Below are 144179 nucleotides of genomic sequence, written 5' to 3' on the forward strand. Positions count from 1 at the left end.
TCAGAGAGGAGTAAAGAAACTAGAAAATATTCATATCTAATCCGCAACTTCCACCAGGAAATGTGTTGCATCACGGCCACACTGGCAGCTGTGGCGACCCGCGGCCATTCTAGATAATTCTTATGATTCCACCAGCAGCACTGCGGTGCGTCCCAGAAGTGAGTATCTGCGCCACTCCGTTTCAAATACGCACTCAGTCTATTTTTGACGGATGCTGCATCAGTTAGCACAGAGCAGATCGAATGGACAGCAAGCCAGACACAGAAAAGGCAGGGAGAATTCAGTTAATTTTCAAAATAAAAGACTCCGTGCAGACTCATGAGCATAAAGAAAGACAGAAAAAGAAACTATTTAACTGCTTATCCATGGTAGAAGCACAAAAAGCAAGGAAAGAGGACCAAATCAACAAAATCTGAGTCACACAAAGTTACACATAATCAGGTGCGCAAAATGCTCAGCTGCTGAAACGCTTCTGAAACGCTGCTGGTGGCGCTGCAGCTGTGTGGAGGTTGGTAGAATCAGCTGGTTAGAAGGTGAGATGAGAGAATTCAGTTTTCCTTCTTCTTCTTCTTCTTCTTGTTCTTTGCAGGTCTGGGATTTACGTCTGTGTGCCACACAATCCATAAAATGTCAAACATGACGACCTCAAATGTCTTGTTTAGTCCTAAACACATTCAGATTAATGTCAGAGAGGAGTAAAGAAACCAGAAAACATTCACATTTAAGAAGCCAAAATCAGAGAATTTAGTTGGCAATTACTTTAATATTTGACTGATGATCAATTCATCGTTGCAGCTCTAAAAAGAATCACTCTCAGCATGGATGTATTAAGGATAAATGGATACAGACGTACGGCTCTCCTCTGCATCATGAAACAACATTTGGTGCAGCTGTATTGTTGTGTGGGTTGAACCAGTTGACCTTCAGAATCTTGGGTCTTATTTTTGTACCGTGCCGGATATTTGTCATAAATTGGAAGAAATAAGAGAGAACCACGGCCCTCGGAGGAAGCCCGGGGAGGGCAATGAAAAATTGTTGGTGGGGCTGGCCACCCCACCGAGACAATGGTTCAGAAAAACACTGAAACACGGTGCACACTTAAACCGATGCAGACTTTCTGCAGTGTGCCTTTTTTAGGTGTCTAAAATACATTTTGCTGCTGCCCCCGTCCACATTGCTTAGTTTCTGCGTTGGTACTCCTGAGGGAGATGTCAGTCAAAATGATCTGCCACACCTACACAGTCTTTTAGAAATGCTCTGAATACTAAAATAAGCTGTTTTTAATACTTTGAATGTTTATTTTCACTCAGATTGTGCTATATTATCAGCAGACTTCTGGTATGAGTATATAGCAGGTATTATGCGTGTGTGTGAGTGTGTGTACAGGGTTGCTGCGCAGCCTTCACGGCCAGCAGCAGCAGCTCTGAGTCATGGTGGAGCAGGAACATTAAGAGGCTTTCACAGCAGGACAGGGCACAGCAGAGGTGGAGCTCCGCAACGCACACTGTTTTCTTTTTTTTTCTCCTCCCCCGTTTCCTTTGTAAATCTTCTCCTCCTTCCACTCTCCCTCACACTAAACAGTTGTTTTCTCTTATTCATGCCGCCGTCCCGTCCTTATCTGTCTTATCTGCCACAGTGCATCCCCCTCCCCTTCCTCTTCCTCTTGCAGCACGAGCCACCACGGGGCATCTGGGGACTCGCTGTGCCATTCAGCTAAATCTCCCCACCCAGCCCAGCAGTTTCCCAGCAGATGCTGCTTTCTTCCTTAAATAGATAGGATGTAAGGCCGAATTAAGAGAAGAAGCAACAGAGGGAGGGACGGAGGGAGGGAGGGAGAGTAGATGAAGGGAGAATAAACAAGGAAAAAGCCAGTGAGGGTGAATGATAATAATACAAGAAGGAGAGCTGGTGGAAAAAAAAAACAAAACAGAGGAATGAGTGGGCTACAGGGTAGTAAAAAACGACAGGAGATGAATGCAAAAATATATCTGGCTGGCACATTTATGTTGACTAATGTGCACAGTGGCCTCAAAAGCACAAATGAAATAAAGAAACTAATGTGAGGTGAGAACAGATGAAGACAGAGAGAGAAAACAAGGACACTTGATGAAAAACAGAAGCAGAAGGCTGATAAAGTTAGTGATGCGCTCGTTGCTGTGGGCTTCTTATTCAAATATAAAGTTATGACTGCATTAATGTGAATGTAATACATGAACAATTCCAGTTATGCTCGTCAAGCAAGATTAAAGGGGCAGTCCATTTTTCCTCTGGCCTGTAGTGCATCTAGATTACATCTGCAACGATTAATCGATCAATTAATTATCAATTGATTATTAAATGAATCTGCAACTTTTAAATCATAAATGTCCAAATTCTTTAATTTCCGTATCTCAAATGGGAACATTTTCTAGTTTCCTCACTGCTCTCTGACAGTACACTGAATATCTTTGGGTTGTGGACAAAATAAGACATTTTAGGATGTCCCTTTGGGCTTTAGAAAACGGTGATCAACATTTTTCACTATTTTCTGACATTTTAGAGCTCAAACCATTAATCAATTAATAACTGAGAAAATAAAGAGTTTGGGAGATTTTGGCTGTAGAGATGTCTGCCTTCTCTCCAATATAATGAAATTAAATGGCACTCTGCAAAACACAAATTTGAAGATATGCAAAAACAGAACTCATTACCAGTTTTACTGCTGCTGCCATTACTTTCTAAAGTCATAATACCCTAAATCTCGATGCAGAGTTGCAGTGAAGAGACAGGACATGCTGCTGTGTTTTCCTCTGAAGCACAACACAATTTGGCATCAGACTCTTTAAAAAGACTTTAAAAAACAACTGATTTAAAAGTCATCACTTTTGCCTCCACTGAGTAAAATCCCATAGGCTGTGACCTTGGCATTTCTAGCGGTGTAAACTGGGAAACTGGGCATGCTTGTCATCATAGAAATGGATCATAAGGTTGTGATGTTTGTTGCGACTTATGTAATATCTGCTGCCTTATCAACACGCAGCTCAGATCACTCACTGGAGCAGCTCCAGTCTCTTTGCCCGTCTGCGGCACAACCTGCAATGTTGATAGGCTATTACTCATGACATGTAGATAGTGCTGTGGGTAGGACATTGAGCCAGACTACAGTGTGTAGCGTTACTGCTAAAGAAAACCAGGCTTTTATCCCTTCTGTCAGGACGAGTAATTACTCAAACCTATTATTTAACAACCAAGTATAGAGGGTGGCACAATCATGATTCCTTCAGCTGAGGACAAAAGCTCAAATGAAATAATTTCCAGCAGCTGCAGATATTGAGAGAGTAATCCATGCTTTTGTTTCCTCGGGCTTGGACTACTGTCACTTTCTTTACTCCAGCCTCAGCCATAAGTCAACTGCCCGCCTTCGGCTTACCTACAATGCTGCAATTAACAAACCTAACAAGAACATTTAAGACTTTGTGTGGTAAACTGTGATAATGACTGTATCTTGTTTTGTAGAGATGCACTGTTCCACTTTTTTTCCATTTCCGATCTGATACTTAAATTTGAATATCTTCCAATACCGATGCTACACCAACACTGGAACTGTTTTATTATTGTTATAATTATTATTATAATTATCATTAATATGATTACATGAGGCTGAAACTGAACTTCAGTTTAGTGGTGAAAAGTTCTGTGTCAGTCAATGTTGATGCATACCCAGTCTGATTTTTCATCATCTGGAAAGTTTGTTTCATTTGTGTAATGTAACTTGTGTAATGGCATCCTTGAACCACTGTGGGGGGCTGTAGGATTGTGACTTGTGGCATTTACATGTGCAGCAGACAAAGCTGAGAGACAGCCCTCATTTACATTATTTCCCATGATGTGTTGCTGAGGGTTTAAATTTGACATTCCAAAATGCAAATATTACTTTTTATTACGTGGTTTATGGCCACTTATATTGGTAATTGTCATTTCTGTGCTTGTTTGTTACACCATGAGAGAGGTGGCAGGTACATTTCTTCACTTCAGTGGAATATAGAGATATAAGAAATGGTACTGAGATTTTATTCTAACTCTGCATAAAGCAAATAATCGTAGCAATACACACGGAGGGTCAGGCAGACTGTGATTAACTCCCACAAGAAACTTAATTCAAACAGAAATGCACAACTGTCCAAAAAATTAAAAACAATTGACAGCTATGCTAATCTAAAAGAAATGGAGGGACATAAAAAGAAATCTGTGTGAACTGACAGACTTTGTGAGATGGTGGAGAGACTTTGTCAGTGAGTACAATTAACCAGGGCTGCAACTAATGATTACTTTCATTGTCAATCAGGCTATCATTTTCTCAATTAATTGATCAACAAATCTTGTCAGAATCACATTAGTTGAAAAAAAACAGGCACCTACAGTACATCCATGTGCTTCACATGTTTGGACCTATTTTTCAAGTCTTTGCTTATTTTCATTATTGATCAATTTGTTTATTGTTGATTGATTGATCAGTTGTTTGGTCCATAAAATGAAATTTTATGGATGAAAAATGTCCTCAAATGTCTTGTTCTGTCCTCAAACCAAACTTTAAAACAGTTTACTATTAGAAAAGAATGAAGAAACCAGAAAATATTTTTAAGAAACTGAAGTCAGAGAATTTAAAAAAAATCGTTCACACCAATTAATCAGTTATCAAAATAGTTTATGCTTAATTTAAAGGTCAATCAATAATTGATTAGTCATTGCAGCTCTACTATTAACTCTGCAGTGTTGAGGGTGGGTCAACTTTGCAAGACTGAGGTGGATCAACCATATTTTTCTCTTCTATTACTATTTTAGGACAGTTTATGTCTGCTGTTTATGCCTGAAGTCAACGGTCCAGATTCCAGTTGTAAAAATCATGTCTAAAATAATCTTACAGCCAGAATGGTGAGGATTTTATCTCCTGATTATCAGCCTGGAACGGACTTGGCCAACTCCTGACAACCAAATCATAAATCCGCCAAAAAACTGAAATGTCTGCCCGTCCCTTATGGTCAGTATCAGTTGCCCAGTCTGTCTCAGTATCTCTAGTAAACCAAACTGGAAGGGGACACAAATGTTTTATTGAAAAGACAACAATCCAATGTTTTTTTCTTTTTTCTGAATAATCACTAGGCCTACGGGTTATTTCAGAAAATAGAACAAAGGCTGTGTAGCAAACTGTTCTGCATTATGAAGGCCATCTGTTACACTGTACATTTAGTGAACTTGGATGTCAACAGTCATTAACTCACTGAATGAAGTTCTTAAGTGTTCCTCTGAGAGAGCAAGAACATGTTGTGTTCCAACAGTGGTCAGATTTGTTAGTGAACACTTGTAGATGGACCTGATGGCCAGTGGTGGATAGTAATGAAGTACATTTGCTTGAGTACTGTACTTAAGTACATTTTTTGAGTATCTGTACTTTACTTGAGTAATTATTTTCTTGGAAATTTGTAAAGACAGATATTGTACATTTGACTCCACTACATCTCTAGGAAGGTTACTTGTTATTTTTAGTCTAAGCAGAGCTTTAAGTCAGCTGTTGCTGTTTTTTCTTTTCTAAAATGTGACTGGCCACACGCTGTGTTCCTCACAGACGGAGACCAATCACAGTACCCGCTCTCAGCTGGGATTGATGTAAAAAGCAGAAATACATCATCCAGGCGCTCTGTAACAAGAACAAGCAAACTCTCCCTCTTTCATTCAAACAAAACTCAGTCATGGTGACGGCAGGAGAAAGACTAAATTAAATCTCAAGATGTTATTATAATAAGAAAAAGAGAAATAATTCCAGGTAGCTAACCCTAACCCTTTTCATGTTGGATTTAAGTCAATCTTAGTTAATGCAGTGATTTTAATACAGTAACATCAGAAATTGACAACAGCTGTCCTTTTTGTTTTTGATTGTATTTCTATGCTGAAGTTTTTATAGGTGTTTCTATAAACTTTATGTAGCAGAGTTGTTCTACAAGCATCAGTGCATCATTAGATGGTTTCAGAGTTACAAGCTTCTGTAAATGCATCATGAAATCAATACAGCATGTATTGATATTAGAAAATGTACTTTGTAATTTGTACTTTTGAATACTTAAGTATTTTTAAAAGCAAATACCCTAGTACTTTAACTTGAGTAAAATTTTGACTGAGTAATATTTGACCAGGAGTATCTATACTTTGACTCAAGTACTGGGGTTGAGAACTTTGTCCACTACTACTGATCACAAGAGAGTTACAACGGTGTTAAAGGTGGGTATAAAATAATAACTAAGAGTCTACAGCAGAGCTCTTCAGCTACATCTGTCCAAGGGCAACAGGTTTTCTAATGAGACAATGAATTTCAAATAAAAAAAAAACAAAAACTAGTAGCATATTTTAAAATTAGTCTCATTTCCACTGTATTTAATATCAGAAAAACTGATCAGAAAAACACTAGATATTCAAAAGGAGTTGTGATGCATATTAATTTTATCACTAATCACTGTGTTGAGCCTTTCACTGAACTGTCAGGATTTTTACTTAAGTATTTGACTTAAAAATTTAACCTGGTAATGACATGAATTTATTTCCTTACTGGAGCAACATGCAGGTAAGATGATCACTGGCAAATGTATTTTTGCATCAGTGTGGGACAAGGAAAATAATTAAAACAAATTACAAAGTGTCACATTAGTTTTAAGCATTTCTCACTCATACGTTAAAACAAACAGAAAGTATAGAAGGGCTGAATAACACTGTTAGATGATGCATGGTGTAAAAGTTAACAGCAGAAATAAGAGAGAAACATCTAGAGAATCTATCTTAAGTAACTTCTACTAATTTTCTAAGGCTGCACCCAATGATTATTTTTTAAATGATTAATCTAACAATCTCATCTATCGACATATAATTGGATAATAATAATAAAAAAATATTAAATAATTAAGTGACCTAAAATACATATAAAAAACTTGTCTCATTAATATTTCAACCATTCAGCTCAGGCGTAAACACTGCTGAAGCACCATCACACACCCGCTGTTGAACCCTGACCCTCTCTCCCTGTCTCCCTTTTTCTGGGCCTATTAGACCCACAAGGTCCTGTCGGCCCCTACGGGCCGCCGATCAGCCCGAACATGGCTACCAACTAGCAGGAAAGAACGGGACCTCGGGGGCCAGTAATGAAGTGTAAAGGAGGATGTGGAGTTAATGAGTAAGAGAGCAAAATAAGAAGAGAGAGTACATAACAGTAAAGCCTAGGGAACACAGGCCCTGCATGAGAGTTAACTAAAGTGATGAAAGCAGCACTTTACTCGCTGCATACAGAATGGCTCTGGGCCTGAATGCCAAAGAGGTTTTCTCCTCATACTTCTTTGCTGGGTATAAATTAATCTGCAGTGAATTATGCAATCTGCATTACAATCATTACACTGAAAGATGGAGTGTTCTCTACAGACAGATGTGATAGGTCAAACGGGCGAGGGCCTTCAGGCTGTCACACTTTGGGGCGAATAAACCCTTCAGGAAATGTGCATTCTGCACTAAACAATGAATTCATTAATAGAAATAACCTTTTACAGCCATAGCTGGTGTGTTCAGTGTGTACTATTCCACAATTGCTCAATGCTCAATCCAAGTCTTGTTGAAAGGATTTACTGTAAAAATAAACCATTTGTTTTCAGTTAAAACTGCTGGTGTCTGGGCTGCTGTACAATTTTAAGTTGACTGAATTTGAAAAAGTCAAGGTAATTTTGCAATGATTCAAAAGAAATAAACTTTTCTAGTCAAATAAGCTTGATATTAATTCTGTCATACTTAAGTAGACATGTTCAATAGCTTTTGAGCCAAACTCGAATAAACTGAAATACACCAATTACCACCAATTAAACTATTTAATGCATTTAAATTAATCAAACCTAAAATGTCTAATATTTATTCCCATACCAATTAAGAACTTCTAAACATATATTTATTTTGAGTTAATAAAAAAAGATGAGTCTATTTCCACTAAACTGCCGTATGATTTTTTCCTTACAGTGTTTAGCCTTTGTAGCAACTTTTCATCTGCCTCCCCTGCAAGAGCTTGTATCAGAGCTAGTGTTTCCGGGGGCAGCAATCGCATGAAGCGATCAAAGAGCAATCAGTTTCCATGGCCTGATGTGTGTCTCTGTGCCTCCGGCAAACTTGAAATAATACCCACTACTCCATGTGGCAGCAGTCACACAAAGCAATCACACAGCGACTCGCTTCCCTCCAGTCTGAGTCTGTGCTTCTGACAAATCTAAAAACGGAGGCAATCATAGCAAATAATCAAATGGCGATGCCTCTGCTGAGCTGCATGCTCTCGATACTGAACTAATACTTGAAGTCATTACAATAATTATTTAATCAGCCTCCCTCCTTCTTTTAAATTGCTCTCAACATTAATGGGCCCATAATAATTTTACTAATTTCAGTCTGACAGTTATTTTCTTTATTTTCTTTTTAAACATTTTACTGTTGTCACAGGAAGCTCCACAACATATTGTATTTTCATTAGAGAAACAAAAGAAAGCATTATTATTAATACTGCACTGGTTTTAAAGAGACAGTTCACCCTAAAATCAATAATACATATTTTTCCTCCTACCTGTGGTGCTATTTAGTCATTTAGTTTGTTAATTAGAGAGGATGGCCATCTTTCTGATATAACAGCACTAGATGGCACTGGGATTATGGTGGGGGCCAAAGCTCAAAAAAATACATTTTAAACCTCAACAGCAGTGTCTCTCTCCAGAAATCATGACCCTGGTTGAAGTTTTTTAAGTCTGTAGAATCTGATTTATAGGACAGGACGACTCTGCCTCATGATATTCATTCATATAAAAGTTTTTTAAGACACATTTTGCCTTTAACAAATATCACACCTCTTGCAGTTTGAAAACTGCAGAGAGTCATATTGCAATTTTGATCAAACTAATTGTGCAGCCCTAGTTGACAGGTGTAGTTAAGCAAAAAGAAAATAGTTCTGCTCTTTGGATTATCTCCGATATCGCGGGGTGTTTTCACACCTACCTCGTTTGGTCTGAACCAAAATCACAGGTGTGAAACCTCCCCCGGACCATGGTCCAGACGTAAAAGGTGGACTTTGGTCGAGCAAAAAGAGGCGGTCTCAGACCAGATCAAACTGAACCGTGGTTCGGTTTGTTTCTAGTGTGAAAATGTTTTTGGGATGTTTTGACTTTCAGACCAGTTAAAGGAAATTACGACAGGATGTCACCAGAGTTAGAAGAGGGAAAAACAACGCACCAAATCAAAATGACCCATGGGGGCACATGGGAACAGGAGCAGACCAGATGTTTAATTGACATCTGGTCTGATGAGTTTATAAAGAGTCAACTGGGAAAAACTCATAAAAATGCAGAAACTTTTCAGTTGTTATTTTCACTTTGGTATTAATAATATTATGGTGAAAATGATGTGAATCTGTTCATTCATCTCTCTGTGTAAACAGCCACTTAAGTCAGGTTACCTGCAGGACTGAATACACCAACGTCAGACACACGCCCATCTACAAACCAATCACTGTCAAACATCGGGAGACGCAGGCCACACAGGTGACGATGACATGATGTAGGTATGAAGTTCTTTAGTCCACATGAATAATTACAGTATGAAACCAAAATGAACCAGACCAAATGTAAGCACAGTCTCAAAAGAATGAACTTTGGTTTGGACCTTGGTCCAGACATTTAGGTGTGAAAGCACCCTCAAAAACTCAGCAACTCACACCAAAACAACCCTGATGGATAAAAAACACAGAACATATTTATATCATTTTTAAACTGATATGGTCTCACACTGCGAAATTAATTTTGTATAACTCAAGGCTGCAGGATTAAGTTGTTAGAGCTAATTTCCAGTGTGATGCAAAACAGACTGTACTATAACCTATAAAAATGGGAACTACCTTTGTGGCCAAAAAAGGTAACACACATTATTTTTCACATCCAGTATCACCGGCATTCTCACTTGTTACAAAGGCTGCTGTTTATTTGCAGAAATGTGCTTGTGATAAAGTGCTTGTCTGAAGAAGGTCTATGACTGAAAGTCGTGTATATAATTAAAGAGGAGCTCATCAAAGTCTGCTTACTGGTCTTAGGGAGTTCAGCTGCATAAGAGAAAAAATGTTGTGTGAAGCCTTGTGTCTCCAGTGAGCGCTGTGTGAAGTCTGATAAATGTCCTCAAGCGAAGTTAAGTCAGTGTCAGTTGGGGCTGAAGAGTACAAGTTTGAAAGTGAAAACAATCTGAGTGTGTGGAGACCTCTGCAGCCCACTCCTCATCTCTGCTGCAGGCTAGAGGCTACAGGCTACATTAGCCGCTACTAGCATTAGAGTAATGGTGCAGGATTTTGACATGGAAGAAAAATGCATAAGCTAAACATTCAACAATGTTATTTGAGTGCAACACTAAATCAAGTGTAGTACTGTTCAAAGTCCAAAGGCTGCAGATGTTTTTTTTTTGTATCACAGTCTTTTACTGTCAAAATCAAGACATGCAGTGTGAGTATAACTGGCAGTGTGTAACAATCAACTGCTGACTTAGTGAATTTTTATACTAGCGTCTGCTGTTTATAGTCAACCCGTCACTGGCCAACTATTTCAGCCACCATTCTCTTCTCCTTCAGGTATCTGCATGTAACCATTTTCAAAATCCCCATTGCTGGCAAAGTACACGCTGAAAATGGCAAGTTAGGCTACCCTAACCCTAACCTGGCCGCTAATGGCTCGAAAGCAAGCAAGCTAGCAGTTGTTAGTTTTATCTTTTGCTGGGACTTTGAAAACACCAAAGCTCTGGCAGTAAAGTGGCAAAGTCATGATATCAACCTTAGAGTGACTCCATATTCTGTTTGCGTTCAGAGGCTGCAGGTGCGATGCAGCAGAAAGCTGGCACCATCCATGCCAGTGTTAGATGTAGTCAGCCTAATTAATTCAATGATCACTTAAAGTTAAAAAGCAAAGATATAAAAAAGCTCTTACTCACTTGGTGTGAGATTTTGGATGGTTTCTTCAGGGGTTTTTGGCTGCCTATCTTTAGCGGGAGCCGCAATTCGCCACGCCAACTGTCGAAGGTAAAGCCATCATATGCTGTCATCTCTGACAAAACTCCAAGAGTGCAAGAACACTGGATTATACTTATTTACTTATACTGAAATATTACCAAAGATTTTAAATGTCGCAGGGAAACCGCTCATTAAACTTAAGTCGAGCGCATTTGATCCCTTTTTCAGACAGTGCAGCGCACACTGTGCATCTTCATTGTTTAATATTTTAAAGTATTTTCACACAGAGCTGAAATTGCTGAAATTATTTTGGTAGTCTAATTAAGCCACAAGTTACTGTGCTGACTGATTTAACCATCATCAGTGTTTGACTTCATTTGACTTTGTGCTTGTTACTTAATTAAAACACTCAGTGTGCTCCACCAGCGCAGGCACACAGATGTTGAATATGATCTAAGAAATTAAACTGAGCCTACATTTTTTCTAAATATATTCCCATGTGTTCCAAACATTTTAGAAATGTTTTCCCGGTTTCTATTTACAGGCAAAAGGGGAAATGGTTTGGAACCAAGTTCCAAATTAAACCCTATTTACTGTAGTTCCACCCAAGGCAATTGTTCTTGCTATAAAGAAATGCAAACAAGACTCTAAATAAGGTTCTGTTCCTTTTAGGTCAGACAGAGTCAGGATGCTCCTACTGCACATGCTGGCTCACTGGAAAGGCTCTGCTACGCTAAATGGAATGGGACTGTAATTACTATCATTGGTAACAGCTGTGATTACCCTGCTGTTTCAATATGGCTGCCATGAAAAAGATCTATTTCTACAATAATGGGCTCAGCAGAACCTTTGTCCAGCACTCACACAGCACCAAAACAAAGATACAGTAGGTTTGGCTACATGAGACACGATGTTTACAGATTTAATCATAGGAAACCACACATGGAAAATACTGTATACATTTTCTGTGTTAACAGATCAAACCTGATTTTTACTCCAACAGCACATACAATCAGATATGTGTGGTAGCTTCTCGTGTGTGTGACTCTGAGCGAGAGAGAGAGACAGAGAGAGGGAGGCAGAGCTTTGCAGTGCCACACAGCCATTTAACCAGAACTTCTTTTCATATGACAGAGTCTTTTTCACAGCAGACATTTAGACATGTCTGAGCAGAAAAGGCACAGGTGTAACCAATAACATCAACAATCGCTCCATTCAATTTAAGTGTCCCAGTAATCCATGACAGAGAGCCAGCTCGCACAAAACATGTCCCTGAAACCATCGGAGATAAACAGAACTCGGCAGGCATTAAGTTTAATAAGTGCACCTGTGCTTTTTTCACTCTGACAGTTGTGTGAAGTAATAAACTCTTCCTCAGCTTCAGCTGTGGAAAACCTAAATTGCGCATCAGGAAAATGCATAAATACTGCATTCTAAATTATATACTGCATGTTTTCAAAGATTTATGACACCAGTCTTTAGAAGTGGGACAAATCACATCCTCTTTGGTGAAAATTTATTCTTTCAGGATTTATATAGATAAAATATGTGATTTATTAGATGTTTTGGTTTGCTTTATTTATTTATTTATTTATTTATTCATTTATTTATTTCTAAACCAGGGGTGGAAGTAAGTAATTACAAATACTCAAATTACTGTGATTAAATAGTTGTTTTGGGTACTGGTACTTTTATGAGTAGATTTTCAAGTCTGTACTTTCATTCATACTTAAGTACGCATTATAAGATGTAATCTACTTAGTTACTTTTAAAATCATAGTTGAGTACTCGGGCCAGTTTGAATTAATATCCAAACCTTTTAGCAGCCAATCGGGTGATCTAATCACAAACAGGTTGATGAAAACAAAGACATACAACTGACAAACAAAACAAAATGCTGCAGCAGCACACATTTGGAGTGAGGATGTTAGTGATTAATCATTAATCGATTAATTGCTGTTAAGAATTGAACCAATTAAAAATGTATTCATGGATATTTAGATCATATTTTGGCATTGTTTTGTCTGGCAGAGCCATTTATTGAATGAGGAAAATTAAACTTAAAATGAAGAAAGAAAAGACAAAAAATTGAAAATGAAGAAAAAACGTGTTTCATATCTTAGAAATTATTGATGATTGATCAATTGAAGCACAAAATTTGCAGCCCTAGTTTGAAGAGGTGACTGTGACATCAATGTTTAAAAGTAACTAATGTTCAATGAATACTTTGTACTTTTACTGAAGTATATTTCTAACACAAGCGCTTTTATTTGTAATTGAGTAATATTTTAGCAATGTAACAGTACTTGTACTTGAGTACAGATTTTCAGTACTTTCTCCACCACTGTTCTAAACTTGCTCTTAGCCAGAAAACAGCCCTGTCCCAAACATGAATTAAAACTTTACACCATTTAAAAATGTGCCAAAAAACCTACAACTAATGCCCACTGATAACATAGGTACATGAAAAATTATGCATATGTTGGCCTTTTAATGTTGTGTCTTGTAGATTTCCCTCAATTCCATCAAATTTTCACAAAAACATGATTTAATCACTCATAAAAAAAGGGTCAGATATACCCTAAAGACCCCTGTCTCACTTCCTGGTTTAAAAAAAGGTGGGAAAACTGCTCCAGCTCTGGTAAACTCTCCATTTTTCAACAAATATTTTAAATAATATTGCTATCAGATGTGTCTCAACCATAACATGTCAACTCTGTGGCCCTTCTAAATCAAAGCTAAATATGAATTATGATTTAAAAATGTGTATTTTGATCAACATAAAGAGAAATCTGAGCAACTTAAATGGCTGCTCAGTTGTCAACTCTATAAGACCTCAGCTTCGTCAGATGGATATTAATACATTTACATCTTTATTTGATAAAACATGGCCTATTACAAGGTTTAAGAGCCAAGAGTTTGACCTTTTAGTCTATTTTCCCAGTATAACTGAACAGAACAAATCAAAACCCATCAAAATACAGTTTTGTCCCAGTTCTCAAGAATCAGTCCGTGTTTTAACCAGACTGCCCGGCTCAATCACACAGTTTGCTGCGCTGAGCTGGGAATGATCCTAAATTTGACCATGAGCACTCATGCTTGTTATTCTGCTGCTGTTGCTGCTGGAAACAAAACATTTGTTTTATCCCCAGAGGACCTACTTTTGTTCCCAATGAATCAACCCAACATAAAACAAGTACATGTCAACATGTTTCCCAAAACTCCAATGTCCTCCACCGTGTCTGTGATCATGATCGCTCCTCCCCCGCCTCAGTTGTACCAGGACAATGAGTCTAATGAGGGGAATCATGTAAACAATAAAAAGTAATTAAACAATAAGGCAGCTGCTGTCACCCACACACAAAACACACAAACCTGTTTGCCTGAGCTATTGTGTGCTGTGCACTTAAGAGAACCCAACCTCCACATACACCACGCTGTTTTAATTAACATGGCAGCGACCTGCTGGCATGCAGACCAGCCTCAAGGAGAAACAGGCCCACACACTGGGATTAAGTCTGCATCGTCTCAGGTGGAGGGAAGAAACAAAGAAATGAAGTGATTGCTTTTTCTACTTTTTCACAGATTGTTTTTTCTCCTCACATCTCATTTAATAATTAAAAAAATGAAAATTAAAGCAATAGTTTCACATTTTAGCAAATACGCTTCTTCTTTCTTTTTCTTACTCTGAGTTAGACCAGAAGACTGGGCGTCATGCAAGTACATTTTTGTATTCTTATTTTAAATTTCTCTTACTTCTTCACGTATGAAGAACATGAACATGTCATGTCAGATTCAGCAACTTAACATCTGATAACTGTGCAAATGATCTGCCTGTGCGTATATGACTCGTAAATTGTTCTTGTATCTGAAAGAAAATTCAAAATACGAGAAAACTGGCGAATGCTGGTGACAGGATGGTGATTTTTTTCTTCTGTCGGGTTGTTGGAACTGAAGTGAGCTGTGGGCTGATCTGAACTGAGAGTCACTTAAAGTGTGTTTGTAACTGACCATTATCAACCAGTATCATCTGTGCATTCATGGATCGTATATAGTGTTGGGGGACCATGGCTCTGGTATGTTATTGAGCCATGTTTCAGGTCCACCCAAAAAATCCTGACACAACAACATTTTAATGGTCTAACTGCACAATTCAGTACTACATAGATCTCAGTCTTTTCATGTTTTCAGCAGCTTTGTTCTAACAAGTGTAATGTGTTTAGGAAAAAGTAAAACTTCAAGCTAAATACAGCAGCCCTTTAGCCTAGCTTAGCATAAAGGCAAGAAGCAGGGAGAACAGCTCTGTCTGAATGTAACAGAATTCACCTACCAGCACTTCTAAAGCTCACTAATTAACATGTTATCTTGTTTCTTTAATCTGTACAAAAACTGAAGTGTAAAAATGAGGAGTGGGTCACTTGACTGAGTAGCCCTACCACTAGCGAACAAGTAAATCTGCTAGCATGTTTTCAGTGTCGGCTGATTTCTATTCCCTACTTGCACAATTTAGTGTGATGTACGCAAGCCGCATGTCAGTTTACTTCCTGTCAAGGCTAACGTTACCTTTGTCTAGAAACAAAGTCATTTTTCATCATATTGTTAATAGTATTTACCCTTCATTTTGTATAGTATTTCTGAGCATTTTGATCACATCTCAGTGTCTTGGATAATCATTACAATCGTTAGCAAGCTAGCTAGCATCATCACTATTACACAAACTTGACAAAAGCAAAATAAAATTTCCAAAAATGTCTTGTCTCATCTTTCCGCTGTTCTTACAATAACCAACTCTGGTTGTTTGGTCAAAAACACTTTATTCATCGAGGTAGATCTTAAAATATTCTGTCTGTCCTTGCTTGTCCAAGTTTTCCTTCTCTGTCTGTTTCGTCATGTCTTTTTTTGTCCTGTTAATCTTTTCAAGTCATTTTTCGTTTTGTTACATAATTTATATTGTTTCATTAAGATATGTCATATGTGATATGCACCATTTAAGTTAATGTTGGGAAGCAACATGCAATGATGCAAAATAAATATAATAAATAAATCAATCAAAAGCATTGAAAGGAAAGTAGCAAGCTGTTTTGAAAATGTAAGGAGTAGAAAGAACAGATATTCTTTTAAATGTAGGAAGTAAAAAGTCACCAGAAAAATGAACACTCAAGTAAAGTACATATATCTGAAAAACCTACGTAGTACAGTAACAAAGTATTTGTACTTGGTTACTTCACACCTCTGCATGCATCTTGTTTACAGATATAAATCACACCACACTGTGCAAGTAGAAAATTGGCAAAGTAAGCAAGGGTTTTGGTTTGACATCATTTATGAGTTTTTAGTTTTAAAAAATGGGACACATTGCAGTAGGAATTAACTACGGACAATACCTAATGAGAAATAAGGTGTTAGTGAGCTTAAGATGTGCTGAGAGGCAGACTTTTTTAGTTTTGGAGAGAGCAAAGATAGCAGTTCCCCACTGCCTGCTGTCTTTATGCTAAGCTAAGCTAAGCTAACTGGCTGCTGGCAGTAACTTATGTTTAGCGTACAGACATCAGAAGGATATTGTTCCTCTCCTGTAACTCTACAAGAAAGTGAATGAACATATTTCCCAAAATGTCAATTCCTTAAAAACACTGATTCAGTTTACTTGAGATGCTTAGCATATCCTCTCCATGTATTCCTCTCTCCAACTCTCTCTCCTCCCCTCCCTCAGAAATCTCATCCAGGCCTGAATGTCCCCCATGTTGGCAGGCTGGACGTCCAAACTGTCCACTGTGAGCATCCCACTTAATCCTCTGATGGGAATATTGGCTCAGTTCCACGCTCATCCGAGCGGGTTAATGTCTGTGGATGGTTGCTCCTTGTGTGTGTGTGTATGTGTGTGTGTGTGTGTGTGTGTGTGTGTGTGTGTGTGTGTATGTGTGTGTGTGAGAGAGAGAGAGAGAGAGAAGCAGTGGCCATATCTGTCCCACACAAACCACCCTAATCGCATCTAAAGACATTTTGTACTACACACTCATAAAACAACTCTGTCCTGCAGAGTCCAGGGGCCTCGTTTATCAAAGCATGTGTCGAACAAGCTTTGAATGTGTGCGTAGGAACTTCTGTTAAATTGGTATTTAAGAAACATGCATACTCAACAATACTATGACAAATCTTGCCTCCTCTACATCCATCTACTTGAGCACCCACAGGCTCATTTGCATACAGAAAAGCCTCCAGGATGCCATACATGGTCATTCTCACCCGTCTGAAAGTCTGAGTAGCCTTAATGCAGAGTTTGTTGTTGTGGACACAAGAAGCAACCGAGAAAGATTACGACAGACCCCAGACAATGAAGTTTACATACTGTGACATCACAGAAGCAGATGGGCAAGGAAGCCTCCCAGCATGCACCGGGGTAATAGACTTATGGACTAAAAATTATGATCAAGTTCACTTGTTCTTTCAACTTCCAAAAAATGTGATAAACATTCTATTCTTCCATTCACTGGACGCCCCCTACAACCCACTCAAGGACCCCTGCTGGTCCCCAGAACCCAGTTTGAAAACCACTGCTTTACACTGGTTGGCAGGCCAAAATCTGAAGGAACACCTGTGTTCATATCCATGCAAAATAGCCTCTATAACCAACCAAACCCATAGAGGCGACGAGCACTTGTCAATCAGAGGCAGAGATCCTGCAGTGTGGTGGTGTTAAAAAAAAAAAAAAAAAAAAAAGTGTCAATCAATCATGGCCTTTGATGTGTCACACTCTGAATAATTCCCACCAACCGCGGTTTGTTCTGATGAGAGGTTTTGAAAGTAATTTATAGAATTTGTGTCTGTATTGAAAAATAAATTGTGTCCAAAGTATTTATATATTAAATTAAAAATGAAGTAATAACTTTTTGTATAGTTGTATATTGCAGTAGTCATTTATGGTTGTCACAAAACTAGGGCTGTGACGATGAGGGCTGGGCTGATTCGTCGATGTAATCGATGTCATCGATGTCATCGATTATGAAAATACATTGATTTGCATGTCAACACACCGCTATGAACTGCGGCGTCGGGTCAGAGCATGGATTCACCTGGAGAACAAGCTGCAGAGAGAGTTGTTGCAGTCATCTGAAGTGTGGGAGTATCTTAGAGATGCAACAGCTCTCTTTAACACAAGCTGGACATGACTTGCCACAGAAGAACAAACTGCTCCGCACGAGTGCTGGAAGTGAAGCACCGAGCGACCTGCCCTCCTCCTGCAGCTGCAGCAGCATCATCCTGTTTACTTTCTGTCAGCACCCAAGCACAAAATAAGAGGATTATCAACACATGGAACATGTTTCTGTTAGTAGAAGTCATTTGAGATAGATTTTATAGAAATTTCTTCCCCGTGTTAAAAGTGATGTCTGCACCGCTGCTGTTAACTTCACATCATGTGTCATCCAACAAGGTTATTCTGCCAATTTGTTCTTTCTGGTCACTTTATCAGCCACGTATGATACAGAAATGGCTAAAACTAACATTACAGACTCTATAGTATTTTCTTTGCTCCACACTGGTGCAAAAATACACTGCCAGTGATCATCTGACATCGAGTCTCTGGAAATCAGACTAACTTTAAAATATGCCACTGTTATTATTATTATTCTATTGTGCTTTATATGTCTATTTTTCAGGATTATGATTGAATAAAATATTGAAATATTAATGAGACAAGTTTTTGATGTGCATCTTAAGTAAATTAATTGTTATATAATTGACTAACATTAACTGATAAATTAATCAAAAAATAATCAAATAATCATTTAAAAAATAATCGTTAGGTGCAGCCATAGTGACAATAACCACATTATCACGGTCATGTGATGCTGCAGGGTTGAGCTCAGTACTGCCATCAACACTTTTTTTTTATTGAAGGGTCAATCTCGTGTTGAGATCAGCGCACTGATCAATTAATACACTTCAGAATCAGTGCTGTCACAAAGTCAGGAACACAACCTCTGATTGGTCAACAGACTCATCCCAGGGCATGTTGGGATCGCCAGTGGGCAGCTAACAACATGCGAACAACAACTGTTTTCAAGATGAAAAAATGGATAAATAAGCAGAGAGGACATTGGGTGTTGGATTTATCATCATGGATTTATTTTAACACGTCTCTCAAACAGATGCTGCAGTTCAAGGCTGGATTACAAAGCTTCTTGAAGGGAATATGATCTTAGTGGAACAGCATTAGCATTAGCATTAGCATAACATTAGCCTTTCCTGCTCAGCTTACTTCAAGGCTAACCCAGTCACTGACACTCTGTAACCTGAACTGTACATTTACTGTTAGACTGACAACTTAGTAAATATAAGTTTCTGCTTCAGTCTACAGTTCGCTCTTGTTCACTTGTACGCCGGCCACACTTACGAGCTGCATTATTCCTTAAAGCTAAGTATAGTAAGTATTTAGTAAGTATGACAAGAGAAGTATAAGGAGCGAGCATTAAGAGGAGGTGTGGTGGACACGTGGCTTGAACGAGCAGAGCATGCGGGAGACCAGAGTCTGAGTCCTGTGTGAAACGAAAAGTAAACGTTATTTAAAGTTTTGAGTAACTCAAAATTTCATTATGGATGTGATGTTCGCCGCGTCACTTCTGTCGCATGAGTGACATCACTCCTATCATGTGATATACATAACTAAGTTATTTTAACTCAAATCATGATCTTTTCCCGAATCTAAGCAAGTAGTTTTTGTGCCTAAACCTAACCAAACTGTGACCATTTTACAACGTAAATGACATGTAATGTCACATGGTGCACTTTGCGTGAGTAACATCACTTCTGTCACGCGATTTACATAATGTATTTATTTTAAACCAAACCACGGGCTTTTCCTAAACCTCACCAAGTAGTTTCTGTGCCTAAACCTAACCAAACTGTGACCATTTCACAACGTTAATGGTGTGTGTAAAGTCACACGATGTCGTTGTCGTACATAACATACTTATTTTGAACCAAACCACAATCTTTTCTAACCCCAATCAAGCTGTTTTACTGCCCTAAACCTAACCAAGTAGTTTTTGTGCCGACACTTATACGCGATGTCACAAGAGTTATGTCACCTGACCTATACAACAGAGTTAAGGTCCACTACACCAGTAATATATGTTGTTTTGGGAGTAATTGAAAATCACTCTGTTCTGTCATTTAGGTATGAGGATGTGGTGACACAGTACCAGAGGAACAAGGTGAAAGAGAGGCATTAATGGTATAATTTCACACTAAAAGAAACCACTATACAGACAGAAAAGCATGTCTTCAAGAACAATCATTGACAATTTATTAGTTATGTTTACACAATTGACAGCAGAGGTGTTTTCTCTATCAATAATTTAGAAATCGGTCAGATTCTGAGCACAGATATAAGCATACACATGGTCTGTGCACACAAGTGTGTGAAAACATAGTTGATAAATGAGGCCCCAAGCTGCCGTCAGCTGTTGTCAGGCAACGTTTTTATCCAGCACAAAGTACAGTCAGTTCAACAGGAGGACAAGCTTCAGTTCCTGGATCACAAACCATCACAGCTTTCATTCTATCATCATGAAATGGGCAGATAATGACGCCGAAAGAGACAAACGCTGGGACAATTAAATAAGAGGCCAAGAAAACAGGCAGAGCAGATGTGAAATGTAGTCCTGGGAAGCAGCTTCATCAAAAATAAATTTCTGTTTCTGTCATGTGGAGACGGACTCACTTCAGGACTGTGTGTCCTCTGGCGGACTCTGACCCGTGAACTGAACTTTAGGATTTAACTGTGAAGAGGACGGCACAATCTTTTATGTGGCAAAAGCCAAATACAAGATTTAAAAAAACAAAAAAAAAAACTAAACACTAGCTGGCTCACCGGACTACAGAGAGACAGATATGTACATTGGTTGGCTGATATTATCAGCTGATATTGGCCTATCACAACTGTATCAGTCTGTATCAGTATCGGCGTACATGTCCAATATTATATGTTGTTTTGTTTTTAGTTTTATAAACAGCATTTTTACTTCATAATTATAGTTGTGGAGGTGTACTGTTTCAGTGACCCGACGTCATTTTGGACAATAAACTTTATTGATAAACTGTACAATACCCTGCCTCTAAGACAGGTCTGTTTGAAAAGCACATTGAAGAATCTTTGCAATATCAGCTGAAATATCAATACAGAAATTTTTGTATTCTCTAACATCGTATCGTATCAGTCAGGTCCTGCTCCAAACAGAACTAATGCTCATTAGAGGCCGACTGATATTATTGGCCCAATGTTGGCCTATCACAGTGATACTGGTTTATATCATTATCAGCATATTTGTTATCCCATATCTTCTGCAATGAAAACTTTTTCAGTTTTATGGACAACATTTTTAATTTTGTGGGTTTTCTTTTCTAGAATTGTTAAAAATACCAGTGAAACTTTACTGTTTAATGACAATGAAGTGACAGTGACAATGAAGTTCATGGTTGAACTGTAAAATATCCTGCTTCCATTACTTTTCCACAAGTGTTTGATAACCATGTTTGAGGGATCTTTGCAACATTCGCCCCAAAAATCAGTGGGGCCCCACTCCAAACAAAACTGACCGACTGATAATATCGGCCGACTATTGGCTTATCTCAGTTATAACGGTATATATCAGTATCGGCATCTATATTATCCAACATACGCCAATGTAAAATTTCTTTGTAATAAAACATGGTGCAGATTGTTTGTTAGCTTTATTGGCATCATTCTATCCTTTTTCTAATTTGAGGTTTAATATATACATATATTTTGACCTATCTGTGTCATTTGTGTTTTTTTATTTATAGTTAATCATTTTTATAATTATTAAAGTTAACTGATTTCAGAGCGCTGATGTTATTTTGGACATTAAAGTTGTAAAATATCCTGCCTCCTTTACATATCTTTGTCACAAGTGTTTGATAAGCACATTTGAAGAATCTTTGCGATATCAGCTGACATATCAACATCAAAATTTTTGTACTCCCCAACACTGTTATGGGCATTGGCCTCAAAATTCCAGTATTGCTCTGGCCTTGCTCTCGACAGAACTGATACCAATATATGTATATATATATATATATATATATATATATATATATATACATATACATATACATATATATATATATATATATATATACACATATATATATATATATATATATATATATATATATATATATATATATATATATATATATATATATATATATACATATATATATTAGATATATATATATATCTTCTAATAGATATCAGCTGATGTTTTGATATTGGTATTGGCCCCAAAAACCCAGCATCAGTCAGGCCCTAATGCTCATTAAAACTATTGTTGCATGAGGCAAATCAATTTGCAATGCTTATATTGATCCTGCATTTTCATTTATCCATTTCTATCTAACAAGCCATTGTACCAACCACAGCATCGATATCTGATTTGATACATGAATAATTTCATACTGAGACGGTCTATTTGTCAGTGTCCCTCACTCCCTCCGGACTGATGATGGCGAAGAGGCAGAGGCCGGTCTGTCAGAGCAGACCGTCACCTTCCCGGTGAGCCCTGATTGAGGGTGGCATTTTGCTGGCACAATGAGAGCTGCCACAGCAGTACGCTCCTCCGCTGGATCCAGCAAGACAGACCCAGACGCTGCATGTCAGCTGTAATCCTCATTATGCAAATGAACTCACACCAAGTTAGGAGCGATCATCGCAGGTCGGGGGAAGGGAAAAGTCGCATCAACGCAGACAGAAGGAGAAAGAGGAGAGGGAGGGAGGGGTGGAATCTGTAAGAGGAACAAACTACCTCTTTAGCAGACCAGACAGTAAGGGAGCGCTTTAAACTGAGTGGATTCTGCTCCTAGAAGAAAGTGAGAATGGAGGGACGGAGGAGAGAGAGGAGCAGGGAGTGTGAGAGCAGCCACAGTCCCAGGAGGACGAGGGACCTGAAGACACACTCTCAGTTCAGCTCGAAGAGAGCAGAAAGATGATGCTGCTCTAACAGACCTCTCGCAGATGCTGTGTTTAAGGTTTGACAAGTGCTTACATTTTGGATAAAGCACTTGAACTGTTTGAAATTATAATTGCATTACTTTTATAATAAATCACTACCTGACTGAATAATTCACTGTTTAGTTGAGAAATAAAACAGAGAGAGCCATATAATTCCATTTGCCTTTCGTTCAAAATGAAGACGACTGCGCTCGAGCCTCGACTGCCACTCTGCACATGTGGCCGCTTAGTGTGATCTGTCAGTGTTTCTGGATTAGTGCCCACTGATGGAACAGTGAGTGGGAGGCTAGCAGATGACAACATGCTGGGAGGCTGCGGTTTCAATGAGTGTTCGCTCAAAAAAAAAAAAAAAAATCTTTTTAAAAATTATAAATGAAGAAGAGGATTTTATTGAAATTGTCAAGGAATTGTATGAGTGATTATATTGGCTCACTTGCAACAAAGATATGTGATGGAGGCAGGATATTTTACAGTATAACGATAAACTTTATTGTCCAAAAACAAGGCTCAACCATTACGCTTTTGCCAAATTGCCTGGGGCAAGTAAAATCCCATGTCAGGCAAGTAAATCTGGTAACTCTTTTGCTGGACCGGACAAAAAAAGAATTAAACTATTCAACTATTTTGATAATCAATTAATTATTAAAGTAATATTTCATGCAAAATGCAGAAAATTCTGTTTTTCGTCTCTCAGATTGGGAGATTTCTCGCTTTTAAACTGAATATCTTTGGGTTTTAGACTGACAAAACAAGACATTTCAAGACGTCACCGTGGACTTAGAAACTAAAAAAAAACATTTTTCACCAATTTTTGACATTTTATGGACGTTGCGGCGCTAAACATGCCAATAAACATTAGTCATTGCTGTTATTTGATTATCTCTAAAATAAAACAAGGGTCAAGAAAAATGGACTTGCGGTGGATCAGAAATCAAGTTGCCTGAAGTCAGTTTTTACTTGCCAGGCATTTTTGTATAAATCTAAATAACTATGAATAAAAAAAAAACACAAATACAGGAAAATGTGTGTATTTTAAATCTGAATCGAGGAAAGGGGTCAAATATACAGAAAATGCATTTTAGAAAGCTAACAAATAAAAACAATCTGCATTATAATCTGTTAAAAAAGAAAAGTTTTCATACAGCCATATATCAGACAACATATATGCCAATACCAATATAGACCGATACAGCAATAAGCCAATATCAGGCTGATAATATTGATCCATCGATACATCGGTCAGGCTCTAATGCCAAGTCTACTTACAGACAGGTGACACATTTTTGAAACATGAAACTTTGATGTGTTTTCCTTTAATCTGTTACCCTGCTGTACAATTTGTGATTTTGGTTATTTATGGCACAAGAACAGCTGATTTAATGCTATAAAGAAATGAAATATAGTCTAATCATTTTGAGGATATACATGTGTATAAGTATGTCAGGTACCACTGCTGTAAGGTGCTGGAAAAGCTTGAAAATGCACCTTGAAATTATCTGTGGAAAAGATGCAGGAACCTTGTCTAAAAACAGAATAAACACAGAGCCACTGTCACCTCAGTGCTTGTTCTTACTGGGAACTATTAGGTCTCTGTAAATAATATTATAAAGAGCACAGTATGAACCTGCCCAGAGATAACTTACATCATGATTTGTAGCTATACAAATAACTTGATTTGACATTTTGAGGATATACTTGTATATAAATATGTCATTTCCACAGTTGTAAAGGGCTGGAGAAGCTTGAAAATGCTTGAAATGAATTTGTCGTAAGAAAAGGTGTAGGAACCCTGTCTTGCTCTTGGTGGCAACTATTGGATCTCTATATGATGACTGATAAAGAAATGAAACAGGGCAGAATCATTTTGAGGATAAACACGCTTCTGTGTGTCATTGAGCTGTGCTTGAAAATGCATGCTGAAAATGCTTGAATTTGTCTTTAGAAAAGGCATAAGAACACTATCTGAAAACAGAGGAAGATGAAAGAGAGTTCATCCTTGCTACTGTCACCTCAGCGCTTGTTCTTGGTAGAAAATATTAGGTCTCTGTAAAAAAAAAAAAAAAAAACTCTCAAAAGCAAGCCTAGACTAATTTAATGTGATGAAGAAAAGAAAAGGGGCCTAATCGTTTTGAGTATGGACATGTATATAAATGTCAGGTGGTGGAAAAGCTTGAAAATGCCTCAGTTTGTCTTTAGAAAAGGTCTAAAAAGGAATAAACACAGAAAAAAAGTTTCTCCTCACCACTGTCACCCCAGTGTTTGCTCTTTGTGGGAATATTCTGAAGAACACAGTCTAAATCTGCCCAGAGATAACTTCTGTAATGATTTGGAGCTATACAAGTAAAATGCACTTGATTTGACTCTGCCACTAACAGACAGCTGCAACCAGATGTTGGGCAGTGCAGCAGAGCAGATGGCAACGGCTTGTCTCGAAAAGACGCATCTGACTAAACAGCTGGACGGATCTGACCAACAACCTCTCGCCTAAATCCTTGAATCTGCACCAAAAAAATCACGCATCAAAAGCTTTGCTGCAACTCCAACCACACAACACTGAGGCATCACTTCACTAAATCCCGCGCAGTGTCAAAGTCCCTGCAGCTGATATGATTTACCACCCAAACTTTAAGCTCATCGTGTCGACTACATCACAGATGATCAGTCCTGCAGCACCAACCTGCTGTGATGATGGTGTTATTTTGGAGATGGCGTCCACACAGATTACTGACACATTGTGGTTGATCCACACCCACCGTTTCATTGCTACAACTGCATCATTAAACTTGGATTTAAACTGAATATCACACATGTTCATACCGACGTGTTGTAGCTCCGCAGCGCCCAACAACAACAAGAGCATCTCCAGCAGCAGAGCACATGTGCGCGGAGGTGAAGCGCGACGCCGCGTCGGTCCAAAGTGTTCCCAGGTTCTGAAAAAGCAGCCTCAAGAAGTCCGCAGGAGCATTCAGCCGTGTGATATAAACGCAGAGGTGTGTGAAAGTTTGGGGACAAGCAGTCCTTACCTTTTTGTCCGGTGGGTGGACGCCAGGAAGTCAGCGGCGCGTCGGAGCTGGTCGGCGCAGCTCCGCGTAAATGTGTGTCCACGACATGTCAGCAGCAGAGGAGCGCTGTGGAAATCCTGCCTTGTACCTGTTCAGTGACAGAATCCAGCGAAAACAACAGTTACCACCGACCTCCTCCTTCCACTGACTCAACACTTCTCCTCCCTCCGTCCCTCTCCTCCCCGTCTCCTCCCCTCACTCACCAGTGCGCATTTACGCAGTCCCGAAACACCGCAAACTCGTGCGTTCACAGCTGTCTCTCCACCACGCCGTGTCTGCAGCACCCGACTCATCGCCTCTTCAACTTGAACGTGTTCGTGCGCCGGTGTCGACCGTGCGGAGACGCAGTGAAGCCGCTGGTTTTCACGCTGTTTCCACCGCTCGCCACCAGCAGCCTATCAGGTAACTCCAGACTCACCTGAAGGGAAGCTGCTGCCTCTAAAGGTGAGGGGCCTCCAAAAACTGCACTGCTGCCCTCATGTGGACTGAAGAGGACTGTCGGTCCCAACTGCAAACCACAGACAAGACATGCAACACCGTGGACACCCGTTTTCTCAAATGACTTAGTATTTAAAAATGACTTAGTATCTTAAAAATGAGATTGTATGTTAAATAATGATTTAGTTTCTTTAAGTAACGACTTAGTATCTCAAAAGTAACGAGATAGTATCTCAAAATAATGACATACTATCTAAAAGGATTTAGTACCTTTTAAAAAATGAGATAATATGATAAATAATGATTTTGTTTCTCGAAATGATGATTTAGTCTCCTAAAATCATGACTCAGTATCTCAAAATGATGACTTTTCATCACATTGGTGGAAATGAGATTCCACAATACAGTCAGTTTAACTGGTACTATAACCTACTGTGTAATTCAAATCTTCAATTATAATATTGTTTTAATTGTGTTGCAGAAAACTCTGCTCTTTTCACATGAAACAACACACACACACAAAAGAATGAAATAAAAGCTAACATACTGTGTGAAACATCACAATTTTTTTGTGTTTGTGAGATTTTAACCCATACCAACAGAGAAAAAGAAATGAAGAAAATAACTAGTTGTCCAACACATGATGATCTTTTTTTAAATTATGAATGTGTCTGTCCTCTGGATCAGCCAGAAGTAATAAATGGTAACTTCATATTGAAATAAACTTTATTATTTATTTTTTAATTCTATTATTTAATCATATTTGTTATTTATTAAAGTTTGCTAATACTATTAACATTCTTTCCTCTTGATATAATGCTTCATACCATGTGTGTATTACCCTGCAGTTATCCATATACTGTATATCCATATATCTGTCCATATACACAAACATCTACATATATCTGTACAAGTGAAAGGTGTATACAGTGTATAGTGTGTATAGTTGTTTCATGCAGAGGGGCTGAGAGGCAGGAGTCAAAATAAATCCGCTTTTTCATCCCAAAAGTAAAAAAAAAACAAAAAAAACGCTGAGCTCTCGTCTGGCTGGTCCACGTTGCTGCAGAGGGTTGAAACGCAGGAGTGAAAATAAATCCTCTTTTTAATCCCCAAAAATTCGAGACATACACTCTGAGCTCCTGTCCTGTAAGTAAAGGAGCCGAGTGATCCTGTGTTTTTTTTACTCTAGATGCTCCACTCTGCCACCGACCCTCCTCTGAAGAGCTCCCCGGCTCTGAGCAGCTGTCTGTCGGCTCTGTCTCTCACAGAGTCAAGAGGACGTGAAGAAGTCTAGTTGTCTCTCAGATACCTGATTTACAATACGCTGAACGGTTTTTATTAAATTATTTCTCAGTGATACAAAACATGTTGCCTTCCCCAAGCTTTAACTTGAACTGGCAGCACTGGATCCTCAGAGGGATTAGTGGAAAGTTGAACTGTGAACTGCACTGCTCGCCACCCTGCTCTGATTTCTGTTGCATCATTCGTTTAGACCCTGAGGCAGATTTTTCAGGAGTGAAAACATTATTTCTGTACAACACCATCAGTTTATTAATTGTTGTCTTCCAATCTTTGGATTGCAAATCTGACTGACAGTTTGTATGCTGTCGCAAGTTGTGAACGGGAGAGATGATTATCTTTCCATTTTATTCCAGCATTGTTATCCCACTCTTGTGTGAATGACTGAATAAATTCAGGCACTCTCTCTTTCAGCCCTTGAACACAGTTAACTACTTTTGAGAAGTCATTACGCTGCCATGCACATTTTTCTATTGCTGCTTTAGCTTCACTGTTCAGAGGTTTCTCTATCAGCCATTGAAAATCCTCTGTTGCAGTAGTGAAAACAAACTCATCCTAACACAGTTGGCTGTATATGCACACAAGTTGTGTAGGGCCCCGCGAGGTAGCGAGGGCCCCACCTCCCCCTCTTGTCAAAGCGAGTGTCAGTGTTTACAACTTTGATGAGAGGATGAAGCAGAACTAAAGAGAAATGAACACATCAAGAGTGAACGTGGTGAACAGTAATCAGGTAAACTCATGTTTCCTCCTCTCCAGGTTTGATATCATTCATTCACTGTAAGGTTAAGTTGATGCTCCTCTCTCTATCTGTCTGATGTTAGCTCAGCTGCAGTCTGTCTGTCTGTGTCCTGCTTACAGACACATCCAGAGCTGCTCTGTGACTTTGTGTCTGACACAAGTGAGAATGAATTAAAACTATTTTATCATGTTTGATGAGCGCCAACATGCAGGGGCATTTATAATCTGTACCTCAGAGAAGATAACCGCATGACGCATGAACATGGGTTCATATGCACATGTACACTTTCCTGCAGCAGCCTCCTGCAGCCTTTACTGAAGCAAAAGTACTAATATCACACTGTAAAAATACTCCACTACAAGTAAAAGTCCTGCATTCACAAAACCTTACTGAAGTAAAAGTCTGGAAACAGATAAATATACTTAAAGTAAAAGTATTCATGTTGCAGTAAAATGTTCCTGTCAGTGTTATTATGTCTGATGTTTCTGGATTAATATTATTGCATTAATGTTCCTGCTGTAGATGCTTAAGGTTGAGCTCATTTTAACTACTTTATAGGTCACTGTGTAATCTACAGCAATGCATCATGGTCTATAAGACCATCAAATGTCTGTAGCATCACTGTCCTTGTATCCCTGAAAAGTCAGAAAACAGCCTTTTTTTCAGCTTTGTGATTTAAAAAGTACAGTATTTGTTGCCACTGGAATGGAGGCATAATGTTTGATAAAATGGAACTCAAGTAAAGTACAAAATAAGTACAGTACTTGATCTAAGTGTATTTAGTTACAGTCTACCAGTGATTCCAACTCTAACTAATGCATGATGGAAATTAAAGTATTTACAGTGACTGATGATTGATTAAATATTGAATTTAAAATCAACGAACTGACTAATTATTGGGCAGCAGAGCCAAAGCTCGTTGTTATGTTTTAGTATTTTCTAAATTTTATATATTCTAAAATTTCTTATTTATTTTAATGTCAATGTTTTTTTTTTTTGTACCTTGTTCTGTTCTATATAGACCTACTTATTCTTTGACGGACAGACGGAGCAAACTGTGGAGGGACTGTAGTGGAAGCACTGGGATGTCAGGCGTCACTGTGTGGCAAATTACGTTTTTACGTGGCTGTCCGGTCAGTTCAGAGGGTCACATGGAGGTCAGGACTGTCTCTGCAATTAGCTGTCGAACATCAGGCATGAGACAGTTGTACACACTTGATCCAACCACACCCAATACTAATCAGACCAGACAATTCACAATTGACAATTCGGTCTTTTTTTTTTTTTTTTCAGCCAAATTCACCTCAGCCATTTGCCAGAAACACAAAATTCCTACCAATGATTCCTGCAGGCATTTGTGGTGAAAACATTGCTTTAAAATGTGACATGGCCTCTGCTGATGGTGTGTGTGTGTGTGTAAGAGGGTGTGTGGGTGCCTCTGTGTATTATCAGTTAGATTTTTCTGTTCCACATTTTCACTGGTGTCTTTCACTGTTCACTGTTTCACTCTGTCTTTTAACTTTTGGTGAATCAATAAGTGCATTTTCAGATCCACACTTGCTACCTGCTTTTGACGGATTATTGCCAATTTTTGCACTTTACATTAGACACACACTTTCAGCTGCATCTAGGACTCCAACTTGTCTGCAACAGTTAGCAGTAGTGCTGGTTTGAAGCTAGTGGGCCAAAACTATTAGTAAAAAGTATTTCACCCTGTGTATACCGATGGTTCTTACACTAGTCGACTAGTTTAACAGTAAGGAAACACTCAGAGAACAGGTAAAATTGAGCATAATTTATTAATTCATAATGTTAAACACTGTTTGAAAACTGAGCGTATTAAGAGCCATTTGAAGCGTTAAAACAGTCCACAGTTCACAGTCTACAAGCGCCAAATTATATTATGTCTTACATGCTGCTGAAGTGTGTGCTGTGCAGTACAAACATTACACATTAACCTACAAAACATGATGACAACTCACCAAATGCTTCACCTTTTCAGACTGAAGAGTAGTTGTGTATTATACTGTACAGTGTATAATGATCTAATATATGTGTAGTATATACAGCACTGTATAAGTTTGAAGTTTTTAATATTATTACTATTATCATTACTATTATCATTATTATTACATTACATAACTATAGTGATAATTACAGACAGACAAAGATCAAAGACAAGTGCGTTTTTAAAATAATTTAACCCTAATCCCACCACTTTTTTCTTTTGATCCGTGACTCAAAACGGTGATACGATCCAAACCGTGAGTTTTTTGATCCGTTGCACCCCTAATATCCAGCCATCCATTATCTATAACTCTGACTCAGTGTGAGCCAATCACAGCTCACTTTGGGTTAGAGGTCGTCATCCTCCTTCACACTGGACTCCAGCGGAGCTAATTTTCTGCCTCCTGTGGTTATAAATATGAATAGATAATACTTATTACACTTATATATATGGGTATAATGAGGGTAGATCAATGTTCAGAATTCATATTTATGAATACTTTTTTTTCTTGATAACTTCAAATGGTGAATGAAGTTTGAAGTTGTTGCTGTATGTCTGACCTGCGTTTTAAATGCTGCAAGTTGTTTTTTTGTTAACCGCTATGTAGTTTTTGTTCTGTAAGTTATGTATTTATGAATACATAGTTTTAAAAGTAGTTTTATACAGAGGTTGTCATCTACACTCCAACACAGACACAGGGAAGACACGCAAACTCCACACAGAAAGACCCACCTCCTGTGATACTCATTATACTTTAAATATATATTTATAGAGACTGTAGAATGTCTTCTTGGAATTTAAAATGGAATTGAAAATTTTAGTTAATGATTTTTGATGGCCGCAAATGCAGCTATAACCGTGATGCAAAGACCCATAACAGCTTTCGGAAGATCTGCATCTGCAAGGCCACACCAAAAACTGGTTTCACCCTCAGCAGCTGGAGGCTGTGCAGCTGGATTCTCCAAGAGGCTCTCATCACTCTGTTCTCCAGGTGACCCTAACCCTCTCGGCCATTAGGCTGTGGATTTTCTCTGTTTTTTCTAACTGAGATTCAAACAGGACGATCTTGATGACATTGTCATCAAGCATCTCCTTCTGAATGTCCACACATTCCTGCAGATGATGACGGTCTGCCGACAGTCTTTTATTTTCTTCCACTTTTTCCTTTAGCTGAGATTTAAGCTGGACCATCTCATAGCTTCCCAATCTTTGTGAGGATTCAGCACTTCTGCTGACAGTTTCTCCTCCTCCGTCTGCAGGTTCTCGATCATGACTTCACGTCCAGCCACCTTCTGTAAGCCCTGATCTGTAGCTCTGTGCTCAATCAGGATCTTCATTTTTTCCCCGTAGATCAGCCACTGTTGCCTTGATTTTTTCACTATATCCATGGTCCTCTGTCGGAGACTCAACATGGCCCACCTCAGCTGTCCCACTTTGATTTTCATTTTCACTCTTTTCTCTCTCACTGTGAGGTTGGAGCTGGCTCAGCTGTGATGAGTTATGCGCCCCAAATTCTGATTGGAGTTCAGTGTTGTGTTCCTCAGAGGCTCTGCGATTCATTTGCAGCTCATCAATCGGTCCTTGTTGCTCACATGCGTCAGGTATTCCTGCCATGTCCAGAACTGACGGGGGACGGGTTTCCTTTGGTGTCTTTGAACCGTGCAGAGTGGCATCAAAATTATTGTCAGACATACGCCGAAAATACAACAAAAACACTCAAACAACAGAAATTATTAGCCAATAAATTCCGTTAAGATTATCAGAAGTGATGACGTCTGTGATTAGTTGTTCTTCCGCTTTCAAGTCCTCAAAAAATTTCAAACACTGACAAAATAAATGATGCACTAAGTTACCTTGCTTTGCCTTGAAAGAACAAAGCTACACGTCATCCGTGACGCCATCTAAGCCGCGTGCCTCTGACCTGGGCTGACGTCATTAGACTCTGGCGCCGTAGAACGTTTACTTTAAAAATTTCCTCACCTGTATAAAACAAAGAAAAAAAGAAGCATGAGGCCAATTATATTTCCTTTGTAACAGCTCAAAAACTTAAAACGTGAGCAGATCCATGAAATTATAGATTCCTTTCTCATGTAGATCTGCACATAATTATTACATAATAGCCACAAAAAAAACTTTCTTATAATTTTTTTTAAAGCTTTATTTAACCAGGTGAGTCAGTTTACTGTCATACAGGAGTAAAGAAAGCAGAAAATATTGGCATTTTAAAAATTGAAATCCGAGAATTTTTACTTTTTTTTTTAAATGACTAAAACTGATTAATCAATTATCAAAATAGTTGGCAAATAATTTAGTAGTTGATTAATTGTTGCAATTCTAATATTTCACATTCTAGTCACCTTGATGTGATGTACTGTTGTACCATCTGCTTTGTAGAGCCTGACTGATAGATCGATTGGCTGATATGATCAGCCTGATATTGGCCTGTTACAGCTATATCAACATATATGTTTAACAGAATATCTGCACAGATATCAATCTCAGTTTTTTCTTTTAGTCCCTAACAACAGTATTGGCACTGGCCCTGAAAATCCAGTATCAGCCAGGCTCTGTTACTTTGTAAGTAAATCATCAAGTGGTCAGTTGGCAGCAGTGTCATTATCATCCATCACAATCAGCCTGAGACAAACTCCACATGTGACCTGTCACACATTAATGTGTCTGACCTCTGCCACAATGAGGCGCTTAATTACACAAATGTTTCAGGAGGGGACAAGTGGAATTACCTGTTAAAACCTCACTTCAAACATTTCTGTCATGACCAGCTTTGCATTTTTAATCCAGTGCCAATCTACACAGGGAGGAAACATTTTATCTCACAAGCACTTCCCTTATCGTTTGGTCTGCTGCCTCCACTCATTATTTCCACTTGAAGAAGCTCCAGGTAGCTGCAGGGGCGCTGATAAACGTGGTTTTGTAGAAGATAAGAATATTTGCTTTGAAATGGCAGGAAAAGCAGCACTACAGACAACTCTGAATGTTCATTACAACACAGCAAAGCAGACAAATTAATGTCCCCACCACCCTTTGCCACTTTCTTTAATTAATCCCCAGTGGACCTGACCTGGTCCTACACATAGATATTGATCAGTGACCTATTGATGATTTAGAAATGAGCTGTATCTAATAAAGCCATGCGTTGGCTCCTTAACTTCTCCCTCTATTGATTCTGACAGTCCTCATGGTGTCAGAGCAGAGGGACCAAGTCAATGTACAGAACTTTACAGACACTATCTGAAATACACTGACATTCATGTCATGTGTTTACAAGAAGTTGTCATCATGCAACACAGCAAACATTTAAAAAAAAAAAAAACTTACAGCTTTATTTAACACCGGATAGCAATATTTAACATCAGAAAAATAAATAAATGAAAATGTTCAAGTTTTGATGTGATGTGCGTTCAAATGCATGGCAGCATCAGAATGATTGAGAACCTTATAATGCACAATATCGCAGTAGTTAACAACAGCTTAAAGGGATAGTTCACCCAAAGATGACAATTGAATCATCATGTATCATCCTCATGCTGACTGAAAGTCAGGTTTACTTTTTTAGTCCACAAAACACTGCTGGAGTTTCACAGGAAAACAGCGTTGTAGAATCTCCCAATCACATTAAGTACATAGTGACCAATTTTCAAATGTAAAAAAAGGAAAAAAATAATATTAAGTGCCTCCTTAATGCTCGTCAAGTGTCTTGACAGACGTCATTGACACTATGTTTTCAGCCTGAATCTTCACTGTAGATCTTTGGTTTGGAGCCGTCTGAAGTGTGTGTGTGTGGTGTGACGGTGTGCACATGCAAGTGAACGGAAGGAGGCATTTTATGTTTTTCTTTGCTGGTGTTTTTTTTTCCGTGTGAAAACTGGTCACCATTCACTCCCGCTTGTCGGGAGATTCTGCAACGCCATCTTCCTGCAAAACTCCAGCAGAGTTTTGTGGCCAAAAAAGAAGAAAACCTGACCTTTAATCGGCATGAGAGCGAGTAGATAATGACTGAATTTTCATTTTTGGGTGAACTATCCCTTTCAGCAAAGTTTGTACAAGAGTTTCAGTGTGCAAAACTCTTAATGTCAAAGCTGCTAAACTTTCACCTTGCCACTAAATGCTGTCCTTCCATACAGTCACAGTCCAGTTTCCAAGCCTACAGACACTGAAAAAGCAACATGTGTTTCGAAGCATTTCTCTTTTCTCACAGTATTACTGTAGATTACTGTGTTTAAGATTATCAAACTAACTGAAATATTTGAGGTCTGGTGACTTGAGTAAAACGTACCAAATATTGTGGTCATTTTGCCTTGTATGAATATAGAACTTACTGTAGTGTATTTATAGCAATACAGCATTCAGTACTCCTCTACATCATTTTAATCACAAACTCCTCCATAAATTGCTTATTTTTTTCATTGCTGCTTGTATAAACGTCAGGAAATTAACACTGAAGACTGGTGATGATAATTACAACAGTTTGACAGCATTATATAATAACTGCTTTAAAATTCACGAATCATTAAAAGTCAGTAATAAATATCCAGTGTGTCTGTAGAAGATCATTTTTGTTAAGAGTTTTGCACACTGACGCTCAGTCACCAACAGAGCTTTCTATCCCACCCTTGTCTTTGCATTTTTAACATACTGGTTTCCATGTTCTCTGTTTAAGGAAACCTATGCTCAGTATTTACTGGAAAAATATAACATTAGTAAAATCACTCTACTGTTCTTAGTGGTTCTGCACTAGAGTATTTTTTTTTTTTTAGATTATTGATACTATTTGCATTCATCTGTCTCTAAATATGACCTGAGGGAAATATAGCCATTTATAAAACCTCAACAAGAAATATATCCTAAAACCCTCAAAGCAAAAATTAGCAGAACTTCCACACAAATTCAACACATTAAATGTTTCACACAAGGGTGCTTTCAAATAATAAAAACCACAGTAAATAATTCAGTGCAAACAGATCCCAAAACCATGTTCAATCCAATGATATGTCTCAGTGCTTCCAGAAGATTACTTTGGACTTTCTAACTGCTCTGACTAATAGATATGGGTTACTCTAACCTGATCATATTAGGGAATGAAATGTTTTGTTATGAATTTAACAGGGTGTCATGAATCTAATGTGGGGTCTTTTGTGGTTCTTATTAGCGATATAGTCAAATGAGAAAGTATTTAAAGTCATTTTCTGACTGTATTGCCTTCATAATGGGTTTACAGTGCACTCTGAGGTATCATCCTAAAGTTACAAAGGCACGTTTCCACCCAAAGAACCTGGAACTTTTAGTCCCAGGAACAGAACTAAAAGGTTCATTCAGCCCATAGTTGTCTGCCTTTATGCCACAGTGTCAAGACCTACAAAGGTCAGGGAAAGTAGTCTGCTGATGTATGAAAAGTCAGTGTGTGTAACAGCATTCTGGTGCACAACTATACAACAATCATCGACAGCCCATGTTTCTACTGTAACGACACATCGAGGTGTCGAAGCAAAATGACAGAGGTGACAGAAGTACAGACATTCTTTACTCAAGTGGAAGTAGAGGTACTTGTGCAAAAAATATAGTAAAAGTAGAATTACTAATTCTTTACTGCATTTTTGTCATGTTATATTTTTAATGTTTAGGTCTTGTTATGCATTTTATGCCACTTTCATCTTATGTATTTTACTTTGTTTTCCTCTTGTTATATCATTAATGTTTTACGTCTTGTTACGAATTCTGTCTTTCTTGTCTTTATTTCACTGTTGTTGTCGTTTTCTTATTGTTATGTATTGTATGCTGTTTTTGTCTTGTGGTGTATTTTGTCATTTTCCTGTTGTGTTTTTCTCTTATGTCTTTGACATTGATTTTGTTTTACATATTTCACATTGCTTTTGTGTTATGTCTTTACATTATATCCATCTTTTGTTTTTCTGGTCATTTTTCTTACATCTTTTTCATCTTTTTTGTCATGTGTGATATTCACCGATGGACACAGAATCATCTTATTATTTCTGTCCAATCCCATTTAGGTTGACATCAGTCTTGATGTTGGGAAGACGGTCCGCAATGATTCAAAATAACAATTCACCTCATGTGTTAAAACTAAAGTAACAAGTCTGTTTTTAAAATGTAAGGAGAAGAAAGTACAGATATTTGTGTTTCAATGTGGGGAGTAAAAGTAAAAAGTTGTCAGAAAAATAATAAGTATAGATACCTGAAAACCCAAACTAAGTAAAGTAACAAAGTATTTGTAAAAGTTTCTGCAAAATGAACAAAAAACTGAAGAGCAGCTGCAGGTTTTTAAAAACGAAAAGACTGAAATAAAGTGCTGCAAGGACTCAACCAATCAGAAATGTTCACTGCTGCAAGCCCCACCCCAAAAGTTGCTTTACATTTAGAAAGTATTTTTTCGGGGGTAAAGTAAAGTCCCTGGAACATAATTTAGACCCTGGTCCCTGCGGTTGAAACACAGTGATTTCCTCTAGCAGTTCCTAGTTCCTGCAGTGGAAACACGGCTACACTCAGTAACTGGATTCTTTATCAGTCCTGTGGAAATATTCAAGTACGACCTTTCAGTTCCTGGAGGATGTAAACAATGCTGACTATGGCCAATGATACGAGCCGAAATACACTTTCTTAATCTAAAAGAGAAGCTACATGGAAGTGTCACACCCTGAGGCTAACAAATGAAAAGGTGGAGTGTTTTCACCAGACAACTAGCGCAACACTTAAGGGGTTTTCCGCTGTTATCTGACCCCAATTCTGCAGTCTGACACAAATTTCAGAGAGTTAGGGCAATTATTCATGCTGTGATTAGTCACAGAGAATTTTCTGCAATCAAAGAGTCTGGCCACTTTACTGCTTAATTAGGTCAAAAACTATTTTTGTGGCTGTTCACCTTCGACAGCAGACAGCATAATCTATTTGTCAAGTACTCTCTGTATCAACTGACATCTTTTCACTGCCGTCCTGGTGTAGATGAATCATGGGTGATGGTATCTGACCTGTCGTCTAGCTGCCAAACTTCGAAATCTCATCGGAGTGCACTTAGTTTGTCCTTCTGGAACGTTTTTAAAATATTTAAACTGTGATCCTTCTTCATGTTAACTTCTTCCATTTGTGGTTTGATGAGCTCCAATCCTTCAATCAGTCATCAAACTTAATGTCCCTACCTACAGTCTACTGTGTCTGCGTCCTCTGTTATGTCTGGGGTAAAGGAACCCGCGTCTGGAGTTTGTCACAGACGTACAGTACAGGGGAGGTCAGGCTGATCTGTGTTCTAGCCCGCCCCCTGCTGGAGATTCCTGTCATAGTTCTTCAGGCAGATATGGACGCGCTGGGTGAAGTAGCTCGGGTCGGAGATGGCCTGCAGGAGGTCGGTCTGGACCAGGGTGATGTCGTAGAGCTCAGAGGTGCAGGCTGTGCGAGTCTCAGTGCTACCTGGGTCCAAGAACACCTGAAAAACACACAAACACAGACAGGGAGAGACCAGGTGAAAAAGACAGAAAGGAAAGTCATGTTAGCTTTCAGGGGCTTCAAACCAGTGTTGCTGACACTGAGCCTCAAAATTTACTTTTTTTTTCCTGCAACAGTCACAAATTCTACTTTGAGCTGTCCAAGACTCAACATGCATTGTCCAGAATTGAAATTTTGTCTTCATTCTACATAATAAATATAGAGAAATAACTTTGTTTCAGTAACTTGCATCACCTCATTTACTCACTCTGGTCCAACATGGAAGTTATACAATCAGTTTTCATTATTTGTATTTGGAACTAGTCATCATTTAAGGACAGCACCTAAGTTGTTGTTGAACAAGTTCAGGAGCAAAACTTTTAGGGGTAACATTAGATAATAAATCATCTTGGTCAGTGCATATTGATAGATTTGTGAGTAAGATGGGGGAAAAGTCTGTCAGTTATGACAGAAGTCATAAATTTTTACCACAGAACACATGACAGATCATTAAGGTATTAGTTTTATTGCATCTGGATGACTGCTCTGTGGTCTGGACAGTATTTCCACGACCAAAATAAAGAAAGTGCAGATTGCTCAGAATAACGTGACACAGTGAATACTTAGATGTTCATACAGAACCAGTGAAAACACAATTCAGAACTGTCTCTCTTGGCTAAAGGTAGATGGCAGATTTAACACTTACTCTGTCAACTTAATCAGAAATATTTTAGTTACCAAATCACCAAACCCCTGAGATTAGATGTACCTAACCTGACACTACCAGACCAGGCACACAACTGGAGGTGGATTTAAACTACCCAAAGTCAAAATCAGTATGTTGAAGAACAGTGTAATGTACAGAACTATGCTTTCCTTGGAAGTCTGTGCCTTGGCACACAGTGTTGTCCAGGAATACAGTAAAGATGGTTGAAAAATATTACTAAAACAACATCTACTGACTAAACAGCTCTCCTCATCTAATGATTATTAGCAGAAAACAGTATACAATCTAAAGGATCTGGTCAAATCATACTAATAATTAAATTATATGTCTTACTATGAAATATCGGTATGTGTCCCTATAATGAAATGATGCTGTGGAATGATGGAAGTGCTATGAAACCTTTTTTTAGATTCTTTGGAGCACCTGGAGGTTTTTCTGTGAGCCCATTTTGATTTTCTTTTTGAGTGTAATAGGCCAGAGCCTGTGCATTAACTTAAATAAGAGCCATTTGTGTCTTCTTTTGATTTGATTTGATGACTAGGCCTTGGTCCTGATTGGGGTTGTATTTTATTGTATTGTTGTTGTTGTGGTGATGGTGGCATGTCTTTTTTTTTTTTTTTTTTTTGGCAAGTAAGCACTGTATACAGTATTAGATTTGGTGTGGACCACAGTAAGAATAGCTCTTGCTACGGCTGCAGCTAATGAGTATCCTGTTGAATGAAATGAAATGATTATTTCAGTCAATGGCTGAGTTACTGTTCCTTGTTCATAACCAATTCAGCTATCATCCGACAATGATTTACTATTAGATGCCTACATTCATATGCAGATAGTTTGTGGGGATTCATTTATTTCTCAGCGTTTGATCAATAAGTGTATCACTACAAACTGCAGTCACTGCTGTTGGCTGTGAGCTGTTGGAAACTTGTAGATAATTTGATATGACTGCAGCTTAGTTAAAACTATTCTGCTACATAATTGCACTAACTTGAGAAATGCAGTTTCATCTAAACGTGTCTGCACTGCGAACAGATGAGAGATACCATATGGTCAGCTGTTTTCCAGGCTGTGGAAAAGTACTTCAAATGATGGACACAAAAAAGTCCACTGAAGAACGGCAGGAAAAATATTACACTGCCTGTTAACATTTTCCAAAAACAAAGTGGCTTAATAGATAATGAATACAGCAGAGAGAGACAGCAAGCACATGTTCACTTAGAACAGGAAGCTCGTTGCAAATCTGTTTCTAACAAGTGATCGTGACCTGATCTCTGGATGTTTGAGATGTCACCTGTGCTGCTAAAATCTCCTGCCAGCAGCCCTCCTGCTCTCGCTGCACTGCACCAAAGCACGTTTACATATTTATCTCTTCAGCAGACATATCTCAGGTTCTGACTCAAACTACAAAACTGAGTCATCAAAGTGGAGAGAAAATTTGAAAAATGAAAATATCACTTATTTGTTCACCACCTCAAGCTGTGGGGATAAACTTGTACTTACAGTTTAGTTACAATCTGTCTGGGTGGAATAGTAGTCGATGTATTCATATTCAGGCTTGAGGAGTAATGGATTACATGTAATGGGATTACATAATCTGGATAAAAAAGTAAGTGTATTTCATTACAGTTACAGAAACAATCAGATAACAGTACATTTCGTAAAAATGGGAATTATTAGTAGGATTCAAATTTTAAATTGAAGAACGATACACTGCCATGCACAGTGCAAACAGTTACCAATTCATTATCAAAAATGCTTCACTGGGTGGAAATTTCACCATTTTTAGTCTTTAATTCAATCAATCAATCAATAAATTGCACACAACAAAGGAAGGAACAGCTGGACAAACTAAATAAACCCAAACAACAAACATAAAACACTCTGAGCTGCAATAATTTATCTATTATTAATCAACTATTACATTAATCTGCATCTCTTTTGATAATTAATTGTTTGAAGTCATTTTTAATTCAAAAGAAAGTCAAGTCTGGGTTCTTTCCTCCTCTCTGACAGTAAACTGAATATCTTTGAGTTGTGGACAAAACAAGACATTGGAGGACGTCATCTTAAGCTTTCATCAACATTCTTCACTGTTTTCTGACATTTCATGGACCAAACAACTAATCAATTAATTGAGAAAATAATCGATCGATTAATTGATGATGAAAATAATCGTAAGTTGCAGCCCTAAAAACACTACCTTAGGCTGAACAATTTCACCATATTTTATATTGAGGTAATCCAAAAGTAATGGAAAGTAATCAAGTTACATTACTTTAAGATTGTGATACTTGGATTATGTTACTGACTACATATTTTTTGCAGGTAATTAGTAACTGTATCAGAATACATTTTTAAAGTAACCCTCCCAACCCTGTTTATGCTGATTAAAAAAATGACAGTACCTTGGGATGAACAATGGTATCCTCGTCATTCTGCCGTATGTTGTCGTCTATGAAGATGTGCTGAACGTTTTGGTCAAAGGGGTCGACCCACAGCGGCTTCCCCCCACGGATGGAGAAGGTATTACTAGCCCACCTGGACGAGAAACACAACCACAGAAGGATGGATGAGAGGACAGAGTCCACAAAACCTACACGAAGAGGGAAAGTAATAATTTGAAGTGGGGTTGTATGAGGTACTTGACAATAGTCTGTCAGTCATTGAAGTGTCAGCTAAATTTAAGAATATTTGAACTACTCTACCTTGCAGTTAGTCAGCCCTTTCTGACAGGAGGCCTCTGTAATATAACACAAATATTGCTCTCTCAACAGCAACCAGACAAAGTAGTAATTTTGCCTCATAGAACTCAGGAGATGCTGGTGTACTGCTGCCTTGATCGGGTAGTTTGATTGTATTATTGTCTGACTTTAGTGTTTTTAAAGGTTAGCTCATATTCACCAAAGTCAAACAAACTAATCAATGAAGGCAGCCATAGACCAGCAACTCCCGTGTTCTGTGACATAAAATTACTGATTTCGTCCATGTAGTCTGGTTGCTTTGGAGAGAGGGATTTTTGGTTTATGTAACAGCAGTTTAAGAGGGAAAACAGCTGTCTCACAGCAAAAATGTTCTAAATATAGAGTACACTTAAACTGATAGTGATGTCCCTCTCTGCGTGCCGAGCTGTATCTACTATAAGTAATACACTGACTACCTCATACAACACCCACATCAAATAATCCAAACTATCCTTTAATGGGGTCTTGAGAAGTGTTGTGCGTACCAGTCAAAGTGGTCCTGAAAGCCTCCCAGGCCCTGGACTGAGCTGAGGTACTGGTAGAGGCCTCTTTCTCCGTCCCTCGTCGATACCCGGTCTTCGGCTCGGCTCAGGACGATCCCCCTCTTGCTGCAGCGGACCTTCCCTGCCGTCATGTTCACGCTTAACTGAGCCAAGAAGAGTCAGAGTCAGACAGATAAACAAAGAGGAAGAGCAGCTCTGAACTAGTGAGCACAAAACCAGAAGAAAAGCCTGTGAAGTTAGTTTGTTATTAAAATATGACCTGTGGCAGAGTTGGTCTAAATTAACTATGATATAAGCATTTTACTTTGTCAGACCTTAAAATAAAAGTCTGTGCCTGCTGCATGAAAATCAACTCAACTCGCCCTCAGCTTTAGAAAAAACAGTGAGCATACTGTGAATAAAGATAATGACCATAAAACCACCTAACAGCATGGAGATGATAAACGACTCTGGACTTGAAAATTATATTAATAAAAGTTAAAAAAAGCTTTCTGGCAAGCAGTTTGAACTTAAAAAGACATCACAGTTTTAGAAGAAGTGGTATCAGCTGCTCTTAATTCATTAAATCAATAGAACTTTTCACATGACATTATAGGGTAAACACAGGTCTCACTAATGATACTAATTAAGGTTCTGTTCCATTCAGACAGAGTCAGGGTGCTGCTAATGTGGATGTTGGTTCACTGGTAAGGCTCTGTTATACTAAATGGAATGGGACTTTAATTAGTGTCATTGGTAACACCTGTGCTTACCCTGCTACTTATATGGTGGCAGTGAAAAAGGGTCGACTGCTTTAAAGAGACAGTTTTGGACGTATCAGCCACAGAGATGTCTGCCTTCTTGGCTTGTGGTGCTCAAAGCCCCCAAAAAACATATATTTGAAAAAGTCAAAACCGGTGTCTCTTTCCTGAAATCATGACTCAGTTACTGAAGATGATTCACAAACCTTGTTGTAAGCAGTTTCCAGAAAATGAGCTAAGCTGAAATACTCCCTTCTCTGAACTCAACGCTGCAGCGGCAGTGTCCCCCTTTGGATTTTCTATTCCGGGCTGTAATGACTGTTTTTGTTTGCCTGTTTCAGGTTAATTAGAGTTCAAATTTGTGCCAAATATTCACCGCATGCAAGTTTCTGTTTATGAGTCTCAAGAAATCACTGATAATCTTGCAGGAGGCATTTTTAACTGTTAAACTAAGCAAAATGTTAATGGTGTCTGGCAGGTAGTAAGACAAGCAGCCATTTAACTCAAAGTCCAGATTGTGTATTTTCAGAGCAGTTGCCTTTTATTTTCAGGATAACGGGCTTAACTTTATATTGACATGCAGCTGACAGTTATAGACAGCTGATCAGTTTATAGTTGAGGACTTGTCATCTTTTGTTATGGTCATTTTACAATGCTGCACATGTTCTGCTTTCCTGCTGTGCTCCTGCAGCCTGCAGAGTTTCCCCGAGTCTGGGGAGAAGAGGGTGGAAAGAACTCACTTCAACCATAGATTGCATATTAAATGGGATTTCAAACTATTTAATATACAATCTGCGGCTCACTCACTATATGGACTGCTGTACTCGTTTTTTGTATGTGCAATTACAACATATTGCTCCTTTCACATCATGTACGTAGCTTACTACCATGTCTTGTCTTTCTTGAACATGGCAGGTGAGGAAAAACTGGCAAGAGGCTTACTGCAGTAGTACAGTACATCCATTGACCCAGACCAGCCCTGTTTTCTCATTGAATCACAAGGAATTGAATGTTATCTGTTTCCCTCTAAGGAGGGTTCTAGAAATCACAGGGGTTCACTCTGAGGTTGTCATCCTGGAAGGGTTAAGTTGAAAAAACTAACTTGACCCTTACAGTTAATAAAACTACAATTTAAACAAAAGTCTGTGTAAAAAGATACATTTCTTTTCCCTCGATTAAAAATAGTAGGCTACTTAAGAGGCTACAACACTGTGAGGTTCTGTGATTATGAATCATTACTGTTCTTTTGGTAAGAATGAGTGTGTTTAAATGACTCTGTTGGGTTGTTTACAGAAAAAAAATGACATTTTCCAAGGATAAATGTTCTAAGAATAGAAATAATTTAATTGATGTTTATTTTAGACAGTTGAGCTTTGGAATGACTCATTTATTCTTTTGGTGTGTGTGTGTGAGTGGGCTCAGCTTTCTTTAGATGGAAGTAGGAGGGTCTCCAAAGAAAAAAGGATGAGAACCATTACTTTATTTTACACTACTTTAATTTAATAGTGTTCTCATGTTCTTTTAGAAAGCCTAAGCCATCATGTTGTGCATTTGCATAAAAATCTATAATGGCCAGATTTAGCTAAATTAAAAGCATTATTTAAGCAGTGTAGTTATTACTGGCAGTGTCAGAGTACATTAACTGTGATACAACTGGAGCTCATGACACCCCAGTGAATACGATATGGATGGGAAAGTAGCATGAAGGCAGTGATCGCTTAGCTTGAAGGGATAGTTCACCCAAAAATGAAGATTCAGTCATCATCTACTCACCCTCATGCTGACTGAGGATCAGGTTTATTTTGTCTACAAAACGCTGCTGGAGTTTCATAGGAAAACAGTGTTGCAGAATCTTCCAAACAATGGAAGTGAATGGTGACCAGTTCTCAAACGTAAAAAAAAAAACAACAACTGGAAAAAAAACATAAAATCCATACTGCTTGTCTGGTGTGATCCAAGTCTCTTAAACTGAAACTAAAAAACACAAAACATTAACTCCTGACCTTCAATCAGCATGAGGGTGAGTAGATAATGACTAAATTTTCATTTTAAGGTGAACTATCCCTTTAAATGGTATATTTACTATTAACTCTAAGATTTACTGCACTTTAATTAGCCATGTTTTTCACACTGTACTTATATCCAAGACTTGACAGCAATGATATTAAAGTTTTGGACCCAAAACTCACTGAGGCTGGAAAACAAACATCTCAAGTTGAGAAACTGAACAATCACATTATTTCAATGCGATTGATTTCCCCCCTGCTCTTCCCGTCTGAAGGCAGAGATGAATAGCATCTGACAGGAGGCTGTTTGAATAAGACTTCCACTGCGCTCTCCTCCAGACAGCTCACTGTGCCTGACAGGTTCACAGTCTGACATCTCTTCCACCTCCCGCCACATCATCTGTCCACTCCACTCTCCCACTACTCTCTCTAAATCAATGTGTTCCACTCCAGCAAGCTAACAGGTACAAAACCCTCTGGGAGTCGGGGAGATGTGCGCGTCTCTGATTGTGTGTGAGTGTGTTGGCGGGAGAATCTACGCTGAAGGGTAGAGAAGGTCATGTTCCGCGAGAGAACATCTTCACAGTCACCCACCCCCTGAGGAACATTAACACACAATCACACTTTAACATTCAAGAACAGAAGTGACCTGAGCTGAATACAGTATCAGTGAGACTGTTGTTCTTATTACTGCAGTTAAAATGCTGAACACAATATCAGGTCACATTAAGTACTTACATACTTGCAACACAACTACAATTAAGTCTAGAGCTGCAACAATTAATCAGTTAGTTGTAATATTAATCACCAATTATTTTGACAACTGATTAATCTTTTTTTTTTTTTAAAGAACATCAGAATTGTCCAATTCCAGCTTCTTAAATGTGAATATTATCTGGTTCCTTTGCTTCTGTATGGCAGTAAACTGAATATCTTTGGGTTGTAGACACTTGAGGACGACATCTTAGGCTCTGGGAAACACTGATCAACATTTTCCACCTTTAACTGACATTTCAAAGACCAAACAACTGATAAATTAACCAAGATAATAATCGTAAAAGTTATGGTTTGATGTGAGTCCCTATAAATTTAAGAGCAAAAGGTTCTTTCTAGATTCACTGATGCACATTGTACACTGATGTATACTCAGAAAAAACATAAATGCAGCACTGGGAGTTGTAGTAAAAAAATCTCTCTCAAATTTTGTTCACAAATTTAAAGGTCAGTGTTAGTGAGCACTTCTCCTTCCCTTCTCCTGCCTCTGATTGGCTAGTAGTCATTGCCTTTGTTGGTTGGATTGGATAAGTTTAGGCATGAGGAGTGACTGGTTAAGGTTAGAGTCGGAATATCAAGGTAAACCAATCAGAGGCAAAGTAGAGGGCGGGTCATGACTTTGCCCTCCTGGGGAAAAAAAATGCTATCTGTAAAAAAAATGTGAAATCACATCACATTTTAGAGTTTCATGCCAGATCAGTCAGGTGGATGGATTATGTTAGCAAAGGAGAAGTGCTCACTAACACAGATCTGAACAAACTTGAAAACCAAAATTTATTTTAAAAAAATTGTTGCATTTAGATTTTTGATGAGAGTAAGACATTATCTTACCCTAGTGAATTAATTTCCAAATATCTGCTTCATACCAGAAAGTATAAAATGTGTTGTTGTAATTTGAGTGAACTGGCCCTTTAATCTGACAGAATAAATATTGTATGCTGCTCAGTCAGTGGTGATAATTCCCCACAACAAAGTGTCTCAGATGTGTGTGCATATCATTTTGTGGGTTTTTTTTGTGGAATGGACTGAGGGAGGACAGATTTTTAAGATGTACAAAGAAATTATTTTTTAAGAGGTACAGAAATGAGGAAGGGGAACGTAAAGCATGTTAAATGTCATGTTGTTGTTAGTGGTTTTCTTTTCCTCTTTTCACTTTCCTGATCATGGACCGTTGAAGAGTACAAACACAGTGGTGTAATGTTGGGGGTGGATGCTGTAGAAGAAGGTGAGTTTATGTAAGTGGTTATTGGAGAAAAGGGGTGGGACAACAGAGGCATGTTGCTTCTTCCTACGCCTTTTAAGATATGAAATGTTCCTTTAAGTTTCTCATTTTAAGTCTATTGAAGATATATTCTTTTTTTTCTTCACATATATTTTACCTTTTAAAACAAATGTTCTACTTCACCTTTAGATCAGGCAGATCAGGGAACAGTGGATGAGCCCCTTCGTTCAGTGCTTTGTACACAGCCCGCAGCACACGAGGTAGGTCGGTTCCAAACGTACGAAAAATGACGGCAAACTCCCTCCCCTCCAGCACCAGGTCTTTGAGCAGCTGGAAGAAGGAGGGCAGGATCCAGTGGTACAGTCGTCCATCCTCTCCTTTGACGGCCAGCTCTCTGTCTCCCTGCAGGGAACACAGTCAGGAAGCAGTCTGTAAAACATTACTACATCTGTAATCAAGGGTGGTGTGTAGGTTGCAACATTTTCTTTGTTTATTTTTATACAGCAACTTTAGCACAGTTAGTACTGCGCTCCAAATACAAAGTTGGAGCCAAAGACTGTATATTAAATAGGTTGTAATCCTGTTTAATATATGATCTATCCTCCACCCCAAACATAGCAGAGACAGGCAGACTGCAGGAACACTACAAAAGAACATAAGTGATGACAAGTCCTCCGCTGTAAGTTGATCAGCTGTTAATAACTGTCAGTTATCTGTCAATGTAAAGTTAACAAAAGCCCACTGCTCCGACATAACACACTCTGAACGATGAGCTCAGTGGCTGCTTGTCTCACTGCTGCCAAACTCCATTAACATTGTGTTCAATTTAACCGTTACAAACATCTACACCTTCTTCAAGATTATTAATAATTTCTCACAACTCATAAACACACTCTTACTCATTCAGTAAAATTTAGCATTACTTTAACCTCTGATTAATGTGATTAATGTGAACACATTTCCTTGATCTCTGATGAAACATTGTGGTCATTTTTTTATTTATTACAGTAAATTTATAACAGATTTTTCCTACACCATAAGGTTTGATATGTGTGACTGAACAGATCAAGACAACAGCAAAAACTACAGAATATTCCTTTTTGTTTTGCTTTTTATGAGAGAAAACAAACTTAATAATAATAGTAATAATAATAATAATAATAATAATAACCTCAAATTAAAAAAACTAAATGAAACTTAAGTCAGTTGCATAATGAACGACTGTTTGCTCAACTAGTACACCTCTGGTGTGTATGCGTGTGTCAGATTAGATGACTGATAGATTTTACAGGTTAAGCAGGTTACAGGTTTGTCTTGTCTCTGGGTCATGTAATTAAGTGACATCAGCTTGTTGAAACTACCTGTTGAACAGACAATGACAGATCAGCTCACACAGAAGTGGCAAAGCGAGCTCTAAAGTACATCAGTATGTGATCTCTAGGTGGAGTTCAAAGTGGAAAAATACATATACATAATTGTAACGTCAGGGTCAGCAGCACCACTACAAGAAATAAAGCCTTTGATAGAAATCAGAAGGTATATAATTCATGTTATATATATGGGAGGAGAGAACTGTATTTAGTTTGAACATAAGAGTGGAGGAAAAATTTGTAATTTGGAAATATAACAGCCAAAGCACTATTTAATCCATTTATGATCCCATTTACAGCAAATATTAAAATACAATCTGTATCCAGACACATTTTCTGGGGAAGTAAAAATGCATGTTAGTGCAAGGTGTAAATCTGTTGTAGGCTTATTTATCAAAAACCTAATTGTGTTAATGTCACAATATTGATATTGACATATTTAGTCAAAAATATGGTGATATTTGATTTTGTCAATATCGGCCACCCATCATACAACAAACTTTATCACCTTAGTCGCTCCTACACTGTCATCAATCATGACCTACATGATCAATAATTATTGATATCGACCAATATTAAACTTCACTATCGTGCTAGGTTTTCCAACTATATCGCCCAGACCTAATGTGATGTGATATGATACGATACGATACGATACGATACGATACGATATGATCAGAACGGATCTGCCTAAGCTGTCTTGGAGGGTTTACAATGTTTTCAGATCTTGGGTAGGTGCAAACACAATCTGTAAAATGTGCTGCCATCTGTACAAAACAACATTTGCTTAGTTACATAAAATATAGATTGTTGTTAAAGTGTAGAGAGTGAGCAAGACAAGAGAGAAAGATCTAATTACTGATTATACATGTATTCTGTGCCATGAAATCACCAAAAGATCTGTTCAAAATTAAAGCAATAAACCTCGACAGGATGATGCAGGACCCCAACACAAAGGAGGGGTCTTGAATCATCCTGAAGTGGTCGATTTAGCAATGACCTGCTCACTGTACATTATCCTTTACATACACCTTTGAGCCAGAATCTGAATGTGAACAGTAATCTTGATCAGAGCGGACTGATTTCTCTCATGGCAGAACTTAATCTGACTTCATACAGACACTTTCCAGCTGGCATTCTTATTCATTCTCTCTTATGTGGTGCTTGCCTTGACGTCCTCGGGCCAGCGGAGCAGATCCAGATGCTCATCCAGGATCCCACGGAAACGACGCCCCGCGGCGGATGTAAAACCCGGTATCCGTCCAAACTGAGAGTAGTAACTGACAGCATCACTGCACGGTGGGAGAAGGGAGGGCGAGTCACTGAGCCATTCCCACTTTCCTGCATAAATGAGAGGAGAACAAGGGTTTTGTGCACGATTTTAAACACAGACACACTAACAACCAATCACAGAATGAGCAAGGACGTTAGTGCAGTATCTTGGTGAGACCCAGGGTGTTCTGAAGCTCTCACTGGAATTTAATACCTCCTGCTATACAGTAAAATGCAGTAGCACATTCAGTTTCTCCATAGTCTCTGATGACTTTAAAGTAACTTTTTTTTTCAACCTTAATTAGTATCATCACTACATTTAGGAATAAAACTATTACTGCTATTTTTTACATACATAACTATGAGTAAAAACACAAATAGGTCAACTCTAATTAGCACAAAGAATCAAATATAGATAAAAGTAAAAACTAAAAAAGAAAAAACCTATCTGCATTATAGTGGGTGTACAATGTACAATTTCAGGTGGGTAATATCGGCCAACTGGTATATATTGGTCTGGCTCCAAAAACAATTAAAGACATGGGGAAGTTGAAAGACAAAACATTTAAATATGCTCTGACAAACAGCTCAATGGATGGCAATATCAGTGACTCCACACCACATTCTGCCTGACGTGTATTTAATATTCACTTCCATATAAGCATATTGGTCACATCATAAAATATTATTTCAGACCTTTGAGCTATTTATACTCGTTGTGACCTGCTATTCGGCATAAGTGTGATTCCAGTGATGCATTCAGGCTCAATAATATCTATCTTTGTTTTGATTGGTTGACGGCTTGCCAATAGCAGAAGTAAAGGCGGAGGACTACTTTAAATTGACAGATTTTTAAATGGAATTCGGGGTCTTCTTTCAACGCCACAGGAACAATACCTTCGCTGTATCACTTGACTGAGCGAGCACATACACGTTCCTCGCTTTCTTGTGTGATACAGAGAAATACCATCAAGTCCATTTGTAGTTTACCGTCTTTGCTCATCTTTCCCCAGGTGACAGTTGTGAGGAAATAGTCCAGAGCCGCCACGGTCCCCTGACCCGTCACGGCGTCCGACACCAGTATGGTGTTGTTGAGGTCGACATGCAGGACTAACTTTTTCCTCTGCTCATAATTTGAGGACCACAGCCCCCGGGGGACTGTCACCGCGGGGTCACCTGTCCCACACAGCGGCTCAGGGACATTTCTGCTGTTCGTCCCGTCGTGTTCTTCGGCTTGGCGGCCGCTGTTCTCGCCGAATTCCTCCATGAGTGTGACACAACTGACGACGTGTCTCTGTTTGCAAATATTTCTGCTAAGAGTTTCTACCTGACCGGCTTATCGTCTGACTCATGGTTATTTACCGGTACTTCCTCGTTCTCCACGCCATCTTCTTCTTCGTCCGCGGGCCAACGGTTGTGCACTGCCAGAACGAGGAAAGAGCGCCATCATGTGTTACGGTCAAACACTTTTACAATAATTACAGTAATTTTAGTAGTAAACACTCACATGTATTTTATTATATCTACACAGGTATTTACTTTTTTAAGGTTTTTAATTCATTCATAATTATATATTTTTTTGTATTTTTATTTTAGTTTTTAAGTATTTAGTTATCCTAGCTAATAAGAGCTAAGGTTGAAATGCTACAAAGCTCTGTTGACTAGTAGGAATAGACCAATCATCATCACTGACCTTTTTTTCTTAAACTGTTTGAACAAGGAATGTACAAACATAAAAAAGGATAATATCAAGGACTTATTCTCCAGGATGAAGTGAACAGACAGCACAAGGGATACAAAACACATACACAACAAAAAAGGCACAAAATAATATAAATTAAGCTAACCATAAATTAAGCATAATTAAAAGTAAGATAAACAAATAAACAAAAATGTATTGATTAAGCAATTGTTTTTAAAACATTCATTAATTTCCAATTAAGCTTTAGAGGTCTTTGGCACATTTGGAATAAATTAATTTAAGGGACTGATCATCACCGTACAACCAGTGTTGCCAACAGATTTAGCAATGTTGTTTTGAATGGAAGGGCAACAACTTATGCATATTCATAAAGATAAATTCCTTAATTTGGTGGCCTGGTGGCTCAGTTTGTTGGAGTGCATAAAAAAGAGTGCAGGTCTCACTGCCTGCCAAACTCCATTAACATTTTGCTCAATTTAACCGTTACAAACATCTATGTCTTCTACAAGATTATTGATTTCTTACGACTCGTAAAGAGACACTTGCTCATTCTGCATTAATTTAAACTCTAACCAATGTGAAAAGGCCAAGACAAAACAGTTATTCCATCTGTTAAAGAAATTTTAAAGGGGTAGAGAACGACTGCTATATTGCGAGTATTTGAAACACGTTTCATTGATCTCTGATGACATATCATGGTAATTTTAGGATTTAACAGATTTCTCCTTTAATTTTGTACTATTTGTCTATTATATTATTTTGATGAATGTATATGTATTTGTTTTCTCTATAGAGGCTCAGCATGAGTTAACATATGTAGATGATACAGTATTTCTTGTTAGTTTTGTACCATTTGTCTATTTATTATTATGTTTTTATGGCTGTATGTGTATTTTTTATGGAGGTTCTATTATATGAGGAGTTGCAGTATGTATATACTAAATATGCATTTTTTTTCATTATTACGGAGTAAACCAATTATCACTTATCTGGTGGCTGCTAGAACAAAATGATACTTCTTATAATTATTATATTGTTACTACTATCTTTCTTACTAATGTTTGGTTTTTGATGTTGTGTGGATGTTGAGTACCAGCTCAAAATAATCCAGACCTTGATGTGGGCAGTTTCATGTAGGAACTACTTTTTTTCTGCATTAGAATCTACCAGAACTAGTTTGTTTGGGTTTGGGTTATCTTCGGTATGTTTTGAATTTTGAAAGTGTTATTTAGTTCCATTATATTGAAGAAAAGGCAGACATTTCTGCATCTGATATCTACAAAAGTGCAACTCACAGCAAAAAAAATCGAGATGGATAAAAGCACGACAGGCCAGGGGAAAAATGTGTATTTTTTAATTTGCTGCTTTTTTTTTTGTCATTTCTGATAATAAGTGAGAAGTTCTGGGGATTTTGACTTTTGGCTGGATAAATGAAGCAATCTGGGAAATTGTGGGATTTTTTTAACTTTACATTTAATAGATTAAACAATTAACCTATAATGAAAATAATCATTAGTTGTGGCCCTATATGACTACTTAATCCACATACATGAAACGATGACAAAAAGTACCTGACAGGCATCTTTTAACCTAGTTTTTCATGTCTCCAGTCCTGTTTTAAACAACATAAAGTGAATTGAGACTGCCCTTGAGACATGGTGTTCACTGCTTATTTTGCTTTGATATGTTTTGTAACACTTAACATGTCCGTGTGGTGTTTTTCATCAAGATTAAGAATGTGCAAATGTAGCAGTTCTCAAAATTGTTTTTTATTTATATTAACCATTTATATGTATCCACAGCAGTATTCTTAATGATCCCCACTTTATATACGCGGTCCATTACAAAGGAGGGGAAGGGCGAGACTGGACAACTCACGCAAAACTGAAATAATGAAATGTAGCAAAGTTTCAGGGGGGTGGGGGTTGGGGTATTTAAAGGGGACTGGGGAGGTTACAGCCTGTATGAACATGCAGTCATGCACATTTCAGTTTATACTGAAGCCTTTGACGGTTGCATCCACAGGATCGAATATCTAAACAAGTACAAAAAGATGAGAAACATAATGAGAATACGCTACAGCAACGGAAGCCAAAATGAAGTTCATAAAGCGACAAAAGACAGAATAAGCGTGTGCCCTCTGTATTTTTTTTTTTTAAAAAGTAGCAGGTCAGCACCCATCACATTGTTTTTCCTTTACATCAGTTGCTACAATTCCAATCCAAGTTACAGAACAGCCTGCCACAAACAAATCAAACCAGGGAATACCTCGAAAAAACAACAAAAAAAAGATAAAAGGTTTTACACACGTTACGACAATCTTCACTCCCCCAAATTTACCCTAAATAATCGACCCTAACTTTAAGAGGTCAGGTTGAAGTCAGCTGTGAGGTTTTTTAGCTTGAAACCTGACCACAAGGTGCGTTGGTGCGTGGAGGCCTGACGGGCACCACTGATCTCTGATGGTTGAGGCAGAGCTGCTAACAGGAGCTCTAAGATTACACAAGTGTGTTAGCTTCTCCGTGTGTGTGTGTGTGTGAGAGAGAGAGAGAGAGAGAGAGAGAGAGAGAGAGAGAGAGAGAGAGAGAGAGAGAGAGAGAGAGAGAGAGAGAGAGACTATATGCACTGAATGAATATAACTACATATACAGTTTGTTAAGGGTTTATCAATGGATAAGTATATTATTGTGAGTATATCAATGATGTGTGTCTAGTTAGTACACATCCTAATGTGCATCTGAAGGTCTTTCACAAGTGAGTGCAGTCGAGTCCTCAGAGATCACCTCCAGATCTTCGAGCACTGCGGCGTTATATTCTGACACCAGGTCCAGGCGCCTGGTGGAATTCACGAGCACTGATGTCTCTTTAGCCGAGGAGCCGCTTCCGCGTTTTGGGGTCCCAGCTCCAATCTGGATTTCCTTAGTCCACCTCCTCCATGTTGCTGTAGGATGGCGCTGCGCACTCCCCAGAGTGGGCGAAGAGGTCAGAGGGAACCTCTGGGGTCAGCGTGGGCGGTCCTTCAGGATCCAGGTCTGTCCCAAATAGCGACTGGCTAGAGGCCTGTAAAATAAACCAGTGTTAACGATAAATCGTGCTGCTTTAGTATCCTGGGAGATTTAAAATGATTGAACTTGTAAATAATATACATACAGACAATAAATAGATGGATGTTTTATTTCCAAAAGGAGTACAACGCTTTTTAGATTAGAAAGCAGCATTAGATGGAGGTATACATACATAAATACATACATTATTGCAGGAGAATAAAATTATTTTAGGTTATGATTTTCTTTTAAATACAGTACTTGCAAAATTGTATCAACAAGTCAGTGATTCAAAGTATAATACAGATAGAGACCTTCGATAATTTCATTACAAAATACATGATTATTCTTTCCAATTAACATTTTATAGCAGAGTACACACACACACACAGTTACATCCTTCCGTCATTTCAATCAAGTCAACTTAAAGGGACAGCTCACATTTTTTGGAAGCAGGGTTGTACAAGATATTTATCCATAGTCAGTGTGTTACCTGCAGTAGATTTTGGTCAAAATACCCCCAGTTTGGAGTGGAAGCAGGAGTACTGCACCACTTTACCTTTCTGTCAAACAGCCTTTTCCGACTATGAAATTGCTGTATAAAAACCAAATATGACTCTCTCCAAAGCCACCAGACACCTTTGGCAAAAACAGTTATTTTACCACACAGAACACAGGAGTTCGCTGGTCCACTGCTGCCTTGATATGTTAGTTTTTACTGCATTATTGTGTGACTTTGGTGAAGCTGAACTAACCCTGTGTTCTGTGAGGTAAAATTACTCTGTCAAATAAGGCTGGTAGTTTTAGTGATTTGGTGATATTTGGCTTCCATACAGCAATTTCCTGTGAGACAAGGCTGTCTGACTATTACGTTAATTGCCAGCTATTTTGCTAAATGATTAATAGTTTGGAGTCATATTAAATGTAATATCATTAAAAAAATGTCCAAATTCTGATTTCAGTTTCTCAAATGTGATTATTTTCTGGTTTCTTTATTCTTCTGTGACATTAAACTGAATCTCTTCAGGTTGTGGACAAAAGCTATTTGAGGATGTCATCTTGGTCTTTGGGAGTCAGTGATCAACATTTGTCCCCATTTTCTCAGAAATCTTTTTTTCAGTGGCTAAAATAAGTTTTGCTGCTGACCCTGTCCACAGCAGGACATTTCTTGGCTTTAGTGCTGCCACTTCTCAAAACTGGGGGCATGTCGACCGCCATCTACTGGAGGTAATACACTGATTATGGATTAGTACCTCATACAACCCCACTTCAAAAATATCCAAACTATCCCTTTAACAAAAACCTAACAGCTTTTCTAGGTTTAAAAACAGCGCAGCTTGTGCAGAAAAACCGTTTGAGTTGAAATTCAGCTGTCAAGGGGAGTTTAACATCCACTGATCTCACTGCTGCCATTTGTTTCACATAACTCTCCTGGGGACGTAAATCGAGCACAAGTTGTACCTCGCAGAATTATGAAACCAGACGGACTTCGGTCTTGCATATATCTGAATGCACAGTCTGACGGCGCTCTACTGAGCATTTAAGGCAAACATAGGTCACTGTACACTGCCTCGATACCAGAAGAGCTCTGGGATTTCCCTGAGTCCAACATACACACACTCACAATCACTACTGCAGCAGCAGAGTACAGAAAAGATCTGTGGACAGTTTCAGATGGTTTATAGAAACACTTCAGATTTTAACTGCTGACGATGACCTGACAAAATCATCCAAAACTTTTAAGCTGTCAAATGTAATAAAGAAAAACTCAGAAAATCAGCATTTAATGACAAGAATAAATGCTTTGCATGTGACAAGTGGAACTGCCCTCAATTCATGTTCATTAAAAACATTTAAGACCTCCATACCTGTCCATCAATAACTCTGGAGCTGTCCACTCATAATATGTTGAAAAACATTACATTCAGAAGTGGACGGTAACTCCTTAACAACTGCAAACTCCTTGTTTAAACTTGGCTGTGAAAAGACTGCATGGTCGGCAAAGCGCTCATCTAATTTTGTAGAATTTTTAAAAAACACACAGAGCAATAAGTTATTGATTACTACATTTCATCCTGAGAATGTAAAACCTTCATCTGGCTATGGCTTAAAAAATTGACAATAAAAAGCAACTGAAACAGATTTTGACAAGCATTTCCATAAAAACAACAAAAAATATTATGTAAAAGAAAAAATTACAGTGAACTACAGTAGCAGAAAGAGGCCATTGAGAAAACATGTTGTTGGCTGGATATAAACAGCAATTTTAAGGCCCATAAATCAATTTGACAAAAAAGGTAATTGGTCACACAAAACATGGAGGGCTCTCTTTGCTTCATGAGACAACATCTAAAGACACCTCTACTCACACACACGCCCCATTCACCTAGTTGCATTTGTACTGCAGGAATTTGCAGTTATTCTCTTAAGAGTGTAGTGCAATAAAAACAAAAGGCCAGTAACAGTGCAGCTCTAGAGCAAGTTTCTTTTTCTACTAGAATCATTTTGTCAGAACTCTCAGCTTATTAGCACTAGACACATTACTATACAACTATAGGGATTCTTTGACAAAACAATCTTAACTAAAAGGTCTGCTAACTAGCTGTTTTCCAGAGCTTTTAACCACATGTCATGGTCTTCATGGTCCTTCAAAGGACAGTTTGGATTATTTAAAGGGGGGTTGCATGAGGTACTTATCCATAGTCAGTCTGAAGAAGCAGAGGAGTATCAGTACTGAAGCTAAGCAATGTACTGCTGTGGACAGGGTCTGATGGAAAAACAACTTAAAAGCTAAAATATCATTCTCTCCCAAGCAACCAGACTCCATTAACAAAAACAGCAATTTTACCTTAAAGTACACAGGAATCACTAGTCATCTGCTGACTCAATCAGTTAGTTTGTTTATACTATTGTGTGACTTCGGTGTTTGCAAAAGTTAGTTTGGATTCACAGAAGTCACACAATAGTACAAACTGACTAACCAATCAAGGCAGTGATTGACCAACAACTCCCTTGTTCTGCTTGGTAAAATGACGGATTTTGCAAATGGAGTCTGGCTGAGCGAGAGTGTGATACTTGGCTAATATAATGGTGGTTTCTCATCGGACAAGGCTGTCTAACTGAAGTAAAGTGGTGAAAATGTTCTAAATATAGTGTTCACTTAAACTGAAGTAGCTAAAATACATTTCGCTGCTGAGCCTGTCCAACCACCATCTACTGTAGTTAATCTACTGACGAACCCCACTTCAAAGAATCCAAACTATCCATTTAAGGTTTTATTTTGTGTTCAACTGTTTCCAAAAGTCAAGAATGAACTTCCGCACTCAACTATAAGCTGCTGGATGATGAGTGAAGGTGATTAAGGCTGTCGGAGCTCATCATCTGAGAAAATGTGACGATAAAAACTACAAACTTTCTGAAAAGCACACAAACGCTGGAAGCAAGAGTCAATACAAAGCACAGAGGCAATGTAGTGAATAGTTTACACTCAATATACCGGTGCTGTGTGCGGATAGCATCACTCTGGCTTTAACTACAAGCTTTTCTTCTGGTGATGTGGACATTTTTTACCTCAGAGCCCTCTGTGTCTTTAGTCATGTAGTGCCCAAGGTATTTTAAAGGGTTGAGCTATCTAAAGTCCCACAGACACTTCAAGTGTTGATAGGATGGAGAAACATTTTACTAGCTGAAGATGGGTGACATACTCAGTTCTTACTCAAGAGGAAAGATTAAGTGTTTCTATCTAACATCTCCTTGTTTGACCGGCCTTGATGGTATTTTTGAAGGCTGCAGCCAAAGAAAAGTCACCAGCTAGCCCCTGCTCAGGTCCAGTTTGTAAAGAAGAGGGTAGACCAAATTTACGAACAGAGCAAACATGGCTGCCAGGGTGCCCAGAACAAAGTAACGCACACAGTCGTCGTCGGGATAGTCTGACATCCTCCACCTGCGGTGCCGTCGCACAGACCCTTCGCTTCTGTCTTCGTCTTCCTCGTCTCTGTTCCTCGCCGCTTGTCCCCTCCGCAGTGCAGATCGGAACAGTCCGGAGGGGGCATCGTCGAGCCCCTCCTCTTCTTCCTCCAGTTCCCGCCATATTAGAGAGGCCTGCGATTGGCGGAAACCGGTGTCAGCTTCTGGGAAAAGGCGTGGTCTAACAAATACTATGATTACAATTAGAAACATTTAGCCTCATGAGGATTACAGTGATTTGTAAAGAGCTAATGACATGTTGGTAGATTGGAGACAAACTGGAACTGGCTTGTTTTTCAAAAATCAGATGTTTTAGTGTGCAAAATCACATGATTTCAAAGTAAACATACAGTGGAGTAAATCAAAAGCACAAGAACATCTTAACTGTTTTCCTCAAGTCAAACCTCATGGTGACTTTCGGAAAACATGGTGAGAAATGTGTTTTTTTCCCATTCTGTCTACAACACTTAACTCTTGGCACATCAGAACAAAAAGTCGCAGGGCATATGGTTTACGTTGACTTTTAACTTAAAATACATTCACTGCAACACTGATATAAAGTCAATACACAAAATAATATAAATGAAGTTGTAGAAAAAGTCTTTGTGTCTGTATAGTCTAACAGGAGAACTGTTCATCCCATTAGAACACACACAGTCTCTTATTATCAGCATCACATAACAAGGTTACACCTGACAACCTGTGAGACAAAAACTACAGAATAAAAACTCTATAAACGGAACACAGCATATGATTAATTTCTGTGGGGAGCTCATCTGGATGCAGAAACTAAAATTCATCTTCAGAGAGGCAGGAAGTAGAGACTCCAAGAGTCAATGAAATCATGCCATCAAGTTAAAGCAGTACACTCCACTGATACGGAGTCGTAGGAGTGTCATAAAAAAGAATAAATCTGTAAAAGAGTAAGAATATACATATAAAGATATTAGGACAAATAAAAGAATAATAAGCATTTTCATCTATTTTCACATTTCTTTTTTAATTTTTTTCTGTAAATATCTATTTTCAAAAGAATATATTTACTTTCTGCATTTTTGTTTAAATGTTTGTATTCAATAATTTTATATACGGTCATTATTATTTTTATTTATTGCATCTCTTTATATTTCCTTGCTCTTTTCCCTATTGCTTTTGTTATTCCTTGAAGGGCCAAGCTGTCAATCAACTGGCTCTGGGGCAGGTCTTCCTGCACAGATAGTAGTAGTTGACTGCTGCATGCATGAATCCAAGCAAAGCAAAGCAAAAAATAGGGTAAAGAAAAACCAAGGGATAAAAATAATTAAATGACATTATATAAAAATACATTTTAAAAATATACAGGAAAAAAATTATGTAATTTATATGGATATGTAAGAAATAAATGAACAAGTAAATGTGAAAATAATTAAAAATGCTTATAATTATTACTTCATATTCTATTATTTGTCCTCACATTTCTACATTTAATTGTACGTTTAATTCTCTTTTCTACACTTTTTTAAAATTTACCCATTTCCACATTTCTTGTCATATCCTTTCACAGATTTATTCTTTTTTTTATAGAACTCCATGACTCCATATCCCAAAGCTACAAAAATGAATTGTCAAAAGATGCTAACGCTGCCTGACACCTGAGCTTATCAGACCATCTGAGTGATGGAGCTTTCCATTATGAACCCACTGGGCTGCAGTTATTAAACATCTCACGGCAGGAGCTCCTGTCAAGACTAATCAAAAAGAGGCACTGGTACTCACAGACACTTAACATGCAGGCTACTCTCATAAGACCCGACAAATACTGTTAATTCCTGATTAGTCGCAGACACATTACAACTCACAATGCCTGGTAAAATGTATGGAATCATTTCTCAACACATCAGACAAAATCTAATCATGTGACACCATCATTGTAGTAAAAGATTCTCTATTTGAATTCAGTTTCCCCTGGTGAACAACCCATTCATTGCATTAACTGTGATGCTGCATTTAGGATGTCTTCCCAAACCACTTCATCACAAGCTAAACCATCAATACACCCTCCATTTAACCTGGACTATGCTGCAAAACTTTACACTTGCATTTTAAAGAGGTCAAGATTATTTTATTAAGCCATTTAACTGGATTCTGGTTGACAAAAATGATGTGCGTAGAGTAGAATAAAGTATGTACAGTGTGAAATCCTGAAAATTGAACTGAATATCAGAAGTCATACCCAAAGTGTGTAAGTTGTAAGTCAGCCAAGGGATATTGTAACCTCGGCTGCTACATTTCAATGTGAAAAACTCCACTGCAGACACAGACCCTCTGTCTCTTATTGCTCTGGCACCCTCACCTGGCTGGCAGTGGCTCCTGCAGCAGTGGGCGACTCGGCTCCGACGGGCCTGAGGAAGCGCGGCGGCCTCTCCACGGGGGAGTTCCGTCGTCGGTAGAACAGGACGTAGGCGTAGCGCGTCACCACCTGACTCTCCTCCACCATTGTCACGGTGCTGTCATCAAACAGACGCCAGCCTACAGGACAGGGAGGAGGGGTAGAGGTGGCATTAGAGTGGTAGAAAAGAAGGAGAAAAAAATGGAGGATGATATGGGCTGATAAGGATGGGAATAAATCTCACTGAGCGCACACTCACCAACATCACTGCGCTGGCTGTTCTTGTCACTTGGCAGGCGAGCGTAGGCCGTGTAGTGGCCTCCGATCATTCCTCCATAGTGGTTGATGACTGCATACAAGTCATAGATAGGTGGTTGTTGCATCTCGTCCTTCTGGCCAATGCAGAACTTACTCAGATCCAGATTCCTAGAAGACAAGATTAGATCAGAGACTTTGCTATGGAAATGGGTGAACACAGTACTCACAGTACTGCACAAGGGTGTAATCATCTAAAACTTGTTATGCATTTAAGAAATATCACATCTTTTTACATTAAAGAAAGTAAAAATAAGTGGTGTGTTGCTAATGGTTGTGATTGAAGTATAGTTTTTTACTGTCCATTCACCTGACGGGAAAGTCGACCATGTCGTTGATCTTATCCCTCCAGATGAAACTCCTGAAGGAGAAGCGTTTGAGCTGGATGATCAAAACGTTGGGCAGACGCCAAAGCAGCAGTTGCTTTGAGGCCTCTCGGTGCTGCTGGCACTTTGGACAGTACCTTAAAAACAGACACACAGTACATAAACCATCGTTCTACATTCCCTCCTACACTTGAGTGATGAAATGTTGCAAGACGTCAGCTCCTTTATAAGTTGAAAATCACCAAATAGCATGACTAGACTTGCAACCAGATATACTGAGCTGAAGAACCTGATGCAACAGACAACCTATGGCGCACTGACTTGTGGAAACCAGCCAGCCGAGGCCAGTGTGGAATACGGTTCAATCAGGTGGTTTAATATGCATTCCTTTGTATGCTTGGGCAGGCTGCTTCACCCTCCAGGATGTGCCCCAGCCTTGGGGCCATAAGGGCCATGGAGAGTTTGTCTGCACCAAAACTCTTCTCCATAAATTGTTGTCCACCTCATTCACAAATATTTAAAAAAGACAGTTCACCTAAAAATCAGAAACATATATTTTCCCCTGGCCTGTAGTTTTATTTTTCCATCTAGATTCTTAGTTCTGGTGTGGGTTGCACAATTTTGGAGATATCTGCCGTAGAGATGTCTGCCTTCTCTCCAATATAACGGGACTAAGTGACACTCGGCTTTCAAAGAACAGAAAATATACATTGAAAAAAAAAATCAACACAAGTGTCTCTTTCTAGAAATAATGACCCGGTTACCTTAAGATAATCCACAGACCTTGTTGTGAGCAGTTTCATGTAGGAACTACTTTCTTTCTGCAGTAGAATCTACTGGCACTACTTTCTTTTCTACTAGAAATAAAGTAGTTCCTACATGATTGCACTGTTTGAGTAGGCTAGCAGTTTATTCTGTTATAAGTTGTTGTTTATTGAGGCCTATTTAAGCACTAGGCCAAAGTCTTTATTCATTTATTATTTAGATGTTAAACTAGAAAAATATATAGATTTTTAAATTATTGTGAGAAATGAGAATGTGTCACTCAGGTCAGATCTTGTGGTGTCGCTACAGTTAATCATGGGCTCTCATTTTGTTCCACTCAGGAACAACTGAGTCATGCGACACCCAGTTCGAAAACTCCCTTTTTTTCTGTTTTATCTGCAATATGATGACAACAAGTAACTTTGGATAGCAAAAAGACTTTCTGTATCACCATTTAGACATGAAACAAGTGCAAATGCAGCTGGCAGGTGGCCATTCAAAGAAAATGGTCCAGAGTGTGAATATACACTCCAAAATGGTTCAAAATCAACCTTGGACAATGGGAAACAAAAAAGAAAGTAGAACAACAGAGACAGATCCCTACCATGCCTCCTCCGGAGCCAGCACCTCTGGCTTTGTGAAGAGGTTGAGGCACTGCTCCAGGGTGAAGTGTCCCGCTCTGGCTGTCTCGCTCAGGGATCCAGGGTCTTCCTCGTACTCCAGCTCCTTGGAGCTGACCAGGACATACTCCTTCAGACGCTCGTTATTTTTCCACACAAGCTCAAGGGTTGCATCCTCAGGGAGGTCTGCCAGTGCGTCCTCTGCAGAGAAAAGGGTTAGGGGGAGGTGTAAGAAAACAGTCCTGTGTTGGTCTTTAATTCTTTCTACAAAATTAAGAAGAAGTTTTGCAAAAGCCAGCATACATGGAAACAATATGACTGAGAATCCAACTAAATATCAAGACTAAAAAAAAAATACCTCTCTCATCCAGCCTCTGTTCCTTGTTGTTAGAGTCCAGCAGCGCTATGTAGAACTGACTGGCATGACCTGATGCTGACTCACTTGGATGCTGATAGCCTGTTACTGCAGCTGCAAAAAAGTGAAAGAAAGAGGAATGAAGGGCCACAGACACAAAAAAATAATAATAACAGAAATACTGAAGTATCTGTCTGTTATGTTATTACCTTCTGGTCGCACGGCTTTCTCACAGGATGTCTCTTTTTCAGCATGAGGGTCCAGAGAGCAGCAGGACGTGGAGGAGATTGGCTCAGAGAATCCTGAATCTGTAGTCCGCGTGGTGGGGAGTGAGGTCTGGGAGGAAGAGAGGGAATCGGAGTCCCCGGGGTGGAGGGCTGAGGCCTGAGCACACTCTGCCTGGGACTCGGACTGCAGATAGGGGCTCTCCAGATCCAGATCACCTGCTCCTGCAGCACTGCTGCCACCCATGGCTTCATCCCGGGGCAAAAGACCCTCGGGAGAGCCTGCTGGAACTGGGGGTTCACCCCGGCACTGGGAGGTTTCTGGGGACGTCCTGCCTGACTTGAAAGGAGGCTGGAACACGTTGACGGAAAACCTGTGCAGAGAGATGACATTAACAGCTTTTATCAGGGTTGCATTACCTTTTCCATTTCAAAATTTCAAATTTTTCCAGACTGAAAAATCTACTGAGAAGTTTGGAAATCTCAAACTATATTAAAAAAAAAACATTAAAAACACACCACAAAAAATACTCATTCTATATCATTTCCCTTAATATATTAGAATATGCAGAATGAAATAAATAATATATTACTGTTCCTAGCATCCAATTTTTAAGTCTTTATAAATAAGAACTGCAACTGAGTTGAAAAACTTAAATAATTTAACTTCACTGTCTGTGCAGCCTTGTTTATTCACTGTGTCCATAAAAATGACGAGCACAGCTAGAGCTGCAACAATTAATTGATTAATCAACTAATAACATATTATTAAATGAATCCCCAACTATCTTGATGATTTATTAATTATTTTGAGTAATGATTAATTAAAAATTCTCAGATTTCAGTGTCCTAAATGTGAATATTTTCTGGATTCTTTACGCTTCTCTGACAGTAAACTGAATATCTTTACCTACACAATTCTAATCTTCAGACAAGCTTAATATTTTGTTATCTGTGATGGTATGTGTATATGCAATTTTAAGATATTGCTGCATTGTCTTTCTAAGTAATTTGGTCCTGGATGACTGGAATTTTGATATGATACAGTTAAAAAGGTAGTTGGGGCAGAACTGTGTATCACATTGTGATATACAGAAGTGTGCAGTCAGTCCAACGACCCTTTATATCAAAGTGGTTCTCTGGCTGGTTCAGAGTCACTTCTGAACCAGTTCTTTGTGTTTCGACAACCAACAAATTGGCTCTACGCCCTGAAAACCGATTCCAGTGTAGCACCAACTCTTTGCTTGGCCAAGAGTAAGAACTATTGAATCTTGGGAAGGATTATCATGAGCAACCAAAAGAAAATGTCAGCCACTGTGGCAGAGGTTTTGAGCCAAGGTAAAAGCTGCTAATATGTCTCTTTATTAAGTCTTTATGTTTTTTTTCAGAAAAGAGAGTAACCATGAGATTCCCCATATGTGGTCAGTTTATCCAAACAATGTACATTTGGGAAGTTTGCTACGATATGTTTTGGAGATGTGAGGGGCAACAGGCCAGTGTTACATCATACCCACCAGATCTTGCACCCCACATCATTTGAGGAAGTACTCTGATCCTTTACTGAAGTATCTGATATATTAAAAACATTTAATAAAGTACATAATTAATAATTATGAGTTAATGCATAAGCGACTTTTTATACATCAGTCAACTGCAGCCCAATCTGAGCACATCTTCTTAACACTGCAGGTTACATCATATAGTGTAACACTGGGTGAGGCTGTGGTGGCTGTGACAGTCATCTATTGCTTGAGTCCATTTCAGTGATCAGTCTGCTACTAATGGTAGATGTAACTGTTCATTTAGTAGGCAATGGTAGTTAGTAGAAATTAAAAAGTAGTTAGAAGTTGCTGAGCTTCTTTTTCTTTCTGTTTATCTTGAGTAGCAACCAGCGTTATGGCACATTATCGCCACGTAGTGTGAAGAAAGTGAAGTGCTTGAAGTTAAGCATTACTGGGATATTGGAGGCGTGTACAGTTATGTAATAACTTGGCTCTGTATTCTTTGGAAAAGCAAGCTGGTTGTTAGATTGTTCCTAAGTCGAACCAACTCCAAACCGGCTCTAGCACTAGCACCAAACTAGCTCTAGGTTCTTTCTAATTTTATATTTTAGAGAACAGAATAGGGGCAATAGTTTGGAAACACAAATACTTTTCCATACTACGTGGGAACCCTGCTTTTTACAAGAAAGTATGTCCCACAAGTAAGTGACACGGCACAATGCATCCTAATACATCTCTCCTCAATATACATTAGTAGACGTGACAAGCAATTTATTTTCTCTAATAATTTGTCAAACCCTGGGTGTCATGATGACGCCTGAATAAAGAGCTTCTTTTTACTGCCTGCGTGTGGGTTGGACAAAAAAGCTACTATCATTTGTGTTCATGTTGTAACAGACATGTTACAGGATACGATGATAATTTACATGAATGAAATAGATGTGACCTAGATTCAAACAAGTGGCATGAAATGGAAGAATGGACTGAAATTGATCGTGTACCTTGAGTAACCCTCTAGTAGCTGGGTGAGGCGGGTATAGGAGAGTCGAGACTCCGGCACACTGACCAGGAAAGGCAGACCCACGTTCTCTGTGTTGGGTCGACACAGACCCTTGTGATTGGGCCAGTGGGTCCTCTGACACACTCTGGGAGAGAGTTAACATGGTCATAGAAATGTTAATTGATTTAATTTCACAAGAAAATGACAGACACTGCAGCTACATATGAAAAGATCTTGTGTGATTTTCTAGTAGGACTCACTGATTGCAGTAGCCCACACGATAGCAGCGAGTGCACCGCTTCAGTTTGTCTTCCTCCGACACCGGAGGCTTCAGGCAGGCAGCACATTTAGAGATGGGGATATTCGGGACCTGCAGCCTCTGTAGGGAACAACAGAGAGCAAAGAAAGCCCTTGCAAAATCAGTAAACAGAGACATATTAAACATGCCGTAGAGATGTAAAATCAGGGGGTTTAGTACCTGCTGCACTCTGAGCAGTACCACTCTCTCTTTGGCCATGTCTTTGGAAAGCACCTCGAAGCAGAACAACATGTCAGAGGAGGACACCGTGTCCAGGGAATGGGAGGGCAGGAACATGCGCTGGAAGCGGTTCTTCCCCACCTGAGAGCAAAAACAAGCAAACAAAACACAAACACAAGTTGAGTTTGTCCCCGAGTGTCTTTGAGCATGACATCTCTAATTTGTGTCAGAGTATGACCTCTCGAATATTTTAAATATCTGACCTCTGCCAGTCTGAGGTTCTCTGGTTTGACCCTGACGCTCCTGGAGATGGATTCAAGGACTTCAGCAGTACTGGAGTTCTCCTTGCTCACACTCACCAAAAACTGAGAGACAGATATACATTAAAAATAAATTAAAGAATGGGTCGAATGGAAGGTATTTTCTCAAAGCAAAGCCATATTTCTGCACTACACTGTTGAGTGATACTGCAAGTAGGATGACTGTCGAAGTGGAGACTCACCTTAATGGGTTTTTTATGAGGTTCCTTAGCATAGTAGAAAACTGAGAGCACCTTTTGTTTCTGGGGCAAGGGCACAGGCAGGTAGAGGAAAGGATCAAAGGTGATCGACACCTGAAGAAGAAGACGACAGAGAAGACCAGAGAATGAGAAAGTAGGTTAGCCATCACTCGTTGTTCCTACACATTTTCTATTTCACAATACCAGACTTTCCAGACTTCTGTGGATTTTTCAGACCATATTTAACATCTGACTATGTACATTATTATGCAAATAAGAAGATTGTACTCAGGTATTGTAGCTCAAACAAATTAATTACCTCTATGCAGAAAGTTGGAAAATATTCCACAGTCAAATATCTCTGGCCAAAGAGGGAGTAAAATAACTGGAGCCACCTCAAACATAATATTTTTGTAGCTTACCATATTGAACAAATATTATATTATTGTTGTTCCCCCTGAATGTTTGGCCTTATAAAGCAGAAATGAAAGTTGAAAAAGGTTAAAAGTTACAAGTTAAATGTTGTCTTTTAGTATCATTTAGGCTCTCCTCTTTATAGAATTTCAAAGTTATTGATGCAAAGTGAAAATATCGATATATACCATTATCTATAAGATATGCCTTTATTTTGAAAATCACATGGCATGACAGCTTCATAAATAACTAGAAGAGTTCAGTCATAAAATTGTTATATCATAATTTAGTTGCTTTTTGTGAGTTGACATAAACGTAACTCAGTGTGTTAAATGGACATATGAGCTTGGCTGATATCACAGACCCCTGAGTAGAATCAAATCAAAACCAAATAGTGAGACTTTTTTGTGACATCAGCAAACATTGCATTGTTGTCCAAAGAGTCGATATGATATTGCATCATGATGAAAGAACTGGTTGTAAACCTTTTGGCTCCAAAAACTATGATGCCACTCTGCTTGTATGACCAATTAATTGGATTTAAATTTCATATTTTAGAAAACAGAGTAGCAGCAAAAGCCTGGACACACAATATTTTCTACGCTCAGTTTTATTTTTTTCCACGCTTATCCAGACATGGAAATTACTTAAATAAAATTCCATACTGTGTAGGAACCCCGATTCACTGCAACATTTAGAAGTATTTAAAGAAAGTCAAACATTTGGTCGAAAGTTATCGTGTGTTACCTTGGAGCATGTAGGGCACACAAGCTTGGATTTGAACTGGCCTTGGAAGAGGTCCACTATAAAGGAGTCATTTCTCATCTTATGTCTCTGCCATGCCTCCTCCGCCACCACCTGCACCGACAGACAAACAATATCATCAGGTCAAGGCTTGAGCAAACCGTAGGAGGAATGGTGGTTCCAACTGCAATACATTTCCTGCCAGAGACTTCAAATCCACACCACCTCTAGATATCTCGTATGTGAGAAAAACACCCACCTCATCCAGCCGTCCGTCAGAGTCCACCGTCTCTGTGTAAGGTTTGTTCTGGATGCGGTTCAAGTCCTCGTGGAGCCCATCCAGCAAGAAAGCCATAAACTCCTGGGCATCGTGCTGGGCGTAACCTGTAAACTGACTGGCTTTGCTGGCCACAATGGCCTGTATGGTCACAAACAAACAACAGAAGGGAGGGAAATGAAAACACTCATCATATTGTCCTCACTACATTTGGCATAAACAAGTTTCCCCTGAGGGCTGTGTGGATCTCTGAGTGCCGCATGTGTACCTTGAGTTTTGAGGGCTGGAAGGCGTGATGTGTTCCTTTCCAAAGAGCCCTGAGCAGCACAGCAAAGCCGATGGCGAGCCTGCCTCCTGTTCCCAGTGGATTATTGCAGTTGATTTCTGCCTCAAATGCTCGATCTGCAGGGGGACAGAAAACACGGGCAGGAGATAAATACTGATATTAAATCTGCTAATCTCCCTACAACACGCATTTATCAACTTTTTGGTTATAAGTATCATGTCCACAGAAGCAGGCCTGGATTTTTGAGCAATTATTTCAATATTTTAAATGTTCAAATTGAAACAGAAGCTACAGTAAACCTGAATTATGCAGATAAAACTAGTTGAAGTCAATGAGTCCTAATTAAATTTGCCCATGTGGGCTGCTTGGCACCGCTTTTGTGTACATATTAGCTGTGTCTGGGAATATCTGTGAGCAGAGGCAGCCAATATAACCAGAGTTAATTTTGGCTCTAATTACTGTCACAGCATTATCAGTTCATCTATGTACCCAAGCACTAGTAAAACACACCCTGTTATATTTATTAGCAACAGCAGGTCACTATATTTGGCAGTAGTATGAAGTAGATGAATAAATTATGCACTTGGTAAGCATTTAAAGGATGGTCTGAATTTTTGTAAAATGGGTTTTTATGAGGTACTTATACTGCCACCAAAGGTACATGGTGGTCAGCTTGGCCCCTGTTCGGAGAAGCAGCAGGAATATCAGTGTAGGAAGCTAAGCTATGTACTGCTATGGACAGGGTCAACAGCACAACTGTTTTTAGCCACCAAAAAGAATCAATATAAGTTAAAGCGTGCGCCATATATAGAATATTTTCACTGCTTCACCTTGCCAACAGACAGCTTTTTCTGGTGAAAGAGCACCATAATGTGAGATAAATAACGCTCTCTCCAGTGCAACCAGATGCATTTCGCAAAAACAGTACACAGTCACACAGTAAGTCAAACAAACAATGATCAAGGCAGTGGTAGATCATTTTTTTGTCAAACGAAATTTGGTAGTGGGAAAAGGGCAATATAACACACAACATAACTTCATTTTGTTGCCAGACAAGACTATGACAGCAAGGAAGAGCAGAAAAAATAATCAACATATAGCATACACTTAAAGGGATACTGTTTTTTCTTTTTTATGAGGCTAAAATACATTCTGCATTTACTGTAGGTGACACACTGACTATAGATAGGTACCTCATGCAAACTCACATCATTAAAAGTCTGAACTATCTGAGCTTTTTCTCAATATGACATTAAACTTTACCGTGGAAGTAATCCCTGAGTTCTCTGGTGTTGGACAGGGATTGGATGACGCTGTTCATGAAGCAGGTGTTGCCAAGGTTGACCAATCCTGTGAAACCAGGCAGGCAAACCTTCTTCTCCTCCTCTTCTTCATGGCGCTCATTGCTGGCAGGAGGTGCGTGCGTCATGGGCTGCACCATGCAGGTAGGCTTAGGCTGAGATGGGACAGATTGACACACTGATTCAACAAATTCCAACAATTTAATTTTCATTTTCACTTCTGCCTTCTATGTACTGGACTATCCTGCAATATAGAAGTTATTAGATATTGTTAATTAGTTTTCTCTTCAGTTTAGATAATGTTTTTTATCTTTCGACTCACCGCGGTGACAGTGGGCTCTGTCTTGGTGATGGCAACATGCTCAGAGACGGTGCGAGGAGCCACAGTATCCAGACCGCCATCCTCTACCCTAGATGAGGCCTTAGGGGCTTTGGGTTTCTCCTCCCCAACCCGTGGAGGCTCCTCCTTGGCTGGCAGGCTGTGTTGGCTGCTGCCTGGCTGGCTCTTCTCCATGCAGGCAGGGCTGGAGGGTACAGCGACCTTGGCGCCACCCACTGCACCTTAAACAGAGGAGGATGGAGCTTGTGGTGAGAAGATGAAGGGCAGCAAGAGACTGTGGTGGGTATAACATGGCACTTAAAACTCTATAACTGTGGCATACTTCTAGGGATAAAAATTAATCAGTAGTTAAGAATTTGATTAATCAAGCAAAATTTAATCAATCTACTATCAAATAAGGATTAGTAGTATAACAGATTATTTTCCTGAGTGTGCTCTGCAGCTTGTTAGATATTCAAGTCAGAGAATAAGCAGTCCCTCCAGGATCTCAGTGGAATTTTTTGGGATTGTTGCGGCCTAAAATGCATGATTTCAGGGCAGCCCTTCTAAAAAAACTGCGATGCATGTTGCAATACTATTAGGCATTCTTTGCAATGAAATCACGGGACAAGAGAAAACTGCAAAATAAAGTTGTGATTTTTTTGTACAATTTATTAAAAATCAAAAGCAACTTGTTCCACGGAGAGTAAAACTTATCATAAAAATGTGCAAATGATGAAGTGCACCTGAGGGGTAAATCTTTTTAGACCTCAATCTCAAAGTCAGCAAAAAAATAATGAAATAAAAGTGCACAGAGTGTTCATAACAACAAATGTGTTCTTTTCAGTACCTGTGACAAAATAAAAAAAATATATATATAAATGTGAATAATAAAAGAAAACACTGAGTCGTTCACTGAGATGTACATGTATGATCTTTGCGCTGGGGACTGCTGTGATTGGTGGAACTCGCGGGAAGCTACAATGATTGGTCAAATTTGAGGAAAAGTAGCAGAGTTTGGATAATATTTCAAGGGTCAGAATTCATAAAGACTGGATGAATTTGCATGAACTGCTGCGAGCGCAACATCACAACATCCTGGAGGGACTGAATTAGCAGTATGTTGCTGTGCAAATAAAGCTCTGATTGGGGGGAAAAGCACATTAGCAACCAAATTTTCACATATTCTTACAACAATTAATCCACTAATTGATCAACAATGTCACATGTTAAACAGTTAATTCAAATACTTTTCTGTGTTGACAGTAAATCTTGTTAAGCCCTCATTTATAGGTCTTTAATTTCCAGATTATTTGCTCAGAAGTTTGTATAATAAGTAATTAAGTATTATAATGTATATTCAGTATTCATTTACTATTTGAAACTTTATTCTAAATATATTTTGTATGTATGCTTATATGTACACATTTTTAAACATGTTTTGCATGTTCAGCTGACCTGTGTGTGCCAACTGAACACTGTCTCCACTTTCCCTATAATCAGAGGTACATTACATGGTTCTTTCTGGGAAACTTCGAAGAAAATTACTGGAAGTAGTCTAGAATTTACGGCACCAGGCTTTGGGGGGTCACACAGTTTACAGGCCACATAAGGCTAGCAGGGCAGACTGGCACCCATATCTACTTACTGGTTAAGTTACAGAGTTCAAATTCCTGTCACTGAGAGCTACAGTAGAGCACACATACAGTAAACACACACACAAATAACTGAAACCACACAAGTAATATGACTTAAATTCATTGTTCAGATGAAGATATAGTTTTAAATAAGGTGTATATAATGCATATTGATGTTAAGATCGCAATAATGTTTGTGATTGAGTGAAAAAAATAAAAAAGTATTCCCTCTCACCACTAATTCACCATTAAAAACCTTTATGTACACAGCGTTAACTGGTAAAAGTTTGGCGGTGCACCTTGTGTAGCAGGAGCCTCCAGACCCCCCCAGCGCTGGCTGTGCCTCTTCTTCAGGGTGATGTCCAGCCGAGACGGAGTGAAGGAGTAGCTGCACTGCTCAGGCTGAATCAGGTTCCTGAGGCCCATGACACATAAACGTAGACAGGTCAGACAAAAGAGAGTCACATGAGGCTACAGCTCACCACAAGTCTTTTATTAGTGTTTTAACCACTGAAGTTTTATAAGATTGCAATTATGACACAAAAGATGCCGATTACCTTAACTTTCATCATATGATAAGAAAGCTCAGACATTAAAAGCTGCTCCTTTGAAGAAAGTTTCACCCACTTTTTTTGAGTGGATGTTGGAATTCCAGGACAGCGGCATTTTAGAGTTGAAAATAGATACTTGTATTTCAATGCATTAGTTGCTCAAATGCCACTGGAGGAAGATTTTGAAAAGCAGGTATACTGAATAGCCTTTATGGCATTAAAAGTTGTGCTTGGATACCATTAACAGACTATGGATTCCGACAGAGGAAAGGGTGAGTAACATTAGATAATGAATTTGTCCTCTATTTGGATCAATATGCACCACATTCATCTGACTTGAAGCCTACAGCTCGCCACCAGTAAACTATCTCTGTGCTTCCACAGGTGTTGTGTTCATGTGTGGATATTTTGTTTGTTTTGAGTGTACAGTAGCCGAGGCATTCAATCACATTCATCGTCATCAACAACTCAAGTCACACACAAGATATTCTGTTGGTGAACAATGGAAAACAAAACCTGGCACAGACATTTTCCTTGCTCAAACCCTGTGATGCAGCACTAGTGCTTTGGCATGGTTTTGTTTATTCATGGCTCATCATGGGACCCAAATGTAACCTCACCCATTATTTGTTTGTGATACTGATGACGCTGGCTAGGTTTTCTGGAACAAATGAATTCAGGGCACTGCGGGATAACAACTTGGCCTACAGTTAGTTGAAAAAACAGAAAAACATGCCATCTCTGCTCCCACCAAGTGAGACACACCTGAGTTTGACTTGCCACTTGAAGACTGTGTTCGGTCCACAGTCCGAATGAAGCCGCAGAAAGTTAGCATCACTGTAAAAGGAGACCACAGAAAGATGGTTAAACACATTAAAGCAAGCTGAAACAGCCTAGCCATCCTCTATCTGCAGCATGTTCACATTCACGACCTTGTCTGGAAGATGAGGGTGAAGTCCTGTTCCCTGAAGATGACCCTGGCCGTGTCCCTGCAGATCCCCTTCATGTAAACGTTGACCACCATCAGGTCCGTACCCTTCTCGTACGAATCGTTCTTCACAAACTGCAGGTTAACCATCGGCTCTGGGGCTGCAGGACATTATAAAAGGCATCAACAAACTCACTGCTGACAAACTGTACTGTACTAAATGTTTCAGGTATCTGCACTATATTGAAGTATTTATTTGTCTGAGAACTTTTTACTTAAATAACTTATGATGATTGCTTGGTGTATCCATTAGTGCATATCACACATGGGCATGATAGACAGAAAGAGACCAAAACAACATTAAAGACGGAAGAAGACATAACAACAGGAAAACTAAGTAAAAGACATAACACAAAACAGACAGACAGGGAGACACAACTGTGGGGGCATCTTGTGTATCTGTAAGCTGCCTGTGAGGGTTTTTAGCACTGCAGGACAGACTTTTAGACCCAAAAGGGCACAACATGATTCAAAAAATTTCATGCTGTGGCTGAAAAACACATTTTGCCAGTCCTGTAGAGATGAGGGAATTTCTAACAAAAGAAAAAAGACTTAATTAGACCAGAAGTCTGTTCTTGTGTTGATAATAATATTAATGTTTCAAGCTCTGTTGCTGACATTGAAAATCGATTTGCACATTGGACTTCAGTTAATGTTCATTATCTCAGTATCTTGATTTTTAAAGGTTTAACAGTCATGAATTTATAACATAATATGTGGTTCAGTTAGCTTTGCATAGAAACACTCAGTAGAAATGTCCTTCAGAGGGCAAGTATTTGTACTTCCACTTAAGTAAAGAATGTGCATGCTTTTGCCACATCTGCACACATGGTAAACATGTAGATTTTCTTTCAATGTGGGGGTACAAGGATTGTAAAAAAAATAAATAAATAAAATTGAAACTGATCATTTTACAATCAAACAATGTCAAGTTTATCACAAACATATGGATGATATTTCAATCTGCATCCTCGTCTCAACTAACCTTCCTGTTGCTTTAACTCCAGAGGAGGCTCCTCCTTCGACTGGTCCCGCTTCTCCTCTCCATCACAGCTGGCTTGCCTCAGCGCCAGACCAGGTGACTGGCCTCGTTTGGCAGCCACTCCAGCAGCTGGTACCGAACCCGCCTCTCTTGATCCAAGCTGTTGGCAGATCAGAGTATCCTGCTCCGATTCCTGCTCAACAGGCTTTTTCTCTGGCTCAGAGTCAGTTCTATCTCCCAGCGTTTCTGGAGAAGCAGAGTCCGCCTCGTTGTTGAGGCCACCAGGTTTGAGGCGGTCGCTGATGCCGACCGGAGCTGCTGGTTGACTATCGTTGCCATGTGCTGTTGCTCCGGACCTGTCTGAAGACTGGCTTCGCTTCTCTGCCACCTGAACCAGGAAAGACGAGAAAAAGGCAAGATTTTACCCCAAATCCTTTAGAGTACAATCTTCATCCTTGCCTTCGAGGCACTAGAGACTGAGTGAATACCTGGGAGCAATGGACTCTTGTCCCCGTCTCTGCCACAGTATGTTTTGGGTTCTTGCCACCAATCACACCAGAAAGCGCAAAATCCCACCACAGCTTCAGGGTGGCACTGTAAATGCCTGACAACCCCGACACGTACGTTGCTTTCACTCACATTGATGCAGATCATCTTGTTTCTGTGTGTGTGTGTGTGCATCAGTGTATGTGACAGAGTCCATTCACGCTCTTGAATTGTGTACCCCCTCGCAATTCTACATTGACACCTCCGTCAGAGATGTATGTTATGGTTTAGTCGCAGTTGTATTTTGTTTTTTCTTTAAACATATTTTTATTGGCTTTTGGAACGTACAGAACAGCCACAAACAAAACGACAAGAAAACAATAAAGAAAAACAAGTAATAATAATAATGATAATTACTGTAAATTAAAATAGGTGGTCACATTAGAAACAAAAACACAAAGTTAAATCTCAAGTCTTATCTCATTGTGATGGTCTACATGGACAAAAATACATACAAGATAATAAATAAAATGGACTCATTTGGAGACACTTTCAGGAAGTTGGGGTATTTAAATCCTCTAAATTGTCTCCACATCTTCTCAAACTTGTCAGAGGAGCCACGTATTATAAATCTCAATTTCTCAAGTGACATATTTAGTTATTTTGAGATTAGTTCCAAAAGATTATTATTATACTCTCCTGCTATGCCAAAAACAGCTATCATAGCATCTGGATGATTGACCATTTGGAAAATAATGTTTTTTTAATGCTAAATTTAACTTCTGTCCCACGACCATCCCAAAATATGTTGTTTTTTTTTTTAAACCATCCCTGATCATTTTGTTGCCATTCCTCAGAGGCATTTTTTGTTGTATTTGTTGGTGTTTCCTCAGCACATCAAAACAGCAATCAGTAAATCAAATGCTGACAAAAAAAAGAGAAAAATCTGGTCTTTGTGACTGTTGCAAGCCTGTAGTGAGCCCATCGAAGCCCTACTACCTGTGTACCTGCCTACCCACTCGCTCTGCCCTTGCATTCATTGTGCATGACCAGGGTCTTCCAGAAACCTTGACAGATATATTAATACTTAATAAGGTGAATTTTATTTTCAATGTGCAATATAAATACTTCAATATCTTATCTTATACATGCTACAATAGTGAACTAGTTGCACAAGAATGGCACAGAGAGCAGACATGCTAGCTTGATAGCTGTGAGTACTAACAATAGCTATGTTTGTTTATGTTTGTTGTGATCATGTCTTTAATGTGAATAAGACATGAGGTAGTTGGATACAGTTAGTGATGGTGCTGCTCTCCTCCTCCCAAACCCTTTCTCATGGATTTGTCCTCCAGCAGTGGTCAGGCAGCATTTGTGTGTTTTGGAGGCTTTGGAGGAGGCCTGAAGGGAGAAAGCTGGATTTCTTTTTTCCCTAGTTGGATATTTTCAAGCTTATTCTGGCTGGTTTCTCCAGCAGTACCAACCCCAGCTTTAAGTTAGGACCCTGGTACAATACCAATTAATTCTTCCAAAGTAACCACACACTAGGTGCTGTGAAGACACCTCAAGGTGTTGTGTGAACAAACTGTGACAACTAACAGGCACCGAGTCCTTTTGTAGAGACAGTCATGAAGTGGGGCGTTTTCTGTTTCTAATGTTGCTTAATAAAATGACAAGCCTCTTCCAAGCTCTAGGGAAACTTGAAAAGACAGTGCCCACACAGGACAGATGGTGTTATTGGCTGTAATCTCATAAATCAGAATGTCAAATCTGAATTATTTCAGGAAATTATCCAATTGTGATTTATTTCCTTTAAATTAAACTCATGTCCTATAATTGTGGTTTGAAACAAGATATAATTATACCAAGCATAATCATCACAAACATGGAAAGCGCTTTGTGCTTAAGCTTGAAAAGTGCCTCCAGATCATTATTATTATTATTAAATTGTACCTAAATCAGATAAAATCATTTAGCTGCATGAGTCTGAGAAAAGCTTACTTCTAAATAAAACTGAAACAATCTCTAGTCACTAAATGCTTAAGTTGCAACAATGCCAGAAATCCTCTGTTTTCATCTCCTTGACCACCTCAGACCTCTGAGATACTTAATTGAAAATCTTAGGATTTTAGAGGTAATGAATGAGTGGAGTAATGATACATCTATCTAGAGTGGTATATCAATTTATGCAAAGTGAAAGTATCAATTTTGTTGTCATCTTTAAGATACAACTTTATTTTGAATGTCTGTGTCTCAAGAGCCTGGACATCATTATTTTTATCATGATTTAGTTTGTTTCTGTTGACATAAATGTAACTCAAAGTGTTAAATAGACATGATATTGTCTGATGTTGATTGCAGACCACTGAATTGAATCAAATCAAAATCGTATCATAGATTGTGATATATATATAAAAAAAAAACGATTGAGGCAGCAGTGAACCAGCAACTCTCTTGTTCTGCAAGGTAAAGTAACCATCTTTTGCAAAAGGAGTTTGGTGGCTTTGGAGAGAGCGACATTTGGCTCATGTAAAAGCAGAAAATGCTAAGGTAAGTGGAGAAAATATTCTAAATATAGGTGGCTAAATACCTTTTGCTGCTGACCAAAGCAGTGCAATTCTTTCGACACCAGTAATCCTGCTGCCTCTCCAAAGCGGGGGCATGTCGACCACCATCTACTTTAGGTAACACACTAGCTACGGATAAGTACCTCATAGAACCCCGCTTCAAAAAACTCCAACTATCCCTTTAATCTAACTTAAACTTCACAGACTGATATTTAGTAGTTTTGAGTTGTTTGTTTTAGAGAATGATAGAAAATGTGACTACAAGTTATGTCATTCAAGCACAGATGTCCAGTGTTCATACACATTATTAAAATAGCAAATAAGCATCATCATCATATTTTCAATGCAAACGATTAAGATTAAATTTCTAACAATCTAAATGAAATTAAGCCACATGGATTATTGAGATTACAGTCTGGATGTGACAACATTTCTCACCTGAGTTTTGTTGGTATGGCTGGCAGCAGCTCCTGTTTTCTGTTCCTGGCCACTGCCTAGTCTCTCCCCTCTGTTGTCTCCATCTCTGCGTTGTGTCTGTGGGCTCCGACCAGCGGGCAGGTGTGTGTTTTGAGCTTTACCGTTCGCTACTGTTGACTTGACAGAGTGCGCGTCCCTGTCGGCCGGGGACGCCGCCTCCTTGGTGGTCTTGGGCAGCCGTACGATGGTGCGCTTGGCACTGGGTTCCTGAGGCTGCTGCTCGCCTCTCGTGACCGTGACGGGCTTGCTGGTGGTGGCTGAGCCGTCTCCGGCTCCAACTTTCACCCCTACTGAGTCCGTGCTGGCCTTTTCAGACGCTGCTTTGTTTTTCAGGCAGCGCTTGACGCCCCGCTCAGCTTTGCTGCCACTGCGTCTTGACTCGCTGTGTGCGGGTGAGGAGGGAGGATGGGGCTGGAGTTGTGGCTGCGAGGAGGACAGTTTGAGTTTCTCTGATGAATCCAAGGCAACAGGCTTCGTCTCTACCTCCTTCTCATTTTTGGTCTCTGTAGGTACAGCCTCCTTCTCCTTCTTGCTTGACTGAAGCACAGACAGAAGAAAACATATTGTACCATTAAACCAGCAGGGTTCCTACACCCCAAATCAAATTCAAGCACTTTTCAAGCTTTTCAAGCACATCAAATATTTATATTAACATACAGTGTGTACTCAAAATGACTGGATTGAATTTCACTTTCTTCATCACATTATAAATCAGGTGTTATTTTGCTATAAACAACCAAAATTTAAGATTCATGATTAACATCATACAAAAGGGTGTGAAATTAAAGGAAAACACAACAAAGTTATGTTTCAAACTGTGTCACAAGTATAAAATCATTTGACACTTCAATTGCAATAAAATCTTTATTATGTTATTGCTCCCTGTTGGCCCTTAGTGTAATGTCAGCCTAACTGAAAATTCCCTACTACAGCTTACGCTTAACATGGCTCAAATGTAGAGCTGCAGCGATTAATCAATTATTAATTGACTATTAAGTCGCCAGCTATTTTGATATATCAAATAATTATTTTGTGACTTTTTTAATCTAAAAATTGTCTGATTTCAGCTTCTAAAATGTAAATATATTCTGGTTTGTTTACTCCTCTCTGGCAGTTAACTGAATACCACTGAGCTGTGGACAAGATGAGGGATGTCACTTTGGGCACTTTGGCACTTTAAGAAAAAATATTTTTCACCATTGTCTGACATTAAATGGACCAAACAACTTAACAATCAAGAGATTAATTGATAATGAAAATAACTGTTAGCTGCAGCCCTACTGGAAAGCACAGACTCTCCGGTGGTGAGTAACTGCATGTTTTCAATTCGATTTCAAGCATTTTCAAGAACATTACCCAAAATCCAAGCACTTTTCAAATCCTGCAAACACCCCAGTAAAATTCAAGAGTTTTTCAAAGATTTCCAGCACCTGTACGAGCCCTGAACAGAGAGCTGAATACCCTGATTACAAAGTGAATTAACGTTATTGAAAGCAAAGTAATACTTTTTTCCATATAATAATAATACAATATGAGTTAATTATCGTATCAAAATTACTGAAACTAAAAAAAATGATTTGAGTATTTGTTTAAGACATCGGTTCATTCTTTATTGCTCTTCCTCATCAGCACTGTGTGCAGTTTGGTAATAAAAAACATCCTATTTTTTGTGGCTGGCTCATTTTTTCTTTTTCTTATGGTATCGCAAACTGTTTTTTTATACTAGAATTGTAATTTCATACTAGCATTGTATCAATCATTCAATAATTTTTTCATGAATACCTACTTATAAGTGCACATAAAAAAGACAAATGTAATCATATCTGTCAAACAGAAAAAAAAATCTATGTCATGTTACGTGACTCACCTTAAGTGAAGGCCAGATGTGGAAGGGAATCTTCTTCTGCATGATGACGTGCAGGAAGCCTCCCTTCTCCTTGTACTGAACTCTGCTACATGAGGCCTCAATTTCCTCCTGCAGTTGGCAGCTCCACTGCCGTCCATCTGAAAAATGAAAACATGCAAACAGATGTTATAAGAGCAAAACTGGAGTCATACACTCAATGTTAATGGTAAAACTGCAGCAAAGGTGAGATTACAGGTCAGACAAAGATTTTAACACACAGTATTATTAAGTTGTGGCTAAAAGAGCAATGTGAAAGACATGGCCACCTGTTGAAAGTAACTCCAAACACACAGGAGGCAACACATTACCAGAGTAGCCGCAATATGCTCTTTGTTGTAACGATCTTTGGCTGTAGCTAGCCCACTAGCTATCGTTAGCACACGTAGCCCTTAGCACTAGAGGAATGTTTGTGTTTACACCACAGGCAATGGAACCAGGCTCAGCAGCCTCTCAGTGAACATGGCAAGATCAGGACTGAACACAGCTTCCGAGACCAACGGGGTCCAGCTAGACAAAAGGTAATATTGTTCTGAGGTTATTTACAGCGACTCTGACCAGGACTGTGACTCTGAGAACAACAAAGACATGACAGGCGGGGACAGGAGAGGTGTCAAGCAGAGAGGACAAGGAGGTTGGGCGTCAAAGAGGCAGTTAGCAGCCAGAATATTTCCACATATAACGTGGAGGATTAAGTATTTTTTAAACAAACTAGTGTTGGTGATTTTTGAACAGTGGAAAGACAAACCAAGATATTTTTGGTTGAGTTGAGTTTTATTTTGTTTCAGTTGAGTTGGAGTTTTTACAATGAGTAAACAAGGCTTTACAGTTCGTCTTAGTTCAGTTTAAGAGAGAACCTTCAATTCAGAAGGTGTATGATTTATTACAAACAGTTGCTGTGCGAATATTCCCCTTCTTGGCATTTTGTGAGTTTGTTTTGTTTATTTATATTTTCATATTTAAAGTGCTGGGATAGCTCGTTAGCATGCTAATTTCAGCAGATATTTCTACAACACAATACATTGACATCTTTCACATACTTCATAACTAACACTTGAAATTTAAGGTTCAAGTTTAATAAGGCCTGCCCTGAACCCAAATGTACAGTTGTGCCTGTTCTTCTTTTGTGGTTCAATTTTGTATTATTAAACCTCCTTATTTTGATTTTTACTCCACTGTAGTACTATTAGTAATAGTTGTAGTTTCTGTTTATGTTACATGCTTTCTTATAACTTACCTGGGAAGTACACATGGCAGTGTGTATCAGTGAAGGATGTGTTGATGTCCTCTACCCTCTGCACCCCCTCACCACAACGCAGTCGGACAGTCACTTCATTGACATTCTGCTTCCAGTCCACAAACACATCTGAAAACACAAAGGAAGGGACGGTCACATAAATATCAAACAAACCAGAGAGGGAACTTTGTAAAAAAAAAAAAATGCATAATCCCGTTCCACCATGATTATTAGAATGTATTCAAGAATATTAGTCACAGGCCTGGGCAGAAGTTATTCCATTTTAAGGATCAAACAGGGCCGAACACTAAGGGTTGCCTGCTTGATCTAGACAAGTAAAGTGCCAGGCCAGTAAATCTGGCAACTCACTTACCCAACCAGGAAAGTGACATAAAAGAATTAAACTACTTTGTTAATTGATTAATCATCAAAGTAATTGTTCATGTAGAATGGAAGAAAACACTGTTTTCAGCCTCTTACATATGGATATTTCCTGCTTTTCTACATTTATTATCATATTAAACTGAATGTGTTTAGGTTTTAGACTGACAAACGAAGCCATTTAAAGACATCACCTTGGACTCTGGGGTGGACATTTTTGACATTCTGACATTTTACAGACATTGCAGCCCTAGATTAACCATAAAAATTAAATGTATTTTTTGTTGTTATTTGATAAATGCTAATAAAACAATTTGTACTGGGACAAGTAAAAACTGACTTCAGGCAAGTAGTTTTCTGACTCACTTGTCCAACTAGGAAAGTGAAAAAAAAAATGTAATGCTGAACTCTGTCATATAAGAGAAAAAGGAATCAATCCCATCAAATTAGGCTTTTAAGTAAGACTAATGGTGATCATACTGTATCTCTAATACCCTGAGAGATTATAGACACACACTGAAATGCACCTGCTCATAAATTCACATCAGGCATACCAATGCACTCGCATGCCCAAGTGGGTCAGTGCAGAGCATTCACTGACAGTACAGTGAACTCAGCAATCACAGATGGGACATCTAAAATTATCTGCGCCACACAAACTGTATACCAAGTAAACAATTGCATGAAAGCAAATGATCAACTTAGTTTAGAGAACATGCTACCCAGCCATGCACATGCTTTTCAAGGTAGAATCAAGAACGGAGGCTTTGACAAAAATATCCCAACATGAAAGACGAAATAAACAAGTACCATATTTCATTGTGATCTCAAAGTCGTAGCAGTGACCGAAGATAAAATATCATCCCAGAGGTACGAAAACTAAATTCCCCGCTGGCAAAGGAGTCATGGTCATGGGTGGATCGATTTTAGTCTCCAACAACCACACGAGAGCCTCAACTTTCCCACCGCCACTTCTTCACTAGCTCACTCTGCTCTCTAACCTAAGCGTTCTAGAAAGGTCACAAGCAACACCCAATCCCTACCAGCTGGTGACTGTTGTATTTCCAGTGCAGCCACGCCACAGTGTACTCTAATGACCGGGTAAAACATCACACTCACATTCATGATATTAACACATTATTAACACAAATTAAATATGTTGATCTTAATGGCCACTTACTCACATAATTTATGCCATAAAGTATATTAATAGCAAAGAAAAGGCAAGAAAAATCTAATTTTAATAGTGTAAACACCTTAAGGTAATAATTAATAATTGCTAGATATTCACTAAACTGCATATCAATAGAAATACAGCACTTTATTAAATACAGTAGCACTAATTTAGTTTAGCTCCACAGTGGAGCTGGTAGCAACGCTGAAGTAGTGTGTAGGTGGCGTGGTTGCAAAACATCAGATGTACAACACATCATATGTCAGACATGCAAGGAAACTGTAACAGCAGAGGGGGCAATATAATAAACGGATTTCACCACCTCACCTCAAGCAGAGGCACCCAGCTTAATACAAGGAAAGTCAAAACTCCCACATGGAGAGCTCAACAGCTACTGAGAGTATTTCCAGTAGTTTGTACTGCAGAAAGAAAGTAGTTTTCTGTCAGAGGACAATATTTTATTAGAAATAAGTTATCAATAATAATAACAATAATAAACAAATAAACAAATAGCAAAGAATGACTTTTTACAAAAAACTTCTGGTTCTTTGGTGTTGGCTTTTAAAAAGCTATGTAGTGTGCTATGGGACCATCAACTGACACATGTCAAACTTAGCTCTCAAGACTAGTCAACTACTCTACTCTAAACTGAATTTCTGTTAAACTGACAAGAGAAATTAATCACAGGGAACATCCCTATTCTTCTTCATACAGTACCAGTTAAAATTTTGGACACATATTCTCATTCAACATTTCTTTATTATTTTTTGCACTGGAGACATCAAAACTATGAAATACTGCATTATATGGAATTACTGCATTTCATTATACAACAATTATGTAAAACTGTAAAAACAAGGCAAAATATGTTTTTGCTTTTTAAGAATTTGAAATACAATATAAGTTGCAATCAACAATTTGATAAATCTTTGTTTGCAAGTGCAGATGACAGTGTCTTTTTTCTTTTTATTGTCAACCCATGGTCTTCTCTATGCACCTGTAAACCTAAAAGTGCGCAAAAGTTTTTTTGCTCTTTGATATTTTAGATTCTTCATTGTTGCCACCCTTTGCTTTGAGGAGCTTTTGTACACTACTGGTTTGATGTGAACCATTTCTGAAAAAAATATATAAAAAAAAACACTGAATGAGAAGTGTGTCCAAACTTTTGACTGGATATTGCCAACATAAAATAAGCCAATATCAGTTGATATATTGGCCTGTCTGATTTCTTGGTCAAGCTTTAATTCCCTTCAGTGAAACTGATTTATATTAAGCATGACAACTGCTGAACATGAAAAGTGCTGCTGATAGTATGCATGCATAATGTTGAACTTTTAAACCAAGTCACACTGCTTTACTTTGCTAACAGGTTTAATGTTGGCAAGTATTAAAGAACATAGAATAGAGACGGAAAGAGTTTCAGGGCATTCTCATGACCTTGACAACCCCAGGTTTCTCAGATAAGCGGCTGACACACTTTCAGCTTGAATTACAGCACTTCAGCATGATACAGACAACCAGCAGCAGCACAAACACTGTAACACACGTCACCCTAGAGTGGGAAACATGGACATCAAAGCAGAACCCGCACGGTAAAGAAGACTGTAGATAAACCCAAACAAAGTGCCAGCAAACAAGTAATGTGTATCCACTTACAATATGCATTACTGACCAATCAAAACACAGCGTGGTCTTCTCATGTGTCAGTGTTCACTGCATAAGCATGAAGCAGCCTAATCTGTGTTGATGGTCAAACTGCCTTCTGGTGATATTCAGTGAAGCAACACAGACAACAAACAGCAAATTCAGCAGGATGGACTATCTGCCAAAGCATGCACCGATCCAGTATCATGTGTCCATGTGTTGACTATCTATTATTAAAGCGTTACTTTGATCCTTGATCTAATTATATCACTACAACTTCAACCAGGCTAGTGGAAAAAAACTGTTCAAGAAATATAAGTTGTTTTGCATGTAGTCAGATACACAACAACAAAAAACAAAAACAGATACCACCATTACTTTACACTAAATTAATCCCATGCTGTTACCTCAAATTTAGCTCTGCTTTCTAACGATTAGCCCTCATGAAATGTATATATCCATGTATGTAATATATGGACAACGCTATTAAACAAGGAAAGATGTACCAGCATTTTCACACCAGATATTTAGAGTGCATGTCTGTCCAATGTAGAGCTGCAACCTACAGTTATATTCATGAACTATTTTCTCAATTAATTGTTTGGTTGTGAAAAATATCAATTTGTGTTTTCTAAAGCCCAGGATGACATCCTCAAATGTCTTGTGTTCATCCACAGCCCACAGGTATCAGAGAATTTTTTTTTTAATGACTCAATTAATTGATTATCAAAACAGTTGGTGATTAATTTAATAAGCAATCAACAGACATATTAGATACAAAATATATTTTCCACACACAAATGGGAAGTGACATATGGTGCAGCTCGTTATAACAGATACCCTCATTACTTTAAATGAATCCCTCATTCTTTACCTTAAATTTATCTGCTTTCTAACAAATTAGCCTTTCTGAAACGTGTATATCTATGTATGTAATTTATGGATAACACTATTCAACGAGATGTACCAGCTGTTTTGCACCAGATATGTAGAGTGCCTATCTGTACTATGACACGCCTGTGATAATGACGTAAGCTTGATCTGAACCTCACTTTAATAGCCTTTGATTGGTACTCAGTATTGGCAAATATTTTACAAACCAGTTGGGTGGCAAAAGAATGAAAGTAGAACTGTTTTGCATGCTTGGTCTTCACTGACTTTTGACTCGTATGAGATGGTGTTGTGAATCACTGGGCTCTTTGGTCAAGGGCTTATGGGGAATGTGATATTCCCCCTATCAGCGTTTCTTCCTCCAGGGATGAACCGGTGCCAGGCACATCCATCACATGGAGCAACTCAATTACAGCTCAGGAGTGGTTTAGTCATGTACAATGCTATCACAATACTGCAGTGCAGGACAAATAAAGGATGAGGAAGTTAAGTTGTTCTCCATTTGCACACCTACATGGATTAGTGAGCAGATTTACTTCCTACTAAGGAACACAGGATGTTTAGGGAGTAAATACAAGTATAGATACCTATGCAAAGAGAAACCACAAATCCTTCATTATTCAAGCAAAACAAAATATTTCCCTTTTAAACTCTGCTGAAAACACAAAGCAGGGTGTATCACTACAAGTAAATTATGGCTCCAAGAAACGCTGATATGTTGTTATTGTCAAATGTTTGTAGGAGGGCGTTTAAAACAAAAAAAAAAATTATTCCACCTCTTAATGGCAGCTCTCCACCTCCTACAACAAAATGTACATCAGCCACGAGTACTTCAAAGAAAAGCATGAAATCATATAAAAGGAAGTTCTAATCCACATGTGTGTATGTTGAAGTAAAAAAAAAAAAAAATGATGAGAAATACACAGCTCGCATTAAATGATACTGTACAGTACGCACAAAGTGGTTAGCTCATACAAAAAAGCTTCCAGGCAGCAGCATGAATTGCAACCAAGGGATGGCATTAATGGCTAAAAGACGACACTGTAACTAAATAACCAGAAGCTGCATGATGTATTTATTACAGAATCACATGACTGAAATGAAAATGTTTTGGTTCATACTGATTGAAGCAACTCCTGAGTGGCCTAAGTGAAATGTCTGAAGTTTTAGGTGTGTCAGTGTGTTATGTGTTTTTTTACAGATGCAGAAACTGCTGCGTCAACACATAAAAACATTCCCATCATAAATGTGTTAATGGATAACAACACAATTTACGGTTGGCACTGCATAACCATAACACACCCAGAATTGATGTGTTTTCCAGATAATGATGCCAAATCACAGGCCTAACAGGGGAAAGTTTCAGTGAACTGTATTTTGTCCACACACTAACAGCTATTTTAGTTACTGATTATTATTTTCTTCATCAAATTGATCAATCAATTTGTCTATAAAATGTCAGAAACTTGTACAGGAAAATGACATTTTTTTAAATGTATTTTTTTGCTTTTATTTTGGTACAGTAAAACCACACACCAGTGGTGAGAATAAATAAAAAAAATGCACAACACTTTAAAAATACTTCACCTGTGTCACACATACACAAGCCTAATGTGACAACACTTTGTTTACTATGCAAATATGGCATATCATACTACAGCAGTGGACCTTGTTGATCAGCAAACTTTTTTATTTTCCTTGTCAAAAGCAGGTAACTTGTATGAGCAGTTATTTAAAAAGGTTTGTAAGAATTAATTGAATGTTTGCATTCAGCATTTCTCACTAAAACTCATTGTCTGCATCAAATCTGTGTTAAATCCATTTCCTTCCTAATAAACATTTTGAAAGCAAATTTTTTAAATCATACACTGTTTACATCATGTATCCTTTTCGTATTTTTTTGTGCTTTGCAATGTTTCTTGAAGCATTACCACCGCCATCTGTCAATCAGTGAAATAGTGCAGCAGGATGTGCATGTTACAAACAAACAGCGACCTACAAGTAAAAACATTTCCCTATAGGACTGTTATTAGTCATCCTGTGGAAATCTGACCACTTTGTATAATGCACGCATGCAAGGACCTACATGCATACAGGCGACAAAATACACTTCCCTGCCTTCACCTTCACACTAATCCTCTGAATAACAGTTAGTGCATTGCTATCAAAAAATTTGCAGCTCCTATGATTTGGACATTGAACTTGGCCATATTGCAATTTAGATAATATTTGGATTAATATTGCACTGCATTGAATGGAAATGCATTCAGTCTGTTTGTCACACATCAACAACTTTAATAAGAAAACTTTAGGTATTCAAGATGGCAGTACACCTCGATTATAATGATGGATTTCTTTCAAAATCTTCGACATTTCAATGTACAACTAAATACTATCAGCTTCTCAGGTAACACGGGTGCACAATAATAGATCTATATGCTCCAATAAAATGCTAAAATGCACTACTATATTTGCATAATGTATATTTAGTTTCACATCTATACAGCTGTTGTGTTATAATGCGTTATTCTGTTTTAATTTTTCTTTTTAATTGCAGTTTTTTTTTTTTAAATTGCAGTTAACCTGACAAACAATCTACAAATGATTCAATAACAAACAAGAAGTTTAACTCCAGCTTACCTTTCTTGACCTCTGCTATAACCCCATCTACCGCTGCAGCTGCTCTCTTGGCCTCTCTGCTCTCCTGGTTGGCCCTGTCCTTCTGCTTCTTCTTACTGGTGCTGGAGGACAGGTCCGAGCTGTTGTCCCTACCGCTGCCTCCTCTCTGCTGAGCCCCACCTCGACGGCCAACCGTCTCACTACCAGCCACACCGCTGCTGCCGCTGCTGGCCATCTTCAGGCACTTGGCACTTACAGGCCGCCCTTCGGAATCACTACCGCTGCTGGGGTCTGGATCTGAGGTGTGCCTCTTCCTGCCTGGCCCGGCTATCTTGGCGATGATACTGGTCTGAACTCTCCCAGAACAGAATCAGGAAGGCTGGTAAGGGATGGGGACCTGAGGCAGAGGGCACAGAGACATTGATCAGTCTATCACAGCCCAAAAATAGTCATCCTTCCCTCAAAAAGAAGTTTTCCTTGTTGTTCCAACAGTCACTGTACAGAGAGATGTATGGGCAGAGTTTTGATGTTTTGCACTCATCTGCTGAAAGTGAAAAGTTTCTCTGTGTTCACTGGAAATCTGATTTTAAGGGCTGGGCCTTCGAGCATGATCTTTAACATCACAACTACTTTGGACAACTAGTACATCTTTGTGTCCAGCAGGAAAACATTAGAAATGACCAAAAATTTGCATATTCATGGATTCTGGAATTTTTGATTAGGTAGAAGGAGCCGATCCCTTTTTGAAGATTTTAATGTTTAAATTATACATTTCTGCAGGAAAAAACTATCATACACACACTCTTGTTCCAAACAAACTATTTGTATGTCTTAAAGGACCAGTATGTAGGATTTAGTGGCATCTAGTGAGCTTAGAGATTGCAAACACCTTCTCACTTTTCACTCAAGCATTTAAGAGAACCTACTGCGGACTGCAAAACTCACATAAAGTCAGTTTGCCACATCTGGAGCGAGTGATTGGTTTGTCCCTTCTAATCTCATGGCAGTGCAACATGGAGACGTCCATGAAAGAGCACCTGCATTTCCCAGATATAAAATGCTCATTCTACGGTAACAAAAGCACAATGATTCTTATTTTCAGGGGATGATACACTAATGAAAACATACTTAAGAATCTTATATCCCATTTCTGCCATATTCTGTCCAGTGTTAGAAAATGAAAGATCTCTTGATGTCCTGTCGACACTAAAAACAGCACCTGGGACAAAACAGACCATGTCTGGGACAATTCTGGGATGGTGGAGAGTTTGCATTACGAATGCTATAATTATTTTATGCATCATGATTTATATCATCTTTAACTGCTAGGTGTTAAAATTTGAAAAATGTGAGGTGGCACCGCCTGGCATGAGCTATATGCTACATCACACATGCACTGAAGACTGATCCACACTAAACACAATAACTTGTTGCATTAAGTATAAATATATCATGTTTTTAAAAAACCTACAGTGGATGGTGGAGTCTGCACTGCAACTTTATAGTTGTGATGCCACTCACATGAGTTAGCATGACTTTTAAAAAGATATATTTATAGTTATTGTTATCGCTCTTGGTGTGGTGTCAATCATATAGAAAGGCCCACATGATGGCACTTCTAGCACTGTGCTGTGGTAGAGGTTTCTACATGGTGCTGTGAGGAGACCTAAACAGTTTTCATGAAATTGATTGTGGACATCATGCATGTGTTTCCATTGTCAACTTATTGCTGAGAGTGTGTGCATAATAATATCATATTTAAAATGGCTAAAGAGAAATTCAATGTGGGGCACTGGTTGTTAAGTCTGGGACAGCTGGGGGACACTGAAGAAAAAAGTTAATTTGAAGCCCTGATTCTACCAAAACCTTTACACTGGACCATTAATACATGGGCCCTTTAAAGGGATAGTTCACTCAAAAATGGTAATTCAGTAATTATCTACTCACCCTCAGGTTTGTGAGATGTTGCAACAATATTTTCCTGTGAAACTCCAATAAGTGTTTTGTGGACTAATAACCTAAACCAAACCTTCAATCAGCACAAGGGGGAGTAAATAAGGACTGAATTTTCATTTTTGGGTGCACTCTCCCTTTAAATCTGGGACAGCTGGGGGACACAGGGGAGAAAAGTTCATTTCAAGCCCTGATTGTACCAAAATCCTACCACAAATCTTACACACTGGACATGTGATACATATCTGGATTGGACATTTACACAATTCAAGGAATCATGACAACCTCCCCTTGCTATGTTTGTATAATTACATACTCGCAGAGAAAGGGACAATGGTTCACTGTTTAAAACTCATTAGGAGCAAGTTTCAAATAACAACAAAGCTGAACGAGGCATGGACATTATGTCTGACAAAAGGAAGCAGAAGGCTGTACATAACGTTAGCCAAGCCTTGCCTCGTTTCCTTAGCATAGCAGCAGCAAGTTGCTAGCTTGGACAGTCAAATGACAAACAAAGGACAACAGCTAAATCAGCCATTTTCTCCGGCGTTCAGTACAGCACATTTACTAAAAACACGGGTGGTGCTCATTAAGCTAGCTAGCAAGTTTAACAATCTAGCTTCCCCACAGACCCCAGAGTTGTTAGCTTTGTAACTGGCAAGTTAGCTTGCCGACTGCAGAGGTGCGTTTCATTTAAGACACACATGTTTTGAGCTGTCATGTGTCCGTCGACATGAAGCGTTAAACTATCCCTATATTACCGAGATTGATTTTTGTCAATCTCAGTTATATGAATTAATAAATTATACTAAGTCAAAAATATTGAAACATTACGTTAGGCTGAAATACGTAGCCCTCACTGGGGGGTATAGGACAACACAATTCATGTATGGCACAAAAGGTTTATCTGTGATGTTTCTAAATTAGCGGATTTTGTTTATAACTGACTAAAACTAAGCCACCCATATTATTACTGTATAATATCAGTGGCATGTTATAGCTTGTTTATCAGTGCGAAGACTGTCCGTAACTAATGTCTAATCTGTCTTCCAGCAGAGCGCAGCACAGGTCATCCAATCAAACGCTCCTTCAGTCTTCAAGAAGCTAACGTCATTAGCCACATCGAGCTAACGCTAGCTGACACTGATACGGCTAACCTCATTTACACAACATGACATCTCGTGACACCTGACGCCAGTCTGTGATTTAAATGCAAAATTAACAGTGGCATTAAAACGGGAGACTTACGGGGCTTCAATTTGGCGAGAACTGAATTCCTTTCGTTCCTAACAAAACAATGGCCGGCGACTCCTCCTGCTTCTCCCGGCTGCTAAGCTCCTTCACGGCCGCGGGCCGTTGCGCTCCTGCCGGCCGCACTCGAAACCCCGCAGTCCACGGTGTTTCTGGAATATTCTGTCATTTACCCAGGACCCATCTCTGGTAACTTCACACCAGGTATTAAAATAAATTCAAACAAAACGCAAGAATTGAAAAAAGGCTGCTCGGTCTGGTGTCAGGTCGGTGTCATTCGGTCTCTGCGGTGTGAGTCCTACTTTGTTTGGAACAACATCCACCGACTGCCTGCTACCCGGCCAAACCTCACTGTGTGCGCGCATAGGACACTTCCTGCTGGCGCGTTCACGTGATCTGTAGCTCTTCCTTTACCTCTCACTATCTCTCTTTCTCATGTGCTACAGGAGCCCACTCTTCATTTGACAGTTTATAATCGTGTCTCTCCACCTTTTTGGTGTCAAGGACCCCCAACTGATAAGAAAAATCAGGCCGTGGACGCGTGTAATAAGATGTAATCCTCGGTGTTAATATGACAGGTCACAAAATATGGTATAACACCTGTTAAACTAGGTCAGATAAATGAACAATAACACATTATTTAAATCCCATGGCTTTGTTTTATTCGTTCTGATTACTGATTACTAAATCATAAACGTTCTATATGGTCATTTCAAACTCATAAAATTGCAACTAAAATTATTTCATTTTTATTTATGTATGCTTTTATGACCTCTCATGACCCACCTCCATGGCCTTCACAGCCCACCAGTGGGCCACAGCCCACATTTGGGAATCACTGCTATAGATTAACATTTTTTAAAGCCTGTTTATCAAGAATGTGCACCAGAAAAAGAAAATGTATGTGTCACAATATTATATGATATATAAGTTTATCATAAAAAGACATTTTTTACCTTATGACATATGATATTTTCATATTATTACAACATACAAACTTACCACATTCTAACAAGAAACAATATACTGTTTGTTTAGTTATCACGTGAAATATTTCAGGGTAACTTGATAACTTTTTGCTACAGAACATTTCATGTTATAGCATAACTTTTTTTGTTATAATGTCATGTTATAACAACCTAACATTTTATGTTATATCAGTAAGTTATTATCACATTATAACATGAAAAGTGTCACATCAGAACCAAGACAAATAGTATATTGTTATAACAAAAAGTTTCTTGTTATAACATGATAACAACATAAGTCATCATGTTCTAACATGAGACAAAATATATTAAGATAAGAACTATGGTTAGAAGTGTTGCCATGGGTTGAATTTTTTGTTGACTGGTTGGGTAGACCTATTTTGCATGTAAATAAAAATATCTATAACAAAAAATCCATATTTTAATTAAATATTTTATTTAAATCTTAATCCTACCAAACTGACCCCAGATCAGTTTATCCACACACACACAGTCATGGGACACATCACATGCACGCGTAATGCTCTCTGCACGCTGGCACCGGATTTATTAGCCAGTTGGCCGGTTTTGTCACACAAATGGGCCGCCCTGTTTATAACAAGAAAAGTACCTTGTTATCATGTTATAACAATATAAGTTATAACACAAAATATTTTATGTCATAGTAACAAGTTATCATGTGATAATATGAAATATGTCATGCTATACCAAGATAAACAGTATATTACAATAACAATAAAAAGTTTTTATTTTGTGATACGTTTGTATACAATAATAACATCAAAATATCTTGTTATAATGAGAAAATATCTTGTTATCATGTCAAAAAATCTTGTTATAACAATAAACTTTTACATTATAACAGCTAATGCACCACAAAAACACATTAATAACCAAAGGCCTTAAAATGGCCCTTGCATTTTTACAGAATCATTATGCTTATATGTAGCATATTTGTTAATGAATGTCTAATTTAGATTTCCACAAACTAACAAACATGCAGCAGACCCAGGGCGGGGTAAGTGTAGGAATATTAGCTGGTTTCTGGAGCTCTGGTCAGAATTAGCTGAGGACCATCCCAGATATCCACAGCCAACATTCAATGACACATATTGTACGTCATCTCTTTATGGGTTTATATTCCCACAGATATTTTTTTTTATTTGTCTCAGGAGAGGGTTGACAGGGCCATGGCCATAATACATTAAGACCCCTACTATTTTTAGACAGGGTCCTTGTCCCAAATTGCACTCTGGTCCCTGTGTCATCCTCTGAATCCTTACTAAAATTATATTGATGCAGACCTGTTGCAGCTGTTACAGGTTTATCATTTTCACTCTAATAATCATGGTGTACAAATGGTAACAAATTGAATTAAATTAGCTTTACAAGTGAAATACATTCAACTTCCACTATAATCAAAACACTGAATCATTAATCAAGAAAAACTATACAGCTAAAGCAAAATGCTCGCCTGTAATTCCAATGTTACTTCTTCATTTTTGCTTCTCTTTGAATTGGACTTTTCCCTCAACCCACTCTGTGTCTTAGGGCTAGTGTTGGTCCTGCCCTGTAAAGATGCACACTTTGTCCTAGTAACAATACAAAAACAGCAGAAAACAGCAATGGGACATGTCACAGGCTTGCAATTAGACAGTGGCCCAGAGAGAAAGTTATCCAACCTTTATTCACAAAACTATACACAGCTAAACTTTACACAAGCTTCTTTTGGTATTTTTACTTTGGTAATTAATAGTTATCAAAACCGGTTGATATGTGATCTGAGGGAAGTATGTGTACGAAGTTCGTTTTTTGGTTTGTCATGTTTCCTAAAACACAAATTGTCATGCAAATAGTACTTCAGTAAATGTCCAAAACACTGGCATATTATAAGGCACAATTCAACACTGAACATTCACAATCTGCATCACAGGCATGGCATTCATAAAAAATAATCCTTGTGATAAAAGCATAACAAAAGTAGCAAAACATTTTCGTGAATTACACTTATTTGCTTTCTTGAAGCGAGTTAGATGAGAAGCTCAATACAACACTCTTATCAGTCCATTATAACAGACAGTTAGCTTAGCATAAAGACTGGAAACAAGGGGAAACAGCTAGCCTGGCTCTGCTCAAGCTTAAAATATTCTGCCAACCTATACCTCAGAAAGTTCACAAATCAACACATTATATCTTGTTTAATCCATACAAAGAACAAACTGTAGCAACGTGATTTTACAGGGAGTTCTGTGCCGGACCATTTCATGGGAGGGAACAGTGCCTTGGTGGAGTCTCTGCAGGTTGCCTAGCAACTCTGCAGTGACAAGATTGCAGGAAGTTGGAGATATACGCTGCGTCCAAATTCACAAATGTGTACTATCGTTCAACATATGTTTGTGTAAAAAAAAAAAAAAAGAAAAATAGCAGGATGTATCTTTTCAGATGCACCACATCAGTTCAGTAACTATGGTAACCCTGGCCAATAGTGAACTAATTCTAACTAAAAAAAATGTCTTACACTCAGCAAAGTGAAACCTTGCTTACATTTAAAGTGAATCATTACTGATATTACACCAGAGCTGCCTGGGCCACTGTCCACCTTTTTCTGTTATGTTGTTTTTTGTCATCACTTCTGCATTGCATTGTGGGATATCACTTCCATTACTACTCTAAAGCACTAAGTAGCATGTCAGTACGGAATTTTGGATGCAGCCTATCATTTAACTGCTCTAAGACCTGCTGGTTGGTGGGATTTTTTAGTTTTTTTTTGTTTTGTTTCCTTTTGGCTAGCTGTTTCCCCTGATTCCAGTCTAAGCTAAGCTAACAGGCTGCTGGCTGTAGGGCCATATTTATCCTCACCTAGTTCTCTGTAAGACAGCAAATAAGCTCAAAATTTCTCAAAATGTCTAAGTAGTCCTTTAACTTCTGCACAGAGAATGCCATTTTGTTACCTAAATCAGAAGACATCAAAAACATGTCAGACTCAGTGTATCAGGCTCAGCTAGACCATAATATCTTCTTGTTTCATCAACTCTATCAGACAGTTATAGAGATATTTCACTGCGCCACTCAATAGTAGCATCCCAAGAGCTGTGCTGCTAGCATTCACTGTTAGCTTACATTGCTCCCTACATTAATCCTGTGTGGTGTTAGTGTACAGCCATCCTCCTACTCCAGGTAGAGGTGGTTTTTGGGTTGGTTATATCTATGTGCTTAGTTCAAAACAGTTCATTTTACTTTTACATAAAAATGGTCATATCATTTATTTCCTTGGATAAAGGCAGACATAATACAAAAATTTGTTCCTAGAATCCCAGTTAGTTAAAATTTTCCATTAAAATCCAGAAGTATAAAATCCATATGACTGTGATAACCCTGTTTATCTCTTCATTTGTGTCCTCGAAACTACACAGCAACAAGCATCTACTGATTACACCCTGGTCTCTGTATTTTGGCATTTAAAAATAAGCCTAACATACTATATAAAGCCTCATCATTTCAACTTTGAAACACTTTATGTCCTCATGCCCCCAAAAGTTTATGTGTTTTATACTGAAAGAAGACACTGTCCACTACAGTTCAAAGTCCTCTCAGGATGAGCACAGCTCAAAAAATAGTAGTCACAGAGAAAAACAAGGAGAAGATGATACTGACCTGCTGATTACGCAACAGTCACTTTAAGTAAATTTAAAAAATCAATATATGTTTAAACTACAGACCGTTTCCAATGCATTATTATCAAATTTAAACACAGATACATTTCCTGATTGTTTTAAAAACTAAAAACAAAAATAATGTACACAAATTAAAATATTTGAGATCAGACAACCTGCACACGTTCAGACGTGGGTATACATATCTAAATATGCTTGTTTAAAATAGTTACATAATAGTCATTTGTTTTAGACATTTGTAAATTCACTTGCAGAGTGATAAAAGAACCACTCCAGCCCTCTTCTTGTCTGTTGTACAGCTGCTGTATCTGGAGGAAGTGGCAGAATAACACGATAACGGACCTGTTTTTTTCTGACATGGAGTGGTGAGTTACTGGCATGTGTTGTAGATCTGGATCTGTTTGTTGATGTCATTGAGGATGGCTTTCATCTTGTCCTCCAAGCCGTCCAGCTGACGAGCTTTCCCCTCCAGCCTCCTCTGGTTCTCCTCATAGTTCTTCTCCAGCTCTGTGGGAAGCAGGAAATGTTGGGGAGGGTTACACAGCCAAGCATCAGCAGCATTCACTATAAGTCATTCTTGAGTCATGCTACTTGATCTGGGTACTGATTTTAAGACAGATCATGACCAAAAAGGGAGCACGCTGGTCTGTAGTGAATGTTTTTTAACTGGCCTCTTTTTGGCAGACTGTTCTTTGAAATTTCTCCAAATACTGTACTGTTATAGAATAAAATAACTTGTGGGGTTCTTCAAGGAACCAGTTTTAGGACCTCTACAGTTTAAACTAGTGTATATACTGTATGTTACCCCTTAAACTTGCTGAGAGTGAGACGAGAGGATCAATACCACACTCTGTGCATCTCTGTATTTGTAACCAGGCTGCCATTTTCTTCCTGCTTAAGAACTGACCGAGCAGGGGTAAGCTCCTTTCAGACTGGAAGTCTCCTCTCATAGCACCAATTTTGGGACACACAACATGATAATGCTACTGATAACTGCTTATCCTAGACTCACATACGTATGGTGGACCAGACACAACATTTTGTTTAATGTCATGTGATTAATTAATAAATATACTTAACATTAACATACATATGCCCCATGTAGATAAAAAATGAACCGAGAGTTGCCAGACTAATTTGCACCAGACTAGAAAACATGGGGACTCTCAAAATGCAACAAAATCACTGATTGACACTTGATTTCTTGTTTGTTTAATGAGTACAAAAGGTGTAAAAATGACACTATGAGCCAAATTATTTTAAAGCTAGGAGCAGTTAACTTCCTTGAGTCTCTGCTGGTTACCTGTCAATCTCACAGTGATGACAACACCAGCTACCTGCTTCCCTGTTTCCAGTCTCTCTGCTAAAATAAGCTAACTGGCTGTTCATATTTATCATACAGATTTGAGAGTGGTGTCAATCTTCTCATCTAACTCAGTAAGTGTATTTCCCAAAACACAGCTATAGTGCAGCTATTTCTCTGACTATAGCCAGAAAGAAGATATTAGACTTGTAACTTTACATATCGATTTTAAAAGTCATTTTCTTGTGCTCTGAAAATGAGCAATATGTATTATTAACGAGGCTGGTTAGTATGATCACACTAATCCACTGTTTAATTTAATTATTTGTTATATTATAAAATAATGCAAATCATGTTTAAAGTGAAATCTAAGTCAGTCCCTGACTGCATACAAAGATGTTTCTAAGTGACACTTAGACTTAAAAAAAAAAAAGGCTAAAAAGAGAATTATTCTATTTCTATTGTTGGGGATAAATTGTGGAACAATGCTAATATAAATTTAAAAATAAGTAACGCAGGAGGGTATTTTTGAGCGTTACAAGTGTGCATGATTTTTTTTTTTCTTTCTTTGTTATTTGTATTTCTGGAGGGCAGGTCAAAATGATAAGAATGTAGGACAGACATACAGTACATGAGCACAGCCTGTGCCTTTTCACTCACTACTTAATACATAGACTGTTTGACCATGTTTCTACTGCATAGATTGCTTACATTTATTGTATATTATATTGTGTAATCTATATAAATATTGCATTGTGAGTGATGACTGAATAAAAATACTTCTACTACCACCTTATGGTATTACACCAGGATATTTGTCTGACATGCTTCTACTGTTTGGACCAGTGAGGCCAGGCCAGTATGTTATTTTACTGTATTGTTGTGCTTATTACCTTTCATCTGTTGTGTTTTTACTGTCTTTTATCTATCCTATTTTACTCTACACATAGCAACAAATGTGTCACAGTTGTTTCATAGTAAAAACACATAATTTTCTTCCTCCAAACAAATACAAACACATAAACTTTGTCAATTTCTTCATCTACACACACACAGATGTGAATAAGCACCTGCTAGTTTCTGGAGCTTGTCCTGGGCATCTCTCAGTAGCTCCTTCGCTTCATCTCTGAGGCTCTCTGCCCTTTTCTTGGCATCTTTCACAGCCTTGGCCTTCGTGTCAACCCGCTGCTGCACCTCATGATATTTATCTGTCAGCTGTCCATCTAGAATCTGTGCAGTGAGACAGGAGACAGGTTTGTCCATAACAGCTGTGCACGCTTCAAATCATACATTGTGCGCGCGCACACACACACACACAGACACACACCTGTTTGGCTTCATTTGCCTTGTCTCGTGCCATGGTGGCTGTCTCTTCGGCTCGGGCCGCTGCCATGCTGTTGTTGGCACGTTTGGTCTTCAGGGCATTGATCTCCTGTCCCAGCGTGCCCAGGCGGTTCATGGCATCATCCAGGTTCCTCTCACTGTTAGATGTCTCCGACTCAATCTGAGGAGAGCAGGACCGAGTAATAATATCATTACAAGACTTTTGAGTGTGGGGGACACTAACGTAATAACCTGCATGTGTGTGTGTTTTGAACGCATTACAGCGAAATAGTTGATTTTCTCATTACAACATTATAACAATATAATGAGGCATGATAGCTATCTGAGTCATTTGGCTTGTGACAAAAACCTTTAAAAGGGCACTGAGTCATCTATGATTTTCATTAACTTTTAAATTATGTCATTTTAATCTGCTCTAACAGATTTTTTAGTTACTTCAGGGCAGAGAGGAAAAAAGCTGAAACACAACACTGAATCACCTTTTAAGTTGATGTGTCAGACTTGTTGGAAAATAATGACACATTTCAGGGTTCCTACAAAGTGCATTCAAAGTGCATTTTCAAGCTTTTCCAGCATCTTACAGCTGTAGTAAATGACATATTTACACATGGTTTATATTATGGATTAAGCCCTATTTCATCTCTTCTTCACACTTTCTGTTGTTCTCTACAAATCAAGACTAGATATTCTAACAATGGCAGAGCCATCAGTAATTAAAAATATTTAAATTGAAAAATCAAATTGAATGTTGACCTTAAAATCGAAGGTCAAATTGAATCATGGATTTGGAGAATCATAACACTCCTGATAGAAATATTGACTAAAGCAGATTTTAAGTCACATTTTGACAACAGATAACAACCATTGTCCATTAATTGGAGGAGAGATTTGTCTAATATGTCCAGTGAAGGGATGATAGTGATACAACCACATGAAACATGGTTAGTCATTTTTTGGGCTGGTGAACAAAATGTCTTTAACTAAATCCGAGCCAAAAATCTGAGTACCTGGACAATCACTGAGTGGCTGGCACTGATAAACAGCACTAAAATATGGATATTTGTACTATGGGGCATTAAAATTATTGCTCATTTAACTACCATTTTTTGTCTCAGAGCTTAATGATTTTTCAGATTTTGTTGTATTGTTTGGTTACCTGAGCTAGTCGGGCCTCAGTGTCTCCAATGTCAGCTTTGGCTCTTGCTATGGCCTTCTCTGCTGATGTCTGGGCTGTCTTAGCATCATCCAGGGCCTGTTTCACTGACTCTGCTGTGGTCTTCACCCCCTCAGCACGATGCCTTGACAACAACATAGTGTTACTGACACTGAATGCTTTTAGAGAGGATGAATAAACACTGCACGCTCTTTGTTAATACAAATAATTCTATATTCATACAAGTCTGACTCCATCCTGACTACCTTGCCCTCTTGGCATCCAGCAGCAGTTGCTCTGCCTTGCGGACATCATCCTGCGTCTGCTCCAGGATGGCGTCCACATTGGAAAGGCTGCGAACCCGATCCTTGATTTCATCAGCGAGATGTCTGATCTGGAGGGGCGAGGCGGGGATGGAGAGCTCCAGCACACGGTTCGCCACTGCCTCGATGCTGTCTGGATCCGCACCCTCCTCTGAGAGAAAGATATATGTAGAGACAGAGTTGGCAAACGGGGGTTGATTAAGGGGCAACATGACTATTCTACATGTTCTTGGTAAACTTGCATGTGCATGTAAAATATATCATAAAGCCAGCAGGCTGTCAGACTCACGAGTAAGGAAGTCTCTGATCTGTTTGATCAGGTCTCTCAGGTCGTTGTTGGAGCGTTCCACTTTGTTCTTGGTGGCGGTGGCTTTGTCCAGAGCAGCTTGGGCTTTACCCTTGGCCTCCTCTGCCTTGCTCTTGGCCTCTGCCACCTGAATGCAAGGATAGACACAAATTATTGACCATAGCTGCCATCTTTACAACTAAATAAAGTCTTCCAGTTTAGTGTGCTCACTTTTGCTCAAATCTGTTTTGTATAGGTGCACATATCTTCCAGAATGCAGCTGCACTGTTTAGTTAAAACACACAGGCTGAATGTCATTTTAGGAGTGTACTGGAAAGTCTTAGCCCTCACTCCATTCTGTGAGACTCAGTCTGTGATGTAATGTATTGGGACACTAGCACAATATGTAACTAAAATGTATAAAAATTCCACAATGAAATGTAAAGGATTCTTGTTATCTTGTTATTAAGGAGGAAACATAAAAACTCTTGCAAATATTTTTTCTGCATTCCACTCTGGTCAAATGAAAAGTGGACTAAAAGCTTTTTCTGTCTGCAGTACAGTAACTATAGTTCTCACAGACCTACCTTGGTGAAGAGTCCTGCAACTTCTCCCATAGCTTTGTTCAGCTCCTTCTCTGCGTGCTTGGCTCTCTCTAAGGCATTGTCAGCCAGTGCTACAGCACCGTTACAGTTTAGGCCTCCACAGTGACGGTTCCCGTCATCGTCACGGCAACCTGCACCCCCACATGGGCTTTCCCCACAGGGAGCATCACCCGGGGCACCGCAAACCTGTTGGCATAGGTAAACATGTATTTGTGTGGAAAGTTTCAGGTGAAGTAGTACTGAGACACATCAATCCTCTACTGTCCTACAAAGCCAAAACACAATTTGTTCTATGTTGAGATCCGAATGTGACTTTTTCTTCTCTCTTTAAACATACATAAACATTAACAGATAGAAATTAGTAATAGAGACAAGTAACAAGAACGCTAAGTTCAAGCAAGAGAGCTATCAAGTAAGAGCAAGTGGTATAGCCGAAGTTAGCCTTAGCTGAAGGTAAAACTTTACTGAACAGAAAAATATATTTATAGCCTATGCTAATTGGCAATGCCCATCCCTAAAAGACTCAGCAACAAAAACACAAGTAACAGTGCAAAGTACAAACAATGAAAAATACAAGATACAAACTACAAAACATAAATAGCACCATAAAATAGGAAGCAGCAAATTATTCATGACTGCGTGACTGACTCCTCTTCAAAACTGGTTCAATTTGAGTTTAAAGTGATCTAAATCAGGATCCAGTTTGAGTTCTACAAGTGAGGAATTACAGTGGAACCACAAGGTCACTGAGCACCTGAGGAGCCTGATTATGTAGGTGTTTATGGATGAGTTTGAGATTGGCAAGATTAATGAAATTTTCAAAACTTAACATATTTAGTTTCTGAAGAACGTGGCAATGATGTGATCTTATTGGTTTCCTGTCCAAAATTTTAATTGCTCGATTGTATATAATCATCATGAGAGGTTTGGTTATTGTAGATGCCACATGTGACTAAGAGGTTACCCAGTAACTATAATTAATAATTATGAGTCATTATTTTGACAAAGTTTTATAATAGTTATATGATTAGAATGATGTGCAGCATATTTTCTTTTTCCACCACACAGACTGGAAATGGGCTTCCATATTGAACAACTTAATAGACAAGACATTCTTTTGTTGTTACTTTGTTTTTCCTTGAAGGCTTAAAAAGGAATTACAACAGATTTATCTGTTATGCAGTTCACCAGCAGGCCTGAAACTCTTTGAACTGTTTTTTTTCTCAAGTTCACTGCTATTGTAGTTATATCTCTCTGCTTTTGTATGACTGGTTACCAGCTCCTTGAAATAATGAGACATGAACAAACCTTCTCATTGATCTTCTTCATGTCCAGACCCTGTGCTCTGGTGTTAAGGTCTCCAAGCGCACGCTTATTGGCAGCATTCTTACGATTGAAGTCATCCTTCTTGGCGGTGATGAGACGCTCAGTACGGCGGCGAGTGTCTGCAGACTGGCTGACTGTGCTGGGCCTGGTCGTTGTAGATTCATTGGCACGACGCTCCGCATCACGCGACTTATTGTAGGAGCTACGGATGCTGTCATATGCACCTAGAGGAAAAAGAAAGAGGCAAAGTACATTTTCATTTACCACATTTCAGATTGATCTAATTTATTTTGGAGTTTTATTATTTTTATAGATTATTTTTTGGGCTTTTTGCCTTTATTGTTATAGGACAGCTGAAGATATGACAGGAAAGGGGGTAGAGAGAGGGGGGATGACACACAGCAAATGGGCTGCAGGTGGGAATCGAACCAGCAGCAGCTGCAGAGGACTGACAGCCTCAATGCACAGTGTGCACGTCCTACCAACTGAGCTATAGGGGCGCCCCAAATTTGAGGATTATTAATAGGGCCTACAGAGGAGGATTAGAAATAATGATCTTTTTCTCACCTAGGAAGTTGGAGTTTTTGAGGATATCCAGTTGGCGGTGGAGCTGCTCTGAAGTGAGGTTTAGTTCTTTAGCCTCTCTCTCCAGAGCACTAAGCTCCTTGCTTGCCTCAGAGTTGCTGTCCTGGACGATGGTCAGGTCTCCTTCCAGGCGGTTCAAGGTGTCAGTGGTGTCACCAATTTGTGCTCTGCAGAGCACAACAAGCAGTTGTTGGGAGATAAAATTATAACCTTGATATCATTTTAAATGTTCTTTCTTGAGCAAATTTAATAATCTTTTTAATGAGGTGAAGAGATTGTTCTGGACTGCATCTGCATTTGTTCAAAAAATATATCATAAATCAAGTATCATTATTTAGAAAATGGAGAGACTTTAGATGGATATTTTCACATTTCACTCTCGAAATGCAGTGGATTGTAGCAGCTGTACCTTAGATCTTCAATTAGCTCCATCAGGGTAGCGACAGCTGCAGCCGTAGCATTGCGTGCGTTGACAATGCCCTGAGCTTGTGCCAGTTTCTCCTCCAGGTCTCTGAAGGCCTTCTCATAGGCCCCAGTGAGCCCTGTGGTCTGAATCTCATGGGCACGCTCTGCCAGAGCCTTGGTACGCACTGCCAGGTCCTGGTGATGAGAAAGAAAAAGATTATGATGGACTCCTAATCAATAGGATGAAGATTAAACCGTCTCTTTCGCATGAGGCTGCACCTGCACAATGCGATCCCAGTCCCCGAAACACTGATGACAGGGCTGACAGTTGGGGAACTGGCCAGAGAAGCCTCTGGCACACTGGTCACAGCGGACACCTGACACCCCCTGCTGGCAAACACAGTGGCCAGTCACCCGGTTGCACTGAGAGGTCTCAATGCCACGCCAGTCACAGTCACAGGCTGGAAGGGGAGAGGAGGAGAGAGTGTGTATTTAACATGGAACAACAGGAAAATCTTATGTGCCACATTAAGTGTAAAACAGAGTTTATTTATTGATTATGAGGCTGCTGTGGAGCCTTATACTGGTTAGTTGTGTTACAGTTTTGAAATAATCATACATTCTACATTTGTTTAGTCCATCATAAATCTTGAATGCAGTTATTAATATTATTACTGCAGTATTATAGTATTTGTAGAATTAGATTCCACTGGAGGTTGTGTAGGATTGTTTCTGACCAGTGTGATCATAAATATTTCCAATAAGAGAGCATTGTAAAGTCCAAAAGTTCAATTAAAAAAGAAAAAGTCTGGATGTAATAATATCCTAACTTGCCAACTTGTTTTTATTTGAAGAAATATTCAGCTTAAACACGCATTTGCTGTTTTCAAAAACACCTGTTGCACACAAAGGGAGGCACACAGCTGTGTGAACGGGGCTGTCTAGCAGCAATCTGAAAGCACCACAAGTTACATTTATGTTACAAAACTCACAAGATCTGTTCAAAGAAAGTTAATCGAATACAAAAGACTAACTCATCTCATGAATCACTTTATTCAAACTGAGGATTTTGTTCAAGGATTTTTTAATTTTTTAGGGTAATGACATAAAATATGACGATAGACATTCAAGTTTCAAGTTTCATTCAAAAACTAAGTAGAAGTTTCAAATGTAAAAAGTAAAATTCAGTACAGCTCCACTATTGTTTATGCATTACTTAGTTATTAGTAATTAGTTTAGAACTTGATTATGCCTACCGATGTTCAAATTGTGTCCACTGTGCGTGTGCGCGTTATACTTCATCAATCAGTGAACGTAAAGTTGATGATGCATATACTGCATACTGCTGTAGCTTCCCTGTATAAACTCCAGTAGCAGCAGCTAAAGCATTTTAACAGAAAAGCTAACATTAATAGTGTTACATTTGTAACACTACCTGTGCTGAGGTTTTAGTTTAGTTTGAATTATGAGAATAGAGACAGGACAATTAACATTTTCATCTTATGTGTTAATTCATTCATTCTGGTAGAATCCTTCTGAACCTTGAGATCTCAAAAACAGAGCTGACCTGACTTAATTTCCTCCATTTTGGTGATTTAAAATAATATACATAACTCCTTTTATGTTGAATACTTTAAATTTTACTTTTACTTCTCAGTAAAGAATGCAGAATATTCTGCCCCTCTGGCATGAACTTGTGAAAATCTCTGGCATAAACTTTTCAGTTTTCTTTCATGTGTTTATTTTTGTCTTGCTCCTAAAAGAAAACTGACATTGCAGATTCTACAAAAAGCATGTCCCTTTCCTTTAAATCTTTCCTTGAGAAACGTGAATTCTTTCCAGGAAGCATGGTTAGGTGTAGCTGTATTATTGTAGAAACAGTAGACTTCTGGAGTTGTAGGCATCATACATGCTGTACGGTGCCAGAAACGGGTTTGGATTATGAAAAGGAAAAAAAAAGGTTTGTCCTTAATGTCCTGTCCTTAATCAGGAGAAATACAAGACAATTGTAAACCCAGGAGGAAATAGAGAGATGGCAATGAAAACTGGGAGTGTCCTGAGGAAATCAGGGATATTGGCAAGAATGTTGCATCGTAATGTACCGTCTCTCACTGCCTGAGCGGCTATAAAGCCTAAGATCACTTTTGCATTGAATCCTTTGGTCTCTTCATCATGTTCCTAACAACACCATTTCCCAAGTGCAGCATGCAAAGTGTCTTTATGCTTCTCACCTCTGCACTGTGTCCTGGGGTCTCCCCAGTAGTTCTCCTGACAGTCTGTGCAGGTCTTCCCTCCAAAGCCGTCACGACACTGACACTGCCCGGTGAACTGCATGACACAGAGTGGACAAACAGAGACATGATCACACATCCATTTCATGTTTCTGCCAGTGTGAGTCAATCTCAACGTATTATCTCCTGCTTAAATTACATCATGAGATGTGATTATTTGAATGCATTCAGATCTGAGTGTTCCCTACCTCATTACACGAGGAGGTGACCGAGTTGTTGGGATCACAGCCACAGGATTCACAGCCCCTCCCGCTGGCCAGGTTCCAGTGGTTGGGGGCACAGTGGTCACATGTCAGGCCGATGACATTTGGTAGACACTGGCACTGCCCTGTGGTGCGCTGGCACACACAGTCCTCACGCTCCATACACTGGGTCCGTTCAGTACCCAGGAAGTTACATGTGCACTCTGAGGGGGAAAAGGGTGAAAAGAGCATGCCATAATTATGATATTGCTTCTTTGAAACATTAAAGGGATAGTGTAAATTATATTAAGTGTGGTTGTACAAGATACTTATCCATAGTCAGTGTATTATTGACAATAGATGGTGGTTGGCATGTACCCACTCTGGAGAAGCAGCAGGAGTACTGCTGCAGGAAGCTAAGCACTGCTGCCACCACTGTTGTGGACAGGATCAATTTAATCAATATCAGTTCAACTGCATTTAGAATATCTTCACTACCTTAACTTGTGGCCAGACAGCCTCTTCCAATGGGAAAGTACTGTTTTATACTGTAAGTATTACGTTCTGCAAACCAACCAGACTCCTTTGACAAAATCAGTAATTTTACCTTGCAGAACACAGGAGCTGCTGGTCTTCCACTGCTTCGATCTGTTAATAAGTTGGTGTTTTTGTGTGACTTTGATGTTTTTAAATGTTAGTTTGGATTCACCAAAGTCACATAATAACACAAATAAACAGATCAAGGTAGGGACAGACTAGCAATTCCCATGTTCTGGAAGGTAAAACTGTTTTAGCAAGAGAGAGCAATATTTGGCTTATGTAACTGGGGTTTCCTGTTGAAAAAGGCTGTCTGAATGCAAGGTTAAATTCTAAATATGACGTACACTTAAACTGATATTGGCTTTCTTTAGATGAACCTCCAGTACTCCTGCTGCCTCTGCAAACTGGGGGCATGTCAACCACCCTGTATACACTGACTATGGATAAGTATCTCATACGACCCCATTTCAAAAATCCAAGCTATCCCTTTTTTTTCACTTTTTTTCAATGAACATGTCACTGACTCCTGCAGTTGCGCCGGGACGCGTCTCCGAAATATCCGCTCTTGCAAATGCCACAGTTGGGGCCCTCAGTGTTGTAAAGACATTTCCTGCACTCTCCGGTTTGCCTGTCACAAGCGCCCATGTCTGACATGTCTATGTTGTTGTTGCACTGGCATGGCTGGCAGCGCCCTCCGGGCTGAGAGGGGTTGCCATAGTAGCCCGGGGCACATTCCTCACATCGAGCACCTGAATGGGAGGAAAAAGCAAAAAGAACAGAGAGCAAGAGTTACAGGAGGAGATGTGGTAATGACATAATTGTAGTTTTTACTTAAACTGAAACACACAGAATGGGTGAAGTGCTCTACAGGATTTTCCAAGCTGTTTTTAGGGTGTGTCAAACAGCAGGAAGCAGAAAACTTGTGAATTTACAGCAGTAGAATCAACAGGTAGTCTGAGGAACCTCCTCATACGACTGTATTTTGCCAAGTCCTAGACTGGGCCTAAAACATTATCAGTGGATACTTCAACATAGAAACACTTGGTCTAACACTTGGCTTAACCCATTTCTGTAAAGCATGATCATCATTATATTAATACAGTATATTACCAGAATCAGTTTTGTTACTCATCAACACTCAGTGGGGTTGGGTTAACCAGCTCTCATGAGTTAGGTGTCTTTGTCATCACACCCATCTTCAGTAGATGATGAAACACATTATTATACTTGTTGATTACATAAAAGACTCTAACATTAGTCAGCAGTAATTTACATTCTGTGATTTTGGCATGATGTCTCAGTCTGCTTCAAGAATCTCCACAGAGACTGAGGTAGCCAATATGGATTTATATAAGGGATGTAACTGAACATACTTGGTCCAGGATCTGTATGGATTATGCCCCCATGGTTTGGCCATTTGTGTTGCAAATGTTTTTACTCTGAGGCACTGGGTTAGAGTAGAGCGACTGATTTAAAAGCCATGAAATCCTGTTGGTCGTGTCTTCAAACATTTTCAGGGGTATAACTGGGAGACTGGGCATGCTTGGCATTACAGAAATAGATCAACATGGGAAATATCTGTCAGAGCCTTCACTGATGATTGATGATTACTTCTGATGATTCATCTGGATGTGTGTTGTGCATGTTTTATTTCTTATAGATGTTCACATACAATCCTGAGGGTCCTCAGCCAGAGGGGCTGATAGGTCACTAAATCTTCAAGGGGGATCGCAAGGCCTTCTTGATTTTGAGGGGTTTAAGATTTTTTTTTTCAATAAATTTATAGTAGACCTATATCTCAGTTTTCATTTTTTCTAGGAATAAAACTAAGTGAAATTGTTATTTTCTGAGTTTACATTATTGTTTTGGATGTAAACTTAAAAAAAAAAAAAAAAAATCACAGAATAAGGGAAAAATGAAGACCTGAACACAAGCTACATTCACAGGGCCTTTACTCTCTGCATTACAAAAGCCAATATAAACAGTTTGTCATACAGACAGACTGACTGAAACAGTTCATACAAATCAGGAGAACTCATCTCTCAATATTCACAGGAAATAATCTGCTCAAAATTCATCCAAATTGCTCATTTTACAAAAACTTCCTGCAGTTATTGTGTTCAGTATTTTGATTGATTTATATTGTAATTATACAGTATGAAACACTGTAATTCAGTTAAACCACTGAACCACTGGTCTATGTTGACCACAAACAGAAAGAGGCAGATACATTAGAGCCAAAGTAGCACATTTTTAAATTAATTTAACCCTAACTACCTTCATTTTGCTGATCTAAAAATGATCCAATGTGTGACTCAAAACCGTGATATGATCTGAACAGTTAGTTTTGCGATTTCTTGCAGCCCTAATAGATGAGACCACATTCTGCTCTGCACACTGTGCTGTGTGTTGTATTTGTAGCACACCTGTGATGAACTACTGCTATATACTGTACCCTATAAGTACAAGATAGGCAGAGTACTGGATTCTTTTGCCAGTGAACCATTAGGCTGTTTTCCCTTGCTGTTACACTTAATTTAAGAATGAATACTTGGCATATTTGAGTCTAGCAGGAAAAGGAAATTAGAGAAAGAAGGAATGAGAAGGTGGGGAGAGGTAAAGAGTTGGGCAGAGTAAAAGCTGAAGTACAGGGAGGATTAGATGAGAGAGAAAAGAAAGTTGGATGAAGGTCAGGAATGAAAGGGAGAGGGGGCAAAGGGAAGAAAATGCAGTGGTGAGAAGAAGGTGGCAAAGTTGGGCAGAAAGCAAATGTAATCGTTTGTTTTTCAGGTCCACTACCTCTCTCTGCCTGTATTTTTAAAAGTAAGTACTCTCCATTGTGCTTCATCTGAAAAGCCAGGCTACTAAAAGAAAAGCAGCATCAGTGTACTGATATACTGACTGCATTATTACATCAGTACAGCTCTTTTGTCTGGGAAAACAATCATTCACACAAACATTTTCTTACTGTGTTTTTATTTTATAGTGATCATTTTTTGAGTGGGAAACCAGACTTTCTGACACAGTCCTTTAAAAATAATGATTCTGGGTCAGGTCCTTGCATAGCAAACATTCACACAGACCTGGTTCAAATCTTGTTTTGAAATGATTTCACTACTGACAATATAATTTCTTTTAATTCATTTAATTATTTAAATTTTTGTCCCATACTGCAATACAAAACAGTGACATAAAAGGATTTGAAAGAGTTCCACATTATTCTTTGAGCCAGGTCTCACACATGGGCAGGAGTGCACTACAGTGGCACAGCACCGCTGATGGGAGGGGTGCTGAAGCCATGCATGGGTGGGATTGGTAAAGTGGGGGGTTGGTGGAAAATAGGGAAAGAGGAGGAGGGAAAGGGATGGGGGTCAACCACCATTACTCACGCTGAAAAATGGTCACCCCGGAGCGTTTAACAATCCCTGTGCCAGTAATACAGGGGAGGGAGGAGATGACACAGGTTACCATTCACCAGAGCCCACTGAGAAACATCACTCTTACCTTTATTTTACCTTTATTTTTCAGAACTGCTCTGGAGGAAGATATAACCTCAGTGGTTGACTCGATGGGTCCACTTGAGAAACCTCAAGTACAATTTAGTTGACTAAAAATATCAATGCTATGGTTACAAAGATGGACTCTGCAGACAGAGGATGATTCCTTGTGATTTTGATGACCTCCTGACTTTCCTCTAACACCACTATTGGGCTAAACATACAACAAAAGAATTTAAACAAGAGTCTACAGCCATGCTAGCAGGTCTGTGAGGCTGTATTAATGGTCACAATGACGATGCTGACACATTTTAACAGGTATAATGTTTGCCATGTTCTCCATCTTAGTTCAGCATGGTAACATTTGCTTATTAGCAAACACAACGTATTGCTGAGGCTGATGGGATTGTCATTGTTTTTTCTAAGGTTAGCAATGTCAGTCCCCAAAGGATGAAGCTTCATGACGCTGGTGACCTCCTCACTTTTCTTCTAAGGCAATCATGAGATTGCCATCTTAGTTTATTATTGTTAATTCAATTTTGACCTTGATACTGATGACCCTGTCAGAATAAATTTTATTAACTCTGGTGATCACTTTATAAATTCATCTGGTGCCATCATCAGCTCAAAATCTGACCAAATACCAAAACTAACATTACCACCAGTCTCCACTGTAATTAGTGTTAATTGTTTTTGTGCTAATTAAGGTAAGAGTGAAATTGTGACAGGTGAATAACTGTGTAAACACAGGTTTAACCATCCTGACTGTTCAGACAGAAGTTAAGTATATTCTCACCGAATTATTATATTGTTTATAAGTATTTAGTGTTTACAGTAATGTTAATATTCTGGTTTACAGCTACTGTGTGCAATCATCTGAAGCTGATGTTCAGGTATACAATTACACCACTAGTTGGTGCTGTTGTAGCATTTTTGTAGTGCTGTTGTTGTTTTGTGGTGAAGAGGTAGACAGAAGCAAGGTGCAGAGTAAAAGAGTACAGGGATTCCAGCAGGTGTAATGTGTGGACTGAGCTGTGTGTGGGCTTAGGGTTATGAGCAGAACCAAGAAGTTGTTGGACTGATTTATTCCTGCTCACACACCCACGTCGCTTACATTATCTAATTAGCAGCACAGCAAGCTAACATCACAAACTAAGATAGTGAACACCTGCTACAGTGCATCCTCACAGAGCTGCTAGTGTGGCTGTAGTCTTCATCACAATCACTGAGGTTATTATACTATTACATCAGCTCTTCTTTCAACAAAACTAGTTTGCTCAAAACAAGACTGTTTATGCACTGAAGCTAAATGACATGAGATTTCACCATCTACTTTCTCTTGTTTAATATAAAGGGAATCTTTCAGCTTATAGTGATTCACTGAGGCGCCCTTTGGCTTGTTAAGACACACACACTTTATATATTTGAGGTTTTGTAGTAATGTTTTAAAACTCTGACACAAAGTGCATCATGAACAACAGTATGATGATGCAGCACTATAATGTTCAGGTGTTCAACAGGTTCTGAAGAAAATCTTTAGTTACTACAAATTTCATGTGAAATTTATTGTAACTGCAGAAACACACACATATGGATGTACCTCTGATTTATGAGGATGAAGAGGAGAAACGGAGCAGAAAGTAACAGACTGGTGGAATGAGGAAGGACAAAGGAATGATAAAAATAAATGTAGAGACAGAGGAGGTTTACCTGTGTAACCCTGGTTACAGTTGCAGATAATTTGTCTGTTACGGTTGTCCTGGTAACAAGAAGCAGCAAAGTGGCGTCCACTGTTGGGCCCATCTGGACAGGGGCACGGACGACACTGACCACTGGATGCTATGCCCAAAGCTGGGTTACCATAGTAACCATTGGCACACCTACAGAAATGACAAAGGCGTTTACTCAGGTAAAAACCATGGTGATAATTCGCATCTTCCTCTTGGGGAAAATACAAAGACAGTGTCTTCAAGGGACAGTTTGGGATTATTTGAAGTGGGGTTTTATGATGTACTTATATGTAGTCAGTGTGTTACCAAAGCCACCAGGTAACTTTTTTCAAAAACAGGAAATTTAGTTTTGCAGAACACAGGAGTTGCTGGTCTACCAACTGCCTCAATCTGGTAGTTTGTTTGTGTTACTGTGAATCCAAACTAACCCCTTTAAAGCACTTAAGTCATACAGTAGCACAAACATCATGGCAGCAGTAGACAAGCAACTCCTGTGCTTTACAAGGTAACATCACTGATTTCGCCAGTGGAGTCTTGGTTGAGCACGAGAGAGTGATATCTGACTGTGTGTGATGTGACAGTGATTTCCTGTCGATAAAGGCTGTTTGATGGCAAGGTAAAGTGGTGAAAATATTCTAAATATAGTGTCCACTTAAGCTGATACAGATTTTTGGCTAAAATACATTTTGCTGCTGACTCTGTCCACAGCAGTACATTGTTTAGTTTCTGTGTTGGTACTCTGCTTCTCTAAAATGTAGGTAATATACTGACTTTGTTTAAGTGCCTCTTACAACCCTAAATTATCGCTTTTAGTCAAATCACAGTTTTTAAATCCCTTTTTTTATCCCCACGTCACTACGATATGTAATACGATATTTTATATTATTTTCTCATGCAGTTTGGTCGCCTTCACACCTGAATAAAAAAAGAAAACTGGTGCACATGGATGAAGGTGAGTATAGAGTCACCCTGAAGTTCTGAAGAGAGGCTCTCTATTCAGTTTGACTGTGTGCCCCAATTTGTTGTTTTTTGTTTATTTCCTGTGACAACAGTAGTTCACCTTTCGGAGCATTGGACAGGTCTGTTGTCCTTGTGAGTCAGGTGAAGCATGTTTAACCACTACCTTCAACTGGATCATCACCTGTCACACTTGTCTCCTCCGGTGTTGTCCCTGCAGCCGATGCAGGCTCCGGTCCTCTGGTCGCATTCATCAGCGTGTCCATTACACTGGCAAAGTCGGCAGCTAGGGAAGCCCCAGTGACCTGCCTGGCATCTGTCGCAGCGCTGACCAAACGCTCCCGGACGGCACTGGCACTGACCAGTGAACTTGTCACAAAGGCGAGTCACAGAGCCATCCAGGCTGCAACCGCAGGCTGGACAGAGGGAGGGAAGGGAATAAGGTGGGGCATAAAAGGCGGAGGAGAGCATGAGAGGAGGAAGTGAAGTTGAGGAGGAGGAATCAAAGAGAGAAAGAGAAAAGTGGGATGGGGAAAAAATAATAAGGAACTTTAGATTTGTACTTGTGTACTTAGAGACAGTAGAGGGCGCCAGCAGTACAACACATAAGCAAAGGCAATGCACATAAGGTCACAAGAACAGTGTGAGCTTCAAAAGATCTGAATTAAGGTTTCCAGTGAAACTGATTTATTAGCTGTTGTACTAAGGCATTACTAATATTTTCAGAAAAAATCTTAAACATTATTTGTAAAAACTGAGCCAGATTTTGAATGTATAAATATGGATAATGTTGCTATGAACAGGTCTGTCTGGGTTTCAGTTAAAATTAGAAAGGCACAGAGTTTCTCACCTATGCAACCTGATGGTCCAAAGCCGTAAGTTCCCGGAGCACACTGGTCACAGCGTCGACCAATCACATTAGGCCTACAGCGGCACTGGCCCCCGCGGACATCACACATGGAGCTGATGGACCCCTGAGGATCGCAATTGCAAGCTGGAGGAGGACAGAGAAGCACAGACATGAAGTCACATATGGGAACATCCTGCACATTGAATTCTGGGAACAAGAGCAGCAACCAAAGGCTGAACATACAGTATCTATGTGACTGTAAGGTTAATGCAAGTCATTATTAGTTTTACAGGTCACCCAACTATGTTGCATAGATTTACAGCTTCAGATTCACTTTTTATGCAAAGACATAGAAACTATAATGACAGTGCATCTATTCTGCATAGTTTTACATTATTAAGAAGACAGTTTTGGACTTCACTTACTGGAAGTCCAGTATTCATTCTCTTTTAGGTTTGTTTTTGGTCCCTACCAACTCCTGAAGGAAATGTTTGGTGTTTTAGCATAATGTTCACCAGATAGTCTCAAACTATTTCTGACTATCTGAAACTTGTCTGACAGCAAAATAAAGCATTACAAATCTTTTCATAACTGATATTGATTTTTTTTATTCTAAAATGTTTTTCTCCAAACTGGGGGCGTGCCAACCACCATCTACAGCAGATAATACACTGACTATGGATAAGTATGGATAAGTACCTCTCTTCAAATAACCTGAACGTTCCCTTTAATGTTTACCAAGTGCATAATTTAATATACTACTTCATACTAATGCAAAAAACAGTAACCTGTAATGTTGCTAAGAATAAAAAGAAGAGGAGAGGAAAAAAGATTATTTTGCCTGCCCTTTTTTGATCTGTCTGTACATTATGATTACTTAACAAATAGATTTGTCACAGTAACAGGATTTTAAACCTTCATGTAACACTAGTAGCAAAAAAAATTCTCAATTCTCCCTCAAAACCACAGCAAAAAGAAAAAAAGTCCCGGGGAAGTATCCCTTTCACCCTCTGGCTTGGCTAGGTCCACTGGATGAATTATTAGCAGTTTCTGCTGAGTCTTTGAATACCACTGCAATCCTAAAGACACATCTAAGGCTAGTTGTCTTGCAAAACCTTCTCATGTAGACACATAAACACATAAATGGTATAAAGTTAAAAAATCTGAAGAAATCTTTACCAATAAATAAATTCCACATGCCAAAAATACAATTAATAATGTTTTTTCACTGATCCAAATAATGAGGCTATGTTTTCCTAGACAGGGAGGTCAGAGGTCAGGGTAAAAGCAACATAACCCTGCAGCCTACTGCAGTGTAAACATCATCAATGTCATTCAAACATGGCAAAGGCATTTTAATAAGGTTTTTTTTCACTCACGCAGAGCCCCGTCATTTATGATGGCCGACATGCTGGTGATTAGCTTGGCGCAGGTGTCGCTCATCAAGGGGCGGGTCACGCTCTTCGCCCCCTCGTGGCAGCGGTACCTCTCATAGGTCTGCCTCCTGTTGTTAGAGGCTGGATCTCCTGCGTTGAACATCTCCATGGAGGAATGACGTGGCATCAAGGCAATCTGGAGATGAACAGAGATTGAGGAAAAGGACAGAGAGAGAGAGAGAGATGTTTGAGTGAGGGGTAAAAAAAAACTACAAATTCTGGAAAAAGAAATTCATGGATGGGAAAAAGAAATTCATCTCACGGAATCCACAAGGACGAGAGCGTTGGCTGCTCCGTTGAGGATACTGTTGGCGTCTTGATAGCGTCTGAACTCAAAGCCGAGGGTGTAAGTTACACCTCTCTCCAGACACACAGGATGAGGAGGGACGACAAATCTGGAGAAAACACAAGCAGCACACAGTGGACATCAAAAGATTGTTCATGTGTGAATGTGTGAGTGTGACTGTGAGTGTATGAGCCACAGACCTGGCTCCAGCAGGCAGGGAGATGGTGAGTATGTCATCATCTGGGATGGTGTTTCCACAGGGGCTGCTGGTAGGAATCGGCCCTGGACGGAACAGTGTTATTCGCACCTCCTCCCAGTCTCGGGGCATCTACGTGGAATCAGCATTATACTGTTAATACGCAGCCAATTTAAAACTGATCATGACATATGAGAGAAAGAAAAGAGGACAGTTACAAAGTGCTTCACATGCACATGCACAAGGGCTGAAAACACACAAAACCAACAGCCCCTCTAATAGCCAGTGGGGATTTGTCTGTCCAGTTTCCAAGTTTTGGAAATACACTTATTTGCTTTCTTGCCAAGAATAAGATCAATACCAGAAACAGCTGGGTCTCTCCAAGGGGAACCAAATCTGTTTACCAACCCGAGGTGTGAACATGATTTGAGCTCAAGCTAGAGTCACAAATTTGATGACTTTAGACTCAACGTGAACAAATCAAAAACACTTGCAACTCAATTTGGACTTTAACACTAATGACTTGTGACTTCACTTGGACTTGAGTCTTTTGCCTCAAAAATAAACAAGTTCCTGAAGTTTCCTGAATCAACTAAAGTTAACGCTATTCATTCCCAGCAAACTGTCACTTAATTCATCAGATCCACTTTGGTTAAACCGGACTGACAGAATCCAATCAAGCTGCAGGAGAGAACCATGAAGACTTAACGTTGCGTCACTGAGCTCTAGGTGGAAATAAAAAGATCCTAAAGATAATTTTGTTTGAGTACAAAAAACGTGAGTTAAAAATTACACGCATTGTTTTTATATTCATTACATTCATTCCACATTTGAAGTTGCACAAAAAATGGGAAGTCGAGACTAAAATTAACACAGTGAGGGAGCAAATGCTTAGCTAGCATAAGCTTAACAGCTAAGTAACTTTGTAGATCAAAGAGGCTGGAAGCTCACTGTTATATAACAAACTATGATTTTCTTGTGACTTGCAAAACAATTTTGTTCAACCAGCACTAAATCACCAATTAAGATGTTTTGTGTGGGTCTATTTCTGGGTGTAGTGGCTTCCTGGAGTCTTCTTGACACTGAGAAAGTCGCTGCTCCAGGACTAGAAATAGTCCACACTCCACTTTCATCTTTATTGAGAAAAAGATAGACTTTGTCCCCTAAGTCTCAGCAAGAGAGACAATAAGCATATTTCAAATATGTTTAACTCTCAAGTGCTTTAATTGGATCTGTGGAGTCTACTACCAACAGAGATGCTAAATGTGCATGTACACACACGCACCTGTGACTCATAGCGGATAAGCAGGTCATACTCCATGGAGTAGGGGACGTCACTGATGTGGAACTCCAGGGTGCCACCCTCGGGTACCCGAGCGAACCCGATTCCTGTCCATGTGGCGGGGCGACCTGGCTGATGCTCCCTGGTCTCCACTGTACAACCCTGAGAATATACAGACATATTCAGATATATTTTTAAAAATATTTCAGTTCTAAAGCCACAAAATCACTCCAATACAAATTTGTGCCGACGAAAAGTAAGAGTGGACTCACATGCCCCATTTTGGCAAACTCAGCCTCATAAAGGAAGTGATCCAGAGCCATGAAGAAATATCCAGACTCCACCTGCGTACACTGACGTCCTGTCATGTGACTGCGGCAGCGACACTGACCGCTCTCCATGGAACAGCTACAGAGGAGATAAACAGCTTTGTTAGTTCACTGCTACAGTTGATGATGGCTTAGTTGCTTACCCCTGATGTAAACAATCACTAAATACATTTTTACAGTTAAGCTCACACATCATTACTACATTACATACTACAAGACTGCTCAGAACGAGAGCCTACATCCATGCTCTGCGAGGGTGTACTTTGAGTTATATGTTAACATCAGCTTACTAACAGGCTCCCAGTGACAACGCTAACATGCTGATATTTTGCAGGTATGATGTTTAGCATTCACCATCTTAATAAAGTGCTGCAGGGATGATGTTATTTTGTAGGTTAGCCTGGAAGTAAGCATCGCTCTGGCTCCCTGAACAAAAAGTCAATGGGATTTTTCTTTTGGATTTTGGTAAATAAAAGTTCATGGTTCAGCAAGATAATCTTAACAAATGGATATTTGGATATTTTGGATATTTGGGCATTCTGCCTTTATTTGACAGGGACAACTGAAGAGAGAGAGTGGAGAGAGGGGATGACACACAGCAAATAGGCCAAAGGTGGGAGCTGAACCAGCGGCTGCTGCAGAGGACCGATAGCCTCAGTATATGGGGTGCACGCTCCACCAACTGAGCTACAGAGACATCCCAAATGATCACCACTTTTGTGATTTTTGTGTGAAGCAACCGCCAGAAGTAAAAAGCTAACGTTAGGCTATTAACAAACTACACCACAGTCACCTGACTACGTCACCATCACTACGTGACTAGTGTTCAGCATGATGACATCTAATATGCTTTGTAGTTTCATTTCGAAACATGTTAGCAACTCTTTTTTTAATAAACATGAAAGATTCAAAATTCATGAGTGAGGTATTTACTGATGTATTTTATGTTGTAGAACAAAACATGAAAATTGTCTGTGAAGCTTGTGCTGACCACAAACCTTTTTTCAGACACCAAAAACCAGTTCATAAGCCCCACTGACTTTGAGACAAGAGAACCGGAGATGCAAATATTCTTTAGGACTCATTCCTGCAACACTCCATTGCCATCTAACTAGCATAATTAATAGCAGCAGGAAAGTTTCACTTATCATCAGGGAACTGAATTAGAGAATGATGTTTGAATTGAAGATGCAAATTACAAGTGGCACATGAAGTAAATCCCTTAAAACAATGATATGAAAATAGGTGTAACAAATTATTGCTCCCAGGGTAAAAGTGGAGCTACAGAAAGCTGCAGGTGCTATTATGGGGATAGTAATTTCTGAGTGTAATGCTAAGACAGAAACATATGAAAGGGGCCTCCATGCTATGTAACCTCATCTATAACAGCCTCATACTTGACGCGTGACCTGTGACTCAGGATTAAAGCTACGGTGTCACTCACTGGTTGTCCAGGGCTCCGCCGATATCACACTCGCAGCCCCTGCAGCCGTTCAGGTCGTGGCTCAGAGCCCAGTGTTCCGGCTGGAAACACAGAAGGACAGACAGAGGGCAGAGTGAGTGACAGGCAGAAACAGAACAATACAGAGAAACCAGTTAGCACCAGACAGACATGATGTATTACAGAGCGAGAGGGAAATTTCCACTGTCGTATGTGAGTGTGAGTCATAGTCTCACTATCTATCTAGCTATCAAATACAATAAAACAACAGTCACAGCTTCACATCATTACTTGACTTGACAGGTGGAATACTGGACTTTTTTTGCAGGCCCCATTTTTTGTCGTAGCTCAAATGCTGACATTCATGTTCAATGTTTTGTTTCATTTTAAACCAGAGCTTCTGCAGATTAATTCCACACCCAATATGTTATGATCACTAAAGTGAGGGATGATACAAGATGAATAAATTCCTGTTAAGTTAGCTCTGCCACCATCTCTGCTATACATCTGCAATAAACAAATGAGAGACGCAGATGTCACTAAAAAATCAAACGTAACTCACTTAAGTCAGAGACATTTTTCATGATATTTGGCTATACCATAACATTAACCCTCTGAATAGCCACAGCTTCCACTTGGACATTCAGGCTCTGACATTGAATAGGCAACATCAGTGAGTTTATCAAAATATGTAGATTTCTATTATATTGTTTAAAGCCACTTGGTTACTTGTTATATTCTAAACATTAACAAAACAAAAAAACATAGCATAACAAAATGTTCAAAATGTTTAAATTGAGAAATATGTGCCAGTATTGTTTCCTTATTGAGTTTAACCAGAAGTAAAGAAAATTGAAACTATATAAAAAGACTTATTATTGCCTGGTGGAGATCTGCACTCTGCTGAGTGCACTCTTCTAGTCCTGAGTATGTTTTGGCTGATGTATTTGTACTTTGGTGAATTTGTGGTTCCTGCCTGAGTGTTATATAACAATCTGGTTACTTTTACACTCTATTTGCATCAATCCAGTTCAAGTTTGTGGACAAAACTTCATCCATCCATCTACAGTCATACTGCTCTGTAACATAGCAGCGATTCAGAAAGTGAACAAGCAAAACTGTTAAGGCAGTAATGACATTAGCCTTTACTCTTTGGTGAGACATTTATACTTTTTTTAAGTGGACATTTTTACTTTTTTTTAAAGAATGATTTATAAATACACTTTCGGCACAGTGAAGTGCTCTTTTCTTTTCTACAGGAGAATAATTATTCTGTGCAATGTTGACATTATTACTACTAAATTGAGGCTTCACAGAGCTCATCAGAAGACAAGATCCACTTTCGGACCAGGTCCAGGCCTTGACCATTTTAGGCCAGCTGTAACCCACACCAACCGGACAAGCCTCAAATCCCCTGGGTTAAATTTAGACACAGGGGCCAGGCAGGAGCTCACATTCCTGCCTACACTATTCCTGGCTGAGTAGGTTTGGGACAGGAGGTTGAATTATAACAGGAAGCTGATCACCAACTCACATCTCAGGAGAGGGTGGGAGGAAAATATGAGAAAGACAGAAAATCAAGACTATCAGCAGCACTCATTTAGAAGTAAAGAGGAAATAAGGAAAAGGGAAGACACAGGTAATACGGACAATGGAGAGGAATGTTAGGGAATAAGATTCAGTGCTTGCATTCAAATACAATTATATCATGTTTAGTGTCAAACATCGGGCAATACAGTGACTGAAGTGGTCAAAAAGAAACTGTCAAAGAGATAAAAGGTCAGCAGGTCATCAGGTCATCTAATTGTATCTATATCTGAACGCTTTTGTGTACTGTCACATTACCACCAACAGAGCTGAATGACCGGGGCAGAGAGTGAGTGGTGAGGAGAGAAGGATGAAGAAGGAGAACATTTTCCTTTAAAGCCACAAAACAAAAGTCAAGCCAAAAAGGCAATGTGTTTTTCCACTCTCTTACCAAACACTGGTCACAGCTGCGTCCAGTGACCAGACGCTTGCAGAAGCAGTCTCCACTGACTGGGTCACACTGGGAGTTGCCTGACACTGTACCCCTGTGGTCACACCGGCAAGCTGGTGGCACAGAAAGCAAAATCTGATGAGGTTTCTCACAGCTAGGTAATTAGTTACTGCAGTGCACTGAAAAGCAGAGAATTAAGTGATAGATAAATAAAGTATATTATATACCTGCCCACTTTCCACTTCGTACCACCTCAACATGTTTTGTTTGATTTGTTTACAAAAGTCTCTCTAAAAATGTCACAGCTATTTAACCTGGGTTATAACAGAGAGTGTACTCACGTTGGCAGCCTTGAGGGTTGTCAGCGCTCAGGCCGAAGAAGCCGGCCTTACACTTGTCGCAGCGTGGCCCCTCGACATTTACCTTGCAACGGCACTGACCTCCCACCATGCCGAGGGAAGGGTCTGTGTGGCTGTCGCACATCCCTCCGTTCTGGGAGCCATCCGGGTCGCAGTCACAAGCTACAGGACAGACAGGTTACAGGTAACTTTTAATACATGACAACTTAAACTTCAGTGATGCATTTATAAACCGTTTACAAACCACATGTTCACACAACCATACACATTATGTTATATGGCGGGATTGCTACCAGCAGGATGCAGCTGGCATAGCTGAGATATTATCCAATACAATTGAATGACCCCATTTGGGTGATCCCTGGATCAGAAGGGATCTATCAGTGTAGGCCATGAGATGCATGTCTTTTCTCTGGCATTTTCTCCCACACATTTCTTCAAATCTTTCCCTCTTATTCCACGCTGTTTTTCTGTAATTGGTTGCTAAATCTAGTAGTTTGCTTCAGGGACAAACACTCTCCTAACTCTTTAAGTTGAACATGCAATTGCAACCAAATTTGGATAACACAGACACAGAAATTCTATAAAGTTTTATAGCATTTCACCCATAGGTTTTACTACAATACGAACATAATTTTAGACGAACAGTTCAGCATTATTGGAAATATTTTTCTGATGAAACGTTGAATGAGAAGAATGAAACCATTCTCAAAAAAGTCAAATGTCAAATGTGAAGCTACACACTAGTTAGCTTGCTTTAGCACAAAGCCTGGAAACAGTAAACAACTAGCCTGGCTCTGCCCATAGGTAACAAAATCCACCTAATACTGCATTGTTTGTTTAATCCAAACAAAAACAACAATGTGAAAACTTCAGCGCCAGGCTAGTTGTTTGCACCTATTTCCAGTCTGTGCTAGGCTAAGCTAAGGAGCTGCTGTCTGTAGATTCATTTACACATGAGAGTAATATGAATTTTCTCATCTAAATCTGCACCAGAAAGCAAATAAGCACTTTAAAGCACTTTAAATAACTCCTATGCCATGGTGATTTTCTTCAGCTATCTGTTTATAATGCTTTCATATTCTCTAACATTATTTGCACATCCTAGAAAAACATAACTGCAATCAGCCCATTAGCTTTCAGCATCAGTTTGACAAGATTAGAAATACTATGTCAAATTTTGTGAGAAGCTGTCAATCTTGACTTTTTTCCATATATTTGTTCACATTTTGGCAAACCGGCACCATTAAAAATATATCAAATTAGCTACTATGCCAAATTAGCAGTTCCTGTTTGCAGTGCACACATGAACATACAGACAACTATGACTGGATTATTTTAGTATTGAATAGAACTCTAAAATGTCATGATTCTCAAGCAAGTTCTGGAGCATTTTGTTTCTATGATTCATAAACTGATTTATGGATATTTATTCGTATTGGACATCAGGGATAATTATATCCTCAGGGAGTGTAAATCACATTGAGTCTCAGTCAGAGTAGTGACTCAGGGAAAGAGTGCGTACTATGACGCAAACTGCAGCAATCAGCCATCAGGGTTTACCTTGATTACCTCCATGAGCTGTGTGTCACAGTCACTCTGCAGCTGACAAGTGGAACTGATCAGCAGGCCACGCTGCAATAACTAGCTTCCTGTTGTGGTTCTTTTCATTTAACTCTCCTGGAGGAACAGCAGTCACACACATTTTCTTCTCTGTCAGAGAAAACAAACAAACACTCACCTATGCAGACTCTTGGGTCCCTGATATCTTTATAAGGGTCCTTGTAGTAGAAAGGTTTGCACATCTCACAGTTGCGTCCCATGGTGTTGTGCTGACAGTCGTCACACACTCCTCCGCTGACATTTCCAGTGGCCAAATACACGGCCATGTCAAAGTGGCACTGGGTCGAGTGGCTATTGCAGTTACACTCTAGAAAAAAGGACAAATTTATTTCAAACTCATATGTCAACACTTCGTGTAAGTGACTGGCTTCTGAAATTGGTCCAGTATTAACCGAATGTGCAACAGCTGTCAGCTGCAAACGGGCTGCAAATGTTATCTGGGGACAATTCTGTCTTGCAAAGAACTAAAAGTGTTCGTGCCTCTGACAGGCAGGTATAGATCTTTTTGTTAAGTAGGAAGATCCTCTTTGTTTTTCCAGAAACAGCCAATTTATTGTTCTTGTCAAACAACCAGACTCTATTTACAGAAACAGTCATTTTACTTTGTAAAACACGCTTCATTCAAACTCAACAGAAACAAAATAAAACTCACTAAAAACATCTTGGTTTTTTCTTTCAATAAATCTTTAATTCACCTAGTTATGCATGAACATATTGGGAGAAGAGTGAGAGGGAGGTTGGATGTCAGAGAAGCAGTGGAGAGAAACGGTGTATGGACAAAATACTCTCACATTTATTTCAACCAATCCAGAGCTGGTGATTGTTGGAACAGTTCAAAGATGAACCAAGATGTTTTTGGTGAGTTTTATTTCATTTCTGTCAGTTTGAATGAGTCAAAAGGAGATCTTACTCTTTAAGACAAACATCTATCTTTATGGGGATCCTTCCCATAATGTTGTCAGATAATTCGGATAACAATCTGAACCCATCAGTGGCAAAAACAAGCACTTTCAGTGGATGTACTTTGACACGGAGAAGTTGTTCATAAGTATAATGTTGCAGCCATGGCTGATGGTCAGTCTCGTTCAGTACTGAACCAGATACACAAATTGTTGTCCCCATTAGGCAGTTAGACACACAAACATGGAAAAACTGGGGTTCAAGTTGAAAAAAACAGAAGCTACTTTTTAATGCTTATGGGTTAATAAATCTTTGATGCTTCTGCATTGCACATAATGCCCCTTTGCTTCCTCCTGTGTACTCACTCTTGCAGGCGTTGGTGTTGCGTCCCTCGGCTGGTCTCCAGGGCAGGTCGTTGTGGAAGTCACTACACTGCTCACAGTTCAAACCCTTGGTATTATGGTTACACACACACCTGCCGTGAACCTTAAAAGGAGATGAGAGGGGGAGGCAAGGCAATCTAAATGTGATCAAGGCTCAAAAGCTTTGAAATTATGAGAATAAATTACAGGAGGAAAACGAGGAGAAAGGCTGCTAATTAAAAGTCTGAACCTCATCACTCACCATTCCTTCTATGTCATCCCTGATGCCATCAATGGGGGCGCACTCTGAGGCATGGCCATAGCAAAAGCAGTTTCCACGTACGACGAGCTCGTATATGGCGTAGTAATACTTTTCTTTGATTTCAGCTCTGGGGTCCAGCAAGTTGTCTCCCAGCGTGTGAAGCTTTGTGAAGTTCACTCTCAGGTTGGTGATCTTTAGCTGGTCTGTTGGGGAGAGGAACAGAATACAGGTATTGCAGGTGTATTGGGGATAAAGCTTCCTGTCAAGTGGACACTGGAGTTTAGTTTAGAGGTAGAATCAGTAGGATTTGTCCAAGCCGTTAACAAACACATCAGAAAGATAGTGTATTGTTGTTTCATTCCCAGGATGTCAAAAACAAGCCTGGGTTTGGGTTGGTAAAGCATCCCTGAGCACAGCAAAATAATGAGAAACACAGGCAGAGGACAGGGTCTCTGCACATACAAGACATACCTTATCACACAACTCTAGTGGGTCATAAGTGATGATTGCATATCTGCTTTGTTTTTTTAAATGTTACATATTATGATTTCAAATAAAATGTTATATGATGGCTAGTCATCTTAAGGTGGATGGGATGATAACAATTTGGCGAGGTAAAGGTTAAAGGACAGCAGCTAAAATGGCTTGAACATATAAACAAATACACCTTACACACACACACACACACACACACACACACACACACACACACACACAAGAGGCTTTTTGCCCCAGCAAGAGGGAGCCAAGGCCAGTGAAGCATGACAGAACTGAGTGTGTGGCAAAGCATTATGGGTGAACAACAGTTAATGATCTGGGAAGACCTAGTTTTGAGGCTTCTAGAGGTTACGTTGAACTTAAAGGGAAAGGTCAACCCAAAATCCAAAATACCTATTTCTCCTCTGGCCTGTAGTGCTGTGTATCCATCTATTCTGTTTTAGTGTGAGCTGTAGAGTTTTGGAGATTTTTGCACTCTCTCAGATACAGTGGAACTAGATGGCAGCTGTCCTTTGGTGCTCAAAGCACCAAAAACATGCATTTGAAAAACTCAACAGCCATGTCTCTTTCGTGGTCATGACTCGGCTGCTCAAAATGATCCACAGACCTCGTTATGAGCAGTTTCATGAAGAAACTACTTTCTTCCTGCAGTAGAATCTACAGGAACTACTTTAAAATCTAATAGAAAGAAAGTAGCTCCTACAAACTGCTCTCAACAGGTCTGTGGATTATCTTGAGTAACCGAGTCATGATTTTTGAGTGCCATTTAGTCCCATTATACTGGAGAGAAGGCAGACATCTCTATGGCTGATACCTCAAACTCTTTGCAATCCACACCAAAACTATCTAGATGCATAAATAGCACTAAAGGCCAGGGAAAAAATATGTAGTATTTTACTAGGGGTAGTCTATTACACCATGTTATATGGTAAACCTGTAATATGTGCATGTATTTTTACATTAAATTCTATTAGTCATCTTTATATATATATATAAAAAACACTTATCATATCATATCCATCAGCTGTCACATTGTCACATCGAACAATATTTATGCTTATGTGCAGTGCAGACATTATAATCTGACCCTTCACTAATTACTTTCTTCCACCACCCTAACTTCCTTATTATGTGCCAGATTTTTGGTATTGGTATAAAAATGTAATGTGTGTGTTAAAGAAGGAATAGCTCTGCAGAGGGATCCTTATTGCTGCTCAGATTCTTTGAAATCTCCTTCAGAACCTTCTCTGTTAAAGCTCGCTGTATAACCATTTGCTATAAATAGTGAATTCCTTGACGTGGATGCCTCTGACTTAACAATCTCTCCATATATCAAGCAACACACCATCCAAATGTCATCTGTGAGTTTAAAGTACATCAAAATCAAAAAGAATGATGGGAAATAATGGAATGCGGTGTTGAAATGGTTCTTCCCACACCCTGCCTCTTCATCCACTCAAACTATTTGGAGAAAACTCCTAATAGGGCAAAAGATAAGGTCTTTTCACATAGATCTGCCTGTCTTTTCATCCTGTCAATCTGCTAGAATAGCTGTGATCAGAACATCCCCCGCTGTTACAGTCCGACACGCACACAAACTAATGCAGCTGTGCCAAAACACCCAAGCATATCTACACACTTTACACACATTTTCACAAGGGCAGACAGCTTTCCTTTCCTTGTCACACAGCCACAGCATGAACACAAATTATAATCACTGTTAGGGCTGAAATAACAATTATTTTTATTAGATTAGTCTTCTGATTATTTTCCTCTGATTATTTGATGATGAATCGTTTAGTCTAAAATGCTCTTCACAATGTGACATCTCAAACTGCTTCTTTTGCCAACCAACAGTCCAAAAACCTCTTCATTACTCTCATAAATAAAGAAAAGCAGAGCCAACAAATGTTTGACATTTTTGCTGGAAAAATGACTGAAATTATTAATCGTTTACCAAAATAGTTGGCAACTCATTTTCTCTGGCAGTGAAACACTGGTTTAGATTAAATCTTCTTTAGACTTTAGACTAGTAAATAGGTAAATACATTTTGAGCACCATCATTATCAACATGATGATAAAATTATGAGCATTAGGAGAATTTATCAGCAGCTGCAGCCTGCACTGGGTCCTTTTCACAAAAAGGAAATACCTCAGTCATGACCAGCAGTTAATAACTTTTAGCTTTTCGAGTTCCCTGTCATCTTAAATCCTCCTGCAGTTGAAGCAGCAGCGTTACAATACGATGGATGAAATGTTTCATGGGAGGCTTTTTTCCAAACTCTGACCCTATCCCTCTGATTTTTATCTGCAGTAATAGAATCCCTTTCTTTTTTTTTTTAATGGTTTATTTATTAGTAAAGTTGAGGCTTCAAGTAGCATACAACTGCAATTTAACATTTTTCAACAATACAAATAGAAGAAAAAATAAAGAAAAAACAAAACAAACAACAATAAAGAGAAGACAAAGGGGAAAAACAAGGCTCTACAAGAAAAGAAGTGTACCGTACACTTTGTCTTCCCTTACAATAACAACATGAAAAAAAAACAAAACAATAATGAACAAAACAACCCCCCACCCCCCCCAAAAAAAAACAAAACAAAAAAAAACTGTATTTAATGATTCTTTACACTCAGAGTAGTGTTAACCTATAAACACTGCCATATTAATAATACAAATATGAAAACTGTATTTGTGTATACACATACATATATACACACACACATTCAAACATACATATATAAAGAGAAGAAAGTCCAGTTGCAAGTAAAACTACAGTTCAATCATCACATTTAAGGTGAGGTAAAGCATCTATGAAGGCTCCCCATATCTTTCTAAACGTTGTGGGCCTTTTTCTGACATTATAGAGAATCTTCTCCGGAGTACAGTATGATGTTAATTCATTGATCCAGTGTCTTTGTGAGGGAGGGAAGTCAGATTTCCAGTTTACTAAAATACATTTTTTCCCAGCAGTACTAGCGAATAAAATGAAGTGCTTGACAGAGTTGTATAGTTTCATTTGATTCAAATCTCCAAGGATCCAAATTTGTGGATCTAGTGGAATAGTATTTTGTATAATATCTGAGGTAGTTTTAATAATATATTTCCAAAACTCTGCAATCACTGGGCAGTGCCAGATCATATGTAAAAGATCTGCATTTGTAAACTTGCATTTCTGACACACAGGTGATATGGTATTATTAAATGTGTGCAGCTTAACAGGTGTATAGTACGTTCTGTGCAAGATGTTGAATTGAATTAATCTGTGCTTGGTTGAAGTTAATAATGTTTGAGCTTGTTCTAAAAGCTTATTCCAATCAGCATCATCATATGAACAATTTAGGTCCATTTCCCATTTGTGTTTCGTGAGAGATTTTCCATTTTCAGGACAATTATTATTGAGGATATTATAAATAACTGACGTTAGACCTCTGGTTGATGTACGTAAGGTGTTAAATAACTGTTTCTCCAATGGAGTCTCCTCCAGAATGTCAGGGAATCTATCAGGTGAATTTGCTTTGACCCAGTGTCTAATTTGCAAGTATTTAAACAAATTGTGTTGAGGCAAGTTAAATTTTTGGGACAGTTGCTGAAAACTCGAGAATATACCTTCTGTGTACAAGTCCCCGACTATTTTGATGCCTCTATCCACCCAGCTTTTGAGTGTGCTATCTGCTATGGGCTTTGGAATATATGGATTGTTCCATAGCGGAGTGTTCTTCAATAGTGACCCTTTCAAACCAAGACTAAGATGGGCCTCCTGCCATGCAGCAAACGTGTTTTGTATGATTTTGTTTTTGGTGATTATACTCAGGTTACTTTTATTGCCTATGAAGGGAACTACTTTCAATGGGGTTGTTAGTAGTTCTTGTTTTTCTATTGATATCCATCTGCTTTCATCGTCTTCTGAATGTAGCCAGGTCCATATGCTTCTAAATTGTGCTGCAAGGTAATATTTTCGGAAATTAGGAAGATTTAATCCACCCTTTGAAAATGGCCGCAGTAGAGTAGTAATTTTCACCCTCGGTGGTTTCTTGTGCCACACAAATGATGACAGAACCTTGTTTAGATCTTTAAAAAATTTTACAGGGACCTTAAAGGGGATGCAGTGAAAAAAGTATATATATTTAGGCACAATATTCATTTTTATTGTGTTTATTCTTCCAATTAAAGACAAGGGTAAGTCCATCCACCTTTTAAGGTCAAGTTTGGTTTGTTCCATTAATTTAATGTAGTTTTCTGTGTATGTTTTATCAAATGATTTTCCAACCCAGATTCCCAAATACTTAATTCCATTAAGAGACCATTTCAGAGGTGATGTGATTTGCTTAATTTGGGTATCATGCACATTAAATGGCAATATTTCACTTTTAGTAAAGTTAAGCTTATAGCCTGATGATGTACTGTATTCTTTCAAACATTCTAGAACTAATGGAAATGAGGTTAATGGGTCCATAATATACATCAGAAGGTCATCCGCGTATAATGATATCTTGTGTTCGGCATCACCAAGTTTAATTCCTGCAATTTTAGGATTAGATCTAATTGCGCAGGCCAGGGGTTCAATGGCCAAATTGAAAAGCAAGGGTGAAGCTGGACATCCTTGCCTACAGCCTCTTGAAAGAGAGATGCAATCAGACAAAACACCATTAGTTAGAATCCTGGCTTTCGGAGCATTGAAGATTGTTTTAATGTATTTGATAAAGGTATTTCCAAAGTTCATTGCTTCAAGAGTCTCAAGTAAGAAGGTAGGTTCAATTCTGTCAAATGCTTTAAATGCATCCATTGAAATTATTAACATAGGATTATCTTGTTTCTGAGCTGCGTCAATAATATGAAATAATCGGCGCACGTTATCAGAGCCTTGTCTGCCCCTGACAAATCCTGTTTGGTCTGCATGGATAAGTTTTGGGATAACTTTCTCAAGTCTGGTCGCTATCAGTTTGGCTAAGATTTTATAGTCTGCATTCAATAAGCTTAATGGCCTGTAAGAGTCACATTTTTGTTTATCTTTACCTGGTTTAGGGAGCAATATTATAGTTGCCATTTCAAGCGAACTTGGCAGCTGTTGATTAGTTAGTGATTCTATGATCATGTTTGTAAGCGGGGAAGCCAATTTATTGAGGAATACTTTGTAGTATTCTACAGGAAAACCATCGGGGCCAGGTGATTTATTATTTTGTAACAAGTTTACTGCTTCACAAACCTCAGCAACAGTTATATCAGCATCTAGTAATTTTTGGTTCTCAGCATTTAATTTGGGCATTTTTAGTTTGTGTAAAAATTTCTTTGCTTCCGTACTGTCAGAATTAATATCAGATTGATACAGAGTTTCATAGAATATTTTAAATCTCCTGTTAATATCTGTGGGGTTGTTGATAAGTTCCCCCTCCTCTGATTGAATTTCCTGGATGAATTTATCAGTTTCTTGTTTCTTGATTTGCCATGCAAGTAATTTACTCGTCTTCTCTCCAAATTCGTAGTAATGGTACCTTGTCCTTGCCATTGCTGCTTCGGCTTTGTTAGAGCAAAGATTGTTGTATACAAGACGTTTCTGGGTTAGTGTATTGAGGGTTTCTTGATTTTTAGTTCTGCAATGTAATTGTTCACTCTCTCGAATTTCTTTCTCGAGTTTAATCAACATTTTCTTTTTTTCTTTAACTTTATGTGAACAGTAAGACAAAATATGACCTCTCATATATGCTTTGAGAGATTCCCAGATAACTGAGTGTGATGCAGAATTCAAGTTAGTCTCTAAAAAAATATCAATGTGGCTATTCATGAAGCTAACGAATTCTGGGTCTTTCAATAAATAGGGCTGAAATCTCCACATGCGTTGGGGATTTTGTATGGTGTCAGTCTCCAAAGACAACATAATGGGGTTATGGTCTGACAATGTAGCTGCAAGGTAAGAGCAATTTTTAACCATTGTTAGCATATTCTTGGAGACTAAGAACATGTCTATTCTAGAATATGAATTATGTACACTAGAGTAAAAAGAGAAGTCCCTGTGATTAGGATGAAGTTTACGCCATATCTCACATAATCCCAAATCTTTTAGTGCTTGAATAATGATTGTAGCTGATTTAGTTAATGACAATGGCTTGGATGACGTACGGTCCATAGAGGGGTCCAGAACCAAGTTAAAGTCACCACCAATGATACACAGACCCTCAATAACGCCTAATTTCATCACTAGATTATTGAAAAAAGTTGGATCATCATAGTTTGGTCCATACACATTAATGAGAGTTATTTTATTGTTATTCAGTGTGCCATTTACTATTAAAAGCCTGCCATTTTTATCTTTATCTATGTCATTCAATTGAAAATTCAAATTTTTATTTATCAATAGGGCTACTCCTCTTGCTTTGGAGGTGAAAGACGAGTATAATATATTGCCAACCCAGCCTGTGCGCAGTTTTAGATGTTCTATATCAGATAGATGTGTTTCTTGAATAAAAGCAATGTCCACATTTTGCCTCCTAAGGTAGGATAGTATTTTCTTTCTCTTGATTGGGGAGTTTATGCCTTTAACATTCCATGAAATACATTTTAACTGATACATCGGTTAAGAGATATTTAAGAAATTTGACCAAAGAAATGAGATATTTTGCTGTCTCTGGACTTCTTATCATAAGTGCAAAGAGAGAAAGAATCATAGGCAAAAAAACAGAACCCTAAAAAACCCTGAACATTAACCCCTCTTTTAACATACTGTAACAAAAACACTGAGTATGTTATCATCTACCTACTCTAATGAACTCCACAGCTGCTTTCAGCTGTTGTAAACAAATTACTACAGATCCGTGTTGAACAGGAATATAACTGAAAAATTATAAAAAATAAATAAATAAATGAATAAATAAATAAAGCAGAGTAATGGATATATACATACAAATCTACCGCTTTGCGTGATGCAAAGTCTGTGTTGTGACTAGCTTGATAAAACAATGAGAAAAGTAAATAGATTGACAGCCCTTACTAAAGTATGGCGTGGTATGAATATTGGTGTCCGTGACAGTATAACATTCACAAACTAGAAGAACTAATAAAGAATATTAAGTAGATTTGTAAAGTCCCAAATAAATAAAAGAGAAGAAAACTTAAAGAGAATGCTATCTAGAGCATTTAGGCACCGTTAATTATTCATTTTTAGCTTGGTGTAGAGTAAAGAGAAAGCATTCGGTGGGTGCAGTGTCACTGTTAGTACTTTCTGACACTTCAAATGTCATTACTCACTTCTCTAATTCCGTGAGAAAACTTTGGACGTCGGCTGGCGAAGAGAAAAATCTAACAGATCCTTGGTGCCGGATCCTTAGTTTAGCCGGGTAAAACAGGGCATAGTCAATGTTTTTCTCCCGGAGTTTCTTTTTCACTGTGCTGAATTCTTCTCTTTTGCGCTGCAACTCGGCGCTGTAGTCCGGGTAAAAGGATATCTTCTTGTTGTCCAGAAGAATATCACCCTTTTCCCGTGCAAGACGGAGGACCTTTTCCTTATGGCTGAAGTTAAGGAACTTTGCAATGATGGGTCGTGGCCTGTCTGAAACTTTCCCAACGCGGTGAGCTCTTTCGACCACAACGGGGGATGCAAAGTTGTCTCCGCCAAGGAGTTTCGGTATGAGCTGCTCCAGGAACCCCGCTGCGTCCCGTCCTTCCGTCTTCTCCGGTATGTTGATAATCCTCACGTTGGACCTTCTGCTACGGTTTTCGAGGTCATCGGCTTTTTCTTTCAGGACAGCCAGTTGTTTTTCCATTTTCTCCATGCGGCTGCAATATTCATTAATATTGTCTTCGTTAGCGCCAACTCGTGTCTCCAGCTCTTGGACTTGTTCAGATAATGTAGAGAGGGAGTTTTCAATTTTGGTTAATGATGTTTGTATGTCCGTCGTCTTTTTGTCGATGTGTTTAAGCAGGTCTTCTTTGCTATCATGAATAGCTTTCAGTAAACTGTCATGTGCTTCTTGTCCGTCCGCCATGCTAGCGCTGTTAGCTTGGCGGTCGTCGGGGCTTGTATCACTGTAACTGGCTTGTTTGCGATATTTTTTACTCCTGAGGTTTGCCATGCACTGCTGGGTAGAGTAGCCGGATACTATAGTAACGTTGATAGACAATAAATGGTCAGGATAAAAGCAGTTGTAAGAGTTCAACTTTGGGAGCTCACGAATGCGCGTCCATACCTGTCGACGCCCCCTTGTGTCTCCATAGAATCCCTTTCTGACAGGCAAGAGCTAATCCCTCCAGCTCCAGTGCACTAAGACACTGTCTGTTTCTCCTCGTGCTGTAATAGCAGACTGGAGAACAGTCCTCCAACTCAGCCAGCAGCCAAACAGCAGCTTTCAGCAGCTCAAAGGCTGAACCTGACACTGACATATCCATCTAACTGAATGTATACAGAAAGCAGAGAAAGGTGATTGGTGAAACAATCTTTTGCTCAGGTTAAAAACATATCTAAATGTGAAATAGACATGTTTTCTGCTGTGTGGTAACAAATAAAGACACTTCCTGAAAACCAAAAACAGGCATTCACAAAAACAAAAGTCTTCAGTTATGCCAGCGGCTCAATCAGATTGTACTTACTGTAGGCAAAAGTAGCTAAAACGCTCATTGACACAATGCTAACATGCTGATGTTTAGCTGGTATAACCTTTAGCATGTTCACCATCTTATTTAGTGTTTTAGCATGCTAGCTTTCCCTAATTTGGAGCAAAGGAGTGTCTTGTCCTTCTACTTTTCTTTTTTAATTAGCTCAGTTAATTTTGACTTTTGTGTGAAAATGTAGGACCTCAAATGTTTTTGCTAACCTGAGGTGGAACCATGCTAACACCAACATAGGCCTATTTGGGGAACCAACCAAGGATGTATAATTAAAACAACAGGATACAACGTCACTGCTCAGCCTTGCCTCCAATTTTTCCCAGTGGCCACTTGTGGTACTGCAGATCATTTTCCTCTTAAGTCATCATTATAAAAGAGACATCTATAAAACTGTTGACAGGACACAATAAACTGTAAACAAGCTCAATTCTGACTTTTTCTAGTATGGATTTTTGATTCAAGGAGGTTTTATGCCACGGAAAAGTTCATCAGATGGCCTGTTGTGATGTCAGCTGAGATGCTGGTATTCTTTGATGAAGCCCAGTTTTTAGTCTATATTTTTTTCCATTTTGGCAAATTGGCACCATAAAGTCACTGCTGAATTAGTCAACAGCATTTCCTGTTTGCAGTGTACCCATGAATGTACAGGCAACTATTACAGCATTACTTTGGTACTGAAGAAAATTTAAAAATGTGATGATTCTCAGGTAAGTTCTGAAGGGTCTTGGGTCAATGGAAACTGATATAATGACATGATTGGGATGTGTTAGTCACACTGAACACTACCAATGTGTTTCATGCCTGTATTTTAAGATTTAACTGACTTATAACTCTAAAAAGGAGCATAATTTCTGATTCTGATTCACCTAACATAGTTATTATTCACTTCTTCCACTCTCATGGACCCCCTGGGGACTTCTGGCTTTGTCCTTTGGAATGTCCATGTCTATTACAGCCCATATCCTGTAAACGAATTCTTAAAATACTGTCTGGAACATTGAGTTAAATAGCACAATGAAGAGGTAACCCTAAACTTGTAATATAAAACATTTATAAAATTAGCTTTTACATGTTTGTTTTCTAATTCAGGGCATTTTCCGTGACATTATAATATATAAAATATTTGGTCTGATTGATGAAGCTCTACTGCACGATTACGTAATGTAATGTCTACAATTAGTTGTGTAAAGAAAGTTTTCATTCAATATACCAAGTATAGGAAATACTGGGAGTAACAATATAGTAAGTCATTTCTTCCAATTTTTTTGTAGCCCAGAAAATCAGTCAGACAGAAAATTATTCTTTAGGACTTTATGTTCTCTACTGAACCTCTTCATAACACTTCCTTCTGCCAATCAAAGAGGCAGAATATATACAGAGGAAGGTTCGCCTGCAAGGTTAAACTCCACTAAATTAAATTAGATGTTGATTCATTGTCTTGACAACAGCAGACAATAAATATGGACTGTTCAGCCGTGAGGGGGTCAGGGGTCCTCATGTGGACCAGTTACAGCAAGACATTTAGCAACAGAACAAGAGAACCTCCACTGCTGCATTGGAAACCGAGCTCGGGTTTCTGGGAAAAGCTCTCATGTCCTGCCAGTCTAAACATGAGGGCTAGGACAGTGAGGCTGTGTGGGAGAGGAACAGCTGCTTTTCACATCTCTCCATGTCTTCCACACAGCAGGGCCATGTTTCACACCCCAGAGAGACGGGCTGTTACACTCCGTAATGTGTCACAGCTGGATAACAAGAGCTAACTGTGTCAGATGGAGTTTGATTTATGGTGACAAATGTGACTAAAGCTCACAGAGGAAATGGAAAGAAATAAACTATAAACAATATTACCACTACTGTACATATTTTTTTTTATTTTTCAAAGGAGAATAAGAGAGTATTTGTGGAAATGACATTTAAGCTTAAGGCCACTGGATGGGTGGGTCTCATGGCAGCGGTTGACTGACACCTGAAGGTCAGCTTCACAAAAAGACACAGCTTCTGTAGAGCATTACTGGCCGGAAAAAGCCTGTAAAGCTTCAAAATGTTGACACAACATGTTATTTTCAACTTTCAAGTCCACATAACGCTGGTCATGTCTGTTTTAATGGTTCAGTGTAGAAGATTTTCAGGGATTTATTGGCAGAATAGCAATATAATATTCATAAGTACATTTCCATTAGTGTAGAATCATCTGAAAAAATAATTATTGATTTTTTGTTATCTTAGAATGAGCCATTTATCTACAGTGGGTGCTGGTCCTCTTCTATGGAAGCCGCCATGTTGCACTGAAATGTTTCTACAGTAACCCAGAATGGCTCTGGATATGGCCTATTGCATTTTCATGAGTTTTGCACCTGCTGTAGGTTCTCCTACATGCTTGGAAGGGGAGAATTAGACAAAGTCCTACACCCTGGTCCATAATTTAAAAAGTCTGTCCATTAACAACATTGAACATTTGGGAGAACACATTGTGCTAATTTTGTGTTAATTTTGTGATCAACTCAGACAGATGGAGGGTAGTTAGCCTAGCTTGCTAGCATTATTTACTTTATTAGAATTTACTTTTTGTGATTTTAGCACCTGTTCAGACATTGGAAGCTTCTGTACCTTTGTAACCACAGCAGATACAATAAGGACTGCGCTGTCTTTGTCGTACAATAATGACAGGAGGGGGTCTAGCTAGCATTAGCTTTCTCCAGTGTTCAAATTAACCTTTTGACTCCTCACCTAAGGGGACTGGTACCAAAAAAAACAACAACAGCCAAGTATATTTTTACTTAGTGTAGATAGTTAGATAGTTCAGTGGAGCAGCTGATGTCCCATACAGTAAACCATACAGCAGAAGGAGCGCTCGAGAGCAGCAATTTTCTGCAATGTTTAAATGCCTGTTAAAAAAAAAAACATATGGCGTTGTGAGTGTATGTGTCAAACTCCAACAGCACAGCATTTATTACATGACTATTTTGGTACACACAATTACCTGCCAGTGTGGCAGATAGCATTCCAAGATCTACTTGTGAAACGGAAAATCTACCCACAGTTGGCGATTGGTGGGTGTTAATTTTGGAGTTTGGCTGTCTTTCATTGATAGGATTCAGATTTGGTAACATCAAATGACAACACTGTCATAACTCAGAGGAACGGGCCTGTAACGTGAGCACTAGGTACCTCAACCAAAGATTTGAGATGCAACACAAAGTAACATAAGGTAATTATAGTTTTGACCACCACAAGAATACAAACATCAATAACAAATTAATAACAAATAAACTCTTCCGCCTCGAAACATTTATACCCTCTCACATCATGGAGCCTTCTGTCGGCACAGCAACAATGACACACCAGCACTGACCCACATAAACATAGCATTATACTTGTCCAACATGACATCATTCTGTTGTTAAAAATACAAGCATGACTTACTCTGGATGTTGGGGCTGTATGGATCCTCAATCCTGATGGCTGGATCCAGCACTCTGTAGATAACCTAGGCCATGACACAGATTATATTATTATACACATTCTTATGATATAATAAAATAAGCAGCAGCACATGAAGCATGAGTGTGAATCAGATTTTGCACTTAGTGGTCTGCATGTCTGAGTGGTATTGAATGAGTACACTTCAGATTTTGGCTGTGCTGAGGTTATTCAAAAGATTGGGTTCTTTGTCCTCTTTTTTTGCTTTCAAATACAGGATCTGTTAATTATATTGTCATTAGGATAAGGATTGAATTGGAAAAAAGCCCCTTTTTGCTTTCTTGCCAAGAGTTAGATGAGAAGACAGAAACCAGTCTCATGTCTGTATGATAAAAATGAAACTAGAGCCAGCAGACAGTTTAGACTAAGACTGAAATCAGGAAATAATTTGTCTGACTAACAACACCTTTAAATTTTACAAATCAACATGTTATAACTCGTCTGTGTAGCACGAAAAACAAGAGGTTTTGTTCAGACAGACTACAAACGGTATGTTTAAAATGTATATGAAATGTATTTATTTTGCTGAGTTTAATTTTAAGTCAGTCACCACCTCATATCAAACTGTCCACTGAAACACTACAGAGCTTTTAATTTGAAACAGATACAGAAAATGCTGTGTAATGCAGTAACTGAGTAGTTTGTTAAGATCGCTGTTTTATGTTCCAAACAGGAAATGTTACTTTTTGTTCATGTTTGTAATATGTCTTTTCAGATGTGGTGGTTTATGTTGGCAGCCTAATTGCCACTTTTATGCTGGGTTATTGTTTTATGATTTATAGTGAGGTGGCGGCTATATTTTACTATCATATTTTAGAGTTCTTGTCCCTTGTGTCAAAGGTCATTTGGGTTGACACTGCTGAGTTGCGTCCTGTCTCTCATTTGGTGCTGCCTGCCACAGTACAACTAATTAGAGTTTACAAACAGATACATGTCTGCTTCAGCTAAAGGCATGTTACCTTTTGCAGCTGATGTAAATAAAGGCCCCAGTTACTATTTCACAAACTACAATATGCATTTTATGCCAACCAAATAAAAACAGGTCCATGACTCATTTTGGGTGGCAACCGTCTGTTGGGGAAAAGCTGGTCTAAGCTAATCTACTGTGAGTGATAAGACACAAGGAGTGGTTTTTATCTTCTCATCTAATTCTTGCCAAGAGAGTAAATCAAGATGGAAACTCCTCATTGAGGTCAAGTTGTAAGTGTACTGTATTTGAGGGGCCACAGCCAACAGAAAACTTTAGACCCAAAAATTGGGAGGAAAGAATGAAAACGCCTTACTGCTGCAACAAAACCATGTCTCCATCATTATTTAAATTCAGATTCACTATTAATAGAACAAACTTAAGTGTTTATCTTAATCTCACCTCTCCCTCTGTTGATGGCTCAATGTCAGAGTAGCGTGACTCACAGATGACATCATTAATGGTTAGCAAAGGACCCTGGGACACTCCGGGAAATTCAGCTGAACAGTCATGGGAAAAGTAGCGGTAGATCTGCCAGGTACGACCAAAATCTGCTGACCGTTCGATCAGCATGGCCGCTGGACGGAAAGTCTGCAAGAGAAAAATGTCTCAGACAGAGACAATTTGCCAAGGTAAAGGGACATTTCACCCCAAAATCAACTATACATATTAGCTCACAAGCACAAGTCTTTCCTCCATGAGTACATGCATGCTTCATTTTACACTGTCATACTGATCCTGATACCTGATCCTGGACCCCAGGAAGATTAGCTTGTATCAATGGCACTAGCTAATGGGGATCCTTAAATAAATAAATGTAAGCAGTTCCCACATGAAACTGCTTACAACAAGGTCTGCGGATTATTTTGAGTAACTGAGCCATGATTTCTGGAAAGAGGCACTGCTGTTGAGTCTTTCAACTCTATTTTTTTGGCACTATGAGCACCAAAAGTGCAAATCTAGTTCCATCATATTTAAGAGAAAGCAAGTATCTCTACAGGTGACATGCATTTTTGATTTGGAGGTGAATTGTACCTTTAAAATATGTATTAAAAAATACAAAACAAATGGAGCTATGAGTCACTCTTTTCAGCCAGGTCAAAAACCTGACTTTGATCCTACCTTGAAAGTCATAATCAGATGAGTGAAATGAAACTCTGCTTCCAGATCCAGCTGGATAAAGACATCCGACTTTCCTGGGAGAGACACACAGTGAGAGTGACAGAAAGAGAGAGATGTTAAAGTTTGCAAAAGGCCAATATTTTACATTTTACAGTCATGACTGTCAGTTAGATTGTATCAATAATTCATAAACCATATACACTCCTTTCCACTGCTGTCATCAGTTTCTGACAGATGGATGACAGAGAATAATAGGTAGCTACAGTAAGTGAAGTAACAACCGTGCTCTTGGCTCCAGGAATGGCATCCTGACAGGAAAAGGCACTCAGTCTTGGCAGGAGAAATGTAACGAGCATGTTGGAAAAGCCCACACATTTCCTGAGTTGTAGAGCACCAAATGTTCTGGAGGGCCACTTTCCTCTGAGGACCACTTTCACTCTTGTTCTCTGTGTTTTTCTATTACATGTTAGAGTACAAAGCCAAGAGGACCTTCCCCATTCCTGCATGTTAATACATAAAAGCCGCACTACATGAATTTTGTATTTTACAACTTAACACTCTATGACCCGATAACTTTTAAACCGGTGATTTGAAGACAAACCGCAAGATGGCTTTTTCATACATGCATGCAATAAGGAGAATTTTCTTTTGATGTCTACTCAGTTACATGTTTTGCAAAAACACATGTGCCCACACACATCCATGTTTCTTTGGGAAATCACCTTTTTATCATGTATAACTCGCAGGTAATAACAGTGTGAATGTGTGTGGCTCACAGTACTGTCCTCAGGCATGCTGGTGAAACCACAGCTGGAGAGCATGAGAAAGTGATAAAGAAATGCAGTCAATGGAGTCCTGTTGAAGTTGCATTAATCAATATTTTTAGATAAACAGAGGCTCAAATAAATAACTATGTGTAATATGAAATGTGTTAGTTGTAGTAATGAAGCCACAGAGGATTACGACCTGACTCTGCTGCTCTTCCTCAGCCTTTTGCTGTCTTTCAGCTTGTTGTGGTTTTATTGTAATGAGTTATCATGATACCTGAATTTTAAACTTCAATAAAATACTTGTCTACAAAACATACTGGATGCTCCTTTCAATATCACAGCAAAAAGAAAAAAAAGTCCCAGGCATTCATAATAGGATTTTTTTATTAACGTGCACATAGTGCTGGTACAAAAAAGTCACTGTCTGGTTTTTGCTGTTAGCCAAATTTCAGGCAGGACATTAAAGACGGAGCTGCACTGAGACCTTGAATGAGCACTTTTATTAATGGATTTGGTAGTTTTGATAATGTAATTAATGAATACTGTATCATTTTAAATACATGGTGTGTTAGTAGAAAAGTAGTGATATTTTTAGTGTGTGGTGTTCACGTTATTGTGGAATTCGGTTTAGTGCTGCTTTAAAAAAAAGTTTGTCCTTAATGTGAAACAGAAATACGCAAATATTTAACTCAAATTGCCATTTTTCCATCTGAAAGAAGATGAAGCAGAAGTTTCCACTGTCATGAATATAACTAACATGAAAGAATAGTTACAACTTGCTGTACTGCCAGCTTTTGATGAGACTATGCTTTGCATGGCCTAATTTATTTCCTCCAAACCAGTTGATAGAAACATGCTTAATTTGCATTTTCTTTTTTTTTCTACATAGGCTACATAGGATAGGTTAGACAAGGACAAGGCTTGATGCTAATTATCACTTCAGTGTTAGCATTACTATCCCTGGACTAATAGGCCATCACTACTCACTAGTCTGAGGCTTATGCTCTATTAACTATTGGCTTTATAACTTGAAATGTTATGATATCATGACTGTGAGCTTAGTACTCAGCTTACAGTTGTACTTTGGACTAGGGTCAAACTTTTTTAAATAAGAGGAAACCTTAATAAATGGGTCAGTTCACCCTATGCTTTTGGTAACCAAGAATCTACCGTACCAAGAATCTAACAGCTGAACACCTGTGCTCTGATTTCTTTACTGCTATGTCAAAGTTATGCACAGTTATTAGTCGGTCACCAGACTAGTGATAAGTTTGTGCGTTGTCACCAAAACAACCATAACATCTTGTGCTGATTGCATATTTTCCTGTTATGTCTTTGTCAGGAACAAATTAGAATTTACACTACAAAAGATATGTGGTCAAACGCATTCCAGACCACTTCAGCAAGCAGTCTGACTGATTGGATCACATTGTGTCTTGATGGTCATTTACACTTGGCTGTCCAACTTTGATCCAGACACATTTTAAAACCAAGTGAAAACAGGGTCTAAATGGTTTAGATAGCTGTGTGTCAGTCTCCTAAATTAGAACAACAAATACATGCACACACCCCAGGCCCAAATACTTCTATAATCAACCACAACAACAGCTGACAAGGCACAGGAAGGAACGTGACGGAAAAGAAAGAGGAGGAAGGGTGTGACACAGCTAGAACAGAGAGGAAAAGAAAGAGAGGGAGATGGACAGAGTGAGAGAAAGATTAAATTAGCCTTGCTGATAGAGAGGTTTGATGGACAAATTGTACATACTCAACTGTAATGTAAAGTTATGTAAAATATATGAGCCATGCATGCAGAATGCACCTGTTTAGCTGACACTGTCTTACAGGGCCTTAAAATGCCAGCATGTATGCATGTCATTAATGAGCCGATAAATACTGGCATGCAATTAATAAGGGCACACAATCAAACCACTGTAGTCCATATCAAATAGGCCCACTGTGGCACCACCACCATGGAAACTCCACAAAGATGCCATGGAAAATCAGTAGCAACCAGGAGCAAAAATAGTCACTATGCTTCCTGTCCCCCTTCTTCTTCTTCTTCTTCTGTTTCTCTCTGTTCTATTCTGGGTCTGGTGCTGCTGCAGAGCGCTGTCATCAACAGCACTCTGTTACAGTAATATGGCTCACAAGCAGCTGAAATGAGCCCTGTGTCCAACTGGTTTTACAGCTGCTCAGTGTCATTGTGTGTGAGAATACATCAGTTCAGATCTGTCCGTATCCCTCACTGATGTCTCTCTGTCTTTCTTGAACATGGCCTTACTTTTATCTTTCCATCAGAGCTTTTACTTTCCTCCTTTCCCTGTCATCCCCCTTCTCTCTCTCCCTCTGTTGAGATGCCAGAGCAGGGCCTACTCTGTTATTAAGCCCATCTGTAGCTGGGCAGAGGATGTTGGCCACAGTGAGTAAGTGTGTGTGTGTGTGTGTGTGAGAGAGAGATAGCGTGTGCAAACTTAATACTGCTTCTGAATGCCTTCCAGTTGCTTACTGCTGGTGGTTTCTGTAAACTTTTAGGATCTTGCTATTTTTCCAGTTTTTCCCTCTTTTCAATCAATTTATTTCAGCTTCATATCCACTACCTCATCTTTTTATACGCCTTCATTTATTCCCATGTGTCCCACCATCCCCCCATTCTTGTTTCAAATATTAATAGCTTTAACTACAGTACATACCATAACCTACAAGTAAAGGCCATTTTAAGTTTGTCACATACTCGGCAGGGTACAGGGCTGATTTAAAACACAAAGTATGAGCAGCTTCTTATTTTGGGTTAATGCTTTTTAGGAGCAATTTCAAGTATTTCAGCTTTAATTAAAGGTTCAGTGCACATTTCTAGCCATAAAAATGAAATCTGAGTACTGAGATGAAAGTGCATGGGGACTTTATGAACATTACATGTCTATAATTATCATGTCTGATGAATTACTGTTTATACTGTAAGTTGAAAGTGAACTGATCTGTTCATATCATTTATTGTTTATTTTTGTATCATAGTTAACATACTGACATATCAGTTTTTATATCGTTGTCCTTATTTTGCATATATCACAGTCTCTCTATCATTACCCCACTGGTTTAGTGTTCAGTCTGCACATTGCTTTATCTTTACATACTATCTCTACAGTATGCACTTTGCTACTGTTTGCATTATCTGGTTGTATGCCAAACTGCATTTCATTGCACTGGTGCATACTATGTGCAATGACAGTAAAGTTGAATGGCATCTAAAGCCTGTGTGGTTGGTGCATCGCAGACTTGCCGAGCATTTCACAGAAGCATTTAACTAAGATAACATTTTCAGGAATCCAACCATCAACCAGTTAGGTGTTCTGGAGTAAAATAAGAATTGGCACTTTTATTTATACTGCAATTAAGGAAGATATTTCTAATCAGTCTCTTTCTTAAGAAAATTTATCAGAGAATTATTTTAAAAGAGGGCAAAATATATGAAACATATTCGAAATGAGTGGCCTTAACACAACAGTGATGTATGTAGTGCCCTGTTAAACTGCAAAAAGAAATATAGGGTACCACTTTTTAATAAGGCACCTTTTATAAAGAGTTTGAAAGTTCCAAACAATGGCTTTATTAATAATTTACTAATGCTTAATATGTCAATTATGAACCCTTCATTATAACTTTTGATTCAATAGTTTACTTGTATAATTGCACGCTTTATTGCAGCATATGACTACGCCATTAATAGATGGTTTATTAACCATTAAAGCTTTAATTTATAGTTTATAAAGGAGACTTTGTAGGAAATTGTTTATCGAGAAACTGGGTTTTGCTGATCATACCATAAGTATCATCATAAGTGCTGATTGTGCAGCCCGTGTTATAATAACCATTTATATTTGTTATTTTGATACAGTGTGCACAGAGATTCCAGTGCAGTGCAATGCAGAGAAAAAGTGACCACAAAGTCTCCTCACCGTTCTCAGACTGCCACCAGGACTTCTTGCGGTGAGGTTTGAAGGTGGTGATGACGTTCTCTATCCGGTGATTGATGGTGTTGTACACCGGGTCATACGGCCGTCTAGAGTCACAGTCGAAACACTTCTTCTCATCCTGCAGCAGGACAAGAAAAGGTCACATGGTCAAAGGTCAAAGACTTCAGGGGTCAATGAGAAACAGAAACACAGATGTGGTCTCACACACACATACACACACACTGACCTGCAGATGACTGACAATGCAGTAGGGCTCTTTCCTCCTCATCCCGCATGTGGATGAGGCCTTCAGGTTCTTCTCTCGTCCAACCAGCAAGTCCCCTGTTGCTGGGTAACAGCTGCCATGGGCACAGCCATGGCTGTGGTCAGGCTCCTGGCCGACAGCAGCAGCCAGGACTGGACGGGGGGGAAACAGGAAATTAATTACAATGAGCAGGAAACAGCAGTGCAGAGTGGCATCATTTCCTAATACAGTAACCATTCACGAGCTTGTGTTGGCAAACAAAGTCAACGTGGTATCAGTACCCGCCTTTCTGTCCTTAAAAAAGAGACATCAAAAGCTCTTATCGCTTCCTAAGGAAGAGACTTCAGGATGGGAAGTGAAACTACAGGAAACTCGAGAGCTAAATTTGTGCGTTTGTCTGAGTTAACTTTATTCTGTTACAGTAACCTGACCGGGGAATTTGAATCAGTTCTTCAATGTTTTTTGAAAATGCACAATAACGGATTGAATATTTAACTAATTTAACTAATAACTAATTTTGGCTGTTTGCACATACTCTTATCGTGATGGCCTTTCTGCCTGATCGATGCAGGCATAAATTCAGTGGGCAAAATAAGAAAACTACCTCCACACCACAGACACATTTGTGTCATGTGTGCATATTAAGTTTCATCTCATCGGACTGTCATATTGACAGAAATGTTCATTTCGAGCTGATACACATATTTCATTTTAAAGCCTACATCAGACAATAACAATGACATGCTGATATCATCATGCATCCTTGCTGTCCTTTGTCCCTCAATGATATCATGTGGCATAGTGAACAAAGAGGCAAATGCAAGGGATATAACAAGGGGAACTTTATCACAGCAACAACTTATATTTTAGCAAATCTCTACACTCTACAAGATTGAATATCTTTTCTATATGTATGAATTATTTTGTTTAAATAGATTTGGTTTATGGTTTGTAGTCATTTTTATAGAACCTGTAACCCTTTTCTGGGGAATTAAGAATAGTAGGCTATAGTGTTGGGTGATCAGACAAAAATATCAGTGATCAGTCATTGATGGTTGTTTTGTTGGCTGATTATATTGCCATTTTTTGTCATTTTATTTTGCTAAATTAATGGTCCGCCTCTAAAGAATAGGTGAGAGCCACTGCTCAGTGATAAACTCTCATTCAGGTGCACACCGCACACCCACTGAGCCGAAGTCTGAGTGAGAGGAAAACAGCATAAAGCCAGAATATTTCTACATCTAAATTAGGGATTTATTTTGACCAAAACAGAGTTTATGATTGTTGGAACACCTGAAAGACTAAGCAAGACAAATTTGGTGATTTTTGATGATCCAGACTAGAATAATGGTTGAAGGAAGGTTTTGTGAAGGC

General features: G+C 38.9%; 3 protein-coding genes across 5 annotated transcripts in view; all 3 read right to left on the reverse strand.

Annotated features, from left to right (window-relative positions):
* Positions 1-37706: 37706 nt before the first annotated feature.
* Positions 37707-50810, reverse strand: LOC146325670 (uncharacterized). Its single transcript, XM_084721800.1, has 6 exons — positions 50401-50810; positions 49307-49479; positions 46952-47170; positions 42009-42169; positions 41188-41320; positions 37707-38056 (listed from the first exon to the last, which is right to left on the reverse strand). Exons 1-6 carry the CDS (start codon positions 50675-50677, stop codon positions 37880-37882), a joined length of 1140 nt encoding a protein of 379 aa, XP_084577926.1. The 5' UTR covers positions 50678-50810; the 3' UTR covers positions 37707-37879.
* Positions 50811-53705: 2895 nt separating this feature from the next.
* usp19 (ubiquitin specific peptidase 19) lies at positions 53706-91021 on the reverse strand. 3 transcript variants are annotated; one of them, XM_084721803.1, is made up of 26 exons: positions 90654-91020; positions 87474-87849; positions 80744-80872; positions 79471-79607; positions 77565-78140; positions 74077-74461; positions 73036-73192; positions 72869-72940; positions 71852-71967; positions 69919-70151; positions 69559-69751; positions 68278-68411; positions 67992-68150; positions 67736-67846; positions 66578-66688; positions 66339-66440; positions 66076-66216; positions 65858-65976; positions 65599-65742; positions 63081-63469; positions 62875-62985; positions 62501-62717; positions 61116-61268; positions 60750-60916; positions 60455-60630; positions 53706-54172 (listed from the first exon to the last, which is right to left on the reverse strand). In XM_084721803.1, the coding sequence occupies exons 2-26, from the start codon at positions 87685-87687 to the stop codon at positions 54032-54034; spliced, it is 4587 nt and encodes a 1528-aa protein (XP_084577929.1). In that variant the 5' UTR covers positions 87688-87849; positions 90654-91020; the 3' UTR covers positions 53706-54031. The 3 variants fall into 3 exon arrangements, with proteins under 3 accessions (XP_084577929.1, XP_084577928.1, XP_084577927.1); XM_084721802.1 differs by lacking the exon at positions 53706-54172 and adding an exon at positions 54271-58257 and having other exon boundaries at positions 90654-91021; XM_084721801.1 differs by lacking the exon at positions 53706-54172 and adding an exon at positions 54271-58257 and having other exon boundaries at positions 69919-70157; positions 90654-91021.
* Positions 91022-93313: 2292 nt separating this feature from the next.
* The window catches only part of lamb2 (laminin, beta 2 (laminin S)), a 69280-nt gene continuing 18414 nt past the window's right edge, over positions 93314-144179 (reverse strand). Inside the window, exons 3-35 of the mRNA XM_084721805.1 lie at positions 142788-142957; positions 142544-142679; positions 137818-137891; positions 137098-137286; positions 135672-135735; positions 123151-123353; positions 122892-123012; positions 121745-121933; positions 119986-120165; positions 119645-119757; positions 117670-117749; positions 116169-116304; positions 115900-116058; positions 114619-114746; positions 114395-114527; positions 114076-114268; positions 112697-112840; positions 112031-112262; positions 110870-111039; positions 106187-106411; positions 105129-105346; positions 104881-104977; positions 102929-103110; positions 102654-102844; positions 102227-102411; positions 101642-101883; positions 100316-100519; positions 99732-99876; positions 99386-99593; positions 99123-99264; positions 97950-98126; positions 97693-97852; positions 93314-95826 (exon numbers count right to left, since the gene is read on the reverse strand). Coding sequence (XP_084577931.1) covers positions 95690-95826; positions 97693-97852; positions 97950-98126; positions 99123-99264; positions 99386-99593; positions 99732-99876; positions 100316-100519; positions 101642-101883; positions 102227-102411; positions 102654-102844; positions 102929-103110; positions 104881-104977; positions 105129-105346; positions 106187-106411; positions 110870-111039; positions 112031-112262; positions 112697-112840; positions 114076-114268; positions 114395-114527; positions 114619-114746; positions 115900-116058; positions 116169-116304; positions 117670-117749; positions 119645-119757; positions 119986-120165; positions 121745-121933; positions 122892-123012; positions 123151-123353; positions 135672-135735; positions 137098-137286; positions 137818-137891; positions 142544-142679; positions 142788-142957 — 5327 coding nt within the window. The 3' untranslated portion in view covers positions 93314-95689. The remainder of the gene's footprint in view (positions 95827-97692; positions 97853-97949; positions 98127-99122; positions 99265-99385; positions 99594-99731; positions 99877-100315; positions 100520-101641; positions 101884-102226; positions 102412-102653; positions 102845-102928; positions 103111-104880; positions 104978-105128; positions 105347-106186; positions 106412-110869; positions 111040-112030; positions 112263-112696; positions 112841-114075; positions 114269-114394; positions 114528-114618; positions 114747-115899; positions 116059-116168; positions 116305-117669; positions 117750-119644; positions 119758-119985; positions 120166-121744; positions 121934-122891; positions 123013-123150; positions 123354-135671; positions 135736-137097; positions 137287-137817; positions 137892-142543; positions 142680-142787; positions 142958-144179) is intronic.

This window comes from Lutjanus erythropterus, chromosome 6 (assembly GCF_056507025.1).
Source record: "Lutjanus erythropterus isolate fLutEry1 chromosome 6, fLutEry1.hap2, whole genome shotgun sequence".
NCBI classification, from domain to species: domain Eukaryota; kingdom Metazoa; phylum Chordata; class Actinopteri; order Lutjaniformes; family Lutjanidae; genus Lutjanus; species Lutjanus erythropterus.

Coding starts and splice junctions, on each gene's coding strand:
- usp19 (XM_084721801.1), bottom strand. CDS start 87,687: ATGGCCAGCAGCGGCAGCAGCGGTGTGGCTGGTAGTGAGACGGTTGGC. Junction 73,193..74,076: donor GGAGTTAAAGCAACAGGAAG/GTTAGTTGAGAC, acceptor AATGTCCTGCAG/CCCCAGAGCCGATGGTTAAC. Junction 65,977..66,075: donor TACTGCTCAGAGTGCAGCAG/GTACTAAACCCC, acceptor TGTTCCCTACAG/AGGCTGCAGGTCCCGAATAT.
- LOC146325670 (XM_084721800.1), bottom strand. CDS start 50,677: ATGGAGGAATTCGGCGAGAACAGCGGCCGCCAAGCCGAAGAACACGAC. Junction 47,171..49,306: donor GCTGGCCCGAGGACGTCAAG/GCAAGCACCACA, acceptor TGTTCCCTGCAG/GGAGACAGAGAGCTGGCCGT. Junction 42,170..46,951: donor CTGATCTGCCTGATCTAAAG/GTGAAGTAGAAC, acceptor TTCTTGGCTCAG/TTAAGCGTGAACATGACGGC.